This window comes from Spermophilus citellus, assembly GCF_964194105.1.
Source record: "Spermophilus citellus genome assembly, chromosome: 17".
In the NCBI taxonomy this organism is placed as follows: domain Eukaryota; kingdom Metazoa; phylum Chordata; class Mammalia; order Rodentia; family Sciuridae; genus Spermophilus; species Spermophilus citellus.
In genome coordinates this window covers 62,135,289-62,279,467 of record NC_138199.1, presented here as the reverse complement: position 1 = coordinate 62,279,467, position 144,179 = coordinate 62,135,289, and the positions used below count along the sequence as shown (strand labels likewise).

The window sequence follows — 144,179 nt, the reverse complement described above, 5'->3', positions numbered from 1 at the left end:
ACCCCACTTAAGGGTTCACTGCTAAACCTTTTTGTATATTCACAGAACCAAGAAGGTCTTTGAAACACCCTTCCTTAGTCTACTTCAGCAGGTGGAAATGCATCCAGATGTTCTAGGGAAGACCCAGCCCTAGCACAAGACCCTACCCATGCAGCAGCCTCACTGCCTCCTGCCCTCTGTAGGAGAACACTTTGAGCCCCTGAGCTGGGGAAGATGTGGAGAGGAGGCTGTGAGGAGCTGCTCCTGTCTTCCTCAGGGCCAGCTTTGAATAAGCCTGACTCTCTCCTTTCACAGTAGTCTCCCTAATATGGTTCTTGTGGCAGACAGCCTGGACATTTGATTCTGGTAACACTGGGACCTACCTCTTTTATTTTTCCAATAAAGGATGTTTTAAATATAAAAAATGAGGATATAAGCCCAGTGCAGTGACACATAAATGTAATCCTCGAAATTCAAGAGGCTAAGGCAGGAGGATCCCAAGTTCAAGGCCAGCCTCAGTAATTTAGTGAAGCCCTCAGCAACTTAGTGAGGCCCTGTCTCAAAATTTTAAAAGAACTGGGCCAGGCATGGTGGTGCACACCTGTAATTCCAGTGACTTGGGAGGCTGAGGCAAGAGGATCACAAGTTCAAAACCAGCCTCAACAATTTAGTGAGGCCCTGAGCAACTAAGCAAGACCCTGTCTCAAAATAAAAAATAAAAAGGGCTGGGGATGTGGGGCTGGGGTGGTGGCTCAGTGGTAGAGCATTTGCCTAGTGTGTGTGAGGCACTGGGTTAGATTCTCAGCACCACATATAAATAAATAAATAAAAACAAAGGTCTTCAACAACTTAAAAACAAATTAAGGGCTGGGGTTGTGGCTCAGAGGTGGAGCACTCACATAGCATGAGTGAGGCACTGGGTTCGAGCCTCAGTACCACATAAAATAAAATAAAGACATTGTGTCCACCTATAACACACACACACACACACACACACACACACACACACACATATATATATATATATATATATATATATATATATAAACAATTTTTTTTAAAAAGGGCTAGGGATGTGGCTCAGTAGGACTGGGTAAGAAATGCATTGCTGGAGGCATCACAATATTTGACTTTAAACTATACTACAGAGCTATAGTACCAAAAACTGCATGGGACTGGCAGAAAAACAGACACATAGACCAATGTTACAGAATAGAAGATATAGAGACAACAAACTTGCACATCTACATTCATCTGATCCTTGACAAAGGTACAAACAAACAAACATCAACAACAACAAAAGACACATTGGAGAAAAGACAGGCTTTTTTTTTCTTTTTTTTTTGGTGTGTGTGTGTGTGTGTGTGTGTGTGTGTGTGTGTGTGGTGCTGGGGATTGAACCCAGGGCCTGCATATGAGGCAAAACTTTATGAACTGGGCTATATTCCCAACCCTAAAAGACAGCTTTTAAACAAATGGTGCTGGCAAAATTGGTTATCCATATGTAGAAGAATGAATGAAACTGTACCTTTATCTCTCACCCTGCATAAAAATCAACCCACAAGGGATCAAAGGCCCAATAATTAGACCAGAAACTATGCAACTCCTAGAAGAAAACATATGGTCAACACTCTATAGATTTTAGGCACCGGCAATGACTTTGTCAATAGGACCCCTAAAGCTCAAGAAATAATGCCAAGAGTTAATAAATGGGACAGTATCAAACTAAAAAAGCTTCTGCACAGTAAATGAAAAATTAGGAATGTGAAGGGAACCCACAAAATGGGAGAAAATCTTTGCTAGCTATCCCTGTGACAGAGGATTAATAGCTAGAATATATAAAGAGCTCAAAAAACTTTACACCAAAGAATAAAATAACCCAATTAATAAATTGGCAAATGAACTAAACAGATGCTTCTAAAAAATACAAAGGCCAACAAAGACATGAAAAAAAAATTAAACATCATTAGCAATTAAGGAATTGCAAATCAAAACTACACCGAGGGGCTGGGGATATAGCTCAGTTGGTAGAGTGCTTTCCTCGCATGCACAAGACCCCGGGTTAGATCCCCAGCACCTTAAAAAAAAAAAAGAAAAAAAGAAATAATGCAAAGCTACACTGAAATTATCCTATTGCACCAGTCAGCATGGCAGCCATCAATACAAATAATAATAAATATGGAGAAAAAAGGACAATTTTACACTGTTAGTGGGACTGTAAATTAGTATAACCAAAATGAAAATTAGTATGGAGGCTTCTCAAAAGAGTAGGCATGGAACCACCATATGATATTCCATTCCTCGGTATTTATCCTAAAGAATTAAAGTCCTCATACTACAGTGACATATGCATACCCATGTTTATAATAGCACAGTTCACAACAGCCAAACTATGGAAATAGCCTAGGTGTCCTTAAATGGATGAATTGATAAAGAAAATGTGGCCTATACATCTCTAAAATGGAGACTTTTATTCAGTCATAAAGAAAAATGAAATTAAGGCATTTTCAGGAAAATGGATGGAATCAGAGAACATCATGTTAAGTGAAATAACTTAAACTCAGAAAATTAAGGGTCTTATGTTTTCTCTCATATATGGAATTTAGAGAGGAGAAAGGAAAACAATGTTGGTGATAGATCTCCTAAAAATCAAAGGGAGATCAGTAAAAAAGGGACCAAGCAGTGAGAGATGGGGAGAGAGGGGATAAGTGCTGGGCAATGATATTGGCCAAATTATATTGTTACATTGTGTGCATGTATGAATATGTAATAATGAATCTCATCAATATATATAATTATAATGCACCAAGAAATAAAAACTTTGGAAAAGGTGGGGGGGATCTGAGGATGTGCAAATGTATTTCAGTGGTAAAGTACCCCTGGGATCAGTCCCTAGTGCCAAAAAAAAAAAAAAAAAAAAAATCCCAATACAATATATATAGTTACTCCAAAGAGTTAAAATACAGAAAATAGGGCCTTACCTAGTGTGAGGCCCGGGTTCCATTCCCAGCACTGCAAAAACCAAAACCAAAACCACAATAACAGAAACCCCTCTCCCAATTCCACTACCTGATGACAACCACAGTCACAGTTCCCCTGGTCCTGGTGTCCTCTCTAGCCTTAAAGGGCTCTGCCCCAGCAGGCTGCACAGTAGTTCTGGTGTCTCTCCCCCATTTTGTGAATTTAATCTCATCGACAGCAATGGCCTCTGCCACTGCCTTTGTGCTGATGAGTCCCTCGCCGTGAGGCTCTCCTGCCATTTCTCAGCTCTAAATGATGCCTGGGGAGGTTCAAGTCACAGGCTCTTTTCTCTTCCCGGAGCCCCTCAAATCTCTTCTTCCTACTCTTGATTGAAGCTGTAATCATGATGTCAACACCACCTCATGGTCAAAGCCAGAAACCTTAAGGTCATACTCAGCTTCTCTCACCGCCTCCCCTCCCTCCCTCATGCCTGCCACCAGTCCTACCTGTCGTGCTGGTTAGATGTGTCTCCATTCTGTCCCTGCCTTTGGGTCCCTGTTCTCAGCATTGTCCATCCTGTCTTCCTGGCACTGGTGGAAGCTCTCTCATGCCTGGTTCTCTTTCCAAAGAAAGACTTCACTTTCTTTGCTTTTGGTTGTTTTTTTGTTTGTTTTTGTTTTTTGGTACTGGGAATTGAAACTACTGAGTGACATCCCCAGCCCTTTTTATTTATTTTGAGGTGGGGTCTTGCTGAGCCGGCTAGGGGCCTTGCTAAATTGCTGAGGCTGGCCTTGGACTTGTGATCCTCTTGCCTGTTTCCCAAGTTTCTGGGATCACCACACTCTGACTTCAGGACAAAGCCTCAACCCCTCAACATAGCACTGGAGGCTTTCGCAGCCTGTTGGGGAAGAAAGACTAGAAGGCATTTCTCATTTTCACAAGGCGCTCCTAGAACTGCCACAGGCACCATCCTGTGGCGCAGCTATGACCCCATCCATTTGCAGTTATACCATATAAATGGACCTTTGTGAAACTCCATTCCTTTGGCCAAGCACAAGCACCTCTGTCCATATCCACCTGGAAGAACTCTCCATTCTTCAAGAAGCCATCCAGGGATTACCTGCTCTGTGACATCCTTCCCTCATCTGTGCTTTAGGAAGATGCAACTTATAGTACAATGAAACATACAAACAGAAGTGATTTCCATAATAATAAATATAAAAAGTCTGCATTTTTTTCTTCAGTGCCCTGGATGACACCATTCAAAGCTCCCCGCCCACTGACATTTCTCCCAAACATCTAGCCGCTTGCTATGCCCCCCCCCCCCCCCCCCCGCATGTATAGACATGCTACAGACTTCACAGAATTCTTCTGGCAGCACATATCCATGAGATGGCAAGTCTTGGGCAGAAGGGAGAGTAGGAGTGAAGGGTTCATCCACATTTCCACCAACTCTACTCCTGGAAAGAGATGCCAGCCAGGGCAGGGCCACATTGTGAACGTGGGTTTTGCTTTTTCTTTCATGGGCCTCTACCTCCATTAACAAAATATTAAAATTTTAAAGCTGTGTTGGTCTGAAAATAATCAGGCTGAGGATGTAGCGCAGTGGGCTAGCACCTTCCTAGTACACAGGAGATTCTGGGTTCAATCCTTAGCACTGTGAAACAAACACAAACAATCTAATCTAGATTCATTTTCTTTATTTTTATTTTTATTTTTTTATTTTGGTGCTGGGGATTGAACCCAGAGGTGCTTTGCCACTGAGTTACATTTCAGCCTCCCTATTTTTTGAGACAGGGTCTCTCAAAGTTGCTTTAGAGCCTCACTAAATTGCTGAGGCTGGACTTCAACTTGTGATCCTCTAGCCTTAGCCTCCTGAGTCTCTGGGATTACAGGCGTGTACTACAGCACCCAGCTAGATTAATTTTAATATTCATTAGTATTCATTTTTTTTTATCTGATTGAATCCAAGGCCTCACACGTGTGAAGTACATTCTACCACTGAGCTGTATAGCTGTATAGCTCTGAGTTTTAAATAAAACAGTTTCTAGGTTCCCTAAAAGTACCACAGGGCCCTGTGCCTATTTGAGCTGTTGACCCTGCCTGAAAACGAAAACTGAAATTCTTTGAAAGCTGAAGAAATGTAGATTAGTGCTCCCTGCTACAAATCTTATCAAGTCTCATTCACTAACATATGTCTATTCTCTCCAGGCCAAAGTTCCTGAGGGACATACCACTTAACTGCTAGATACACAACATAATGAAATCTGTCCTACATCAGGCTGTAAGTACAGAATAGCCCCCAGAGACTGGCATTCCATGCTGTTCTCTGCAAGGAGTTACCACTGTGTTATGGGGGCCACTGAGACTGCGAGATTGTGTATATTCTGGTGTTGAAACTTGTTTCCAGTTGAGGAAAACTGAGCATTAGAGGAGTTCAGAAACTTGGCGAAGATCAGATCACTGGGAGAATAAAAGATGTTGATTCTAGGATTTCAACCCATTTGTTCTCTTTTTCTTCTTCTTCCTGCCCGCCCCCCCCCGCCCCAGTACTTGGGATCAAACCTAGGGGTGCTCTACCACTGAGCAACAACATCCCATCCCTTTTTATATTTTTATTTTAAGCCAGGGTTTCACTAAATTGAATTTGGATTCCTCCTGCCTCAAGCTCCTGAGTGGATGGGATCACAGGTGTGTGCCACCACCCAGGCTTCCAGGGTATATTTGGATCAACTAATCAAAGGCTCCAGACACTTGGCTGGTGACAGAGACTTGAAGTTATGTGTCTTGATGTCATCGAGAGAGTCACAGTGTCTCCACTCTTCTGCTCTTTCCCAGAGTCCTGGGGCCTAGAATTAATCTGCACCTTTGAACCATCTGCTCCTACCTCCTCCCCTGGCAGCTGGCAGCCTTGTTCCCCTGTCGGCTGTGGCTCCCTCCTCTTGTCCACTCAGGGAGCAGCTTCTACCTGCAGCATGGGCCTCCATGGCCAGCCTCCCTATTTCTCAGTGGGTTATTTGACAGAACTTGACTTCCCTGACTTTAGTGCTGGACGCTCCCTAGGTTCCCAGCTCCTAGGTGACATTCTAAGCACCCACCCACCCAATAAACATTTTTGAGCCCTTTCTATATGCCAGACACTATTCTATGTACTGAAGACACAACTGTAAGCAACTCAGTGAGACTCTTGTCTCTAAATAAAATACAAAATAGGGCTGGGGATATGGCTCAGTGGTCGAGTGCCCCCAAGTTCAATCCCCGATACCCACCACCAAACAAACAAACAAAAAAACCCAAAAACCGCTAGTGAGAATTTCAGGAGAGAACAGAGTATGTAGGTCCTTCTGTGATTAGGGGACTGTACCTGAGATGTGCCGGCCACCTGTAGAGGATGAGGCTCAGAATCCAGGTCCCTGCTTCACACAGGCATGGCACTGAAGGCATGGAAAGGTGGAGACTTTTGAATTCTTTTTTAATGAAAATGTTGCAAAAAAAAATTTATGTACCCAATTTCATGGAGTGTGTGTGCACAGGCTGGGTATCAAACCCAGGAGGTGGTGCACAATAGGTGGTACTCTACCACTGAGTTACACTCCCAGCCCCCAATGCCCCTCCTTAATCTGAAGCTAATTATTTGTGATTATTAGTTATCTGACCTTGGTAAGCAACGTCCTTGAACTTTGGATTTTCTCATCTGTAAAATGGAAATAATTATATCTATGTTTCACAGAGGCACTGTGAAGATTAAATATATGAAAAATGAAAAGCTTTTTTCTTTTTTTTGTACCAAGAATTTGGTAACAATCGAGGGGTGCTTAACCACTAAGCCATATCCTCATACCCCTTTTGTTATTTTTGAGACAGGGTCTCACTAAATTGTTTAGGTCCTCCCTAAGTTGTTGAGGCTGACTTTGAACTTGTGATCCTCCTGCTTCAGCCTCCTGAGCAGCTGGGATTACAGGCGTGTGCCACTGCGCCTGGCTCTAGTGTATTTTTAACTACCAACTTCTGATCTAAATTCCATCTCTCAAGCAGCTGCCCTTCCTGGGGAGATCCCCTCAGCTTTGACAATTAGGTTTCAGCTCCTAGATCAATAATCCTGCTTTGTAAACCAGACTTTTTTTTTTTTTAATTGTACTAGGTACTCAGCTTTGCCACTGAGCTACACTCCTATCAGTAGCCCCCATACTGGGGCTTGAACTCAGGAGTGCTTTACTGAGTACATTCCCAGCCCTTTTAACTTTTATTCTGAGACAAGGTGGCACTAAGTTGCAGAGACTGGCCTTGAATTTGAGGTCTTCCTGCCTTCTGAGTTGGTGGGATGACAGGCACCACTGTGCTCAACCCGACTTCTTTATAAAATTTTTCTTTTAAAATTTTTTGTGGGGGGCTGGGGATGTGGCTCAAACGGTAGCGCGCTCGTCTGGCATGCGTGCGGCCCAGGTTCAATCCTCAGCACCACATACAAACAAAGGTGTTGTGTCCACCGAAAGCTAAAAAATAAATACTAAAATTAAAAAAAAAAATTTTGTGGGGATGTGGCTGTAGCTTAGTGGTAGAGTGCTTGCCTAGCATGTTTGAGGCATTGGGTTTGATCTGCAGCATCATATAAATAAATAAAGTTTATTTTAGGTATTGTGTCTATTATTTTAGGTATTATTTATTTTAGGTATTGTTTCCATCTACAACTAAAAAAAAATTCAAAACCAATTTTTTTCCCGTGTGTGTGCCAGGGATTGAACCCAAGTGCATTCAATCACTTAGCCACATCTCCAGCCCTTTTTATTTATTTTGTGACAGGGTCTTGCTAAGTTACTTAGAGCCCTGCCAAGTAGGTGAGGTTGGCTTTGAGCCTGCAATCCTCTTGCCTCAGCCTCTGAGCTTCTGGAATTACACGTGTGGGTCACAAGGTCTGGCTTAATTTTTAATGTGGACACAGGATCTCACCAAATTGCTGAGGGCCTTGCTAAATTGTTGAGGGTGGCCTTGAACTTTCGACCCTCCCATCTCAGCCTCCCTTGTGGCTGGTATTATAGGAATGTGACACTGTGAGCCACTGTAACCCAGATTCTTTTTTTTTTTTTAAAGAGAGAGTGAGAGAGGAGAGAGAGAGAGAGAATTTTTAATATTTTTTAGTTCTCGGCGGACACAACATCTTTGTTGGTATGTGGTGCTGAGGATCGAACCCGGGCCGCACGCATGCCAGGCGAGCGCGCTACTGCTTGAGCCACATCCCCAGCCCTGTAACCCAGATTCTTGTGAGTTGGACTGGCTTCCTATAGTCCCTAAATGAACTGGGAATAACAGAGGCCTTGGACAGAAGAGTCAGCTGGGAACAGGTCATCATTCTCACTCATATCTTGGTATATGTTATTGCTGTTATCAAAGCCTTCTGAAAGTAGATGCCTTCATTACAAGAGTGAGCAATGGTACCATAAGCTTATATTCCTGATGCAGTATTTGCCTTTGCAGGGCTGTTCCTTCTACCTGGAAGATTTCCCATGAGGAAGTGATCTTCAGCTCTATTTATTGTGTAACCACCTTGGGTCATATGCTTTGCTACTCTGCTAAGTGTTTAGAATGCACTAGTTTCCCCAAGGAACTCAGGACTTAGTGAGCTCTACTGAGTGTGAGTCTTACTCATGCAGTAAATGTTGACAGGTAATGGGAGCAGGGTACAGAGGGTGGAGGAGGCTTGCCAACAGAGGGCCATTTCAGGGCTTTCTCCATTCCTGCTGGCCCCTTGGAGGTGTTTTTCTCTTCTCTCTCTCTCTTTTTTTTTTTTCCTTTTTCGTGGTACTAGGGATTGGACCCAGCCAGGGGTTCTCTATTATTCAACTACATCACAGTCCTTTTAAAATTATTTTTTAAGGGCTGGGGTTGTGGCTCAGTGGTAGAGCACTTGCCTTGCATGTGCTGAGGCACTGGGTTCGATCCTCAGTACCACATAGACGTAAATAAATTAAAGATGTGTCCATCTGAAACTAAAAAAAAAGTAATAATAATAAAATAAAATTATTTTTTAAATATTGAGACAGGGTTTAAATTGCTGAGGCTGTCCTCAAACTTGTGATCCTCCTGCCTAAACCTTCAGGGTAGCTGGGGTTACAGGCATGTGCCACAGTATGAGGCTTGAAGGTGATTAACATGCTACTGCTGATAAATGTTTAAAGTATGGCTCCTTTTAAGAATATTTTTAAAAACCAGGTCAGCCTCAGCAACTTGGCAAGATTCTGTCTCAAAGTAAAAAATAAATAAGTCTGGTGATATAGCTCAGTAGTTGAGTGCCTCTGGGTCTAATCCCCTGTACAAAAAAAAAGGTGGAAAATGAGTGAGTGAATATAGTCTGGGCTCTCCTCAGGATGAATATACCAGATATACCAGGCTTAAGCTTTTGGCTACTATGTCTCAGGAGCTCTCAATGGAATATGTAGTCAGACTGTGATTATTTGTCCCAAAACTCAGTCCTGTGCAGTGTGTTCCACTGTTATAGCCAAGAGACAATGTCTAGTCATGAACTTAGATCTTCACTGCAATCAAGGAAGTCTGTGATGCAGTCTTTTTTTTTTAAAGAGAGAAAGAGAGAGAGAGAGAGAGAGAGAGAGAGAGAGAGAATGAGAGAATTTTAATATTTATTTTTTAGTTTTTTTGGCGGACACAACATCTTTGTTGGTATGTGGTGCTGAGGATGGAACCCGGGCCGCACGCATGCCAGGCGAGCGCGCTACCACTTGAGCCACATCCCCAGCCCTGTGATGCACTCTTTTTCAGTGTTTTTACCTGGGAAATTCACCATCAGCCCTTCCTCCACCTTTTTTGGGGGGTACCAGGGGTTGAACTCAGGGGCACTGGACCACTGTGCCACATCTCCAGCCCTACTCTGTATTTTACTTAGAGACAGGGTCTCACTGAGTTGCTTAGCACCTCACTTTTTGCTGAGGCTGGCTTTGAATTCTTGATCCTCCTGCCTCAGCCTCCTGAGCTGCTGGGATTACAGGTGTGCGCCACTGTACCCGGCTCCTTTCTCCACCTTTTTACCAAGGGTCCCAAATCATAACCTGCAGATCAAGTAAGAAGCATGTAAAAATCTGGAACGCCTCAATGCGGCCAGGTTCTTAAAATAGCAGCTATAGCCACAAACCAAAGAACAATCCTTTGTGAATAGAGTGAAAGAAACTGTTTGTCCTAGGCTCATCTTTTAAGCCTTAGAAAGCTCCACACTTTACTGAAGTAATGTTTTCAAAGTAAGGATAGAAATCAATTATATGAAAGTAGGATACCTCTGTGTACATTAGGTTTTCCTTTTCCTACTAAGTTTCCAAGGTCCTAATTTTTTAAACATACATAGCCCCAAGAGTATGCACCTTACATGAAGGGAGATAGGAGACCCACTGAAAAGCATTAATGGAGACCATGCTCAAGATTGAAACATGCAAGTCCAGGAGATGGGGAGAGTTTTTTTTTTTCAGGGTTGGGGGGTTACTGGGGATTGAACTCAGAGGCTCTTGACCGCTGAGCCATATCCCCAGCCTACTTTATATTTTATTTAGAGACAGGGTCTCAATGAGTTGCTTAGCACCTCAACATTGCTGAGGTTGGCTTTGAACTTGCGATACACCTGTCTCAGCCTCCCAAGCTGCTAGGATTATAGGTGTGCGCCACCACGCCTGGCTGGAAACCAGGAGATGAATCACCTTTGTTGTATGAGACCCACACTCTTGGGAGTGATCAGGGTTACACCCTAACTCTGGGCATGGCCTTTGGAAACATGGCTTCACTCCAACAGCTCCACCGTGCCAATCCCAAATTAAACTCTCTCAGTTTTCAAACGTTGAATTTATCTCCTCAGCCAGACTGCCACAGCTTAGCTTAGGAAGATAAGGCAGTTTCAGAAACACTTCTCTATTATACTTGCATCAAAACCATACAACATGGGGCTGGGGTTGTAGCTCAGTGGTAGAGCGTTTGTCTGGCATGTGTGAGGCACTGGGTTCGATTCTTAGCACCACATATAAATAAAGGTCCATTGACAACTAAAAGAAAAAAATTAAAACACACACACACACACACACACACACACACACACTTCCTGAGCAGCTTCACACCTGGGTCTATCTTCCCAGCTCAATAGAGGCCCTTTCTCTCATTAAGAATATTGGAGTGGGGTGCAGTGGTTCACCCCTGTAATACTATACTTGGGAATCTGAGTCAGGAGGACTTCAAGTTCTAGGCAGCCTTGGCAACTTAGTGAGACAGGTCAAAATAAAAAATAAAAAGGGGGGGCTGGGATTGTGGCTCAGCGGTAGAGTGCTCACCTAGCATGGGCGGGACCCGGGTTCGATCCTCAGCACCACATAAAAATAAAGGCATTGTGTTGTGTCCATATAAAAAATGAATATTAAAAACAATAAAAATAAAAAGGGCTGGGGATACAGCTCAGTGGTAGAGCCTCCCTGGGTTCAATCCCCAGTGTCAGGGTAGAAGAGTCAGACTGATAGTCCAGTGCATTTCTCCCAGTGGTACTGAGGGTACTGAGGCCATTCTGTAACCCACCCAGCATGTGTGCCACCCTCTTCTGCCTACTCTTGGTGATCCTAAGGCTGAATGAAGCTCCTTGCAAAGTCCCTCCCAAAGTTCTACTTGGCCTGGTGGATGAAAGGTCAGAAAGCTTAGCAGATGGCAGGGAATAAAAAGGAGCAGGGACAGGAAAAAGCTCATCTTTTCCAAGTCCAAAGCCCAAGCCAGGTGTCAGGAAGCGGGAATAAAAACTGTCCCAGTTGTTTGAAATACTTTAGAGATGCCAAAGCATAGTCCACTGAAGTGGATCATTTAGATTGATGCATCTCTATTCACCTCAAAAGATAAATACCATTCCTGTAAGTTTTTCCAGTTTTAATTCTGTTGGGAGTCGCCCCAGCTCCAAAGACTAACCTCCCCATCCCCCGAGAAGAGCTGTCTCATGGTGAGTCCTGCTGACTCACATGATCCTTACCCACCAATCAGAAAGCACCCATGCCAGCTGCCAAAACAGCTGTTAAACTGTTTCAACTGTCAGACCACCCCGGGCTCTATAAATATGCAGAGCTGCCTCAATAAACGGGCATTTTCTCTGACGGCAAGCCTTGATCGTTCTTTCACTGGTGCTGAAACCCGGGAAGGGGAATTCCTCATTGCTCAAGGGCCCCCTCTCTCAAGGCTTGCCGTCCTTGTCCACTCTTTTGAGTGCTGCTCACAACACCGGCTCTTCAGGAGGTGAGTTCCCCTACTGGGTATCCAACTTCAGACGGGCTACGCAGGGGCTTTAACCGTGGTCTTCCAGCAAACCTCTGACACCCAATCTGTAGGAGAGAACGCACCCCACCACCACCTTCACGATCACGGTGGACTCTCTGGAACCCGGTTCATGAGCGGGAGGTCCTGAGGGGTGGAAGAACAGGCACTCCTCTCTCTCTCTCTCTCTCTCTCTCTCTAACCACCCTTGTCCCTCTCCTCGCCTAAAAATACCGAAAAGCCTGGTGCCAGATGGTCTGTGACTTCCGGCCTTTCTGGGCCTGCCGGTTGGACTCTCGAGTGACAACTCGACCATCCTCCTGGTCCTGACTCTCCTGAGTCATATTGGTTGAGCTCTCCTTGTGGGGACGCCTGTGAGGAGGCTCATCCGATTCTGTTCCGGTCCGGACCCTTCCCACCTTCCTTCTTAGGGACCATTATAGGGGCCTCTTCTTCCCTCCCTGCAGACTCCCCCTTAAAATGCCTCCTGGCTAATCTCGATCGGCTATCCCTCACTCCTGATATAAATCCCAAAACTCTCATGAAATTCTGCACACAAGATTGGCCTTACTATCAATTAGACAATCAAAGTCAATGGCCCCCAGGAGGATCCCTAGATCCCACAATTCTCAGAGATCTGTTTAACTTCTTCGAGCGCTCGAAAAAGTGGAAGGAGATCCCCTATGTTGAGGCTTTTTCTCTTCTTCGTTCTTACCTGGACCTATGCTCTCACCTTAACGACCCTACTACCGACCTCCCCATGCTCCCTCTGACACCTTTAGTCCCCCCCAAACTAGGTCCCACTCCCTAGTCCCACAAACCATGGCCCCTTTACATGTCCCATTCTCTATGAATGACCTCATGCAACTCAAGCGAAGGTTGGACTCATTCAACACAGATACCACCACTTACATTAGAGAGTTTCAATGGGTCCTCCAGGCTTATAGCCTCACTCACCATGATATATGTGTCATTGGCTAATACTCTCCTTCTTGAGGAACATACCAGAGTCTGGGAACTTGCCAGAGCCCATTCAGATGAAACTCATGGAGTTAATCCCAATCACCCTCCAGGGCCACTTGCTGCCCCAGATCAAACTCCCGACTGGGATTATAATACACAAGCTGGCATACAGAGTAGGGACTGATTCTCCGCATGTATTATTGCTGGGCTCAAAAAAGCGGTAAGGCTGTCAATTTCCAAAAATTACAAGAGATTATTCAAAAGCGAGAGGAGACCCCATCAGAATTTCTGGATCGGCTTACATAAGCCCTTCAGCAGTATACTAACCTAGATCCTGAAACCCCAGATGGCCGTCATGTCCTTATGACATATTTCCTCTCGGAGAGCTACCCGACATCGAGGCCAAACTAAAAAAGCTCGAACAAGGACCTGCCACCCCCCAGACCGAGATCTTGGTGGTAGCCTTTAAGGTTTTTCACAACCCGGATGAGGAAATTGAGCATCGCAAGCACAGGGCCGAACACAATAAATTTCAAATGCTCGCCTAGGTGCTGCAGGTGTAGGATGCTTCCTCAGGTCGTCGCCCATCACGGAAACCCCCACCTCCCCCGGGCGCCTGCTTCAAGTGTGGCAAGGAGGGACATTGGGCCAAGGCATGCTCGGTACCACACACTCCGTGTAACCCATGCCCTAAATGTCAACAACAAGGTCATTGGGGTTCTGACTGTCCTAGATTCCGTAGAAAGCCTATAGCCAGGGAACCCTCTGACCTTCTGGGCATAGCAATCGAAGATTGACGGAGCCTTGGGTCCTTGTCTCTGGCCATAACGATTAATAAACAAGAACCCAGGGTGTGGATTCAGGTGGATGGGCGCAAGGTTGACTTTCTCCTTGACACCGGGGCTACCTTCTCAGTCCTGTCAGAATTCTGGGGGCAAACAGTGACGTCCACCTCTCCTATTGTTGGGGAAGGAGGAAAGACCATCTATCCAAAAAAGACTCCCCTATTACTCTGTTCCATAGACAACTTCCCATTCTCTCAGACGTTCCTAGTTATGCCCCAATGTTCAGTTCCTTTGCTCGGCCGAGATTTTCTCTCTAAATTTAATACAACAGTGAACATCCAGGCTCCTGGCATCAGTCAGGGCCCCAGAATCGGCCTGTTCATCCTTTTTGGCCCTTTTGGCAGAAGACTGGCCATTCTGCTCCACTTGTGAGACTGACATGAAAAAGGACCCCTTCCCTACGAACTTGGTTGACCCAATTGTATGGGATACCCACACCCCCTCCACCGTTTCCTGCTCACCAGTTAACATTCATCTCAAAGATCCTAACACCTTCCCCAATCAGGCTCAATACCCCTGTCCACAAAAGCTCTTCTGGGCCTAAAACCTATTATTCAGGACCTTCTTAGCCAAGGGGTCCCTCCGTCCTGCTCATTCCCCTTACAATACTCCCATACTAGTGGTAGAAAAGCCCAACAGGTCCTATAGCTTAGTTCAGGACTTAGGAGTCATCAACAACTCCGTTAGGCCCATACATCCTTTGGTTCCCAACCTATACACCCTGCTATCTCAGATCCCCCACACTGCCACCCACTTCTTGGTCACAGATTTAAAGGATGCTTTCTTCTCCATTCTCCTTGCCCCCGAATCACAAGATCTTTTTGCCTTTACCTGGACAGATCCCACCACCAGACATTCTCGACAACTAACCTGGACTGTCCTTCCTCAGGGATTTTGAGATAGTCCACACCTCTTTGGACAAACCTTGGCCTCCGACCTCCAATCTTTTCACCCCCAGTGCCCTGAATCCACCCTCTTGCAATATGTTGATGATCTTCTCCTCTGTAGCCCATCCAAAGGACACTCAACAGATGACACAGTTCTCCTACTTAATTTCTTGTCCTTAAAGGGATATCGGGCCTCTCCACAAAAGGCCCAAATAGCATGTAAAGAGGTCACATATCTAGGGTTCTCTATCTCTCAAGGGAAAAAGGCCATTACAGTAGACAGAAAACAGCTTATTGTGTCTATACCTACACCAAAGACCAAAGATGACATACTCTCCTTCTTGAGTTTGGCTGGGTACTTCAGGACCTGGATTCCTAATTTCTTCCTCCTCGCCAGGTTGCTATATAATCTGGCCAAGGGCCCCCAAGATGAACCCCTATCCTCAACAGTAGGGAAGCCCTTTACAATCCTTAAAAAGGCCCTCCTCCGGGCACCCGCCTGCATCTCCCTGACCTCTCCCGACCCTTCACCCTCTATGTACATGAAAAACAGGGACAAAGTTTGGGCGTTCTGGGTCAGAAATATGGCCCCACATTTGCACCAGTGGCCTACCTATCCAAACAGCTCGACCCCACTGTCAGGGGCTGGCCCCCATGTCTCAGAGCCCTAGCAGCGGCCCATGACCTTCAGAAAGAAACACACAAGCTTATCTTTGGTCCCCACTCTCCATTTCATCTCCTCACTATCTAAAGGATTTCCTCACTTTCAAGGGGCTACAGTCACTTCCTCCTTCCAGGGTTCTATCCCTCCTTGTCTCATTCCTTAAAAATCCCTCCATCTCTTTTCAGTCCTGCTCTTCATTAAACCCTGCCTCCCTCCTCCCATCTTCTCCCTCACAAGATCCCGTCCACAAATGCCTGGAGGTATTAGAGACGATTTTACCCTGCCCTACCACTATTTCTGAGGGACCCCTGCCCTCTTCGGACCTCGTCTGGTTCTCAGATGGTAGTTCCTTTATACACAAAGGGGTTAAAGTGGCGGGGTATGCTGTCGTTTCCCTCTCATCCATCATAGAGGCAAAACCTCTCCCACCCAATACTACCAACCAACAAACTGAACTCATACCTGCCACAAGGGCATGTGAGCTATCGGAGGGAAAAACCCTCTTCCTATTGTTGAGAGCCACAGCTGAAGGGGCCCCAGCAAACTTCCAGGTGCCAGCAAACTTCCAGCTGCCAGCTGATGATTGGCTCACAGCGGCCCCAGCAAACTTCTAGCTGCCAACTGATTGGCTCCTCTGTGGTGATGCTCATTGGGTTGTTTCCCTGCCCTTTCAGACCACGGAGCTGCTCATTGGGGGACTTTTTTGGCTCCGCCCATGTGACCCAGCCAATCGGCCTCAAGAGCAGGAGGAGTGGGGGAGGTTGAGAGGCTTGTGGGAAGCCGGTGGTGGCAGTTGGGCTCTGAAGGTTTTCCTGAAGAGCTGTGTGGTTTGGCATGTGTGTTCTAAAAATAAAGTTCATTTCTTTTGGGAAAAAAAAAAGTCCCCCGATGAGCAGCTCCGTGGTCTGGAAGGGCGGGGAAACAACCCAATGAGCATCACCGCAGAGGAGCCAATCAGTTGGCAGCTAGTTTGCTGGGGCCGCTGTGAGCCAATCATCAGCTGGCAGCTGGAAGTTTGCTGGCACCTGGAAGTTTGCTGGGGCCCCTTCGGCTGTGGCTCTCAACTCCCTATATACAGATTACAAATACGTCTTCCATATCCTGATCTCCCACGCGGCCATTTGGAAAGAAAGGGGGCTATTGTCCACCAGAGGGATGGCAGTCATTAATTCCACACTTATTTCTGACCTACTATGAGCCTCCAGGCTGCCTTCCCAACTGGGAATAATCCATTGCAAGGCCCACCAAACTGACTCCTCCCTTACTACTATGGGGAATTCCAAGGCCGATCAAGTGGCTAGATCAGCCCCCCCACAGAGCTTTACCTCCTCTCCGCTACTCTTCGTTACCACCGGGGATTGGCCCAAAGATCCCCAACAACTCTTCCAGTTTCTTCACTCTCTATTCCATTCTAATCCAGAGTCTTACTACTTTCCTTCACTCCTATTTCATCCTTTCCCACGCGACAAGACCCTCCTACAACAGATCACTTCCACTTGTCAGATCTGCCAGAAAACCAATACCTTCTTGGGTTTGGCTGGGTACTTCAGACCTGGATTCCTAATTTCTCCCTCCTCGGCAAGCCGCTATATAAAACCTAAACCTTTCCCTTCTCATCAGGCCCACAGTCATACCCTGGCTGCAGACTGGCAGATTGATTTCACTAACATGTAAAAAACATAAAATATCTTCTTGTATTGGTAGATACTTTCTCGGGATGGGTTGAAGCCTTTTCCACTTCTAACAAATGGGCCTCTATGGTAGTTGATCTATTGCTTACTCACATAATCCCCCATTTTGGGATGCCCACTTCTATCCAATCAGATAATGGCCCAGAATTCACCTCACAGATAACTCAGGGACTGGCTCACGTGCTATGACTCCCTTGGCATTTTCATTGTCCTTACCGCCCCCAGGCTTCCAGAAAGGTTGAAAGGACCAATCGGTCCCTTAAAGAGACCCTCACCAAGCTCACCATGGAATTAAGCCTGGACTGAGTAAAGGTGCTCCCCTTGGCTTTATTGCCATTAGGGCCTTGCCAAAAAAGCCTTCTAATCTCTCACCTTTCGAAGTCATGTATGGCCATCCCCTCGTTCCTCTCGGATTGCCTACAGAACCCCTACCCATCTCTGAAACCTATGCCCTGCCCCTCCTCTTCCATCTACGCTTGGAACCCTGGTGCTATCAAGACTGGTTCCTTCCTGACCCCAGTCTCTCTCAAAACCCTACCTCCTTAACACCTGGTCAACTTGTTTACTATTGCCCACTGGGGAAAAGCGCTCTCTAAAACCAAAATGGAAGGGCCCTGCTTAGGTGATTATGTGCACACCCTCAGTGGCCAAACTGAAACTACCTAATAACCAACTTACCCCATGGATTCATATTTCCAGGCTTACGCCCAGCACTCCTACACCTTCATCAGAAGAGCCAACGATCATCATCTATCATTAAGTACTCTTGTCAATGCTCCCCCTCATTTCTGGCCCCTATTGGGTCCTCTTTTTGCCCTATGTCTGAAGATTCAAGGCAAGTGACCCTAAGGACCCCCTCCAGCCAGACACCCCCCTACTTGCTTGAATCTGGCCAGTAGTGGGACCGTTGTGTGTTGTCCTTCTGACAAACCACTTAGGTGTCCAGAGCATGGTGACCCCTGAATAAGTGTGATCATAAGAGAGCACTTTACCAGTTGCCTTCTGGGCCTAAGGAGGAACATGTGTATTTTGTTTATCCTCCCAGTTTCATAAGAATTTCAAGTATCAGTATTAAAGTTGAGGTGTTTCACATAAAACCTGGAGAGATCAGACTGCTCTCAAAGGGAAATATGGTAACAATGGGCCACCGTCCTCCCTTGGCTGCCTTCGAGAAAGGCAAAGAGAGAAGCAAGCTGGTACACCCAGGTAGGAGAAAGTTTGAAGAGCAGGCTTAATAGAGAGGGGAGGGAGCTAGATTGGACTAGGAATGAAGAGTGGAATTGAGGGTGATAGGTGCAGGACAGGCTAGTCTGCAGGGCATGCCAAAGTTAGCTGCAGGATGACCTGGCTTCTCAAACCCTCTGTCTGGTTCTTTATCACCTGTTTGCTTCAAGCCCAAACACCCAAGCCCACTCAAGGCTGAACACTTAACCCCCCTTTGTGCCAACAAGGCAGCTTGCAGACCCAGAGACCCCATTAGATTTGGGCTATAAAAACTCCCTGTGCCTGTTCCTTCCCCCATCATAAAGTTCATTCAGACTCAGGTGGGTAAAATTTCTAATCAAGCTTTTAACCAGCTTCTCCTCAGGAATTATCAACTCCTGGCTACTGATAATACTTCCAGTTGAGACCTATGCCGAATGGACTGACATCATCATGGATCTGTGGTGGTAAGGAACCTTCGTTGATACCGGTCTTCTCTGCCCTCCTGTGGGGGTTCCTTACTTCCCTCCTCTTTCTCCCACACTGCCCATCTCAGCAGGAAGCAGCCAGAATGAGTTGACACCCACTCTCATTTAATAACAAAGAGGGGGGATGTTGGGAGTCCCAGCTCCAAAGACTAACCTCCCCATCCTCTGAGAAGAGCCATCCAATGGTGAGCCCTGCTAACTCACATGATCCTTACCCACCAATCAGAACTTCCCCATTGCCATCCAATGGTGAGTCCTGCTGACTCACATGATCCTTACCCTCCAATCAGAAAGCACCCCATGCCAGCTGCCAAAACCGTTAAACAGTTAAACTGTTTCAACCGTCAGACCTACTCCGGCTCTATCATATGCAGAGCTGCCTCAATAAACGGGCATTTTCTCTGACGGCAAGCCTTGATCGTTCTTTCAAATCGAGTAATGGAAAAGATGGGAACTCTGTTCCTTCCACCTTTAAAACCCATTTTGTGGAATCAAGCAAGGTGGATATTGGCACAAGGGCGGGAGGGTGGTGGTGGCCCTGCAGGGACACTGGACCCAGGGCATTGTGAGTGGCATCAGTGGTTTGATGTGGAGTGTCAGAGCTTAGGTGAAGAGGGCAATGGCAAAAGGAGAGTGGTGATACAGGAAGGACTGACCCAGCAGATAAAGACACCAAGGATCAAAGGAGTGGTTGGAAAAGGGAGTTGGAAGTATTGAAAGGGAGAGGAATAAATCTTGTGGAATTGGATTAGAATCAAAGGTATTGACTTGAACTGTTTTCAATACATTTTAATGTAAAGATGTATGTATGTATCCACACACATCCCAGCTCTATCTACTGAATGGCCTGGGAGCAGAACACAGTAGCAATAAGCATGCTGTTAGTGCTCAGTTTCTAAAGACCTCACACGAGACCAGGACTCCTTGGGAACAATGTCTGTTTCCAGACTGGAGTAAAGGACAAGATGAGCCTGGAACAATGTGTGTTTTAAGTGCTCAAAGGGACATCTCAACAGATCTCAGATGCCAGTTTGAAGGAGCCTCCGCCAAATCCGAACAATATGAGTTATTAAAATAATAGCAATGAACAAAACAAAACAAAACAAAAAGTCCATATTGAGGTGAGTGAGTGAAGAAATCTCTTCCTTACATTAGAATGCCAACCAATAGACGTGGAAGGAACAGTGGGAATAGGACTCATTACTTGGCAACCATTGTAGTAGTAATTCAGCCAAGAAACTGGGGGGTTTACATTTGATGAGGAACAGGGTATTTATAATCTCATTTTGTTTTTTTGTTACCAGTGATTGAGCCCAGAGGCCCTTAAGGAATGAGCCACATTCCCAGGCCTTTTTGAGACAGGATCTTGATAAATTGCTGAGGCCTGCATAGAACTTGCGGTTCTCTAGTCTCAGCCTCCCAAGTCCCTGGGATTACATGTATGCGCCACTGTGCCTGGCTCAAAGCATTTTCCTACAGAACACTTATTAGTAACTTTATAGACAGGGACTGTTACGGTTTACATATGAGATATCTGTCACAAGGTCCTATTTATGTATATTCAAAGGTGAAACATTAATTAGGAGAGCTATAACCTGGAAAGTCCATTCTAGTAGGCAAGTGGGGCATGGCTGGTAGAAGTGCTTTTTTCCTGTGGCCTCTTGCCCTGTTTCCTGACCCTGCCATGAGGCAAGCAGCCCTTCTACCATGATGTGCTGCCTATGTTGGGCCTACAGCCAGCTATGGACTAAGACTTCTGAAATCATGAGCACTCAATAAATGATTTCTCCTCTGAGTTGTTCTTGGTGGGTATTTTGGTCACGGCAACACAAAAGCTGATTAAAACAGGGACCCAGCAGACATCACATAGTTTAAGTGACATCACCAATAGGGAAATTATCACCTAAACCAAGGAAAGGAATACAACATCACTTGATATAACTGCCCCAAATGCATAATCTGAACCAAATCATGAGGAAACACCAACAAATCTTAGAGTTTATAAAACAGCCTGTAGTCTTACAATGTCAAGGTTAAGGGAGCAAGCCTGAAGAATTGTTCCAGGCTAAAGGAGATCGAGATAGAATTATTAAATGTAACACAATGAGCTTTTATGTGGTAAGGACATTATTGAGAAAATGTGAATGGTCTGTAGTTGGTAGTGATGTTACCATGTGCTTCTACTTTTGATGCCTGTATTATGTAATGTAATCTCTCCAGTTACAGACATTACACATTAAAAAACACAGGGAAGTGGGACAGTCCCCTTGCAACTTACTTTTTCATTTTGAGATAGGACTATGCTAAGTTGCCCAGACTGGGCTTGAATTTACAATTCTCCTGCCCCAGCCTCCCGAATAACTGGAATTACAGGGGTGTATCACCACACCCAGACTTTTAAAATTGCTTAGGCTGGGCTGGGGATGTGGCTCAAGCGGTAGCGCGCTCGCCTAGCGTGCGTGCGGCCCGGGTTCGATCCTCAGCACCACATACAAAAAAAAACGAAGATGTTGTGTCTGCCGAAGAACTAAGAAAAAATAAATAAATATTAAAAAATTCTCTCTCTCTCACTCTCTCTTTAAAAAAAAAAAAATTGCTTAGGCTGATTATGAACCACAGCCAGCCTTCCTAGTACCTGAGACTAGAGGTGTATGCCCAAGTCTGGCCAGTGCTTTCAATTCTTTAGATACAGAATAGAGGGACAACAGGGCTTAAAGTCCGGGGAACTAAAATTTATTTTTGTACATGTTGGGGACTGAACTCAGAAATGCTTTGCCACTAAGCTATCCCCTTACCCATTTTTAAAGTTTTGAGACAGAGTCTGGCTAAATTGCCCAGGCTGACCTTGAATTTATAACCTTCCTGCTTCAGTCTCTGGGGGAGCTAGCATTAGTGGCACGTGCTACGGTGCTTGCTCTGACTTTTAGATTTATTTATTTGGTATTGGGGATTGATCCAGGGGAGCTTTACTACTGAGCTAAGTACCCAGCTTTTTTAAAAAAATTTTGAGACATAATCTAAGTTGCGTAGGGCCTTGCACAAGTTGATGAGGCTGGCTTTGAATCTGTAATCCTCCTGCTTCAGCCTCCTGAACTGCTGGGATTACTGGCATGTACCACTGCGCGTGGCCAGCTTTTTATTGTTTTGTACTGGGGATTGAACCTACTGGTGCTTTACCATTGAACCACATGCTTAGCCCTTTATCTTATTTTGAGACGGGGTTTCATTAAAATTGCTCAGGGCTTGACTAAATTGTTGAGGCTGGCTTGAACTTGCAATACTCCTACCTCAGCCTCCAGGGTCGCTGGGATTACAGGTGCACACCTCCATGCACTGGCTTTTTAAATTCGTAATTCCTATGTATAAAATTTCAGTTATTATGGCAGAGCACTTGCCTCGAACATGTGAGGCACTGGGCTCGATCCTCAGCAGCACATAAAAATAAACAAAAATATCCATATGTAACTAAAAAAAATTTTTAAAAATGAAACCAATTTTTAACAATGAAAACCAACAGCGGGAGGTAGTACAGTAAAGGAAAAAAATAATCAAAGAGGAAAAACAAAACATGTTAAGTAACATAAATAAACAAATATGGCTGGAAGTACAAATCATATCTCAACAGTAAACCTAAATGTCAATGGCTTAAACTCACCAATCAAGAGACACAGGCTAGTAGAATGGATAAAAAAAAAAAAAAAGATCCAACAATATGCTGCCTACAGGAGATGCATCCGATAGGAAAAGGCATACATAGACTGAAGGTGAAAGGTTGGGAAAAATCATATCACTCATACGGACCTTGGAAGCAAGCAGGAGTGTCCATACTCATATCAAATAAAATAGACTTCAAGCCAAAGTTAATTAAAAGGGATAAAGGAGGACACTACATACTGCTCAAGAGAACCATACACCAACAAGACATAACAATCATAAATATATATGCCCCAAACAATGGTGCAGCTATGTTCAAACAAACTCTTAAGAGTCAAATAGACCACAATACAATAATTATGGGAGACTTCAACACACCTTTCTCACCACTGGACAGATCTTCCAAACAAAAGTTGAATAAAGAAACTATAGGGGGCTGGAGATGTGGCTCAAGCGGTAGCGCGCTCGCCTGGCATGCGTGCGGCCCGGTTCGATCCTCAGCACCACATACAAACAAAGATGTTGTGTCCGCCGAGAACTAAGAAAAAATAAATAAATATTTAAAAAAATTCTCTCTCTCTCTCTCTCTGTCCCCCTCTCTCTCACTCTCTCTTAAAAAAAAAAAAAAGAAACTATAGAACTCAATAATACAATTAATAACCTAGACTTAATTGACATATATAGAATATACCACCCAACATCAAGCGGTTACACTTTTTTCTCAGCAGCACATGGATCCTTCTAAAAAATAGACCATATATTATGTCACAGGGCAACTCTTAGAAATTATAAAGGAGTAGAGATAATACCATTCATCTTATTTGATCATAATGGAAAAAAACTGGAAATCAACAATAAAAGAAGAAAGGAAAAATCCTATATCACTTGGAGAATGAACAATATGTTACTGAATGATCAATGGGTTACAGAAGACATCAAAGAGGAACTTAAAAAATTCTTAGAGATAAATGAAAACAGACACAACATATCAGAATCTATGGGACACAATGAAAGCATTTCTAAGAGGAAAATTCATTGCTTGGAGTTCATTCCTTAAAAAAAGAAAAAAAACCAACAAATAAATGATCTCACACTTCATCTCAAAACCCTAGAAAAAGAAGAGCAAAACAATAGCAAAAGTAGTAGAAGGCAAGAAATAATTAAAATCAGAGCTGAAATCAATGAAACTGAAAAAATTGACAAAACTAAAAGTTGGTTCTTTAAAAAAATAATATCGACAGACCCTTAGCCATGCTAACGAAGAGAAGAGAGAGAACTCAAATTACTAGCATACGGGATGAAAAAGGCAATATCACAACAGACACTACAGAAATACAGAAGATAATTAGAAATTATTTCGAAACTTTATACTCCAATAAAATAGAAGATAATGAAGACATCAATAATTTCTTAAGTCATATGATCTGCCCAGATTGAGTCAGGAGGATATACACAACCTAAACAGACCAATATCAATTGAGGAAATAGAAGAAGCCATCAAAAGACTACCAACCAAGAAAAGCCCAGGACCGGATGGGTATACAGCAGAGTTTTACAAAACCTTTAAAGAAGAACTACTACCAATACTTTTCAAGCTATTTCAGGAAACAGAAAAAGAGGGAGAACTTCCAAATTCATTCTACAAGGCCAACATCACCCTAATTCCTAAACCAGACAAAGACTTCAAAGAAAGAAAACTACAGACCAACATCTCTAATGAACATAGATGCAAAAATCCTCAATAAAATTCTGGCAAATGGCATACAGAAACACATCAAAAAGATCGTGCATCATGATCAAGTAGGATTCATCCCTGGGATGCAAGGCTGGTTCAATATATGAAAATCAATAAATGTTATTCACCACATCAATAGACTTAAAGATAAGAACCATATGATCATCTCGATAGATGCAGAAAAAGCATTCGACAAAATACAGCATCCCTTTATGTTCAAAACTCTAGAAAAACTAGGGATAACAGGAACATACCTCAATATTGTAAAAGCTATCTATGTATGATAAGCCTCAGGCCAGCATCATTCTGAACGGAGAAAAATTGAAGGCATTCCCTCTAAAATCTGGAACAAGACAGCGATGCCCTCTCTTACCACTTCTGTTCAACATAGTTCTCGAAACACTGGCCAGAGCAATTAGACAGATGAAAGAAATTAAAGGCATAAAGATAGGAAAAGAAGAACTTAAATTATCACTATTTGCGGATGACATGATCCTATACCTAGCAGACCCAAAAGGTTCTACCAAGAAACTTCTAGAGCTAGTCAAATGAATTCAGCAAAGTTGCAGGATATAAAATCAACACGCATAAATCAAAGGCATTCCTGTATATCAGTGACAAATCCTTTGAAACGGTAATGAGAACAACCACCCCATTCACAATATCCTCAAAAAAAAAAACAAAACAAAACAAAACAAACAAACAAAAAAAACTTGGGAATCAACCTAACAAAAGAGGTGAAAACTACAGAACCCGAAAGAGAGAAATAAAAGACGACCTTAGAAGGTAGAAAGATATACCTTGTTCATGGATAGGCAGAACTAGTATCATTAAAATGGCCATATTACCAAAAGTACTCTATAGGTTTAATGCAATGCCAATTAAAATCCCAACGGCATTCCTCGCAGAAATAGAAAAAGCAATCATGAAATTCATCTGGAAAAATAAAAGACCCAGAATAGCAAAAGCAATTCTAAACAGGAAGAGTGAAATTGGCGGTATAACGATACCAGATTTTAAACTATATTACAGAGCAATAGTAACAAAAACAGCATGGTACTGGTACCAAAACAGGCAGGTAGACTAATGGTACAGAATAGAGGACACAGAGACCAATCCACAAAATTACAACTACCTTATATTAGACAAAGGTGCTAAAAGCATGCAATGGAGAAAGGATAGCATCTTCAACAAAAGGTGCTGGGAGAACTGGAAATCCATATGCAACAGAATGAAATTGAATCCCTTTCTCTCACCTTGCACAAAAGTTAACTCAAAATGGATCAAGGAGCTAGGAATCAAACCAGAAACTTTGCATCTAATAGAAGAAAAAGTTGGCCCTAATCTCCATCTCATGGGGTCAGGCTCCAAATTCCTTAATAGGACACCTATAGCATAAGAGTTAAAATCAAGAATCAACAAATGGGACATACTCAAACTAAAAAGATTTTTCTCAGCAAGAGAAACAATAAGAGAGGTAAATAGGGAGCATACATCCTGGGAACAAATATTTACCCCTCACACTTCAGACAGAGCTCTAATCTCCAGAGTATACAAAGAACTCAAAAAATTAAACAACAAGAAAACAAATAACCCAATCAACAAATGGGCCAAGGATCTGAACAGACACTTCTCAGAGGAGGATATACAATCAATCAACAAATACACGAAAAAATGCTCACCATCTCTAGCAATCAGAGAAATGCAAATTAAAACCACTCTAAGATACCATCTCACTCCAGTAAGAATGGCAGCCATTATGAAGTCAAACAATAACAAGTGTTGGTGAGGATGTGGGGAAAAGGGTACAATTGTACATTGCTGGTGGTACTGCAAATTGGTTCAGCCAATTTGGAAAGCAGTATGGAGATTCCTTGGAAAGCTGGGAATGGAACCACCATTTGACCCAGCTATTCCCCTTCTCGGACTCTACCCAAAAGACCTAAAAAGAGCATACAACAGGGACACAGCTACATCAATGTTCACAGCAGCACAATTCACAATAGCTAGACTGTGGAACCAACCCAGATGCCCTTCAACAGATGAATGGATAAAAAAAATGTGGCATTTATACACAATGGAATATTACTCAGCATTAAAAAACAACAAAATCATGGCATTTGCAAGGGAAATGGATGGCATTAGAGCAGATTATGCTAAGTGAGGCTAGCCAATCCCTAAAAAACAAATGCAGAATGTCTTCTTTGATATAAGGGGGGCAACTCAAAACAGAGCAGGGAGAAAGAGCAAGAGAAGATGATTACCATTAAATAGGGACAAGAGTGAGTGGGAATGGGAGAGAAGGGGAATTGCACAGAAGATGGTAGAAGACCCTCATTGTTATGCAAAATTACATATAAGATGGTGTGAGGGGGGAAGAAAAATGAGAGAGAGAAACGTGTCACAGTAGATTGGGTAGAAAGAGGGGAGGGGAGGGGGGATAGGAAGAGCAGCACAATACAATAGACACTAGTATGGCCCTATGTATAAACGTGGCTATATAATCAATGTGATCCTGCAATCTGTACACATGGAAAAATAAGATTAAGATTACGTACCCCATTTGAATCAAATGTATGATATGTCAAGATCATTGTAATGTTTTGAGCAACTAATAAAAAAATTTTTAAAAAAATCTCAATTACTAGTTGCAACATGGCAATACAGAACTCAGTGAAAGAACTTGAGAAAAGTATGTTAATGGGCTTTATAAACATAACATGATTGTGAAAATTGATTAAAATAATTTTTCCCAGGGCTTGAATCCAATTACTGAGGGCTTGAATTTGAATTTATTTGTTGTGGTGCTGAGGACAGAACCCAGGGCTTCCCATCCTCTAGGCAAGTGCTCTACCACTGAGCGACATCCCCAGACCTTTCTTTCCTTTTGGTACCAGGGATTGAAACCAGGGGCACTTAACCACCAAACCACATCCCAGTCCTTTTTTACACTTTATTAGAGACAAGAGTTTTACTGAGTTGCTAAGGCTGGGTTTGAACTTGCCATCCTCCTGCCTCAGCCTTCCAAGTTGCTGGGATTGCAGGCATGCACCACCGCACCCAGCCCCAAGTCCTTTTTCTTAATTTTGAGATAAAGTCTTGCTAAGTTGCCAAGGGTCTCACAAATTGCTGAGGCTGGCTTTGAACTTGTGATCCTCTTATTTCAGCTTCCCAAGTTGCTGGGATTACAGGTGTGTGCCACTGCATCCAATCCTTGTTTAAATTCTTGAGTTGTCCAACATCAAGAAACCAGCACTTCAGATGTACTTTATAGAAAACTCCCCAAACAATGAGCTTGTGCTGTATCAGGAACAGGTGCCTTTCAGCTGGTGGTGGACAGAAGAGGCTTGCGGTATTTGCACTGAATCCAAACTCGGTACATTATCAGCTGTTTCCCTCGGTTCACTTGCAATCGACGATCCACCAGATTCTGTACCTTTTCTAGTCCGGCAGTAGTGAAAAGTGTGTCCAGTTCATCTGGTTTGGAAAGAGAAGATGTTTATGTATTTTCCCCTGAAGAAAAGTATTTTATTGACTACCTCCCATATTAAATGGGCTGTGAGAGGGGGGCTTAATAACAGCAAGTGCATGTTCAGGCTGGGGAAGCCAAACTTCATGGGAAGGGCAGTGTGAAACCCAGAGGAAGATCTTTTCAGAGTCAGATGATGGGGAGGGGTTTTTAAGCCAAGTTACAGGACAGGATTTTAAAAAATTCTTTGCTGTATATTTGATGTCCAGGGCTTTATGAGCACCTTAAAATTAAATCTAAAAGCTGGGTGTATTGGTGCACTCCTGAAATCACAGTGGCTCAGGAGGCTGAGGCAGGAGGATCTCAAGTTCAAAGCCAGCCTCTGCAACTAGACCCTAAGTAACTTTGAGAGACCCTGTGCCTAAATAACATATTAAAAAAGGCTTGGGTATGTAGCTTGGTGATTAAGCACCCCTGGGTTCAATCCCCCATATCAAAAACAAAACAAAACAAACAAACAAAAAACCCAAAAAACAACCAAAACCCCAACAACCTGTATATGTGTACATCAAAGCAACTTTTTTTAGGGGACAGATTTCATCACTTCATCCAAAAACTCAAAGTATGTGTGTGACCTTAGAAAGGGCTCATGAACAGAATATTCATAAAATACTGGTGAAGGAAGATGCCTGCATACAGAGCAGACAAGAGGAAAGCAGTTCCAGGTTATACTTGGAGCTCAGAGGAAATGACTCACTGAAGTAGCTGCACCTCAAGTACAGCCCAGTGTCAAAGGCAAAGCAGGCTGGCCTGAAAATGAGTCTTGTCTTTTCCACTACTGGGGACTGAACTTAGGCAAGCTCTCTTCTGCTGAGCTACATCTTCAGTTGTTTTTATTTTTTTTAATATTTATTTTTTAGTTGTACCAATACCTTTATTCCACTTATTTATTTTTATGTGGTGCTGAGGATCAAACCCAGGGTCTTGCACGTGCGAGGTGAGCAATCTACTGCTGAGCCACAACTCCAGCCCAATTGTTTTTATTTTGAGGCAGGTTCTCACTAAGTTATGGAGGCTAATCTTGTCAAGCTTACAATCCTCCTGCCTCAGATGCTGTGCCCAGCTAGAAGTGAATCTTGCAAAACAAGTAAGTTTCACTTTTTGGATAAAGTGACAGAAAGAAAGAGCAAAGTAATGGACTGAAGGCCAGCATAAGTGGGGTGGAGAACTGCTGGAGAAACACTGTCCAAAAGCTAAGAGGGGCCAAGTCAATCTTCTTCTCAAAGTATACTGAAGCACATATCTGGCATCTTGGAGACCTTTAGAGGAAATACAGATCATCTTTTTTATACCTTGTGTGAAGAAGTAAACTCTGGTTCCATCACCTCTCACATAGAAATTTTCAGATAGACACTGACCTGTGGAGGGACATGGTAAAAATCAGACACACTTCAAAGCACTTTTTAAATACACTGCTAATCAAATGTGCATCAACACGCTGATTTCTCACCAGGGCATGAAAACTCACATGTAAAATTCCAGCAATTCAGGAAGCTAAGGCAGGGGGGCTGCAAGTTTATCAGGGAACATGTAATTCTTTTTTTTTTTAATTAATTAAAAAAATGACAGAATGCATTTCAATTCTTATTATACATATATACCACAATTTTTCATATCTCTGTTTATATAAAGTATATTGACACCCAATTTGTGTCTTCATACATGTACTTTGGACAATGATGTCCACCACATTCCTCCATCATTGCTAACCCCCTGCCCCCTCCTTTTCCCTCCCACCTCTCTTCCCTATCTAGAATTCACCCATTCTTCCCATGCTCCCCCTCCCTACCCCACTATGAATCAGCCTCCTTATATCAGAGAAAACATTTGGTATTTGTTTTTGGGATTGGCTAACTTCACTTAGCATTATCTTCTCCAATGCTATCCATTTACCTGCAAATGCCATGATAATTTATTCTTTTTTATTGCTGAGTAAATTTCCATTGTGTATAAACACCACATTTTTTAATCCATTCATCCACTGAAGGGCACCTAGGTTGGCTCCACAGTTTAGCTATTGTGAATTGTGCTGCTATAAACATTGATGTGGCTGTGCCCCTGTAGTATGCTGTTTTTAAGTGATTTGGGTATAGTCCAAGGAGAGGGATAGCTGGGTCAAATGGTGGTTCCATTCCCAGATTTCGAGGGAATCTCCATACTGCTTTCCATATTGGCAGTCCCACCAGCAATGTATGAGTGTATCTTTTCCCCCACATCCTCAACAATACTTATTGTTTAGTTTTAATTTGCATTTCTCTAATCGCTAGAGATACTGAGCGTTTTTTCTTATATTTGTTGATTGATTGTATACCTCTTCTGAGAAGTGTCTGTTCAGGTCCTTGGGCCATTTGTTGATTGGGTTATTTATTTTTTTGGTGCTTAGCTTTCTGAGTTCTTTGTATACCCTAGAGATTAGTGCTCTATCTGATGTGTGAGGGGTAAAAATTTGCTCCCAGGATATAAGCTCTCTGGTTCACTTCACAGATTGTTTCTTTTGCTGAGAAGAAACTTTTTAGTTTGATTCCATTCCATTTATTGATTCTTGGTTTTAATTCTTGCGTTATAGGAGTCTTGTTAAGGAAGTGGGGGCCTAATCCCACATGATAAAGATTAGGGCCTACTTTTTCTTCTATTGGAAGCAGAGTCTCTGGTTTAATTCCTAGGTCCTTGATCCTTTTTGAGTTAAGTTTTATGCATGGTGAGAGAGGTTTAATTTCATTTTGTTGTATATGGATTTCCAGTTTAGGGAACATGTAATTCTTAGCTCTGTATGCTAGACTTAGCTGATGAAAACAATATATATATATACATATTTTTTTGGGGGGGGTTGTTGTTGTTTTTAATCATCCCCAAGCCCCAGATTAAGTTAACAGCACCATCTTTATTTTTTGGTATGGGGGATTGAACACAGCACTTAATCACTGAGCCACATGCCCATCCCTTTTTATTTTTTGACACAGGGTCTCATTAAATTGCTGAGGCAGGCTTCAAACTTGCTATCTTCCTGCCTCAGCCTCCTTAGCTGCTCGGATCACACAAGTGTGCCACCACAACTAGCTTTACTTTTTATTTGAGACAGAGTCTCCATAAGTTGCTTAGGGCCTTGCTTAGTTGCTGAGTTCAAGGCCAGCCTCAGCAGCTAAACATGGCCCTAAGCAACTTAGTGAAACCTTTTTAAAAATAAAAAGTAAAAAAGGCTGGGCAGATGGCACAGGGGTAAAATACCTCTGGGTTTAATTCCCAGTACTGAAAATAAAAAAAAAAATAATAATAAGCACATACCTTTCTTTGAACTAGCCAATGAGAGGGTTAGAAACAATTATCTCTTTATTAATATTTCCTCTAAGTTTTGTTTACTGGCCATTTAGATATGCTCTTCTGTGAACTGCCTGTTTTTTGGGTGGGTCACTGATCTTTTCCTTATCAATCTCATGACAGCCTTTTGAAGAGCATAGATATGAGTCTATCTATTATATGTTCTAGAAATACATCTACTCAATTTCTCATTTGTCTTCTAATTAAGAGAAAAAAATTCAATGCTAGGTATGGAACCCAGAGCCTGGTACACACTAGGGAAGTGCTCTACCACTGAGCGATATTCCCAGTCATTTTTATTTTGAGACAGGTTCTTGCTACATTGCCCAGGCTGGCCTTGAATTTGCTATCCTCCTGCCTCAGCCTCCTGGGTAGCTCAGATTACAAGCTTGTAGCTCTGAACCCAGCCTCTTCTAATTTTTCAATGGCATCTTTGATCATACTAAATTTAATGTTATTTATGTAATCAAATATCTAATATCTTTTAAAGTAGTTATTTTGGTTTAAAAGACCTAAAACCCAGATTGTACAAAACTCTTATTAAAAGTTTTTGTAAACATCATCCCTTTCCTTGTTATGTATCAAGTGGCTTACAAACTGGGCTCTAATTCTGAAGTCTCCTTCCACTGACCTCTAGGTCTAGTCTGATGGTAGCTCAGTGGTGGAGCGTGCCTTGCTTGTGTGAGGCACTGGGTTTGGTCCTCAGCAGCACATAAAAAAATAAAATAAAATAAAGGTATTGTGCCCATCTTCTACAATAATAAAACCCCCCAAAACAAAAATAAAACAAATAAACAAAAAAACACCATTTAATAATAATGGCAAAATACCTTTTTTAAACCGCAGCTGGGCCATGTCATAGCGACCATAATCTCGCAAAAGCATCATTCCTCCAGGCTTCAGAAGTCTGCTCAGCCTATTGATAGCTTTTTGCATCCTGAGGGGAAGAAGGGAAGAAAGATTAGGCCTCCTTAGGAAAAGGGCTCCTTTTCCCTGCCGCATATCCCTAAAAGCCCGTGGACTTCCTAACTTGGACACATCAACCCTGAAATTATAGCTCCCCTGCCTCTGCTTCAGTTAAAGAAGCTCAAAGAAAGCCTGCTTTGCCATAGGGCTCTGTAGTGAGCAAAGTTCCATATTCTCCATCTGGCTTACTTTATCCTGGGCCTGGGATTGCCACCCCACTCTACTCATTTTTTGTAGTACTGGGGATTGAACCCAGGGACACTTTACCACTGAGCTATATCCCCAGCTGTTTTTAGCTTTTATTTTGAGGAAGGGTCTCTTTCACTAAATTGCTGAGGCTGGCTTTGAACTTGCTATCCTCCTGCCCCAGCCTCCAGAGATTATAAGTGTGAGCCACAGTGCCTGACTGTTGTGCTCTATACTCCTGTGGCTCTTTGGGAGCCCTGACCAAACAATGTGGGGACTGCTAGCAAGTCATATACTACCCCATTAGACTTGAGATCTTTCAATGCAAAAACTGTCCCCAGTGGCCTCCCTCCCTCCAACTGGGGACTGAACTCGGGACACTTTATCACTGAGCTACATCTCAAAATTTTTTTTTTTAAGTTGTAGATGGACACAGTACCTTTATTTTATTTATTTTTATGTAGTGACAGAGATCAAACCCATTGCCTCACACGTGCTAGGCAAGTGCTCTACCACTGAGCCACAACCCCACCCAGCCCTGTCTCAGTTCTTGTTTAAATTTTGAGTTAGGTGTGGTGGCACATGCCTGTAAATCCCAGCAACTCAGGAGGCTGAGGCAGGAGGATTCCAAGTTCAAGACCAGCCTCAGCAAAGTATCAAGGACCTAAGTAACTTAGCAAGACCCTATCTCAAAAGAATTGGAGATGTGGCTCAGTGGTTAAGTATCCCAGGTTCAATCTGCAGTACCCGCCCCCACAAAAACAAACCAACAAAAAATATACATATGTGTATGTATTTGAAACACAGTCTCACTAAGCTGCTGAGCTGAGGCTGGTCTTGAACATGTGATCCTGTTGCCTCAGCCTTCTGAGAAACTGGTATTATAAGTGCATGCCTCTGTGCCTGCTGAGACTGTTTTTGTTTGTTAAATGAAGTCCTTTCCTTAAAAACTTACAATTTCTGAGCCAGGTCTGGTGGTGCATGCCTGTGACGCCAGCAACTCAGGAGTCTGAGGCAGGAGGACCACAAGTTCTAAAAGCCAGCCTCAGCAACTCAGTGAAGCCCTGGGTAACATAGTGAGACCCTGTTTCAAAATAAAAAATAAAAAGGGCTGGGGATGTGGCTTAGTATTTAAGCACTGGTGTCAAACAAACAAATCAATCACAGATGGTATGGCTTCTTCATGTCCATTAGAACATAAAAAAACCTTCTTAATTTTAGAACTTTTAATTTAAGGTTTCTGACCAAAACTTTCTTTTTGCTAGCCTACTAGTTAAAGGACCTAAAACTTACTTGTCTGAGCCAGGCACAGTGTTGCGCACCTGTAATCTCAGCTATTTGGGAGGAAGAAGTAGGAGAATCTCGAGTAAAAGGTCAGTCTGGGTAACTTAGCAAGATCCTGTCTCAAAACAAAATAAAAAGGGCTGGGGGAGAGCTCAGTGGTAGAGTGCTTGCCTTGCATGCATGAGGCCCTGCGTTGAATTCCCAGTCCAAAACAAAACAAAAAATCAACCAACCAACCAACAAACTTACTTGTCTGGAAGAACTGCTGAAAGAACAAATATGAGAATGATGACATCAACACTGTCCCCAGGCACTGGATAATTCTGATCTTCATCACAGAAATCATGAACAAAAGCAAAACAACGAGAAGAGTCATACTCTGAATTTGTCTGCACACAGGCGGAGAAAGAAATGGGTCAGAATAAGTGAGCATAACTTGAGATCAGCTTGTCGCTGCTATTACTTCCAGCAGAGGAACCTACTTCTAGTAAAACAGATAGGGAAGATCCTGTGCAATTCAAACTGGTGCTTTTTAAAAATTATTAATTATATATTTTTAATTTTTTTAGTTGTAATTGGGCACAATACCTTTGATTGATTAATTAATTAATTAATTATGCAGTGCTGAGGATTGAACCCAGGGCATTGCACAAGCTACATGAGCACTCTAGTGCTGAGCCATAACCCCAGTCCCCAAACTGATGCTTTTAAAAGGAGTATTTCTGACTACTTTTATTCTTTATTCTGATGCACTGTCACACCAGTCAGGTATGAAGTTAGATCTGGGGACTGGAGAATGCCAAGAAAATCAAGAGACCAAAAAACTCATAAGAAGAAAGACAAAGTATATTTAAGTGATCTTGAGCCACAAGATTAACTATTTCCAAGCTGGATATAGTGGTGGTATATGCCTGTAATCCCAGCAACTTGGGAGATTGAGGTAGGAGTCACAAATTCAAGGCCAGCCTCAGCACCTTAGCAAGACCCTGTCTCAAAATAAAAATAAAAAGGGGCTGGGAATGTAGCTCAGTGTTAAGGGCACCCCTTAGTTCAAACCCTAGGGTATTTTCCCCATCCATGTACCTTCTTTTTCTTTTTTATGGTACTAGGGATTGATCCTAGGGGTGATCCTAGCTGCCTTAGTTTCTGGGATTATAGATGTGAGTCACTGCACCCAACCATGTCCCTTTTTCCCAAAAATGTGACTTGGTTCCCCATGGATCACAGCTGAATCAGACAGGGTGAATAGATTTCTAAGCAGGGCTGAATAAATCAGACTATTTCTGGGATTTTAGAATTGGGACGGTCATTCTGGTGAACATAGGTTTGGAAAGGTGAAGAGCCCTGTTCTAAGTTCTACAGTTGGTGAGTGGCAGATTCAGTATTTAGTATACCTGGCTCTTAACCAGGCTGTTTCACTAAATCTTTTATTTAGGCCATAGTGCCAAAACATCACTTTATTTAGTAAGTGAAAAATCCTGATATGAGCCACTGCACTTACCTGGACTAGTTCCACAGCTGTGGAAGAAAAATCACAACAGTAAACAAAGAGGCCTGGGTCACTGAAATGGGCAGAAAAAAAAAACACAGAAAAATTAGGCTGCAAAATAGACTGTGTCTATTTTCTTTCTTGTAGCAGATAAAGTATCAAGTGGCAGAGTACTGTACCATTCATTCAAAGAAACCGTACCTATTAGTTACAACACATATTTATTAAAAATATTACTTTGCCTTCAAATCAAGCTGAGCCTGATGGCAGCCTTCCTGCATCTTTCTGCTAAGCTTCCTTAGAACTTTCTCCAAGCTAGGAATACATCTGTGCCTACAAGCTGGCTCCACTACGCAGTGAATGGTGTGAAGACAGAGATTACATCTTATACTTAATTCCTTCGTCAAATGCTGAAAGTCTACTTTGCTTGACATCATCTTAGATATTGGGGCAAAAAAGAACAAGATAAAATCCCCGTGTTTATTCCTTTTTTTTTTTTTTTGTACCAGGGATTGAACCCAGGGCACTTAACTATTGAGTCCTTTTTAAAAATATTTTATTTAGAGTTAAGGTCTCGCAAAATTGAGGCTGACTTTAAATTTATCCTCCTACCTCAGCCTCCTGAGCTGCTGGGATTACAGGCATGCATGACTGCGCCCAGCAAGGCCATAATTATTGTTGTTATTATTATTATTATTAAATATTTATTTTTTAGTTGTAGTTGGACACAATACCTTTATTTTATTTATTTACTTTTATGTGGTTCGAGGATCGAACCCAGGGCCGCAAACGTGAGAGGTGAGGGCTCTACCACTGAGCCACAACCAGCCCAAGGCCATAATTATTGAAGAAAGTCTTACTTGTATTTGAAGTGGATTACTAACAGTGTGTCATGATAAGTTTTCTTATCAATTCCTAACAATAAGATATATGTTTTTTTAAATATTTTTTTAGTTGTTGATGGACTTTATTGTCTTTTTATTTATTTAATTTTTTAAATATTTGTTTTTTAGCTGTATTTGGACACAATACCTTTATTTCACTTAGCTGAGGATTGAACCCAGGGTCTCACACGTTCAAGGCAAGCGCTCTACCGCTGAGCCACAACCCCAGCCCTGTCTTTTTTATTTTTATGTGGTGCTGAGGATCAAACCCAGTGCCTCACGCATGCTAGGCAAGCATTCTACCACTGAGCCACCACCTCAACTCCAAGATACATGTTTTTTCTTTTTTTAGAGACAGAATTTTTGTTTATTTATTTTTTTAGTTTTTGGCGGACACAACATCTTTGTATGTGGTGCTGAGGATCAAACCCGGGCCGCACGCATGCCAGGCGAGCGTGCTACCACTTGAGCCACATCCCCAACCCAAGATACATGTTTTTAATGAGGTTAATGTGTCACTAAATCCTGTTAGTAAGTATTATGTGCTAAATTGGCAAATTATTAAATAGAACCTTTGAGAAACAATGGGTTTACTGGAAAATATGGAATTAGAATGTCATTTCCACCTGTGGCTTGAGAATAGTTGTGTAAGAGATGTAGTTTTATTCTAAGCCGAGTTTCTAAAACTATAGGAATTTTGTGAGTGGTAGGAGTGTTTCATGTTATTTGTAATTAGTCTCTTTGGGATCACACTGAATTTATGCTAAAGTTAGAGTAGAGCCCCTAGGTAGCCAAAAAGATCAAGTGATTAGTCAACCACAGTGGTGAAGACCTGTAATTACAGCAACTTGGGAGGCTAAGGCAAGAAGTTGATTTGTGGACGGCTAGCCTCAAGAAATTTAGCAAGACCCTAAGCAACTTAATGAGACCCTGTCTCAAAAATAAAAAATGGCTGGGGATGTGGCTCAGTTGATAGAGTGCTTGCCCCACATGCACAAGGCCCTGGATTCAATTCCCAGCACCAAAAATAAATAAATAATTAAACAAACAAATAAACACACACACAGGTGAAGCACCCCTGGGTTAAATTCCTACCAAAAAACCATACCAAAACAAAAGACAAAAAACTCCCACAAAAAACCCCAAACCAACCAACAAACAAAAACCCAAACCTACTTATCTACTGTCTCAATCAAGTGATTTAGAGGGTTCTAACTTTTAGCTCCCTACCAACCTGCCAGGAAGGGAATAGGGGAAGGATATTAAGCTCTATAAAGATTCCTGATGGAGGGTAGGTGGGGATGATTCTTGCTGAGCTACTGGGTTGGTGAACCCATCCACAGGCTGGGGGTGTATGGGAGGAAGAGATACATCCCATAATTCCATTGGGGCTGTTCTGAAACTCAGGATTTTCAGGTCTCACCCTATATATCTCTTCATTTGGTTGTACATCTGTACACTTTATAATATCTTTTATAGTGAACAGGTAAATGTAAATAAAGTATTTCCCTGAGTTCTGTGATCTACTCTAAGAAATTACCAAACCCAAGGAGGATGTTGTGGGTTCCCAGATTTATAGCACACAGGAAAAAATGTGGAAAGCCCATATTTGCAACTGGCATTTGAAGTGGGGGGTGCAGTCTTTTGGAATCTGACGCTAACTCCAGGTAGACAGTATCAGAATTGAATTACAAGAACACAACTGGAGTTGGAGATTTGGTCAGTATGTGGAACACAGCACACACATCTTGTGTGAGAATGGTTCTGAGTACAGCAATATTTGAGTTTATATCAGAAATGGAGATAGGTCAGCTTTCTCAACTCTACTCAGGGATTAATGATAATCTAGTGATTGTTACAGAGGTCAGGAAGGCAGAGAAATAGATTAATGAACATGTTCTAAGCATCTTAGAAAACACTATATATTAACACTATAACAGGTTTTTAAATCTAGTTTCCCCCATGACAAAGGTAGCTTACACATCAAATTAAATTAAACGACTCACAAATGGAGAATGTTGAAACCTAAATTCCTTGTAATCCATGTTTCTGGATAACCACTGCTGACAGTTTAATACAATAAGAGTTCTAAAAGAACAAGGGACCACCAACCTTTGTCCTCTTTGCTGCCATATAGTTACACTTGACAATACACTTACTTGTTAGTTTGTAAAATTGGAAAGACTGTATTTCCCACACCACAACCAACCTAGAGATAGAAATGAGCTATTAGTCATAGAAGCTATTAATAATATTCACAAAACCATTAACTCTCTAAAGCTAAATAATCAATAAATAACTTTGCTAATTGTACAAGGGAAGGTATAGTGACTAGAGCTTAACAGTACCCATTACATTATTTAATCTTGATCTTCTTAAAGAGGTAGCCATAAAAGACAGGAGCATGGGCTTTCATTAGAAGGGAGCTGGTTTAGAATATGGGCATAGGCTACCTTATTTATTTTTTAACAGTATTAGGAATGGAACTTAGGGTTTCATTAATGTTAGGCAAGTGTTCTACCAGTGAGATATATCGCCTGATCCTTTTTTTAAAAAAAAAAAATTATTTTTAAGTTGCCCTAGATGGCCTTTAACTTCTGATTCTCCTACCTTAGGCTCCCTAGTAGCTGGAATTACAGGCTTGTATCATCACATCTTGCTATCTTTACTTCTTAAGTCCTAGCAAATGTCCCATCGATAAAAATATTTTCCTACTGAGTTCCACTGTACCATTACTGGAAAAACAGACTGAATTGAAAACTACAAAAAGGATACCTTATTAACTTTGTCCTAAATACAGCACTGCCTGTGGTAATAAAAACAGCAAGCATATACTGATACTAAGGGCTTACTACATGTCAGACACTATTCTGGTATGTTTATGTACATTATCTCAATCTTCCTAACAATGAGGAGGCCAAGAGGCAACAAATCCCAATACTCTGGGAAGCACAGGAACTTGTCCAAAATCTCTCCAGAGAGGGGGTAGGGGTGTAGCTCAGTGGTAAAGCACTTGCCTAACTTGTACAGGCCTTGGGTTCAGTCCCTAGCAACATACACACACACACAAAGTCACACCACAGGACTCAACTGCAAGGCCAACCAGCTCCAGAATTAGCTTTCAGTGGACTGTATATTTCCTTTGTTGTGAAATTCTATTATAATACCCATCTAAACATCTTTCCAGTTCAAAAAATACAGGCAATTCCAGGCCAATATAAGGGTCAAGTTTAGTCAACTTCATCAGATAAGAGTCATTTTTGTGGTAAGGCTTTCTATTTTATTTTGTGTACACAATGTGACAGCTTCACTAAGTCCACTAACAGGAACCTAAAGGAAGTTACCTCAAGTATTCGGTAAGTGGCTGAGGATCCAGGAAACTCATCAGCACAAATTTCCAGGTGACTGAGTTTCTGTGTTACAGTCTCCTCCACAGAAAACACCTGTGCTGTATGTTCAAGGGTGCTAGAAGAACACTTGTGTTGTTCTCCCACTGTTAATCCATGTCCATCTTCACTGCTTCTACATGCAGAGATTTCATTCCTTTTGTTCTCCAACATTAAATCCTTCAAGTGATTTTGATTTTGGCTAGGTGCCAGTTCGGGGAATTCAGTAAAAAGCCAGTGTCTATCCTTGAAAAATCCATTTTCATGAATTTTGTAGAAGTCATTCCAGTATTTATGGGCATTGACTTCATAATCAACTGTAAAGAGTCAAGAAAGAATTTTGAGTCAGGTCTCAAATATTTTATATTATCTAATGTCAATTATCCTGTTTCACTAAATATCATTTTACACTAAAAGTAACCACATGTACAGCCATAGTCACAGAGCTGAAGGCACTTGAGGTAATTTAGTTCTGTTATTATTATACCCAAATCCCCCTGATTTGTCATTCCCAGGGAGTTTAATTTCTGTGGGAACCATCACACAGGGAACTTCCTACCTATCATTCTCCTTTCATGTCTCTGGATGGCTACTGAGTATTGGAAAATTCTAAAATTAAGCAAATCCCTAGCATCACACACACACACAAGCAAATATCTGTCCAATCACTTTTAGTAAAAAGATCCTATTGTTTCTTGGGGCCAAAATAACAACTTTTTAGTATTTGTGGGCAGCTACTTTCCCCTCTAAATATTTTATTTTACAAACTAAATGTCCCAGGATCTTGGGTTGTTCAAGTAAACTCAATGGTTACCTATGTAATCAGCAGATCTTTGTTAAATATGTCACTCTCTCTCTGGTTCTTTAGAGTGTGAAGTCCAGATACGAATTCAATATTACTAGTAACTAAAAATGAAACAAGGCTCAAAATAGACAACATAAAAATGTCTGTAGGTGAGAAGGGTTTTGAGGAACCAAAGAGACTAAAGGAAGAAATTTGGACTGAAGCTGGGCATGGTGGCTCATGCCTGTAATCCCAGCTACTCAGGAGGCTAAGGAAGAAGGATTGCAAATTTGAGGCCAGTATAGGTTGCAGGACAAAAAAGAAAAAGTTAAAAACATTTAAAGTGATTAAGGCAGTCTCAGATTTGTTTACTTCTTTGCCAATACAAGGTCCCAACTTGTGTAGGGAGTTTTTTTTTTTTTTTTAAAGTAAGGAATTGGATTTTAGTCCCTTCACTTATATTACTGACAGCTTACCTCTGGGAAAACACTTAATGTCCTGTAGTCCAAGCTTCTTTCCCGCCCCCTTCTTTTTGAGACAGGATCTTCCTATGTTTCCCAGGTTGGCCTTGAACTCCTGGGCTCAAGTGATCCTCCTAAGCAGTGGAATAACAGGTGCACACTGCTGCACTCAGCTAAACTTTCTGTAACTGTATAAAGATGAAGTGTACTACATGATTTTCAAAATCCCTTTAACTCTACCTTGCTTTACCTAGCCTGTCAAACTATGCTGGGTGAATAATTTGTAATTGGAATATTTTTATTATTGTACAGAACTCTTTAATGGGCATTACTCTCAAATTTCTAGTTGGACCATCAATTGTCTCTTAGGACATAGGACCAACTAGTCTCTAGGTTAATTTTGCCTACTCTCCAACGAGGGACCTGTTTTCCCTTGGCCAGACTTCTGTATTCTTCTTCATGCATCTTTCCTTGAGAAGCTCTAAGTCCTCAAACCCATCCCATAAGGAAAAGATACAGGGCTGGGGATGTGGCTCAAGTGGTAGCGCACTCGCCTGGCTGCATAAGGCCCAGGTTCGATCCTCAGCACCACATACAAACAAAGATGTTGTATCCGCCGAAAAATAAAAAATAAATATTAAAAAAATTCTCTCTCTTTAAAAAAAAAAAAGAAAAGATACATAAATACTAGCTGTTACTCCTTCCCAACAATATTTAAAATCTGTTCACTTAAATCTAGCTTCAATGGCAACTCTCAAGCACCATGTAAATCATGAAGAAAGTACATTCACTAAGATAATGTACTATATATAGTTTCCAAAGATTAACCACATCAATATAGTACTAGTCAACAAGGTTAAAAACTCAATTGCTAGAATAAGTTGTCCTCCCCCAAGTAAAGGAAACCCTAAAGTTAACATGCTCTATGCCCCCAATAAGGCTAGGTTAAAAAGCGCCTTTTCCCTTCTTGTTCCTCCCTCCCCCTCCCGTCTACTCCCGAGTTCTTCATCAGGCCAGTAACCAAGGACCTTGGCAGCTGCGGTTCGCTGGCCTCTCCGCAAGTCACGTTCTCTAGCACGCAGGCTGAGATACCAACCACCGACGCCCGCCCGGGCGCACCTTGTTTCTCTGGGCACACCCGCTGAGAGCTGTTCTCCTGCACTTTCCTCTCTGCCGCCGCGGCCTGCTCTTCCGACCACTCCACATCGTCCCTAGGAAAACCAAACAGGCAGCTTAGGGGCCTCTCATTTCAGCTGCGGGCAGGGTCAGTCGCCGTCCGGGAAGCGCGTCTTCCCGGGAGGAGCGCGCCACGGCCAGGGCAGTTGTACTAGTGGCCTGTGGTCAGGGGCTTCTCCAAGCGCTCGGAGCGGCGGGACGGGGGCGAGCCGCAGGCCGGACGAGAGGCAGGGCAGTTACCAGGCATTGTGGTGGAAGACGCGCGCTGGGTCGCTCAAGAACCGGCAGCCGAACTGTTGCCTCTTCCCGCCCAAGGCGGCCGACACACCTTCAGGACACGAGTCGGCCATGGTACCGGAGCCGGAAATGCCTTCTTTCCGTAACGCGAGAACCCCTGTGGGCCACGCCCCTTCCTGGACGCCCGGGACCTGGGCGGGAAAAGAGGGAGGCGGGGCGGCCAAGGAGTAGGCGAAAGGAAGCTCGCGGAAAGGGTGCGAGCGGAGTAGTTCTTCCCGACGGGTTGCTGGTGGGCGGGCAGGGTGTGAACAAAGTGGGAGACATCCCTCTTGAGCCCCAGTTCAGTGCTGGGGTCCTACCAGGTTCCCCACTTAAGTTGTGAGGAAAAATCTTGAATCACTTTAGTGAGGATACGTGGCCTCACTGTGGAGCTGATAGCCGGAGAACTGAGGAAGGTAGCAAGCCGCGGAATAACTGGAATGACAAGCCAGCGCCACTTCCGCCATCAGCACCTTTTTTTTTTTTTTTTAAACAATCTGTAGCCTGGTTTAATACAGCCAAGATCTAGGGCTTGGGTTCAGTCCCCTTCGGGGGTGGGCGTGGGGGACCGTAATACTCACATACCAATAGTCTGTAGTATTAATACATTTTCAGCTTACATTTCTATTTCCCGAACTACTACGAGTTGATTCACAAGAGTCTAGAAATAGGCTGTCAATATAAAATAAGGCCTGGCATGGCGATAGCACGCTGTAATCCCATTTTCTCAGGAGTCTGAGATGGGAGGAGGCCAGCCAGGGCAATTGAATGAGATCCTGTTTCTGAAGGACTGGGGATGTAGATCAGCAGGACTGCCTTGGGTTCAAACCCCGGTACAGAATTTCCCTATCTATCTATCTGGTTGAGAAGAAGAAGAGAAGTGTAATCACTACCACCTAGGAAAGGGTTATTTAATTAGTGCAGTGCTAGACATGGTACATTGGTATTCTATTGCAGATTCTTTGTATAGGTAAAACTAAGGAGAGCAACGAGAGAGAGAGAGAGAGAGAGAGAGAGAGAGAGAGAGAGAGAGAGAAACTTTTCCCATTAAAGAAGCGGAAACAAACCCAAGGCGCTCTCTATCCATGAAGAAAAAGACATGGATTGATTAAAAAAGAGAAGATAAGATACTCAAGAACATATACTTTGTTTGAAGACAAAGTACTTTTGTTATTTTCATGGACTTCTGAAGCGTTTTGAACAGAAGCTCCATTCCAAAATACAAATACAAGAATTTCTTTCTTTTCTCAAGGCCAGCTGTTTGCAGATAAGGTGGCTGAATTAAATTTATTTTTGACATCATCTTCTTTCATCTAAGGGCTATTTTTCTACCCTCATCAAAAGCTGTTAGAGTTTCCATTCCACAGTTCCACTGCATATCTTTTCTTGTTTTCTTTTTCGTACAAGGGATTGAATCCAGGGGCGTTTACCACTGGGCTACATTCACAGCCACCTCCCACCCCCATTTTTTAAAAATTTTAACTTTGAGATAGGGTCTCCTTAAATTGCTCAGAGCCTCACTAAGACTTGGCTTTGAACTTGTGATCCTCCTGTCTCAGCCTCCTGAGTCACTGGGATTACAAGCACACTCCACCACGCCTGGCTTCCATATTTTCTCCTTTTTTTTTTTTTTTTTTTTGTACTTTAAAAGACCATTTTAATTTAGCAGACAAATGTAAGGCCATTTATTTCCAAAAAAAAGTGTCTAAATTTACCATCGAATAAAGGCATTTCATTTTTTTTTTCTGTTTTACATAAACTCATTAGGAGCCTAAAATCTAGTCTAGCAAGTTGGGGATCTGACCAAGGTCAATCTGATGGTTTAGAATTATACCACTTGCACTGTTTAAATTAGCTGTGAGAGGGACACAATCATGTTGGCGGAGTCGTGGCTCTACAGGTAGATGCATTTGGGGATAGATCCACCACATATTTTCTTGCAGAGAGCTCCTTTTCTGTATTTGTTGGCAGGTATTCTATAAGTTCCAATAATTAGTCATTTAAAATATTCAACAGTTTGGGTCTTTTTTGTAAGATGTTTTAAAATATCCTAAACTCAATTTTATAGAATTATCTTTGGTTGGCTTGTACAACAGAATCTTTTGAAGAATCTGAAATAATTGTTCAGAAGAAGTTTGGAATACACGCTGGGAGTTCTGTGTGACTGTATTGAGAACACTATTTCAGAGGAGCTAAGGGTCCCTCTGGTGGTGAGTAATGAGAACTCTTCTAGCTCAGCTAGTGTTATGGGTTCAAAGCTTGTGAAGAAGGTTAATAACTCTTGTTCCTTATGTGTTAACCCAGGACAAGGATAATTAATTATTTCACGCTTTTCTTTCAGTTCGTGTCAGAATTTTGGGCTGTTTAAGCATGAGCTCTGGGGAAGAATGACTGGGGAAGGATCCTGATGTCCTAATTTGCTCTGTTTAAGTTTCACAGAGCCAGATCATTCTTCTAGTAGCCCTAGGTAATTGTAAAACCTAGTTTAACAACATTATTTATTTTTTGTGGTACTGAGGACTAATCTCCTGGGCACCGTACCACTGAGATGCATCCCCAGTCTTTATGTCTTCTTATTTTGAGACAAGGTCTTACGAAGCTGCCTAGGCTTAAGCTTCTGCCTTAGGCTCCCAAGTTGCTGGTATTATAGGCATGCACCACTATGCTCAGCTTCTTTAGTATTTTTTGAGATGTGGTTTTGCTATGTTGCCAAGGCTAGCCTTGAACTTGTTTTTTGTTTGTTTGTTTGTTTTTTTGTTATTGTTGTTTTGTTTTTTTGGTACCAGGGATTGGACCCAGGAACACTAACCACTGAACACCATCCCCAGCCCCTTTTTATATTTTATTTAGAGACAGGGTCTCACTGATTTGCTTAGGGCCTTGCTAAGTTGCTGAGGCTGGTTTTGAACCTGTGAACCTCCTGTCTCAGCCTTCTGAGCTTCTGGGATTATTAGCTTTGAACTTGTGGGCTCAAGCAATCCTCCTGCCTCAGCCTCCAGACTAGCTGGGACTACAGTTATGTGCTACTATGCCTGGCTTGAAAATATATTTAGATTTTTTAATACTTGGGGGAGCACAATTATTTTAATGCTATTTTCATAATTGTTTTGGGAGGTCTTCACTACCTTCACTACTTTTTCCTGGAGTTTTATAATTTTATGTTATAATCCACTGTCCTTATCAGTATTAAACATGTCTTTCCCTTTTTCTGGATCATATTTTTCTAGAACAATGATGTAAAAAGCATTAGTTCTACCTGGGAATGGTGGCTCATGCATATAATCCCAGTAAACCACAAGGTTAAGGCAGGATGATTGTAAATTTGAGGACAGCTGGGCAGTTTAGTTTCAAAATAAAATAAAAAGTGTTGGGGATGTTGCTTAGTGGTAGAGCTCTTGACTAGTGTGAAGCCCTGGTAACTAACACACACACACACACACACACACACACACACACACACACAGAAACTAAAATGGCTGGGGGTATAGCTCAGTGTTAAAGCAAACTTGGGTTCAATCCCCAGTACCAAAAACAAAACAAACAAACAAACAAACAAAAAAACCCCACATTTGTTCTAGATTAGTGTTTAGTTTTTTGGTCTTGCATCTTTTTCAGTAAATATGAACCTGGCTACTGTTCAAGAAACCTCTAGGGGCTAGAAATGTAGCTCAGTGGCAGAGTGCTTACCTAACATGTGTGAGGCACTGGGTTCAATTCTCAGCACTGCATATAAATAAAGTTTCATCAACAACTTAAAATTAAAAAAAAATAAACCCCAAAATAGGAATTACCTTGCAAATGATTCATGACTGATCATGATCTACATAAATTTAAAGCAACTGTAATATTCAGAGGATTAGCTTTAGCTCCCTCTTTCCATTTATTAACTCCAAACTGAGAATGTATAAAGATAAATAATTAATAAAAATAAAAATTTATTAATTATTAATAACTAATAAATTACAGTCTTCCCAATAACTTGTATTATAGTTATATATTTTTTTCTTCATTAGATGATCTCTGCCTTTTATTAAATTGATTGTATGGGGCTGAGGAGGTAGCTCAGTGGTAGAGAACTTGACTAACATGCCTGAGGCCCTGGGTTAGGTCCCCAACACTGGGTGGCATGGTGGGGGAGCATTTGTACCATATGATGATTGGGGTGGATTAGCCACACACCTGCAAATCATTCTCTTGGATAATTCTTACAAATAGAGTATCTCTTCCCTTACATTTTTAGATCAGAATTAGCTTTGGAAACAACACTTTTGCTATCTTGACTGTATATTAAAAGGTTAGTATAAACTGGGTATAGTGACTCACACCTGTAATTTGGATTTGGGAGACTGAGACGGGAGGATTGAAAGTCTGAGACCACCTCAGCAACTTAGCAAGGCCCTATACAACTTAGTGAGACCATGTTTTAAAAAATAAAAGGGGTTGGGGATATGACTCAGTGGTGAAGTGCCCTTGAGTTCAATCCCAGCTACCAAAAAAAAAAAAGTTGATTAATGTTGGTACAATCCCAAAATTGTCTATGATCAGTTCTCAAGAACCATAGGGGAAAAAAATGCTCTAAGAACTATAAGAGTAGAGCTGAGCATGGTGGCACATACCTCCAGTAGCTTAGGAGGCTGAGGCAGAGGGATTGCAAGTTCAAAGGCAGCATCAGCAACTTAGCAAGACCTGTCTCAAAAGCAAAAAACAGATTGGGGATGTGGCTCAGTAGTTGAGTACCCCTTGGTTCAATCTCTGTTACCAAAAGGGGGGGAAATGAGTGGAACTAGGAAGAATAAAAATGTAACAGATATGATGATACACATTTAAACATTATTAAAATAGGAAATTTTACATAATGTACATTTAAAAAATATTTTTAGTTATACATGGACACAATACCTTTATTTTATTTATTTTTTAATGTAGTGCTGAGGTTCAAACCCAGTGCCTCTCTCATGCTAGGCAAGTGCTCTACTACTGAGAACAACTCCAGCCCTTATGTAATGTTCATTTTACCACAATAAAAATTACAGTCTTCCCAATAACTTGTATTATAGTTATATATTTGTTTCTTCATTAGATATGTTCTTTAGTAGCAAAGGTAATAGATGAGATCAGCTATGAGTAGGAGCAAGCCAAGAGACAGGTATGTGGCTAAGGACAATTAGGAACATCCAAATTTAATCACCATTCCTCTGGGGGGGGGGGTGGTGGCGGTGACATTATTCCCTGAAATGGAAGGGTTATTGTCATGCACTGCGTCTAACCACTTCCATGTACATTTGAAAACCTAGTCCCTGGCCTGGGGTTGTAGTTTAGTGGTATAACACTTGCGTAGCATGTGTGAGGCACTGGGTTCTATCCTTAGCACCACATAAATATAAGTAAATAAAATAAAGGTACTGTGCCATCTACAACTAAAAGTATATTAAAAAAAAACAACAAATGGCGAATGTTTTCTCTGATATAAGGCGACTGACTCATAGTTGGGTAGGGAGAGGGAGCAATGGGAGGAATTGATGAACTCTAGATAGGGCAGAGGGGTGGGAGGGGAAAGGAGGGTCGGGGGTTAGCAATGATGGAGGAATGTGATGGACATCATTATCCAAAGTACATGTATGAAGACACGAATTGCTGTGAACATACTTTATATACAGAGATATTAAAAATGTGCTCTATATGCCTAATAAGAATTGTGATGCATTCTGCTGTCATGTATTTTTAAAATAAAAGCAATTAAAAAAAAAACTAGTTCCCTTTTATAGTTAGTCACTCAGATGCTTACCTGTTTTTTGAACTTTCATGCTGAGGCCCTGGCAGTTTTATGCCAGGTGGGGGCAGCAGAGTGTAGCTGGAAATAAAGATTTAGGAAAGGAAACCATTTTATGACTTAAAGATTTTTACTGGTCAGAATCCAAAAGATGGCAAAATTTCCAGCTGCTAAGAATGTACTAGACAAAAGCAAGAAATCATAATTTTGATAACTGAAAAAGTAGTTTTTGATGAGTTGTTTAGGAAATGTAGAAATTTCATTGTTGAAACACTCTAAAACCTTTCCGTTTTCTTTTTCTTCCTGTGTCTCTGTCACATTCACTGACATCTGATCCGGAAGAGAATCCGGAGTTAAATGGGAAATTTTTATTGGTGTAGGCATCATATAACTGTAAGTCCTTAGGAGAAAGTAATTCTTGGCAAACATTCCAGGACCATGTATAAGTAGAAAAGGTGTCATAAAAGGACTCATTGTTAGTGTCTATTCCAATCAGATCCCCTCGTATCTTCTGCCAGAGATTTAACATTTCTTTCCGATGTGCAAGGGCAACTCCTAAATTATAGTTTTCTGTAGCTCTCTTTACCTGCAATGAGAACATAGTTTACTGTAGTTACTGCCAAATATCTTTGACCTGTGGACCACAATCATAGTAGCCCAAGAGTTATGTATTTGAGAATCATTGAGTCTGTACATTAGGTAGTGCCTCTTAAGGACATTTGAGCTAAGAGTTGCTGGACAATCAAAATGTGTTGCTTAGGAATAATGAGATAATAAGAACTTTTATAAAAATATAATGGACTAAAATAAGGAGAAGTATGGGATGGAGATAGGTTGAATTGAGTACCAATTATATCTCCTAAAACAGGAGAACCAGGGAAAAGAGTTAAGCTAAGTCCTTAAGTATTTGGTAATATTGAGGGAGTGAGTGGTAATGGGAAGGTGTTCTAGGGAGGAGACAGAACAAACAAAGGCTGAAATACAGTCAGCATTCTGGAATTGATCAGAGGATTCAGGGCACTTTGGTATTGCTGGAGTGTCACATTGAAAGTGGGAGGGAAAGCTGGTCATGGTGACGCACGCCTGTGATCCCAGTGACTCCAGAGGCTGAGGCAAGAGGAGTACAAGTTGGAGGCCAGCCTTGGCAACTTAGCAAGACGTTGCCTCAGGTGAAAAATAAAAAGGCTGGGGATGTTGTTCAGTAGTACAATGCCTCTGGGTTCAATCCCCAATACCGGAAAAAATGTGGGAGGGATGGAGTGACAATGGAGAATCAGCAGACTCTTAAAACTTAATCTTATAAATCAGTGATTCAGTATGGGTGGGGAGAGTCATTTCCTTGTGAAAATCATGTTGTAATGAAATAAATCCTTCAGTGTGTTTAGTAGAAAATTGAAAAAGGCTGCCATGGCTGAGAGGGAAGCCTTCGCATTTTAGCAGGATAGTGACCTGGTTGGATCTTCATGTTAGATTATTGGTAGCTGTGTTGAGATTGGTTGGAGGGGAGCAGCTACATGGCTAAGGATAGTGGGCTGGAGGCTGTTATACAGGTGAGACCTGTGGAGGGCCTCAACTAAGGCAGAGGTAATAGGGATGGGATGAAGATAGATTTAAAAAATTCCCCAGAATGAGAGGATGGGTTTGGTGACTGGTAGATGTGTGGAATGAGGAAAAATGCAAAAATTAAGGATAGTTCCTGGCGTTAAAGCTTCAGTGATTGAGTGGATTCTGTATCAACAACTGAGATACAGAATTCCTAGGTAGAGCCAGTTTGCTGCAGAAGATGAGAAGCGGTTAGAGCATGTTGAATTTTATGTGCTATGAGACAGCATAGAGGTGGAACTTTTTTCAGGTAGATCATTGAGACAAAGTACAGGAAAAAAGTCTAGGTTTGGGACAAATTTAAGTATCATTATATGGGTGATGGCTGAAACAAGGAAGGTAGGTTGAAATAGCTCAAAGAATGTCACTCTAGCTATTCCTTTACCTGATACAGAGATGCCAGTGTTCTGCTGTGACTGGATTACAAGGATGCCAAACTATTTGATCTCAAGCTTCTTAGCCCTTGGGGCAGTTGGTGCCCCAGGGATGGAGGCCTCTAGCTATATGCAGCTTCCTTTTACTCTAGTGTGCGTGTGTACCACGATGAGACTGTTGGGAGCTCGCTCCTCTGTTTCTGTGGCGTGTACTACAGAACACACAGAGTTCATTTATCCCAACCCAAGCCGAGGAGAGCTTGATTGTTAGTATCAAGTGCAGAGGGACAGGAGGCTGAGGCAATAGGATCACAAATTCAAGGTCAACCTTGGCAACTTAGTGAGTCTCTGTCTCAAAAAAATAAAAAGAAGTGGGGATGTAGCTCTTTGGTAGAGAGCTTCTGGGTTCAATTCCTAGTATGGCCCAAACACACACACACACACACACACACACACACACACACACACACAAAATGCAGAAAAGAAGTGGCAAAAAGTAATTATATCCTGCTCTTTCTCTGTGGGGTATATAAATTGCTAAAAGTTAGGACATAAAACTAGACAGGAAGCATAGAGTTGTTAAAAGTGTTTATTCTGGAGCCACTCTCCCCATGTTTATAATCCTTAATCTGTTCCTTACTAATTTAGTGCCTTAACCTTTTTATGCACATCTGTAAAATGACAAGGAATAATAACAGTACTTGTCTCAAAGAGTTGTTGTGATAATTAAATGAATCAGTACCTGTAGAGCACTTGTAGAATATTTGTATAGTGCTGTGTCTAGCACTTGCAGAGTACCTTTAAGCTATTGTTAACATTGTTAGTTGCTATAATGATGATGCTTTCATTCATCTCAATTCTGAGTACATCACTCATGGTGATAGTGGATTTATTACCTTAATTTGTTTGATATTTCTATCATGAAACAAATGAATGTTATAGAACCGATGCTAGGTATACCTATTTAGGTGATTATCAGGATGAATCCTAACATTTAACATTTGAATCTGTTTGATTATAGAGCAAAAAATATTATCATTACAGTGGATACAAATGAGAAACCATCGTGTTTCATTTTAATTTTTTTTGTACTAGGAATTGAACCCAAGGGTGCTCTACCATTGAGCTACATCCCTTGTCCTTTTTATGTTTTATTTTGAGACAGAGTCTTGCAAAGTTGCCCAGACTGTCCTTGAACCCATGCTCCTCCTGTCTCAGCCTCTCAAGTTGCTGGGATTACATATGTATATCACCATGATCATCTTTCTATCTTGTTTCATTTTAAAGACAGGGAGCAGATAAAAATGCTCTTGGGTTTATGGGAGAGTATTGAAATGGAAAATATTTTTGTTAATGTGGCTGGGAAGGCATTCAACTATGAATACTCACGTGCTGTTTAATAGCAGCTGCATCAGCCACTGTCCATCTGTGCTTTTTCTTGAGTATTTGATTGATGGCAAGGATGTCATCTGAATAGTTTGAAGAAATGTTCACAGGCTTTATGTTTGCTGCCTTTATGTACATTTAAAAAAGAAGATTAGTAATACATTGTAGTTTGAATTATACATACATAAAGATAAAATAAACAAAATATATTTCAGTATGAGAGAATTGGCATATGATTTATAAGGTTATTGTTAAACTATTTGTCAGTTGTGTTGGAGCCCCTAGAATAGTGCCACATGTAAATTGGATATTTAGTAAAGGTTCTTTAATAATGACAAAACCTATTCATAAGAGAAATACAGATCAGATGGCTTATTGACTAGATATGGAGAATAAAGAGGAGCCAACTCCATCTTGACCCAAACGTCCCAAGCTATTACAAGCACCCAAAATGAAGGTACCCTCCACAGAGTACCACCTCTATTACTTCCAGACTTCTGACAGGCAACCCATGGCTATTTCCCCTGTACTGTGCTATTGAACAATTGCTAGTGAAAATTACATATACTGCTTGCTCTTTTTGAAAATGTCTTATCATGTAGTCCTGTCCAGGCCTTTAGTACTGCTTGACATTCTCTTTCTTCATTCACTCTTATCATAGTGGCTGCTGGAAGCCAGATCTTCAAACTTTCTCAACTGATGATTTTGGCTCTTTTTCTGTTTGTTTATGGTATTGGAGATTAAACCCAGGGCTTTGCATGTGCTAGGCAACTGCTCTACCATTGAGCTACATCCCCAGCCATTTTTATTTTTAATTTGGTGGTAGAGTCTTACTAAATTGCTCAGGCTGGCCTCAAACTTGTGATCCTCAGCCTCCTGAGTAGCCAGAATTAATTGTATGCCAACATGCCTGGCTGATCTTGTCTCTTTAAGGCTATCTAACATGAATTCTCTTAACTCTTCTGCCTACCCTATGATTTCTCCATCCTTTAACTATTTTTTTATTTTTTCCTTTTATATGAGAATGTTTTTCCTGATTTCCTAGGGCAAACTCAATCCTGTATTCTCTATTTGTTCCTTCCTGGGTTTTTTTTTGTTTTGTTTTGTTTTGTTTTTGTATCTGGGATTAAACCCAGAGGCGCTGAACTACTGAGCCACATCCTCAGCCCTTTTTCTTTCTTATTTTGAGACAGGGTCTTGCTAAGTTGTTTAGGGCATGGCTAAATTGTTGAGGCTGGTCTGGAACTTGAGATCCTCCTGCCTCAGCTGTGGGATTACAGGCATGAACCATTATGCCTGGTCCTTCCTGGGATCTTATCCCTTCACTTTTCCTTTCTCTAAGGGCCAGCTTTGTGGACATGTGTTCTGTACAATTATATAGGGGTCACACTTAGGAATGCCCTGCATTTGGTTTAATGTTCTGTTATTGCTGTCTTGAAATGCCTTTGTGTGTGTGTGTGTGTGTTGCTAGGAATTGAAGTCAGTACCCCATGCATGCCAGGCAGGTGTTCTACCACAGAGCCACATCTCCAGTCCTCTATGTTTGCTTTTTTTAAAAAATATATATATTTTAGTTGTAGATGGACACAATACCTTTATTTTATTTGTTTATTTTTATGTGGTGCTGAGGATCAAACCAGTACCACATGCATGCTAGGCAAGCACTCTACCACTGAGCCACAACCCCTTGCTTTTAAAGTGTTTTTTTCCATGATTTTTAATTTCACTGCAGTGTTTCAAGTTGGTTTTACATTTATGTACCTTGCTCCAGAGTGTTTTCTTTAATCTAAGAATTCAATTTTTTCATCACTTTAGATAATCATCAGAATTTATGTAATTCTCAGCCATTATCTATTCAAATATTGATTCTTCTCCACTCCATTTTTTTTCCTTTTGGAGCTCTTTTTGTATTCTGTTGGAATTGCTCATGTTACCCTTCATGTTTATTATCTTTTCCTTTAGTTTTTCTTTGTGTTGCAGTTTAGGTAAGTTCCTCAGCTCTGTCTTCTAGTTCACAGTCTTCTTACTATAAATAATCTACTGTTTATTTTTTTAATTAAATGCTGTATTTTAAAAATATATTAATTTTTAAATTGTAGTTAGATATAATATCTTTATTTTATTTATCTATTTTTATGTGGTGCTGAGGATCAAATCCAGGGCCTCACATGTGCTAGGTGAGTGCTCTATCACAATCCCAGCCCCTGAATGCTGTATTTTTCATCTCTAGTAGTTCCATTTGGTTCTTTTCAAATGAGCCCTCTTCCCCCATTCTGTATACTGCCCCCACCCCCAATTAGGTTTTCTATTCCTTTTGAAATTTCTCTTTAACTATTTAAAGAGAGTAGATTTAATTTAATAATAATAATTTATTATTATTATTATTATTATTATTATTATTATTATTATTATTGGTACTGGGAATTGAAGCCAAGTGTTCTTTACCACTGAGTCACATCCCCAGCCCCTTTTATTTTTATTTTGAGAGAGGGTCTCACTAAATTGTTAGGGCCTTGCTAAGTTGCTGAGGCTGGCCTTTAACTTGAATTCTTTCTCTGCCTCCCGAGTCTCTGGGATTATAGGTAGGTGCCATCAGACCCAGAAAAAAGTAGTATTTACTTTAATAGTGTTTTAGACATTAACTCTGTTATATTGAATTATTGTAATGCTACTCCTATTTATTTCATTGCTGACTTTTTCAGAGTAGATTATTTCCTTGTATGACTGTAATTGTTGCCTATCTTCCAAAGAATTGTGTGTGTGTGTGTATGTGTGTACCATGTGATTCCTAGGATTTGGATATGTTTGTGTCTGGCAGACTTCTCAAGGTAGCTATAGTCTGAAGTCAGTTTTTAAATTTTTAATATATATATATATATATATATATATATATATATATATATATATATATATATAAAATTTTACTTCAGTGCTGGAGATCAAACTCAAGGCCTCATGCTGGGAAAGCACTCTACTGCTGAACTACATCCCCAGACCCTAAAAACAGTTTTTAGGATAATTTTAAAGCTTAGAGATTTCATCAAATATGGAAATTATAAATTCAGATAGCATATCCATGTATTTCACAATCTCAACTTTGAAATTTATCACAAAATACTTGCTTTTCCATTCAGAGCTTTGGCAAATCAAATTTATGCCTCTGTAGAATTTTTTACTTCTCTTTTCACTGAGAGGGCAGCCCTTCCAAAATTTGTTTTTTTTGTAGAGGTCTCAATTGCCAGCTTATCTCTAGGGATACATATTTCCTCATCCTGGATGGTTCCCCCTACCCTAGCCCCTAGACGTGAGGGCCTGGAGCCATGTTCTCTACCTGCCTCCCCTCCCTGGCCACTCCCAGGGCCACTTTATGAGCTTGTCATTCTGGCTTTAGGTTCTCTCTTGCATTTTGTTTTTATTTTTCATTTTTAAAAACTTATGTATTTATTGCTACTGGTAATTGAACCTAGGAGAGCTTACCGCTGAGCTATATCCCCAGTCCTTTTTATTTTTATTTTGAGACAGAGTCTTGCTAAGTTGCTAAGGTTGGCCTTGAATTTGAGATCCTTCTACCTCAGCCTCCCAAGGCACTGGGATTACAGGTGTGCACCACTGTGCCAGCTCTCTCTTGCTTTCTGAAACTTGAGAATTTTCCTTGATTTGAATACTTTATTTACTGGGAATTGAACCCCAGTGAGCTACATACCCAGTCCTTTTTTGTTTTTATTAGATACAGAGTCTTGCTAAATTGCCAAGGATGGCCTCTAACCTATAATCCTTCTGCCTCAGCCTCCTGAGTAGCTGAGATTATAGGTGTGCACCGCTGTGACCTGCCAAATACATTTTGTAATGTTTGCCATTTAATTTAATTTAATATCATCCAGTATTTTTATGTTCTCATGGGGAATCTGTGAGTGGGTTGGGCAATGAAGAACAGCTGGATGGGTGGGGGAGTGTTCATATAGCTCCATTACTTTCATTCTAAAACTTGAAAATCCCATTTCCTGGTTCCAATTAACATTTACAAGTATATAGTAGATTAGATGTTGTAGTATATTAGAATAGATCTACCACACAGTACATGAGATCTCATAATGTATATATACATTATTTAACATACTATATATTTATACATATATTCTATTATTATAAATGTAAATTTATATCTTATAGCATATTAGATGAAGTATAATATATATGGACATAAATATTAGATAAAGTGGATGTAGATGTACTATACATATATATGTAAAATATGTGATCTATTACATGAAGTATGTAATATATTAGCTGGTAATAAATGTTATGGAGAAAATCAGGAAAGGGGATGGGGATATTGGAAGTTGTAGATTTTTTATTTCTTTGATTAAATTTTTTTTTTCTGTACCAGGGATTGAACCCAGGGTCACTTAACATTGAGCAACATCCACAGTCCTTTTTTATGTTTTAGTTGCTGAGTTGATGAGACTGGCTGTGAACTCACAGTCCTCCAGCCTCAGCCTCCAAAGCCAATGGGATTACAGGAGTGCACCACTACACCTGGCCTAATTATTTTATTTTATTTTGGGGGGACAAGGTCTCCCTACATTGCTTAGGTTCTCTCACCAACTTCTGAGGCTGGCCTTCAACTTGTGATCCTCCAATCTCAGCCTCCTGAGTTATTAGGATTAGAGGTGTGCACCATTAGAGGTGTGATTTTATTTAAATACATGTTAAATTTATTGAGATGAAAATTCATATAAAATAAAATTATCCATCTGAAGTGAACAATTAAGTGGCACTTGCACATTAACAATGTGGGGATTGTCATTTTAATATGATTGCTAGAGAAGGCATTCTGAAATGACATTTGAGACAAGACCTGAAAGAGGTGAGGGAGAGAGCTATGCAGATGTCTAGGTAACAGCATTCAAGCAGAGGGAAGAACAAAGCTAGAGTGAGATGGAAGCAAGTCTGATATATAAGGCACAGTAATGAGACATTGCAGGTAGAGTGAAGTGCGCTGGAAGGTGAGCAGTGGTAAGAGAGATCATTGGATCTGCAGGGAGGGTCTAAGTCGGTGATGTCCAATAGAACTTTTCACAGTGATGGAAATGTCCTATTTTTGTGCCATCTAATATGGTGTCCATTTGCCACATATGGCTACTGAGCATTTGAAATGTGGTTAGTATGACAGAAAAACAGGATTTATTAATTTAAATGCAAATAGCTACTAGTGGTTGAAGTTATTGAAAGGCTTAGATTTAGATTTTGTAGGATCTAAATTGTCATAAAGATTTTGTTTTTAATCTCTGAGGGAGCAGATTTCAAGCTCAATTTAACAGAGCCATTTTTGGTTAGTGTATGGAGAACAGATTGAAAAGGACAAAAGTAGAAGCCAGGTGACAATATAGCAAGCTATTGGTGCTTTCTCTATTAAAATTATTATTATTATTTTTTATTTTTGGTTATTCCATTTCTATTAAAATTATTAACACATAGGATGCCCTCAAAAAACAAACTATTTGTGTTATAATTTTCTTTCATCCAAAGGGGCTAGGAGTGTAGCTCAGTGGTAGAGTATATATACTTAGCATGTTTGAGGCTCTGGGTTTGATTCTTAGCACCAAATCAGACCCCCCCCCCAAAAAAAAAAAAAAAAAAGGCCAGGCTTTGTTTTAAGTGCTAGAGATACTTAGCAAAAGAAATAAGGTTCTTGTCTACATGAACTTTATATTATAGTTGGAGAAACTGATGATAAAAATAATGGGAGAGGGGTGACTCAATGTTAGGACATAATTTTTTATAGTGGAATTTTTTATACCTTTATTTAATTTAGTGCTGAGGATCTAACCCAGTGCCTCACACATGCTAGGCAAGTGCTCTATCATTGAGCTACAACCGCAGCCCCTTGGCACATAAATTTAAAGAGGGATGAGTGTCCTCTTATTTCCATCTTATCAGTGACATGTGCCTGGGTGTGACTTTGTTTGGGGAGATAAAGTAAAAGTCTGACCTCAAGGGAATTTTTGACAGTGATATCCCTCAAGAATCACATAAAAACCATATGTTTGAAGGGCCTTCTAGTGATTTCATAACGAGGTGAACCAGGCATGGACCTCTGGAACTCAATATATGCCCCTATAGCCTGGGCTGGTTTCTAGACAAATCTTAATTCTTTTGTTCAAGCAGGGAGAACTGCAACCAATCTGGGGTAAGGCCAGAGCTTCCTGAGAGAATACCTCTGAAAACATGAGCATATTTACCTGTGACCTTAAAACTAATGAGGACAAAATTTTCAGGGAAAAATAAGTTAGAGACAATAGAGCTTAAAGCAGGGCCAGAGGTACAGCTGGGATTCTGGGTCAAGGTCAGAATGGTCCCTCTCCTCACACCATTGCTTAATTTGTGTGGACCTGGTCCTCTCATCCCATGGTGTCTGGCCAACTACAGTCTTGAGATGGTCAAGGGAGTCCAAAATATAGCTTCAAATCCCTGACACAGTGGGGGAGCAGTGGAGATAGACTTCAGGCCTTCTAGTGTTATTATTCTTGAATTCTATATCCCAACCCCAAATTTAGGATCGTCATTTTTCAGTAAGTCTTAACAATTTGTTGAAATTAAATGAAGTATCTACATCTGGGCTTGTATTTAGGAATGTGGTTATGGAATCTGGTTTGAAATATAATGACTAAAAATAAAAAGCATGTTATTAGTTTTGTTAAATTGGTACTTAAAAATGTAAGATTTAAATTAGCTAATGTGACATAACCTAAATCTCACCTGTGTTTTCCAGTCTCTCTTATGGAAAAAATAGTCCTCAAAGAAATTCAGAGGCTCCTTTCTCCTTAGCATTTCTAATTTTTGTGTGTCTCTGAATGGCTTTCCCATCACCACCCCATCCACATTAGGAAACAATGGAAAGATGGGTATTTTTGAATATGGGCTATCTGAATGGAAATTGCATCCTAAAAAGATAAAAACAAAAATGGTATCACTAACAACGTAAGACGTTCCCATAAAAGACAAATGTGGTGCCTATTTTGCTTTTTCCCTATTCTTCTCTCATTGGTCATGGCCCTCCTTCACTTTCCTGTTCCTACTCCACACCCATCTGCAGACTTTAGGCTTCACCCAGGAATCTGAAGACTCAGGTGAGGGATACTTGTGCATCCAAATGGTATTTGTGTGACAGAGAGCAGTAACTCAGAAGAGTCTCAGGCCCTGCTCTTGGCCTCTAGGTTTTATTTCTGAGTAGTCATATAAATAAATCCTTTTAAAAAGTGGGGAGGGAATAAATGGCTCTTACTTTTGAGCTCTTCAAGAAATTTAAATAAATCCTTTTCTCTCATTATTGCAACCCGAGCAGCATTAGCAAAGGCAGCGGTGCTTGAGCTTGGAGGTGTGCATTTATCTGGCATAAATCTCCTTTTTCCATATTCCCTAGAATGGGGATTCCACAATATTTCTCCACTGGCCTCCTGGAATTTTCTTCGGAAATAGCTTTAAAAAAAGAAAAAGTAGTTCAGAAGTGGATAAAAAGAGTTATAGGACAAAAAGAAAAAGTTTAATTATAAGTTACATATGCTGAGTAAATTTATTTTAAATTGAATTTGCATAATCATTCAATAATATTTGAGTGTCTAGTCCTGTGACATTTAAGAATATTCTGATACTTTTCACAGGCCCTTTCCCTTTTTTGGGGGGGATTGTACCTAGAAGTGCTTTCTCACTGAGCTACATCCCTGACCTTTTATTTTAAAATTTTGAGACAGGGTCTCAGTAAGTTGCTGAGGGCCTCATCAAATTGCCTAGACTGACTTTGAACTTGTGATCTTCCTGCCTCAACCTCCCGAGTAGCTGGGATTATAGGTGTATGCTATTGCGCCCAGCTTCCATAGGCCATTTGACTATTTTATATCTGTAGTTCTTCGTCTTTGGTTTCCTTCCTCTTCTCCAAGACTTCATGGTCTTATGTAGAAAAATAAATACTTAAGGCCATTGACAACTGGATATGGTGGTACACACTGTAATCCCAGTGCTCTGGATACTGAGGCAGGAGGATCACAAGTTGGAGGCTAGCTTCAGCAATTTAGTGAGATCCTGTCTTGAAATAAAAATTGAAAGGGAGGAATTAGAGAAATGCAAATCAAAACTACTCTTAAGATTTCATCTCACTCCAGTCAGAATGGCAGCTATTAAGAATAAAAACAATAATATGTATTGGCGAGGATATGGGGACACTCTTACATTGCTGGTGGGACTGCAAATTGGTGCAACCAATATGGAAAGCAATATAGAGATTCCTTGGAAAACTTGGAATGAAACCATCATTTGACCCAGCTATCCCATTCCGGGTTTTTACCCAAAAGGACTTAAAAACAGCATACTATAGGGCTGGGATTGTGGCTCAGCAGTAGAGCACTTGCCTAGCACATGCAAGGCCCTGGGTTTGACCCTCAGAACCACATAAAATAAAGGTATTGTGTCCAATTAAAGTTAAAAAATAATTTTAAAGAAACACAATATACTACAGGGACACAGCCACATCAATGTGTATAGCAGCACAATTCACAGTAGCTAAATTGTGGATCCAACCTAGATGCCCTTCAGTAGATGAATGGATAAAGAAAACTTGCTATATATATACAATGGAATATTACTCAGCATTAAAAGAGAATAAAATCATAGCATTTGCAGGTAAATGGATGGAGTTGGAGAATATAATGCTAGGTAAAGTAAGCCAATACCCAAAAAACAAATGCAGAATGTCTTCTCTAATATAAGGATGCTGATTCATAATGGGATGGGGGGGGCATGGGAGGAATAGACTTTAGATAGGGCAAAGGGGAAGGAGAGGAAGGGAGGGGGCATGGTGGTAGGAAAGACAGTGGAATGAGACGGACATAATTACCATAAGAACATGAGTGGTGTGACTCTACTTTGTGTACAACTAGAGACATGAAAAATTGTGCTCTATTTGTGTAACATGAATTGACTTGCATTCTGCTGTCATACATCACTAATTAGAATAAATAAAATAAAATTTTAAAAAAGTGCTAAGGATGTAGGTTAATGATAGAGTACTCCTGAGTTCAATTCCCTAGTACTGAGAGAGAATATTGTTTAATTTTCATATATTTGTACAATTTCTAAAGTTTCTTTTTGTTGATTTTTATTTTTATTTCCTGCAGAGAATATATGCAATATTTTTGAATTTTTGAGACTTATTTTGTGGCCTAACACATGTTATATGCTGGAGAATGTTCTACATGCTGATGAGAAGAATGTTTTCTGTAGCTGTTGGATGAAAGGTTCTGAAAATATCTGTTAGGATCATTTGGTCCACAGCATAGTTTAAGTCTGATGTTTCTTTGTTGATCTTTTTGTCTGGATGATCTGTTATTGATGAAATGATATGTTGAAATCCCTATTATTGAAATAGAATCTCTCTTTTCTTTTGTATTAAATCTAATCATGTTTGTTTCATATAATTGGGTGCTTCCAGCTTGGGTGCATATATATTTACATTTATTGATTCCTTTATCAGTATAGAATGACCTTATTTATTTTTATATAATGACTTCTTTTTTTTTAAGTATAGATACTCTTACTAACTTTTGGTTTCCATTTGCATAGTATATCTCTTTCCATTCTTTGATTTTCACTGTATGTGGGTCTTTACTGGCTAAGTCAATTTCTTTTAGGCAGTATTATCCTTGGGTCTAGTTTTTTTTTTTTTAAATCCATTCAGACAGTTTATGTGTTTTAATTTGGTAATTTAATACCCAGTTTTTGTCTTGGAAATTTTTATTTCTCTATAATTTCTGAAGGATTGCTTTGTTGTGTATAGTATTATTTACTTTCAGCACTTTGAATAAATCATTCCATTCTTTCCTGGCCTGTAAGATATTTACAGAGAAGTCTGTTGTTAATCTAATGGGGATTCCCTTATATGTGACTTGATGTTTTTCTCTTGTTGTCTTTAGAATTCTCTGTCATGTACTTTGACAGTCTGACTCTAACATGTCTTAGAGAGAATATTTTTTGGTTGAATCTATTAGTGTTGGTAAAGATGGCGCCCAGAGGGCTTCTCTTCTGGGAGCTCAGGTCCATGACGCACTGAATGGCGCGTGAACCGTCACCTCCAATCCCTGTGAATGACGCGAACTTTGAATGACGCACCTCCAATCCCTGAAGTGGCCAAACTATGAGCCAATGAAGAACAGCCCACTCGACTTGCTCCTCATCCTTTGTTAAGCCCATAAGTATCAACACCCTGTTCGTGCTCGCTCTCTTACTCTCTTACTCTCCCGCTCTCTTTCTCTCTCTCTTCTCTCTCTCTCTCTCCTCTCTCTCTCCTCTCTCTCCTCTCTCTCTCTCTCTCTCTCTCTCTCTCTCTCTCAAAACCTCCTTCTCTTCTGCGACTGGCCGCTAGGTCCTGCTAATAAAATCTCAGACAGGTAAACGGTTGTTTTGGCTTGTTGAGTTTATGGAGCTTTTCCACCATTCCTTACAATTAGAGATCCTTTGAGTTTCCTGGACCTGGATGTCCATATCTTAAGATTTGGAAAGTTTTCACCAATTATTATTTTTTTTAATTTCTTTTCTATGCCTTTTCCCTTTTCTTCTCCTGGAACAGTCATAATGCCCGAGTTTTCTTGCTTGATAGTATCTCTGAAGTCTCTAAGGCTTGCTTCATACTTTTCAATTTTTCTTCTTCTTTCTTTTTTAAAAATATGAATCATTTCAAAAGACCTGTCTTCTCAGAAATTCTTCTGCTTGACCAATTCTGCTGTTAAGTCACTTAACTATTTTTTATACCATTTATTGAGTTCTTTATCATTAAGAGTTGTGTTTGGCTTTTTATTTTTCTTTTGACACTAGAGATTGAACCCAGAGGTGCTTTACCAATGAGCCACATCCCCAGCTCTTTTTATTTTTATTTTGAGACAGGGTCTCACTAAGCTGCTTAGGGCCTTGCCAGGTTGCTTAGGTTGACCTAGAACTCACAAACCACCTACCTGCCTCAGCCTCCAGAGTTTTTAGGATTCCAGGTGTGTGTGAGGATGGCCTTAGGCCTAAGCCTAAGCAACTCCATTTTAAAACTCCAGTTTGAAACCTGCTGTCTCCCCAGGCACACCCACAGAGCCCTCCAGTTTGACCTCACCCTGATAAACAGAGTGAAGCCCCTGGCAGGCTGTCCTGGCCTGTTAAGAGGGAAAGGCAAGAAGATCAGGGTGGAGACCACCAGACCAAATGTCATGGAGAAATCCCATGGTAGCTGATAGGATTGAAAGGGGGTCAAAAGCCTCAAAATTTAGTATAAATAATAGAGCTGATGAAAGGGATTCAGCCAGCCAAAACAAGGATGCACTTGAGCTAGAGAGCCTGATGAGGACTTGACATCCCATTACTTGTCCTTGGTTCCTGATCCTTTGCATGATCCTCACTGCTCTCAAACTCTACTGCCTGGTCTGGACCTTGGTGAGAGCCGCAACTTCTCCCTAGGATCCTCTCCTCAACTAGTCGTCCACTCCATGCCAGGAAAAGCCTGCCTTGGTTCCTCCAGACCCTATCACCTCGGTCTAAGGATTGTCATTTTCTTGATTAAGAACCTGTAGAGTGAAACTGTATTGAGTAATTTGAGTGAATAAAGCATTGAAAAGGGCAGAAGCGCATGGACATTCTTTATTTCTCCCCTCGACCGCATTTGATGCAATTTTGCCCCCTCATGACAGTGTGTGCCACCACAACCAACTTTGCATTCTGTGTTTTTTTTTTTTTTTAAATAGTACTGAGGATTGAACCCAGGAGTGTTCTACCACTTGAGTAGCATGCATAACTCTATTTATTTATTTTCCTAGTCCTTTAAAAATTTTTACTTTAATACAGGGTTTCACTAAGTTGCCTAGGTGTGGGGATGGCCTTAGGCCTAGGCCTAAGCAACACCATTTTAAAAACTCCATTTTGAAACCTGCAATCTCACCAGGCATGCCTAATGGAGCCCTCCAATATGGCTCTCAGGTACAAACAAGTCACTTCTCCCCCACCCTGATAAACTCAGAGTGAAGCCTCTGTCTGGCTGTCCTCACCAATAAGAGGGAAAGGCAAAAAGATCAGGGTGGGGACCACCAGACCATGTTTTAACCCCAGGGTAAATGATGTCACTGAGACCCAGTGGCAGCTGATAATGATTGAAAGGGGGGGTTCATAGCCCCCAAATTTGGTATAAATAATAGAGCAAATGAACAGATAGCCAGACGACACTAATGCCCTCATACTGAGAGCCTGATTAGGACCTAGACTGGCATTCCAACACTTTTTATGGTTGCTGATCCTCTGCATTTTCCTTACCACTCTCAAACTCTCAGCCATATCTTGACCCTGGTGAGAGTCACAACTTCTCCCTAGGACCCTCTCCTCAACCAGCCATCAGCTCCACCCCAGGAGAAACCTGCTTTGGTTCCTGACCTGATCTGATCACCTTGGTCTAAGTGTGTATCTGCTGGACTTAAAGCCTAAGGCTTGAGACTTTTGATCTGACACTTGAATTTAGCACACAGAGGGAATGTCTGTCTTGAGCCTATCCTGATTAAGTGTTTGCAGTGCTTAGAATAATTGATCTAGAATTGTTTGCTGTGAATTAATTAATCTAGAATTATTTTCTGTGAATTGATTATGTCTATTGCAGTGCCTAACATTATGGATTGCATTTTCTTGATTAAGAACCTGTAGAGTGAAATTGTGTTGATGATTTGAGTGAATAAAGGATTGACTAGGGCAGAAGTGCATGGGCATTCTTTATTTCTCCCCCTCAACTGCATAAGTCACACCTTTTGCCCATCATGACACTAGGCTAGCCTCACACTTGTAATCCTCCTGCCTCAGCCTCCTGAGTAGCTAGGATTATATGCCACTATGCCCAGCTCTAACTGGTTCTTTTAAATATTTTATTTGTTTGTTTATTGGCTTTTAAAAAATGGCTTATATCTCTTTGCTGAATTACTCATTTATATCATATAATTCTGTTGGATTGTCTATCTGTATTCTCTTAAATTTCATTGTTTTCTAAAATTCATTCTTTTGAATTGTCAGGCAGCTCATTCATTTCCTTTTCTTTGAGGCCTGTTGCTAAAGAGTGATTGTGTTTCTTTGGAGGTGTCATGTTACCTTGTCTTTCACGCTTCTGGTGAATCTGGCAAGTCAGTTGTCTTTACCAATTTTGTAGAGTGGCTTTGTAGTAAGACTTTTTTGCTGGTGCTATGTGCTGAAGTGTCTGTCAATTGGATATACTATGTTGACTGTGGTTCTAGATGGATACTTTAGTGTAATGTCCATCTAGTTTCTTCAGCTGTGGTCCATGTTGGTGATGTCTGATTGGAGTTTCCTTTCTAAGTTTCCCCTTAGGAATTGTTTTAAACAATTTTAATCTCCTTAGGAACCAGACAATAAAGAGATGATCACATAATTAACTACCAAATAAGATAACCAGATAAATAACAACCCCAATCCAATTTCAATAAAAACACTAACATCGGCTAACATTTCCTCTATACTTACTGGGTGTGAGAGGAAGCATAGGGTATAGAACAAAAGCTTGGGTTCCTAATCAGGCTGCTAAAATCCAAGCATCACTTTCTCCTGGGCAAGTTATTTAACTGGCCTATACTTCAGGGTTTGTTTTAATCACACCAGGGATTGAACTCAGAGGTGTTTAACCACTTAGCCACATCCCCAGCTCTTTTAATCTTTTTCTTTTGAGATAGATTCTTGCTAAGTTGCATAGGGTCTCATTAAGTTGCTGAGGTTGGTTTTGAATTTTCGGTCCTCTTGCCTTAGCCTCCTGAGTTGCTGGGATTATAGGTTGCACCACTGCGCCTGGCTGTTTTTTCATTATAAAAATTGGGATGATAGTATATTCTCAATAGGGAGGCGAGGATTTAAAATCAATGATATGTATATTCTATGCTTAATGTAATTATTTCCACATAATATGACATTTATGGAACTTTGTAATGTGCTAAGCACTTCACATATCATGTGTTTTCACATATCATTCCCACAACTTCCCTTTAAGGCAGGTATTATTATCTTCCTAATTTTATGGATGAGGAAATTGAGGCTGAGAGGTTAAGTGCCAAATTTGTGTACCAACAGCAGAAATTTAATATATATATTTATTAAATTATCTCTAAATAACTAAATTAAATTAATAATACAAGGTGCAGTGGCACATGTCTGTAATCCTAGCCATTCAGGAGGCTGAGGCAGAAGCATTGCAATTTCCAGGCCAGCCTGGACAACTTAGGGAGAACCTGACTCAAAATAGAAAAGGGCTGGGGATATAGCTCAGAGCTAGAGTACCCCTGAGTTTAATCCCCAGTATCCTCCCACACACACAAAAAAGGTCTTTGAACTTGAATGAAATGAAAAGTAGAATTCTGTGTGCCCTTCTCTGTTCAACATCTGATGGAGAGAGAGGATAATACAGGCTTCCTATTTAGAGGCATAAGAATATTTTTACCCTTTTTGGTAGTATTCTGTATTTTTAAGTCTTAAGTGTGATACCAGAAAACTTTGTAGAACGTGAATTTAACATATTGATAATGGGAACATTTAATTTCTATAATACAATGATAAAAATAGATTGAAGAAATTTGTTTTTAGTGCTATTTGCTGGAATAAATTATTACACTTGGTTGTGAGAATGTTTTCTTCTCATCCTTTATACTCAATTCTAATTCTGGCCCCATGCAGTATGTTGGGAAATCTGAACATATTACACCTCTCAAAGTCTAGTGGGTATGGGAGTGTCTTGTATTCCCCGCTGGATTTTGAAGCCATTTTAAATCATTTCTGCACACCTTAAATCTCAGCAAATCTGTAGGCTGAGATAGGAAGATGGTAAATTTAAGGCCAGCTTCTGTAATTTAGTGAGACCCTAACCAACTTAGCAAGACTCTGTCTCAAAATGAAAAGGGCTGGGGATGGAGCTCAGTGGTAAAGCACCCTGGTTTAAATTCCCAGTACCAAAAAAAAAAAAAAAAAAAAAATCATCCCTGAATAAGTCTTATTCTTCTGGGATTCTCTGGTGTTAGGTAGGGGAGGCTGAACTTTTTTGGATGTCTTAGGCTCACAGCAGGGTCCTGGTTTGTCTGAGCTCAGCCTTGCAATTTCAGACAAAGCTAGGCAGAAATTTTGTGGCACATGACCATTTGCTTAGATACCTTTCTCCTATGTTTTGGGCCAGACCTTGTGGAGTAGGATGTTAGTAAGATATCCTTATAAGTGCTTCTGAGAAGGTTGTTCTTTTGTCTCTTTCCTTGCCACTTACCGTACTATTTCCATTATAGCCTTTCTGGGTAGGGCTGAAGTCTCTACAAGCTTTGATAGGATTTCAAATAATAGGATCCCCGGGTTGTCAGTTAAATCTAAATAGGTTTCCTTTTCTGGAACTATGGAAAAGGAAACAGATTTCAAAATGCATTCTGAACAAATCATTCATCAAAAAGTAATATAATAGATAATATTTAAAAAAAATATTTTTTAGCTGTCAATGGACATTTATTTATTTATTTATTTATTTATATGTGGTGCCTAGAATCGAATCCAGTGACTCACACATGCTAGGCAAGCACTCTACCACTGAGCCACAACCCCAGCCCTACAGATAATCTTTTTACTGAGTATTTCTTATAATAACATCAAGTAAGGGATTAGAGATATAGTAATCATTAAAATTTTGTTCTAATTGGTAGAAAGTTAATTTTGATTACTTGACCAGAGTAATCCCCAAATATAAAAATACTTTTAGTTCAATGACTTCTAAGTAATTATAGTAATACTTTCAACTAAGCATGAACTGTATGCTATGAACTACTGTTTTGTTCTTCTAGGCAAAGAATTTTTTGATAAATTTATCTCTGGTTTGCAGGAAAACTCCCACTACTATCAAAATATTTGCAAACAGTAACTTTTATCTTTATCTTAACTCTTTATCTTAAGGACAATTCATAATTTAGGAATGGGCCTGTTTTCAAAACTGTGTGCAATATTTGGAATGTATTTATCCTAGAAAACAAGATATGAAAAGTGATTAGATTTTCCAAGGAAGGTTGTTAAGTTCCTAAACAAACCGTGAGAGTACAAATAACAATATTTCAAGTATACCAATAGAGCATGTATAGCCTTGTGTGAGAAAATGCTCTTAACCACAAGCAGACTTTAACAAGGGTAGAGGCATCATCAGAGTGAAGATATACTTTTTCTTTTCTTTCTTTCTTTCTTTCTTTCTTTCTTTCTTTCTTTCTTTGGTACCAGCAAACCTAGGGTGCTCAACCACTGAGCTATATCCACAGCCTTTTTTATTTTTTCCTTTGAGACAAGGTATCATAAGTTGATAAGGATAGCCTTAAACTTGCCATCCTCTTGCCTCAGACCTGCTGGGATTGCAGGCATGTGCCACCATGCCTAGCTAAGAGGTATTTTTATAAATTTATTATTTTTTATTTGTTCTACTTAGTTGTACATGACAGCAGAATGCATATCAATTCATTATACATAAATGGGGCACAGCATTTCAATTCTCTGGTTCTACATGAAGTAGAGATGTACCACCGTGCAATCATAAATGTGCCTACGGTAATGATGTTTACATCATTCTACCATCTTTCCTACCCCCATAAAGGAGGTATTTTTTAAAGAACAGTATATTATCAGCCAGGCACTGTGGCACATGTATGTAACCCCAGCAACTTTGAGGATCATAAATTTGAAATCAACCTTAGCAACTTAGCAAAACAAAACAAAACAACAACAACAACAAAACCCAAAACTGGGGATGTAGCTCAGTGGTAAAGTACTCTGGGTTTAATCCCTAGTACTAAAAAGTAAAACAAGCAAGCATATAAAAGACCCTATTATCTATGCCCCAAATCTTCATGAGAGCATGTTTTTTTTCCTAAAGAAATGTTTTTTTCTTTTGTAAAAGGAATGCCTCTGAAAGTAGTGCACATCCTCAGTAAGTAATTAAAACACTATGAAATGAGACTAAAATTTTCTACCCTTGTTACTTCCTGAAGGTTCTCATTGGAAACTAAAGGGCAGTATCATGTGAAGTAGGTCTTTAGACAATACCAGTACCTGCATGATTATTTAAATTAAAATTCTAAAACTGGGTTTGGGCATGGTGCTGCACATCTATAATCCCAGATAAGTGGAAGGCTGAGGTAAGAGAATTCCAAGTTTGAAGCCAGCCTTGGGCAACTTAGTGAGAATTTGTCTAGAATGAAAAATAAAAACTGGAGGTATAACTCAGTGGCACAGGACCCCTGGTTCAATCCCCAGTACCAGATGACCACCACCACCACCACACACACACACAAAAGAAAAAAAAAAGGAGAAGAAGAAAAAAGAAAAAAGAAAAGAAAATAGCAAAAAAAAAAAAAAACCCAAAACTTAAAGTATCAATTTGTTTAGCAAATATTGTTTTGGAGAAGCAGTACAAAAATAAATCATATCCTCAAAGTACAGCTTTCTGATTTGTCTCCACATTGGAGGCCTAAGTGAATAATGTTTACATGTAGTGGGCTGTAGCTACCCAACTGCCATCTATTCAGGAACACCTGTCAGGAACACCTCTGCTCACCTACAGCTTTGAGGAAGCGGTTCTTATCTGTTAGCACCTTTATGAAGTCAGAGAAGTTCACCTTCCCGTCTCCTGCAACAGAAATATAAGCTCAGAACAAGAATAAGATGTATTGAAATTATTAGAGTACATATTGAGTGTAAAAGTTAAAGCACTCTGGACCACTTAATACTTAAAATCAGAGCATTTTGAACTGGGGATATAGCTCAGTTGATAGAGTGCTTGCCTCACATGCACAAGGCCCCAGGTTCAATCCCCAGCACCACAAAAGTTAAAATAAAATAAACAAAACCACAGAGCATTTTAGGGCTGGAGAGATGCTATAAACACTCAGCCAGGACTCCCAACCGCTGCGGGCCTGTCCATGGGCCTGTCCATTCACTCCTCGTCCAGAGTTTTGCCATTTTTACAAGGAATCTACCCAATATCCCACTCCATATCCAGCCCTTTTCTACTATAAAATAGCCAAGCTTTAGCCCATTTCTTCTAAAATTAAAGATAGTGCTATTAAAGTGGATGTGTGTATGCTTCCTAGGAAGAATAGAAAAATTATGCATAGTTAGTGGAAACAAGTGATACCTTAACTGGTGACATTGAATCACATGTGGAACTAATGCTGACTGAGTGGGCACTGACAGTGGGTGAGCTCAGTGAGGTGAGAGGTGATAATGTGCTGAATATATTTTTCACACAATGTATCAGCTTGAACTACTAATCACTAGGTCAGGATTTTTAATAAAAACATGATCATTTTTATTATTATTTCTTACATCACAATAGAGGAGTGCATTACATTCATATTTTTTTTGCATTGCAATTCTTAATACACCTTTATACCACAATTTCTCAAATCTTTGTTTGTATATAAGGTATGTTGACACGAAATTCACATCTTCATACATGAATTTTGTATAATGATGACTGTCTCCTTCCACTATTCATTCTCAATTTAGCTAAAATGCACATCATTCCAATATCCTTGCTATTAAAAACATGATCTTGATGCTTTAAAAATATAAAAAAAATCTCTGTCATTTAAAACTCAGTGTAGGTAGACCCTAATGATGCAAAGAGGATTCATACTTTATAACTTAAATGGAAACAAAGGGCTTGGATTTTCTGGGCATCATGTCAGTTTTTAAATTGTTTATGTTTTTGTATTTGTGATTTCAAGGTATCTTCCAAAATGAACATCATGAAAGATAACCTGAATTTGATATTGAGATAGTCACTCAGTTTCCACTCAGGATTTTTCAAAGAATAGTTCTGAGGATTAATTTGATTTCATAATTTATATATATATATATATATATATATATATATATATATATATACATACACACACATACCTCAATGATATCTTTACAGGGAAATAAACTCATATACAGTAGTCCCCTTTATCTGCAGAGGATATATTCCAAGACCTCCAGTGAATGCCAAACACCTCAAATAGTTTATTTTTGGTACCAGGGATTGAACCCCGGGGTGCTTAACCACTTAGCCATATCCCCAGCCCCCTTTTTTTTAAAAAAAATATTTTTAGTTATAGTTGGGCACAATATCTTTATTTATTTATTTCTATGTGGTGCTGAGGATCAAACTCAGTGCCTCTCACATGCTAGGCAAGTGCACTACCACCAAGCCACAACCCCAGGCACCCCCTGCCCCCCATCCCCAGCCCTTTTTGTATTTTATTTAGAGACAGGGTCTTGCTGAGTTGCTTAGGGCCTCACTAAGTTGCTGAGGCTGGCTTTGAACTCATGATCCTCCTGCCTCAGTCTCCTGAGTTGCTGGCATTTACAGGCATATGCCACTGTGCCCAGCAAAAATATGTATTTGTAAAAGTGTTTTAGAAGTCTTTTATGAGAAGGTAATGAGAAATTAAAATACTCACGATCAATATCAGCACATTTTAATTCATTATAGATATCATGCTTGGTTACATTCATTCCCAATTTAGCTAAAGTGCACATCATTCCATGTAAATCAATACAGCCAGTTTTATCTTTGCTGAAGAAGTCGTAGGCATGATGGAAGGCTGGAGAATGGAATTAAGTTACGGCAGTTATTTAGGAAGAAATACCTATGCTAATAAGACTAGAACAGATAATACAGCTGGAGATCATGTTCTAGAGAAGTACTGAGAAAAATAGGCATTTAATACTTTTGGAGGGAGGGATACTGAGGAGAGCTTTACTTCTAAATTACATCCCCAGCCCCACCCCACTTTTTGAGGGGTACTGGGAATTGCACTCAAGGGCACTTGACCACTGAGCCACATCCGCAGCCCTATTTTGTATTTTAATTAGAGACAGGGTCTCACTGAGTTGCTTAGTGCCTTGCTTTTGCTGAGGCTGTTTTGAACTTGTAATCCTCCTGCCTCAACCTCCCAAGCTGTTGGGATTACAGGCATGCATCACTACACCTGCCTCCCCAGCCCTATTTATTTTGAGACCTTGCTAAGTAGTTTAGAGCCCCACTGAGTTGCCCAGGCTGGCCTTACATGTGTGATCATCCTGCCTCAGCCCCCCAAGTCACTGGGATTATAGTCCTATACTACCACACTTGGCTTTTAATAGACATTTCTGATACCTGATACTGCCCTTCCTAGGGATTTGAAGTAGAACAAGCTAATTGGTATGTGAGATAGCCTTCCAAAGAAGTCCATGCCCGAATCTCTGGAACCTATGAATAAATTACTTTATATGGTAAAAGGGACTTTGCAGATATAATTGAGATAGATTATTTAGGATTATCTGAGATAATCCAAAAAATATATTGAATATATTCTTTCCTTCCTTCTTTCCTCCCTCCCTCCCTCCCTTCCTTCCTTTCAGTAAAGATATTGGGCCCAATCTAATTATATAAACTCATCATAGAGCTAGAAGCAAGACAGATGTGGCAGAAAAAGAAATTCAGGGCATGAGAAGATTTCCCCCACCATTGCTTGTTTGAAGATAGGTTATGGGGAGCAACATGGTATACAACATAGGTAGCCTTAAGGGGCTGAGTCTCCTGGTTGACTGGCAGCAAGAAAACTGGGACCTCAGCTATGCAACTGCAAAGAACTCAGTTATGCCACAAATCTGAATGAGATTGGAAGCAGATTCTCTGGACTTTCCAAATAAGAATCCCCACATAAGGGCTGGGGAGGCAACTCAGTGGTAGAGAGCTTGCCTAGCATGCCAGAGATCCTGGGTTTGATCCCCAGTAAAGTAAAAGAAAAAAAAAGATATTCTCCCAAATAAGAGCCCAGGCTGGATAACACCTAAGTTTGTTTATTTCCTTCTTGTTCCTTCCCCTGCTTTCCTTCCTTTCTTCCTTCCAATACTGGCAATTGAACCCAGGGGTGCTCTACCATGGTGCTGCTTATTATTTTTTATTCTGAGACAGGTCTTACTAAATTGCCCAGGCTAGCCTCAAACTTTCCATGTTTCTGCCTCAATCTCTGGAGTCTCTGTGATGACAGGTGTGTACTAACATGCCTGTCTCCACCCCTGAATTTGGAACCTCTAAGACCTGCAGGAGAGAAGCCAGTCAAGCCTATCTGGACTTCTGACCTGTACAACCTGCTGTTTTATGCTGTGAAATTTGTGATAACTTGTTATGGTAGCAGTAGAAAACTAATACACGAAGTTGGACCCAAATTGAATATGTATATGTATGTGTTACACATATCTAAAGTGTTTTTCAAAGAAATACTCAAAGCACCAATTGAAGCCAAATTAGGTATGTGTTTTCTAAAATTAGTGAATGAAGAAATAAATCCAGATCAAAGTATATTCCAAATGGCACCAGAATAGAATGCATTTCATACACATTCATGTCTCAGCATCTCTATGTACAAGAAGTGATTAATTCTATAAGATAATGATACTTACCTTGTAACTGTATGAAAAGATAACACCTATCTCCCTTGACAAAAGGTAAGCTTTTCTAGAGCTGGAATCAAACCATTCTGACTCATCTCTATCTTCTCACAGCCCCTTTATCATGTTGTAGGCATTCATGCAATTTAGCAAATATTTATTGCATGCTTTCTGTGTGCCAGGTACTGTGCTCTAAGTGCTTAGGATACACTCCAGCATGAAATACACAAACGTTTTTGTCCTCATATAAATAAAATAAGTAGGTAAATTAGATACTATTTAGAAGGTGGTCTATACTATGAAAAAAAGAAAAAGTAATGCTGGATTGGGGATTGAGAAAAAGAGACAAATAGAATTTTGACTCCCACCTTCTTTTCCTTCCTTTCTCTCTCCCTTTCCTTTCTTTTAGGTAATGGGAATTGAACCAGGAGCACTTTACCACTGAGTTATATCCCCATCCCTTTTTTGTATTTTATTTAGAGACAGGGTCTTACTGAGTTGCTTAGTGCCTCACTAAGTTCTGAGGCTGGCTTTGAACTTGTGATCCTCCTGCCTCAGCCTTCTGAGCTGCTGGGATTATAGGGGTGCACCACTGTGCCTGGCCTTCCTACCTTATTTTCTACCTGTCTACCTTTATAAGTAATAATACTCTGATTTCTTCCCTATTCCACAAATGAACTTTATACTTTTATTTTTTTGTAACTGGGAATTAAACTCAGGACCTCACACATAGTAGGAAAGTGATCTATCACTGAGCTACATCCCTAGACCTGAAATTTATACTTTTATCTAGATCCAGTTACCTCTATTGTAGATTATAATTTATCCCCTCTCTCATATTCACAGATATCACCCTCTAAAAGGTCCCTGTCTCCAACACCAAATTTTCACTATTATAATAGATATTCCTATTATCATACAAATACACTGTTACTTCTCCTTAAAAATACATTGTGGGGGCTAGGGTTGTGGCTCAATGGTAGAGTGTTTGCCTAGCATGTGTGAGGCACTGGGTTTTATCCTCAGCACTGCATATAAATAAATAAATAAATAAATAAATGGCTATCAACAACTTAAAAATGTATTAAAAATACATAGTGACCTCATTTCTCCCTTTAGTACAACTGACTTGGCCATTTGTGTCGTCTTTGTATTAAAAATCCAATCATTTATTTATTTATTTTAAATATGTATTTTTTTAGTTACAGACGGACACAATACCTTTATTTTATTTTTATGTGGTGCTGAGGATTGAACCCAGTGCCCCATGTGTGCTAGGTGAGCGCTCTTCCTCTGAGCCACAGCCTCAGCCCCTCAATCATTTATTTTTATCATTATGGACTCATGGATGTTTATTTTATTCTTTGAGTTATAATCTAATTCTATATTGTTTAGTTATGTTGCTCCAGTTGTTTTGGAAAGTAGAGTATGTGGGTACAGATGCTGGTAGGGAAGTAGATATAAAGGTGAGAGTGAAAATTTTTTTCTGATTGCTTCAGTTTTCTGCAGAGAAGTAGGAAGTAAGGATATCATTTGAGAGCAAGGATGGGAGATTTTGGGGACTTTGAGGTATTCAATAAATGCATGTAGAATGAATACATCTACTTCTCAGAAAAGCTGTGAGGATTAACACTACAATAATCATAAGCTTATTAGTATTACAATTAACATGCAGAAATGCAAATCTGATATTGACAGTCCTTCATTTTCCAAACAGCTTTCTCAGCAATAAAGGTGATTTAAAAAAAATTTTTTTGGTACTAGAGACAGAACCCAAGGATGCTTTCTTAACCACTGAGCTACATCCCCAGCCTGTTTTTATATTTTATTTAGAGAGAGGGTCTCACTGAGTTGCTCAGGACCTCACTAAATTGCTGAGACTGTTTTTTCAATATTAAAGAACTTTAGCTGAGACTGTTTTTGAACTTGCAGTCTTCCTGCCTCAGCCTCCCAAGTCGCTGGGATTACAGGCATGCACCACCACACCCAGTTAGAGGTGATTTTTTTGGTACTCAGGGGTGCTTAACCACTGAGCCACATCCCCAGCCCCTTTTTGTATTTTATTTAGAAACAGGGTCTTGCTAAATTGCTCAGGGACTCGCTAAATTGCTGAGGCTGGCTTTGAACTAGCAATACTCCTACTTCAGCCTCCCAAATTGCTGGGATTATAGGCATGTGACACCACGCCCATCTAGAGGTGATTTTTTGATTGCTTCTGACTCCTGGGTCAATTTTTCAATTGTTTCCAAATTTAGAGGGGTGAAGCATTATCTTTCCCCAAACCCAAAGTCAGCCATGCTTGACTTTTAGTTGTTATTTTATCTTTTGTGGTACTGGGGATTGAACACAGTGATACTCTACCATTGAGCTACAACCCCAGCTTTTTAAAAATTTTTTGAGACAGGGTATCACTAAGTTGCTAAGACTGGCCTTGAATTTACAATCTTCCTGCCCAAGCCTCCCAAATAGCTGAAATTCTTCTAGCTTTTCTACTGTAAAATGCTCTCCCTTTTCTCTGGGCATTTATAGATCTGTTCTTTCTACCTGAAATGTTCCTCTCTCTGTTGCCCAATTTATTCCTACTTACCATTCAGCTTTCTCTGGGACTCCCCTTCCCTTCATGAGACCAAGTCAGGACACTTCCTTTTATGCTTCTATAAGACTGTATACTTCCATATCACAACACATATCATATTGCACTTTAAATGATTCATTCAACAAATTCATGGTTTAACCATTGGTCTTCCCTGTTATACTTTCTATTAAGGCAGGGACCATGTCTAACTTATTTTATTGTGTTTCTCATGCCTGGACATTGTTGGTTTAAAATAGGTATTTGTTGTTTGGATGAATGAATTATAGACACTGTAGCTCATTTTATTATTATAATTCTTCTCTGAGAAATCCTTGGAACTTCAGCTGTGCTTATATTTTTCCATAGCTTAATTTACATTTGACCTTGAATTTGTTCTTTTCCACTCCCCACAAATTCTCCTTTGAATAAAAATATTTGGTCAGGAATTTTTAAATTCTACAGAGATGCCAATTTGAAAGCAGTTCCTCTCCAATCCCACAAAAAGCTAGGCAAGTACTCTACAATTGAGCTATATTCCCATCCCCTACAAAAAGTTTTTTTAATTTAATTTTTTTCTGTCTTAGTGATGGGGTAGTGTAGACAGCCCTTCAAATCTCATATCTCTATTAAAGAAGAAAGGATCAGATATATTAAGAGGCTGTTGTTTATCCTTTAATTTCTAGGATGATTCTCATTACCTTGTATTTGTGAAGGGCTCAACTTTTCTTTGTGTTGAAGATGTTCTGGTAAATTATTATCCCTGAAAAGATACATAAAAAGATTAAGACTTAATACATATATGAAACCAGCAAAAGTCAATCTTCTTTGACTTTTTTTTGCTGAATGGAATGACTGAAAGTATCACAGTTTATCCAGAGTCACAGTACCTAAAGGGACCAGTTACTGTCACTTGCTAACAGTTGCAGTATGGACAGTAAGTAAATGTTGGCCACTGAAATATGCACCTCAGTCCTATACTTGCAAATCATCCTCACCTTCCTTAAAAATATCTGATTTCACTTAAACATGGGTGTATACCTGAGGAACTTCCGGATGCTACAGCCTAAACATGGAGGACTGAGGAACTTCCGGATCCTAGAGCCTAAACATGGACACGCACCTGAGGAACTTCCGGACCCGGGGGCCTAAACATGGACACCTGAGGAACTTCCAGATCCTAGAGTCTCAACATGGACGTGCACCAAAGGAACTTTTGGATCCTAAACATGTATGTGTGCCTGAGGAACTTCCGGATGCTACGGCCTAAACATGGAGGACTGAGGAACTTCCAGATCTGGGGGCTTAAACATGAACATGTGCCTGAGGCACTTCCGGATCCTAGAGCCTAAACATGGATGCCTGAGGAACTTCCGGGCGGGGGTGGGGCCTTAAACATGGACAATGAGGAACTTCTGGATGCTACGGCCTAAACATGGAGGACTGAGAAACTTCCGGATCTGAGAGCCCAAAGATGGACGTGCACCTGAGGAACTTCCAGATCTGGGGGCCTAAAATAGGACATGCACCTGAGGAACTTCCGGATCCGGGGGCTTAAACATGGATGTGCACCAAGGAACTTCCAGATCCAGGGGCCTAAACATGGACGTGCACCTGAGGAACCTCTGGATCCGTGGGCCTAAATATGGATGCCTGAGGAACTTCCGGATCTGGGGGCCTAAACATGAACACCTGAGGAACTTCCGGTCCTAGAGCCTAAACATGGATGTGCACCTGAGGCACTTCCAGATGCTACAGCCTAAACATGGATGTGTGCCCGAGGAACTTCTGGATCTGGGTGGACGTGCACCTTTGGAACTTCCGGATCCGGGGGCCTAAACATGGACACTTGAAGCACTTCCGGATCTGAGGGCCTAAACATGGATGTGTCTCTGGAACTTCTGGGTCCTTGTGCCTATAAAGGGCAGGGCGTGACTCTCAGAAGGGACGTGGTCCATGAAGAGGAGCGGAGTATGGGGCCTGTTGGGGGGCAGACTGAGCTGTCACACCCTGAACTTGAATGTGATGGTGGCCTCACTTCCCATCCTTCCCCTGGGTGTTACTTTCCTCCCCTTCCAGGAGGTGCCGGGAGGAAGTGAGACCAGGCGCAGGGACCAGGCCTTGAGGAGGGACACCGTTTTTCTCCTTGCTTAGCCAGGCGCCTGGCCTGGCTGGGGACAGGGACGTCTTGTGACACTAGCTGCCTCCTGCATCCCTGCACCAGGACCTCAGGGACCACAGGCGGGGATAGTCGTTGATTCTCCCCTGGCTGCTGACCCTCAGTCCTGGGGTCTGCCCAGGGAGAGCTCTGTCTCCCAGAGGGTCAGGAGGTCCTTGTGACCTGCTGCTCCTTACCCACCATCATCCTGGGCGAGCACAGGTCAGGACACCAGATGCTACTGAGAGTGACATCTCCTAGATGGGCGGCTGGGGACTTTGCCTCTGTCCCCAGGCCTTGGACACCGGATGATCACCCCCAGAGACAGAAAATAACCCCACATTGCCCAAGACTTATTTTAAGCTTTGGATTCTGAAATTTTCCTGCTGTCACCTTCTTTGTGAAGCCAGTTTTTCAACAGAGACAATATTCCGGGGTGGGGGGGGGACAACAACATGGAGTTAATCAAACCAAGCTGACACATCTGGTCCTCTAAGAGAAATCTGGATTGGAGGGAGAACAGCCATTCTCAACTGGCGAAATAGTGAAGTTCCCTTGTCCTTATTTTGTGTAAGAAAAATAAATAATCTGATGTTAATTCATCAAATTATTTTTGATGAGTGCTTGGCTCATAGGAAAAAAAAATCTGATTTCATCCATTTCTAGAACAGGAAACTGAGGCTCAAAGGAATTAAATAACTTATCCAAAGTCACACAGAGGTGGGACAGACCTGAGATTTAAGTTTGTATGATTCAAAAGCTCAAGATTATAAACCTTTAACTATTCATGTTGTTATTAATAAAAGTTTTTTTAACTTTGTAACTAGTATAAGTAATGTTGTGATGAGTATCCGTATAGAGAAAACTTTGCATCCGTTATTGCCAGATTGTATTTTTTTAATATTTATTTTTTTAGTTGTAGTTGGACACAACATCTTTATTTCACTTGTTTATTTTTTTATATGGTGCTGAGGATTGAACCCAGGATCTTGCAAGTGCGAGGCGAGCGCTCTACTGCTGAGCCACAACCCGGCCAGATTGTATTTTTTACCACATGTCAGAAATATAAAGAAAAAGATATAGAGTTATAAAACCTTTTGGAAAGTTTGGGACTCTGTTTTGACCTTTCATTTCCTTGGGAAAATAAAATATGGAAAAGGAGAGAGAATGTTAATATTTTGGGAACAGTTTGCATAGATCTGCAGTAATTTATTTAGGAATATAGAAATTATTGTGTAAATCTGGACTTGTAAATATGGTAAATTAAACAATTAATTAAATGTAAATTAATAATAAAATAAAACTATAATTTTATAAATTTATTTTATTTAATACTGAGAACCGAAAGTTTAAAAACTATGGAATCACTTGGTTTTGGTAGTTTTATAAAAAAAAGTTAAAAAAGGGAAATGAGAGACTAGAGGAGGACAGATTAAGCCCTGGCAGCTTTCGGGAGGTGACCTGGTTGGGGGAAATACCTGAATATGGAGAATCCCAGTGCTGGGCACTCAGGGCCAAATCCAAATCCTCCAATGTCAGGTAACCCTGGAGGTTCCAATCTTGGGCATCCATCCACCACATCCACCACCTGACAATCTGGCCTTTCCTCCTGGTCTCTGTCCCACTCCCCTAGAAGCTCCCCAGGAAATGCCAAGTTTTCCTCCACATGGGTCCCCTTATTCTCTGCCAGGACACCAACCCTCAGGTCCCTACTCTCCTTCACACCCACCATCTGTTCCTGTTATGCCTCCTGTGAACCACATGGCTCCTGGCATGGTAGGCCCAGGAATGATTATGGACAAGAAGATGTGGAAGAAAAGATGCACAAACACCACAAGCATGGCAAGCATCCCTCCTCTTCCAGCAGTGACTCTGACTGAATACAGAACCTGGACCCTCCTCTCAAGTCTCACCAGTTCTGCTGTCCCATCAAGTTTCAGCTGCTATGTTTTATTAACCAATGTGCTTCCTAGCCTGCCCCACCTGAGCCTTAGCTCAGGGAAGCTGAATTGGGAAGAGAATTGCCATTGGCTAGCAAAGATAGCCTTCTCATTGCTTGATAGATCTTATTTATATGGTTGAAGAGTTCAGTGGAAAGCTGTATTTTGAAGTTGGTGAGACCTCTGAGCTAGATGCTGAAGAAAAGTTTAAATTCTGTAAAATGTGATATTTTAAAATTTCCTTTTGTAATATGTGTAGTTTGGAGGGTTTATGGAAATTTTTCTATGATGAAAAATCACTGGGGGCTGGGGATGTGGCTCAAGCGGTAGCGCGCTCGCCTGGCATGCGTGCGGCCCGGGTTCGATCCTCAGCACCACATGCCAACGAAGATGTTGTATCCGCCGAGAACTAAAAAATAGATATTAAAAATTCTCTCTCTCTCTCTCTCTCTCTCTCTCTCTCTCTCTCTCCTCTCTCTAAAAAAAAAAAAAGGTATGCAACCTTTAAAAAAAAAATCACTGGGGTGATTTAGTGGCATATATATTTCCCATCAGTCCTTTTATTGATTGCACTAACAGCAAGGCTGCTGGGAAGTAGAGTCCATTTCGCTGATGAGCTCTGACTGCCCTTTTGTAAGCTAATATCTACTCCTTAGCTCAATATATTATCTTAGGTCCTAGTCTCATTCTCCAGCTCTGGGTCCAAATAAAACTATTTCTGCTGGGAAAGAAAAAATATTGAAATGAGAAAAAAAATAATAAAAAATAAAATTATTATTTAGTGTCCTGTAGAGTATTTATCAGATTCAACTCATTTCAAAGAGGGACCTGGGAGAAAAGAAAGTGACCAGCTTTTATTTATTTATTTATTTATTTATTTGCATTGCTGGAGATCAAGTCTAGGGCCTCTGCTAGGTAAGGGCTCTCCCACGGAACTACACCCATCCTGGCTGTGATAAGGTTGTTTTGTTTTGTTTTTGTTTTTTGGCAGTCCTGGTAGTTAAAACTGTACCACTGAGCAATATCCCTAGCCCTTTTTAAATTTTGAGACAGGGTCTCATTAGGGTGTTCAGGCTGGTCTCAAACTTGTGATCCTCCAGCCTCAGCCTCCTAAGTAGGTGGGATTTTAGGTGTACACTGCCACACCTGGCAATATTGATTTCTTCTGATGTTTTCTTTTTATCATCTACTTGAACTTCTAAAGACTCTTAGATTATTTTATAAACTATTCTTTTTTATTATTTTTTTAGTTGTAGATGGACACAATAGCTTTATTTTATTTATTTATTTATTTTTTGTGGTGCTGAGGATCAAACAGTGCCTCACAAGTACAAGGTAAGTGCTCTACAGCTGAACTACAACCCCAACCCCTAAATATAAACATATTTCTGTCAGATGATGTAAAAAGATGCAGCAGACGCAGAGATATAATATTCTTAAGAACCCAGAGGAAAGTGGAATGCCAGGCAGTATAAAATTTTTTTTGTACTGGTATTGAACCCAGGGTCACTTAACCAAACCTTTTATTTTTATTTTTTATTTTATTTTGGGACAGGGTCTTTGTAAGTTGATTGGGGCCTTGCTAAATTTTGAACTTGTTGATCCTCCTGTCTCAGCTTCTTGAGCTACTGGGATTACAAATTTTTGCTTCTCTTATTTTTAGTCATTGGTGGATGTTTATTGAAATTTGTTAATAGCTGACTCAGAAAAACCTATTTTATCAGATCTCATTTTACTGGTTATATTTGTAATGTGTACTCTTTTCTCTATATTTTGACTTGCTTAGGAGTTAATTCTTCTTTATGATCTTTTTATTTATTTATTTTTGGTACCAGGGATTGAACCCAGGGGTGCTTAACCACTGAGCCACATCCTGATGTCCTTTTTAAACATTTTTTATTTAGAAACAGGGCCTCACCAAGTTGCTGAGGCTGGCTTTGAACTCATGATCCCCCTGTCTCAGCCTTCCAAGCCACTGGGATTACAGGCTGCGCCATCATGCCAGGCATGATGTTTTACACTTATTCTTTAAATTGGCACTCAAAATACCTTAATGAATAACTTATAACTCCTCGATCCCTCTATGACATTCTATGTCCTAACAGAAAATAGATTTTCATCTAGGAAAGTAGGAAGGATAACTGTTTCTCCAGTCTAAAAGAATATTTGGCCCAGTACAGTGGCATATACCTATAATCCCAGTGGCTCAGGAGGCTGACACAGGAGGACAGCAAGTTCAAAGCCAGCCTTAGCAATTTAGCAAGGCCCTAAGCAACTCAATGAGACCCTGTCTCTAAATGAAATACAAAAAAGTGCTGGGGATGTGGCTCAGTGGTTAAGTGTCCCTGAGTTAAATCCCCTGAACCTCCCCCACCCCCCAAAATTGTCTTTTTCTTCTCATAAGAAAAAATCTTTCTCAATCAAGCATGGTAATCCTAGCAACTGGGAGGGTCTGAGGCAGAAAGATCACAAGTTCAAGTTCAAGGCCAGCCTTGGCAACTTCATGAAGCCCTATTTCACTATTCAGAAAAAAAAAAAAAAGGACTGGGGATGTATCTCAGTGGTAAAGTACCCCTGGGTTCACTCCCCAGTAACACCCCATCTCACACTCCCTCCACATATCTTTCGGTTGTCAGGCACAGTGATGCATACCTGTAATCCTAATTTCTCAGGAGGCTAATAGAATAGGATCATAAGTTTGAGGCTACCTGGGTAACTTAATGAGATTTAAGGGGTTGAGGATGTAGCTCAGTGGTAGAATGCTTGCTTAACATTCAATCCCCAATATCTCAAAAAGAGAACAAAATAATCTCTGTCTTTAATTCAGAAATTTTGCTTTATACCTAAATTTGCCACAGAACAGATACTTGAAGAGCATTCTAACTTGTCTAGTTATAGCCTCTATGGGTATTTAATATAGTCATCACTTAATAATTTATTACATATTAATACTTTAATTACCTACCTCTTGCTGTGGAACCCAGGTACTTTTAAAGGATTCAGCTTAAGTTTTGGATTAACTTCTGAAACTGCCATTTGGCCAGTGACTCCGTCTGGAATTCAGAAGATATAATTAGGAATCAACTCACATATTGTGGGGAGCCATTCTGACACGTGATTGGGTGACTCCCGTTAAGGGCCTGAGGCACTCTGGCTGTGTCGGAGTTATCCCGACCCTTTCCTGATGAGAGAGCCCATCCGTGTGGGGGTGTGCGTAACCACTGACCCTGGAGACCCAATCACTGACCCTGACCTTGGAGTGCAGCCCCCCCTCAACCTTCATTGGATGGAATTCTCCCCTGAATCTCTTGTCCCCCCAAATAAAAGGCTACTCCCCGGCATGTTCGCTCTCTCTCTCTCCTGCTAGCCCAGAGTAATCCTCGCTGCCCTGCTGGGCGGCTGGAGGCAGGGAAACAGGGAGGCGAGCCGTCTCGGACCTAGCAATGTAAAATAAGGTACTGTCTGTGTGTTTTATTTTGATCTCTTCTAACTAACTTAATGCCAGAACCTCATTAATGAAACCACTGCGCAGGCCGCGTGGTAGAACATATTATATATATTCTATTGCAACTTTCCTAGCTCAAGGCCTGGCATTTGAAAAATCTAGAGCTTTAAGGAATGGTACTAGAGTTATGTGCAAAGTTGGAGGGATGTGGAAGGGTCCCTTTGATGTCACTAGATTTCTAAGCAAAATTTCTTGCCATTGCTTCCCCTTTCAAATACTATCATTCTGATGCTGTGTAAAAATAAATGCTGGGCTGGGGTTGTGGCTTAGTGGTAGAGTGCTTGCCTAGCATGTTTGAGGCACTGGGTTCGACTCTCGGCACCACATAAAAAAACTAAATAAAATAAAGATATTGTGTCCACTACAACCAAAAATATTTTTTAAAAAATGTTACCAGGTGCAGTGGTGAACATCTGTAATCCAACTGACTCAGGAGGCTGAGGCAGAAGGATTGCATGCTCAAGGATAACTCAGCAAGTTAGTGAGGCCCTAAGCAACTCAGTGAGACCTGTCACAAAATAAAAAATAAACAAAAAATGGTCTGGGGATGTCTTTCAGTGGTAAAAGCCCTCTGGGTTCGATTCCCAGTTCCAAACAAACAAACATTAAGAGAAATAAACCAGCTACATAAAGACAAATACTGTTATGTTCTCAATTATATGTGGAATCTAACATAGTTATATGAAAGTAGAGAGTATAATGCTGGGAGAAGGGGGCTATGAGATATTGGTCAAGAGGTACAAAGTTTCAGTTACACAAAATGAGTACTGATGCTGTAACATGGTGACTATAGGTAATAACACTGTACTGTATACTTGAAATTTGCTAAGAAAGCACATCCTAAATGTTCTTACTCTTCTGCCAACAGTAACGTAAGGCATTGGATATATTAATGCTGGATGGTAGAACTATTTCACAATGTGGATATATATATAATATATATATATATATATATCTCAAACCATCAAGTTGTACATAGTAAATAATAAAAATGGGGTCACACTGATGCAGATAAAGTATCTTAGAACTATGTGGAAGAAGTTATTTAAAGACAAAATTTATTTATGCAACAAAAACATTTCATGCATAATTGACAAAGAATAAAATGTTTACACCATTTCTAAAATATTTGCCTACTTATTTCTGTTTTTAGATATCTGTCTGGTAGTAAGTACATTTTCCCAGGGTTTTTTACTGGAACACATATCACTGCCCTGTCGGTTCTTTTGAACTCACTGTTCTTTCTTAAAAGTAGGAGCAGGTAAGGAATACAGTGCTGTTTGCTACCTTAGATCCTCTTGTATGGCCTCTTCACTGCTATGGCCTCCCTAGTCCTCCCTTTCCATTTCTGCATAATTTGAGACACAGGGCCTGTGGTCCAGGAGCTAGGGGTAGGGCTTTTCCCTTTATTATTTTTATTGCTCCAATAGAGTGTATCAAGTGGTTCATTGACAAGTAAACTGGGTTCCTAACTTAGGAATAACAAACAATAATACTAATTTTAAACTATGAAAAGGTTTCTGAATGTTGGGTTAGAATTGATTTTTCCCAGGTCTTCACCTCAGAACCTGGAAAGCAGTTGTTTCTACACCACTCAATTACATATGTTCAGAATCTAGGAACCTACCACAGAGCTGGAACTCCGGAGATGCTCAACAATTTAGGCACTTGAAAGGTGCTGTGAAATCATCCTCATAGCTCAAAATAATCATTACTTAAAAAAAGAATCTTCAATCTTTTATAGAGATAATAGTTGTTTTTTTTTTTTTAAAAAGGACTCAGCCTAGAATCATAAAAATCCTGATATCTACTACTTTTAAGCTGGGCTACTAACTACTTTGGGACTTCAATCAGATGAAGAATCCAATAAAGGGTTTGTTCCATCATACAACTGTGACCTCATTCAATGCTCAGTCTCAGGCCCAGGGGGAGAATGAGCCACCAATTTCTTTCTGTGTTAGAGTGTTAACAGAGAGTTAGTGTTTTCAGTGTGGTTCATTCAGCACACCCTTGGGGTGTGTGACAGTGTGAGCTACAGAATCAGAACATTTTGACATTGTTGAGATTTCAGGGAAGGGGAAGTTTTTTAGTTTTAAATATTGTATTAATATATTTTCATTAGTTAGTTGAAAGTTGTTCGAGTAAAACATTTTTTTTCCAGGTACCTTGACTGAATGGTGATTAAAAACCATTTCATTGTTTAAGCCTAGAAAGAGGGGGGAAAATCAAACCCTCATAGACTGTGGTTTTTAATATTAGTAGGAAAAATGACTTAAAAAGAGTAATTGAAGCAAAGATTGTGTTAAGCAGAAATCTTGGTATTCATTATCTGACTTGTCTTGTGGCATTGTAAATTGTCCAGCACAAGAGCAGGAGTGTCTTTAGTCTGTTATGGCTAAACAAAGCCAATGGCACCCAAGGTTTAGCTAGTGATAGAGTGGGGCTTTCAAAAGTGCCCCAGGCTTCACTGCCACTAAGCCTCTCATTCTGGTCAGGAACACAAAAGGAAAGAATGAGAAAGTTTAATTTATAAATTAATTCAACAAATATTTTTATTAAGGGCTCACTATGTTAAAGGCTACCAAGATTTAAAATAGGGATAATGACAGTTCCTATCTGATGCGGTTGGTGAGAAGTAAAATTTTATATTTGTTTTTAGAGATAGGGATCACCATATTTCCCAGACGGCCTCAAATTCCTGGGCTGAAGTGATCCTCCTGCCTCATCCTTCTAAGTACCTGGTATTATAGGCGAGTGTTACTGCACTCAGCTAGAAGTAACATTTTAAAATTATGATTTACCTTTAACTGTGGTAGAATACATATCACATAGAATTTACCATCTTACCAATTTTTAAGTGTATGACTTACTATCATTAAGTATATTCACTTTGTTGTGCAACCAATCTATGGAATGTTTTCATCTTGAAAAACTGAAAGTTTATATTCATTAAATAACATCTCCCCATTTCCCACTTCTACCAACCCCTGGCAATTATCATACCTACTCTAGATATCTCATATAAGTGGCATCATATGATATTAGTCTTTTTTTTTTTATACTGGGGTTAAACTAGGGGTACTTAAACCACTGAGCCACATCCCAGCCTTTTTTACTTTTTTATTTTGAGACATAGTAAGAATAAGTTTCTGAGGCTGGTCTTAAACTTACTTTTCTTTCTTTTCTTTTTTAGTTTTGAGTACTTTTTTTATTTAAAAATTGTTTTTATTAGAACTTTATAGTTATTCATAGTAATTGGGTTCATCCCGACAAACTCACACATGCATGGAATTCAATTTCGTTCATTATCCTGCCTTTTCCCTTCTGTCCTCCTCCCCGTCCCATTTTTCTTCCTCTGCTCTACTGGACTTCCTACTCATCTATTTATTTATATTTGATTGGTTCTTTCTACCTTTGCATAAAACTGAAGTTCCTTGTCATATATTTACTTATGCATATAACATAATTTTTAAAAAATTCATTCTGCCATTATCTCTCCTTACCCATCCCTCCATTCTGTCTCTCAATTTCCTTCTTTCACGGTACTGATCTTCCCTTTATCTTTATGTTACCTTATCCTTCCCTTCCCTTTTCCTTTATTTTATTCTAGCTTCTGCATATGAGAGAAAACATTTGAGCTTTGAGTTTCTGAATTTGGTTTATTTTACTTAGCATGCATGAGATTCCCCATTTTCACCCAATTACCAGCAAATGCCATAATTTCAAACTTTTGTGTATATATATTCCAAAAATTCAATATACATATATACATGTGTATGTATATATACTTATGTATATAGTATACGATAATTTCTTAATCTATTCAATAATCTACTGACAGGTATCTGGGTTGATTCCATAATTTAGCTGTTGTGAATTATGGTTCTATAAACCCTGATGTGGCCACCCCCAGCCCTTTTTAAACTTATTTTGAGACAGGAGCTCACAAAGTTTCCCAGGCTGGCACTGAACTTGTGATCCTTCTTTATCAGTATCCTGGAGTTACTGGGATTATAGGTGTGTGCAACTACACCTTGCTTATTTCTGGAATTTTCCATTTAATACTTTGGACTACAATTGACTATAGGCAACTGGAGCTACAGAAAATACAACTGTGGAAAAGGGGAAATATCTGTATTTGTCTCTTTATTGTTGAGTTATAAGGATCTTTATATATTTTAGATACTAAGTCCTTGTCAGTATATAATTTCCAACTATTTTTTCCCATTCTGTACACTGTATTTTCATTTTGATAGTTTCCTTTCAGCTGCAAGTTAATCCTAGAATTTTATTTTATTTTTTAAGAATTTAATATTTATTACAATGTTTACACAGTAACAACAAAATAATGCTAGTAAGTTACTATTTTCTAAAAACACTGCAAAATGGTAAGGATAAAACAGTAAGAATGACATTATGAATTTAATACTCAAAATTTAAAATATAGTCATCTGTCTTTTAAACAGATTTAAACTGATGATTTCTACATGAACAAAAACATTTAAAATATAGAAATAACCTTTCTTGAACATCGATGTAGCAGTGTCCCTGTAGCATGCTCTTATTAGGTCTTTAGGGAATAGACCGAGAAGGGGAATAGCTGGATCAAATGGTGGTTCCATTCCCAGCTTTCCAAGAAATCTCCATACTGCTTTCCAAATTGGCTGCACCAATTTGCAGTCTCACCAACAATGAACAAGTGTACCCTTTTCCCCGCATCCTCTCCAGCACTTGTTGTTGTTGGACTTCATAATGGCTGCCAATCTTACTGGAGTGAGATGGTATCTTAGGGTGGTTTTGATTTGCATTTCTCTGACTGCTAGCGATGGTGAGCATTTTTTCATGTACTTATTAATTGATTGTATGTCCTCCTCTGAGAAGTGTCTGTTCAGGTCCTTGGCCCATTTGTTGATTGGGTTATTTGTTATCTTATTGTCTAATTTTTTGAGTTCTTTGTATACTCTGGATATTAGGGCTCTATCTGAAGTGTGTGGAGTAAAGATTTGTTCCCAGGATGTAGGCTCCCTGTTTACCTCTCTTATTGTTTCTTTTGCTGAGAAAAAACTTTTTAGTTTGAGTAAGTCCCATTTGTTGATTCTAGTTGTTAACTCTTGTGCTATGGGTGTCCTATTGAGGAATTTGGAGCCCGACCCCACAGTATGTAGATCATAGCCAACTTTTTCTTCTATCAGACGCTGTGTCTCTGATTTAATATCAAGCTGCTTGATCCATTTTGAATTAACTTTTGTGCATGGTGAGAGAAAGGGATTCAGTTTCATTTTGATGCAAATGGATTTCCAGTTTTCCCAGCACCATTTGTTGAAGATGCTATCCTTCCTCCATTGCATGCTTTTAGCCCCTTTATCAAATATAAGATAGTTGTAGTTTTTTGGATTGGTTACTGTGTCCTCTATTCTGTACCATTGGTCCACCAGCCTGTTTTGGTACCAGTACCATGCTGTTTTTGTTACTATTGCTCTGTAGTATAGTTTGAAGTCTGGTATCGCTATACCGCCTGATTCACACTTCCTGCTTAGCATTGTTTTTGCTATTCTGGGTCTTTTATTATTCCATATGAATTTCATGATTGTTTTATCTATTTCTACAAGAAATGCTGTTGGGATTTTGATTGGCATTGCATTGAACTTATAGAGAACTTTTGGTAATATCGCCATTTTGATGATGTTAGTTCTGCCTATCCATGAACAGGGTATATTTTTCCATCTTCTAAGGTCTTCTTCTATATCTCTCTTTAGGGTTCTGTAGTTTTCATTGTATAAGTCTTTCATACATCAGACACTAGAATGGCAATATGTAAATCAATGGAAGTGTAACTGATGTGACTCTGCAATCTGTATATGGGGTAAAAATGGGAGTTCATAACCCACTTGAATCAAACTGTGAAATATGATATATTAAGAACTATGTAATGTTTTGAACGACCAACAATAAAAAAAAAGAAATAACCTTTCTTAATAATGTACTAGATACTATCTAAAGACTCAACTTTATTGCACATTTTGGTTTAAGCTTATTTGATCATGTACCATGCAGAAAAATAAATTATGAGATAAAGAAAAGTAGGAAGGATGTTACTTTGTATTACAAAATTAGATGAGGGATGATACACTTCACAGTTTAATCTTCAGAAAATTTTATTTAATTATTGCATAAAACCACTATGTGGAGAGCCACAATGAATGACCACACCCTTCCAGTCCTGATGCCTCAGATTCTGACCAACCACTGCATTCTCTGTGGCTTGGGCAAGGTCTCTCTCGGATAGTAAGGGTTCTTCTTTGTGGGATGTGCCCCTAGGGTTGAGTTACACTCACCGATCCCTTGTAGTCCTGCCCCTTCTGCCCTTTTTTGGATAGAACTTTCTAAGAACAGAGTCCCCCCAATAAAAGCTCACTTCCAAAAGTGCTCCTTCTCTCTCGTCAGCCTCTCTTAACTTTCTCTTGCTCTCCCTTTTGGGGAGCCTGAGGCGGAGAGCAGGGAAGCCGTCCTGAAGCTTGTGTAAAGGGAAATTGTGTCTGTGTTTTATTTGGTGTCCCTGCAAATTCACACGAGTGATCTTAAGTTCAGTTGCCTGTGCTGGTCAGGGGCGGTACCACTGGTTAAAGTCATTTATTACACATTCAAACTAAGAGATATTAAATGTAGTAAAATAGCCCTGTTCTTATATAACCTTCTCTTTTCACTGATACCCATTATTACTCTCTTTAGCCACCTAAAAAGGTGTTCTTCGTATAATTTTTAAAAAAACATTAAATGACAAAATCCTAGTGTGTATGAATTTTTGGTTATGTCAAGATATCCACATAATAGGCACATAATCAAAATTTTATCATTTTAAATGTGAAAAAAGTAGGAGGATCTGGGGTTAGACATAACTTATAAGCCAGTTTCTCAATAGAGCCAACAAACTTCTGTTTTACTTCTTGAATGTATTCAGTCAAACACTATGTTAGTTGTATTGAATGTAAACATTCTCATTTATTTGTACAGATTACTGAGATAATCCAGAAACTATTGTTATTACAGTAGCCTCACAATTTAATATCTCTGCAAATATGCTTTGGAAAAATTTGAAAAATCAAACAAAAATTTAAGTGTAGACTCAGCCAGGCTCATGCCTGTAGTCCCAGAAACCCAGGAGGCTGACACAGGAGGACTGCAAGGCCAGCCTCAGTGACTTAGTGACACTCTGCCTCAAAATAAAAAATAAAAAGGGGTGGGAATGCAGCTCAGTGTAGAGCACCACAGGGTTCAATCCCCAGTACCTCTCTAGTCCTAGAATTTTTTAAAGCTAAAAGAGAAGTAATAGATTATCAGCCACATTCATCCTTTTCATTTTATTGCTAAAGAGACTAAAGTTTTGTTTCTTTAATGGCAGAACCAGGAACACCTACTTTGTAAACTGCACTGTGATTAGAAGCTAAAAAAAAAGTAGCAAGTGAAGCCACTAGAAAACAATATAAGAAACCTAATAATCAATATGATGCTGTGTCGTATGGCAAAAGGCAAAAGGAACTTAGAAAAACTTTTGAGAACTAACCGTGTCCAATCACCTATGGATTAGTAGACAGAGGGTAGAAACCAACAAAACCATTAGGGAAAACAACTGTGGGATTAAAAGCTATAAATCAAAGTACTAACCCCTGTCTTCACAACGCCTTCACATCAGGTTTCACACTCACCTTTAATAGAACTGGGAGCTTTTATCAGCTTCTGTAGAGACACTGTTCTTTTTGTTTAAAGACAAGATTAAGAGTCAAGATGGGGGGGCAGGGCTGGGGTTGTGGCTCAGCAGTAGAGCGCTCGCCTAGCACGTGCAAGGCCCTGGGTTTGATCCTCAGCACCACATAAAAATAAATAAGTGAAATAAAGGTATTGTGTCCAACTACAACTAAAAAAAAAAATTTAAAAAAAGAGTCAAGATCATATAAATTTCTGAAGTTACAGAAAGTGAAATAGGAGGGGTATAGTTTATCTTATTTTCTCCCCAGAGAGTGGGAAACTGAAGAAAATGTTGAAGTTATCTTAATTCATATTTCTTCTTTTGCCTCCTTAATGTATTAAACTCCAAAAGCAAAAAAATTAAAAGCACTAGAATCAGAATTGAAATCAAGACTATTCATTTATCATTTATTCATTTTTTGCCCTTCAAAATGTTAGGTAGTTTTTTAAACATGATGAGATTAACTCTTAGGAGAAAGATGATGGACATAACAGCCTGGTTTCTTATATCTGGTTTGGTTTGGTCTAGCCAGAGAAGCCAACTCTGTACTATTTTAAAAACAAGAAAAATTTGTGGCAGGTTATGAAAGCATGAAAAATGTTTAGTGATACCTTTAGGTTATGGAGGCTATACAAGGTAATATATCACGCAGAAAGTAGTACACATAAAGTAGAAATATCCTCTTTATTGAGGGAAGGTTAATTCAAATATGAGCACATATAGTTTGTAGAATTAAGAAAAACCTATCAAATGCCTTTTATATCCCTTCGTCTGATCTCTCCTCCCACACATTTTCTTCTCCCTATTGTTTGATTCTTTTCCCTTCCTAGAGAGTAGTTTGCTAGAGGTACCCTATGTCATTCTTAGACACTGCATGTAGTAGCATTCTGGTTGAGAATGTGACATAGATAATTTCTTTTTCAGACAAGAATCAGACTTTATTTTTTACACTTATTTTTTTTTCTAAATGTATATATTAGAGTTCTCTATGTCTCTTATAAGTGTAGTTTTGTAAATTCTCGAGTAGAACTTTGTAATCCATGTACCTCTGAAGTCTGGGAGGAGTTCTGAATGTTCAGTATCAAAAGACAGAAATATTAGCAGGTCTTGAGGTTGTACATATGTTGATATAGGTATTTCTGTTATCATTCTCAGGTAACTGAAATCTATACTCTTTTTTTTTCTTAGAAATACAAATGATACATTAGAAATTGGGGAAAAAGTTACTTAAGTGTGAAAAAATCATTGTACTTATGTCTAGTCCAAGTATCTGGGATTACAGGTTTGTGCTACTATGCCCGACTTGTGTGTCTTTCTGAATAATATTTTTTTTTAACTTGAAAAATATAAGTATGGGTACCCAGAATTGAAGTTTGTATTTTCTTATTAAAATTCATTTTATGTATACTCACATAAAGTTCCTTAAATCAATCTTAAATTCTTTTTTGAAACACAATGAGACTTTTGGAGACATATCACAATTTTTTTTTGGTCATACTTGTTGGGAAATGTAGGCATAGAGAGCAAATAAAAATTACTTAAGAATAAAGCACAGGTTGAGGTTCTGTGTCTATGAGAAGAGGGCCAAAGACAAGCTTTACTTGGCCTCCTCTTACCAATTTCGTAGCATAATGTTCAAAACTCGCATTCATTCTTTTCTATACAAGCACAGAACATAAACACATAAGGGAAGTGTATAAGGGAAAGTTTATGGTGATAAAATTATGGATTATCATTGGAGGGTAGAATTATTAAAATTTTCCTTTTTCATTCATTCTCTAAATAAAGAAAAATTTTTAATATTTACTTTTGTAATCTAGAAAACACATATAAATTAAACATAGCATCAGACTATCAATTTTAAGTTGTATCATGAATTTTCACTCACGTCTAAACTTCTTCAGGCCCTCCATTATTGAATTCACGGTAACCTTCCCATTTCCTGCAAAACATTTTGATTCATATAAAAACTCATAAAAGTTGATAAAAACTGTTAAGTTATAAAAAGCAGCAGTGGGCTGAAACTTACTCCATGAATTTGCTTTGGAATTTGGAATCATTTTTCCTTTAGGTGAGTGTGATGAAAAAGAGGATAACTTTTTTCAGGGAGACAAACATCTCTAGTCTTTTTAAAAAAAATTAGGTACTGGGGATTGAACCTAGGGCCTCAGGCATGCTAGGCCACTCAGTCCCAGCCCTTTTTAAAATTTTTATTCTGAGGACAGAAAGGGACCCTGGATGGCACTATCAAGAATTCTAAGGGGGTGTTGAGGTACAGGAACCTGAAACTGCTGCCCCTTGTTCTGCTTTCACACTGTCCCTTCTCCCAGCTCCTCCCAGACCCCAGGAGCCAGGCCATAGCTCTCACCACCAGCTGCTTCCCATGAAGCAGTATTCTTTGGCTATACTCTGATGTCAACTTATTACCAAAAAAGCTGGGGACCCCAGCCTGGTGATGAGCCCTTCTCAGCCCACCCAGTCAGGGTGCTCCCCACCTGCAGGCAGAAGGCAACACCTATCTGCTACCATCAGCCCCTTCCAGTACCCATCTGCCCTTCTCAGCCCTTCCCTGCCTAGCCTTTCCCTGCTCTGTCCTATCTGGGGGACTCTGCTCAGGGATGGGCTGGTAGGGTTGCACTTAGCCTCCTTGGTAAGCAGAGACTCAAGAAACCTCTAGGGTCCTGTTTTGTGATTGTATGATCCCAGGAGGGTACAGAGGCCCATTGGGTGTCTGAATAGAAAGGAAAGGGAGGGAGGGCTGTACTCCTGTAGTCCTGCTCTGCTGATATGGAGGGCAGCTGCCCACCCCCACTCCACTCCACACCTTGGGCTCCTGACTTGGCAGATTAAGCATTTTATAAATACATGTTTTGAATTTGTCAAAGAAAGAGAGAGAGAGAGAGAGAGAGGGGGGGGGGATTCTGATAAGAAAGTAATTTTTAAAAAATGTGTGGAAATGAGTAAATTTGATGATGGAAACTGTGGGAGGAAGGCAGGCTAGCTGGGGAAAGGACTAGGAGGAGGAGGGATAGTTTCAGGCACATTGTAGGACAAGTAGACTTATTTTTAAGTTCTTCAAAATATTGTATGCTTTTGTCTTGAGACTTAACAGCATTCACCTCTTTCTCCCTCACTTTTTTTCAGAACTCTAACCATATTTCACTTTGTTCTTTCCCAGCAACAAAACGTGAGGCTGGAGCTTGAGGAACAGAAAATGAATAAAAATTCCCTGAAGTTATGAATGGTTGTAGAATCTGTAAGGGTAAGGCATCGATTACTCAAGTTGAAGCAGTTTCAGTAAAATCAGCTACCCATCCAGGATTGAGTTAGGAAGTGTTGGGATTAGACAGTGTCCTGTTGAGTTACAGCAACATGTAGAAGGAATGCAAAGCAGAGACTGAAGATTCTTTCAAAGTAGGAAACCCAAACTATTAATGAATAAGCATACATTCCCCTAACTTACCCAAGGTAGGATTCAGTATCTACTAAAATAAGATTGATGCCTGGTTTACCCCATTCAAGGGATGATATCATCTCAGCAAATTGGAGGGTTTATGCACCTTCTTTGGGGGTGGGGGATAGTTTTCTAGGGGGGGTACAAGATATCTGTGGAACTTTCAACTTGGTCTGTGTGGTTGAAGCTAAACACACACAGAGGAATGGAAGGAGGCCGGTGGTATTATCACGAAGACCTTGAGACAAGTGGAACATCTTTGAAAGGTTTAAAACTATGATAGTGGCATGATCATATTTAGGTTTTAGAAAATACCCTGGGGCTGAGCATGGCAGTGTACACTTGGAGCAACTTGGGAGGCTGAGGAAGGAGGATCACAAGTTCAAAGCCAGCCTTGGCAATTTAGGGAGATTCTGTCTCAAAATAAAAAGGGCTGGGGATGCAACTCATTGATAAAGCACCCCTGGGTTCAATTTCTAGTACCAAAAACAAAACAAAAAAAAATAACAAAATAACCTTGGATGCAGAATGGATTGGAAAGAAGCATGAAGGCATGATTGGGAGCAGGGAGATTAACAGAAAGGCCACTACAGTCAATTAGGCAAGAGATAATATTGGTCAGTATTAGGATTCAGGAAGTAGGCAAGAAAAGTAGGCAAAAAATGTTTATGAGCATGAATTAACAGAACTTGATGAATGAATGTGAGAAACTGAGAGAGGAGAAAGCAAAGATAAGGCCTTAAGATTTTGGCTTGAGCAGTTGAATATATGTCCATTAATTGAAAAAGGAAACACAGGAGGAATTTTTTAGAAAGAGTAGATAATCCAGAAATATCAGAGATTGTTTTTCCTGTTCTCAAGGAGCTAGAAGCATATACAAAATAATTCAAAGTATAAGGCTGAATATTCTGAGTTTCTAATGAGAAGAACTGATAAAACCCTATAAGAGTTCAGAGAAGGGAGGCGGAAGTATAGCTCAGTAGTAGTGTCTACCTACCATGCATGAGATCCTGGGTTCAACTCCAGTAACTCAGGGGAGGGGAAGTAGTTTAGAGAAGGGAGAGTTGACTTCTGACCAGGGGATGGATGGATCGGTGAATTGATTGATTTATCTTTCTATTTATTTATTGGTACTGGGGATCGAATCTAGGGGTGCCTTACCACTGAGCTGTATCCCAAGTTCTTTTTATATTTTATTTTGAGACAGGGTCTTGCTAAGTTGTTAAGGCTAGCCTTAAACTTGTGATTCTCCTATTTCAGCTTCCTGAGTTGCAGGGATTACAGGCATACACCATTGTGCCTGGTATCTTAGATAATTTTTTATTTTGTATTGGAACAACAAGAAAGTGGTAGAAGTAAAAATGTAGTTATATAATATAAGAGCCAGTGGGTTAGCCATGTAACTAGACTCAATAAACAATATTAAAAATCTCAATAAACAAATAAAAAAATCAACCAACCCCAAACTCCTCTTCCTCCTGTATGTCCCTCTCTAATACTCATTTTTCTTTTCTTTTGTACCAGGGATTGGACCCAGAGGTGCTTAATCACTGAGGCACATCCCCAGTCCCTGGCTTGGAATTTGTGATTCTCCTGCTTCAGCCTCCCAAGTCACTGGGATTACAGGTATGTGCCACCATGCCCAGCTCATTTTTATTTTCTTATGTCAACCACTTTATTACTTTCCCTTCTTTTTTTGGACTGGAATCATTCCCTTAGGGGAAAAATTAGCATATTGGTTGTACTTATGATTTTAGAAAATAAAAGTCCAGGCAAAACCTTAATATATTATCTCTTTTCTTCACCTTTTAGATCCTTAATAGGCAAAATGTGGTCTGTGAACTACCATCCCTGGCATCACTTGGGAGTTTATTAGAAAGGCAGAACTTCAGGTTCTACAGTGGACCTGGATCAAAATCTGCATGTTAACAAGATGATGAGATGATTTATGTGCACATTCAAATTTGAGAACCACTGCACTAGGTGATGTAAAAGTAAGGATCATTTTGAGGCTCTTCTATAGAAGATACCAAAAATGTACTTTTAGGAAGAAAATATAATTTTATATACACACACACACACACACACACACACACACATCTCACCATTAAATGTCAAGAGAGGCATCAGATCCTTCATTTCTCCTTTGGTGAGCTCAATCCCCTCACTTGCTAAAAGGTTGTCTAAGTTCTCGACATCAATCACCTCTCCTTAAAAAAGGTGAGAAATGAGTTGCAGAAATATTATGGAACAAATATTACGATAAAAAATACTGTGTTTATATATACCATCACCCACGTGCACCCAGAATTAATAGGAGAGTCAGAAAAAGGTCCTATGTCTTTAATTCTGTTTTAGAGGGTCATAAATTGGCTACAAAGAAGAAAAGTACACTTGGTGGTAAGAATTGACTGGTATGTTGTTGCAAAATCCCTGCCAAGTTAAGCTACTTATAGAAATTTAGTTTTACTCTCTTCCTTCCCTTTATCCCATGTAAATACTGAACTTTTTCCTATACACCTATTTATAATTTTTTTGAGATGAAGTCTCCCAGTGTGGCCCATGTTACCTATGTTGCCTTTGTTGCCAAACTGGCCTTAAACTTGTGATTCTCTTGCCTCACCCTCCCATACTACAGGTATGTGCCACTGTACCCAGCAATTCATATCAGTTTTGAAAATTTAAATTTTATTTATTTAAAAATATATTTGCCTATAGTTTGCTTCTCTGGGCACTATGTATTCCAGGAATTTTATTAATCTCAATACAATCAGAATGCATTATTTTCTCATGTATTATATAAATAATGTAATAACAGTAAAGAAAATATCATAATGTAAAAGGGGAAAATATAATTCTACTACCCTATCATAATTTTTTTTAGTTGTTAATACCCCATTCTGGTCTTGAGAATAAGATTGTATTTTTGTAATGTGAAAATTTAATATGTGTACAATTTTGTATTTTGTTTTTCCAACCTAAAACTATTCCTTTATAAACATATTTCCAGGCTGCCATATAATTTTCACAGTTGGCATTTCAACACAATTCTACCCCATTAAACCGAATACCATGGCTTATATAGTAATTCCCATATTGTTGGATATTTCTAACCTTTTTAAATATTCTTACTAATATGAGAATGAAAGTCTTTGGGCAAAGTTTTTTTTTTTCTTTTACTCAATAAAATTAATTCCATAGGATGAATTTCTAGTGAGGAAAAGGGTACAAGAAGTTTTGTGGTTCTTGACATTGAACTCTTTGGAGAAAATTTCAGAGAATATCATGGATATCAATATATAAATATAGATTTGTAATTGTTTTCTCAGTTCAGCAGCATCCACAAAAATGGAACATAAGTTATACAAAAGGTTATGGGAAATATTTTTTCCACTATTAATTGCAAAGTATTAAGATGCCATTTATAAGATTTTTTTCTATCATAGCTGGAAACTCACCCTTGACATAACTGACTGTATCCATCAGATCATTCAGATCAACTGTTCCATTATCTGTAAAGCAAGGGAAATATATTCTTAAGACTCAGATAAGCTGATGTTACTGAAACTCACAAAATTTGATCTGTTTTAAGTTTTGAAATTACAAAGATCAGAAGAATTCATTGATCTTTTTTGTAATTTTCCTCAGAATTTTATGGGCCTATCCTCAGGGATATTAGTGTTATCTTAAAAAAAATTCTTTTAGTCTATAATGAATCATTATCATCATCATCATCATCATCATCATCATCATCATCATCATCGTCATCATCATCTTGCAGTATGAGGGATTGAACCCAGGGCCTCACACTTGCTAGGCAAGTGCTCTACCATTAAGCTATATCCTCATAAATATGAATCATTATTGTATCTTCCTTTTTTCTTTATTTAGAGACCACCAGAATTGTCTAAAAACAAGTGATTGATTATGGTTAAATGTAGGGAGACAGGGTAAATAAGCCTGACCCTACATATTTTTATTTCATATTTACGGAGCACCTTCTATGTTGCTTCCATGTGCTCTTTGCACTTTGTTAGGCCTTGAAGGTACAAAAATAAGTAAGTTGACCAAATTCTTATTCTCAGGGAATGTACAATCTAGTGAGGAAGGCAGAAAACAAAATGTAAAAAGAAAAAAAAAATACAATTTGAGGCTCTGTTAAGATGGTATAAAATAGCTGCTAGGCATACACCTATAATCCCAGCTACTCAGGAGACTGAAGCAGGATGATCACAAGTTTGAGGCCAGCCTGTTAGTAAAACTCAAAAAAAAAAAAAAAAAAAAAGAAAAGGAAAGAAAGAAAGAAAGAAAAGGAACCAGGGAGGTATTCAGTGGTAGAGTTGTTCTAAGTTCAATCCCAATACTGCAAAATAAAATAAAATGTAATAAAGAATAATAAAAGATAGGATTGCATCAAATGGACAGATCAGGGAAGGCCTCTCTGAGAAGAGTCCATTTGGATTGAGGCCTGAATGATGGGAAGAATATTCCAAGAAGAGTATGTGCAATATCCTAAGATGGAAATGAGTTTGTTATGATGAAGAATCAGAAAGAAGGCCTGTGTGAAAGGGGCCAAATCAAGCAGTTCTTGCTAAGTTGCCTGGGCTGGCCTTAATTCTCCTGCCTCAGCCTCCCCCAAAACTGGGATTACAATGTATGCCACTGCACTCAGCCTAAAGTTTGATTTTTAAGATTCAAAGTTTGATTTTTTTCCAGTTGCAATGAAATGTCATTGGAGGCTTTGAACAAGGGGAGTAACTTGACCTGATTCAACTGTCAAAAGTTATTACTCTGGCTTTTGTGTACAGGATTAGGAAACTGGGGAAATGGAGAGAGATTTAGAAGATTATTTCAGGAAAATAATCTTGCAGTATGAGGGGTTGAAACCAGGAAGGAGAGAAAGGTGGCTTAAGCTATGGTTTCAGCAGTGGAGACAGTTTCAGGATATGTTTTTCAGGTAGGGTCTAGATTTGAATGTGGGATATACAGGAAAAAGAATTAAAAAATGAAACTCACTAAACAACAGGATGAATGCATGCCTTTACGGCACTGGGGAGGGTTTGAGACTTTCCTGGGGAATTGTAAATGCAATTGAATAGGTGGTGCCTTTTAGAAATCCAAGGGGGAAATACCAAATAGCTAGTTTGATATGCCATTCCTGGTTTAGGGAGATTGAGCTAGAGAAATATATTTACTTGATCAGTTTGGAAAAGTTATCTGGCTCAAGAGGACTGGATGCAATCTCCTAGGAAGAGGGTAGACAAAGATGTCATAAACACACACTGGAGAAAAGATAGCCTTTTCAACAAATAGGTTTGGGAAAATTGGAAATCCATATGTAGCAGAATGAAACTTAACCTCTATCTCTCACCCTGCAATAAACTCAAAGTAGATCAAAGACCTAGGCAACTACTAGAAGAAAATGTAGGCCCAACGCTTCATCATGTTGGCTTAGGAAGTGACTTCCTCAACAAGACTTCTAAAGCATAAGAAGTAAAATCAAGAATCAATAAATGGGAGGATATCAGACTAAAAAGCTTCTTTTCAGCAAAGGAAACAAGAATGTGAAGAGAGAGCCTATAGAATGGGAGAAAATCTTTGCCACCTGTACCCCAGATAGAGCATTAATATCCAGGATATATAATTAACTCCAAAAATTTAACACACAAAAACAAAACAAAAAAAAACAACAACCCCCCCTCCAAAAAAAACCCCCCAAATAACCCAATCAATAAATGGGCAAAGGACCTAAACAGACACTTAACAATCGAAATACAAATGGGCCACAAATGTATGTAAAAATGTTCAACATCTGTATCAATTAGAAAAATACAAATTAAAACTACACTGAGATTCCTTTTCATTCTAGTCAGAATGGCAACAATCAAGAATACATGTAACAATAAATGTTGGCGCAGATGTGGGGAAAAGAGCACACTTATACAGTGGGACTACTCTGGAAAGCTCTATGGAGATTCTTCAGAAAACTTGGAATGGAACCACTATTTGACCCAGTTATCCCACTTCTTGGTATATACCCAAAGGACTTAAAATCAGTATACTATGGTGACACAGCCACATCAATATTTATAGCTGCTCAAATCACAATAGCTAAGCTACAGAACCAACCTAGGTATCCTTCAACAGATGAATGGATAAAGAAAATGCAGTATGTATACACAATGGAATATTATTCCACCATAAAAAAGAATGACTTTATGACTTTTGCCAGTAAATGGATGGAATTGGAGATTTATGCTAAGTGAAATAAGCCAATTCCATAAAACCAAAGGCCAAATGTTCTCTTTGATATGTGGATGCTAACACATAATAAGGGTGGTGGAGGGGAAGAAGAGAATTTCATTAGATAAAGGGGAATGAAGGGAAGGGACAGAGGGCAGGAATAAAAAAGACAGTAGAATGAATCTGACATAACTTTTCTATGCACATATATGAATATACCACAGTGAATCTCCACATCATGTACAATCACAAGACTGGGACCCTAATTAGAATAAAATGTATTCCATGTCTGTATAAACATGTCAAAATATACTCTACTGTCATATATAACTAAAAAGAACAAAAAAATCCCCATGCCATTTGTTAAATTTTATTTAAAGCACACAAAGCAACACTTGCTTATCTTTTTAACAACTGGAAAATAAAGTAAGATGCTTTTTAAAAGTCATACAAAGGAAAAAAAAAAGGCAGCCATGGATTGATTCCTGGGGCATTTAATTATTTAGAGATCTTGTAGGGGAGGAAGAATCAGAAAATGGAGAAGAAGCTGTCAGTAAGAAAAAAAAAAAAAGAAAGCCAGGTGAATATAGGACTTTGAAGGTACAAAGAAAAAAATGTTTTAGTAAAGAGAGGGTAGCCACTTAGTCAAATGCTGCCAAGATGTCAGATGAAATAAGAACAGGCAGTCAATTATTAATCTTGCCAAGAGGCAGGTAGGTCATCGGTGATCTTTTTTTATTTTTTATTTTTAGGTGGACACAATATCTTTTTTTTATTTTTATGCGATGCTGAAGATCAAACCCAGTGCCTCATGCATGCCAGATGAGCACTCTACCCCTGAGTCACAACCCCAGCTCATCTTCGGTGACCTTTTTGAGAGCTGGTTCAGTGGTGTGGTGGGGACGAAAACCTGATTAGAACGTGCTGAAGAGTGGGAGGTGAGGAAGTGGAGACAGTGAGTAATGGCAGCTTTTTAAAAACAACTCTCTTGTGGACAGGAACTAAGAGGAGCAATGGCTGATAGGGGGCAAGTGTGATAGAAAAGCATATCTGCAGTCAATGGAAATATCTAGAGAACTACAGCAGAGGGGGAGAAATCAGTGATGCCCGAGAAAAGGGGGAATATTCTATGAGTATAAAGTCTTTGAGAAGACAAGAGGAATGGGTTCTAGAGCACAAGTAGAAAGGTTGACCCACAATGGGAGCAGTAAATCTTTTCCTTTTATAGCAAGACAAAAGACAGGGTGTATGGGCAGGGATACAGGTAGGCTCACAGAAATGGAGGTAGAAGAATGAGGAAATTTTCACCTAACTGTATCTAGTTTCTCTATGAAGTCTGAGAGTGGAGGTGAGGATTTATTGGAAATTTGAACAGAAAAGATGTAGGGATGTCTCTGAGAGTAAGAAAGTGAATTTATTTAGAACATTTAGTAGTATATCCCTTGGCAGTGTTAAGGGTGGCTTGAAATCTGTGGCCATTATATGAAGTGGTTATTTTATTTTATTTATTTATTTTTTTTGGTACAGGGGATTGAACGCAGAGGTGCTTAACCACTGAGCCACACCCCAGCTCTTTTTATTTTTTTTATTTTGAGAAAGGGTCTCACTAAGTTGCTTAGGGCCTTGCTAATTTGCTGAAGCTGGCTTTGCGATCTTCCTGCCTCAGCCTCCCAGGATGCAGGGATTACAGGTGTGTGCCACCATGCCCAGCCTAAAGTGAGTTCTACCAGCATGGTTTTAAAATTTTCTCTAGCAATGTTAACCTGTTCAAGGGTAAGCACAGAGTAAGGAGACTGCTGGGGCTTTGCCAAGCAAGTTTGAAAGTTTTGAGAGTTTGTGAAGTTATATGATGTTAAGCATGGAATCTAATTTGAGGAAGAAAGGCAATGAAGACACGGTGGTGAAGGGTTGTTGAACAATGGGTCATAGTGGCTAGAGAGAAGCTGGGGTTGGTGTTCTGTTCTCTGTTCTGCTGTAGTACATTTCATGAACACTATGATATGTAGTATCATATTCAATAGGTAAATGGAACAGTGTCATAGTAATGTGGAAAGTGTGTGGATTCATTCATAATTTTTCCTAATTAAGAGAAGTAGGATTATAAACTTCAGCAAGAAAATACATCCTGGGTTGGTCACAGCAGGAGACAAGACTATTTTATTTTAATAAAATAAACAAAAAAAATAAGTGCTAGTGATGTAGGGGTTGGGGAATCAGGTTCACTTGGCTGAGTTCTGCTTCATCTACATTATCTAAGAGTGGTAAGCAAGCTTTTCAACATTTTTTAAGGGTGTATATGTTTATACAAACTTTTTTGGGGGTACTAGTGATTCAACCCAGAGGTGCTTGATCAATGAGGTGCATCCCCAGACCTTTTTATTTTTTATTTTTGAGATAGGATCTCACTAAATTGCTGAAGCCACCTTGAACCTTCAATCTTCCTACCTCAGCCTCCCAAATCACTGGATTACAGGTGTGTACCACTGCACCCAGCTACATGCATTTTTAAATTGCCATTCTGGGCTATTTGCTTGTGCTGTTCAAACTTCCTCAGAGAATATCAATTGCTACTTTTGTTAGTGCTACGGTTACCATGTGGCATAAACTTTTGAATGTAGTTGCAGGATTTCTTCCCCATAAGCTTAATTATTTCAGTGGAGAGACTTATAGAATGAGAGATTTTTAGGAGTTGCTATCATGTTATGGTAGAAATGTCTGCACAGGAAGTGAACTGGGAGGATGTAGAGAGTGGGTATGTAAAAGAGATTTTGGAGGTGATAAAGTAATAGGTGAGGACAAGGTCTAGGTCATTACCATGCAAGTGGAAGTTAAAGATATAAGGGAGGAAAAGATGATTGAAATTAATGAGGTAAGTGTCAGATCAGGCGAGGCGGGTAGCAACCAAAGGAGGCAGATTTAAAAAGGCCTTGGAACAAGGCTTTATTGAGATATCACTCCCAGTCGGAACTCTATCAGACCCACAGAGTGGACAGAGGAGAAACCTCATGGGAGCTCTACTGTACTGGACTTTTATGGGGCTCACGGCAGGAAGGGAAGGGCTTGGACAGGAAAGGGGATTTTTAGGGTCCCTTATCCTGCTGGAGTTGGTCAGGGGAGCTGGCTGAACTCCAGGATTGGCCAGGGGGTCCTGCTGATTGACAGATGTTTCCGTCGGCACCTGATTGATGTTCCTTTCCTGCTCGGGCTGCTTTGTTCTAAGTCTCCGCCACCTACCTAACAGTAAGTAATAGGAAGTATAGATGACCTACATTAGTTCTTAACCTGGGGTCCTTACTCTATTTTGAGGGAATTCTGGAAGTCCTTGAACTTGAATGGGAAAAAATCCATCTTTATTTTCATTAATTCTGAACTTGAATTTAGCATCATTTTCTTCAATTATTAATTTAGACATCAAGCCATGGTAGTAGTAGCAGAACCTGTACTTTGTTACTAATGTAAATCACTGACACTTTTATATCATAGTATCATTATTGCAAATATGTTGAAATGATGTTTATACTCATCAATACTTTAAGATTCTAAGAATTATTTGACCTGCAACTAGAACTTGTTAAATGTTTTAACAAGTGCTAACAATTACATTTTAAATGTTTTGATAAACTGTATTTTAATGTTTTTTATAATCTTATGTATTTTATTTTATGCATTTTGAAACATTATACTCAAGTGTTTTATTCATTAGATTTTCATAGGGGTCCCTAGAACAGTAAAGTTGAAAGCCCCATATGTATATGGAAGGTACTGAAATTTCTGAGAAAAAGAACAGGAGGAGTTAATCCAGGGACAATTTCCACTCAGCTATATCCCCAGACCTTTTTGTTTTTTATTTTGAGACAGGATCACACTAAGTTCTTAGGGCCTTGCTAAGTTGCTGAGGCTGGTCTTGAAACTGCAATCCTACTCTCTCAGCTTTCTGAGCTGCTGGGATTACAAGTGTGTGCCACTAAGCCCCTTAATACTATGTTTCTTGTAAAATGTCCTAAATTGTGTCTTGTCTTATTTATAAAAAGTTATAATTAATAAACATTATCTCTGTTAGAACTTATATTTTCATAGTAGGCAAAATTTGTTCATAGATCATGGAATTTCCCTTTCTTCTTTCTCTGTTCTTCAATATCTTTTATATCTTTCTCATCATTATTAACATTTACTGAATATTCTGGACTGCACTGGGCATTTTACATGTATTATCTATTGTGGGAGGCCAACCTTACGGGTGACTGAGTTACACTCCCCAGCTGGGTGCTGAGGTGCTCAGTCACAGAAATGGGTGTGTCTTGTTACAGCCCCATGGGTGAAGCTGTGCTCACCTGTTCCTTTGTAATATAACCCCTTGCCCCATTTAGGATAGAATCTTCCATGGAAGTGCCTTGTGTCCCCTCCTCTTACTGTGCCCTTGGGTGTGGCCTACCCAGGTGTCAGTCAACCTGCTGACAGTGGACATCATGAAGATAGACTCAGCCCTCTGAAACCTGACCCCTTGCCTCATTTGAATAGCTTCTCCTCAATAAAAGGGGTCAGTGCATGCTCTCGCTCTCTCTCTTTCTGCAGACCCTTAAAGTCAGAGGAGCCGTCACAGCGACCCCAAAGAAAAGGTATTTGTGTCTCTTGTGTGGTTATTTCGTGCAGCCCAGTTAGCCCAGTTTAACTAGAGTGACCCCTGAGCCTTTTAGTCGCGAGAACAGAAACCCGGCAATCTATATTAATTTCAGAGGCAAGAAGTGACCATTAAGAAGAGAACCATTAAGTTCAACTCCCCTTTTTTATGTATGAAGGAAGTAAGATTAAGTAGGGTCGAATTATTTGTCAGCAAGTTCATGGCAGAACAGGGATGGTGATTCAGTACAAAGAAATACTATATGCTACAGATAAGGGATATAGTGGATTCACTTGAAAAAAGGGAAGATTTTTTTTCTCCCTATTTACTGCAAGATGACCCCCCCCATGCCACTTTTTATTGGTGCATCATAGTCATTCATATTGATGAGATTTATTGTTACATATTTGTACCTACCTACAAAACAACTTTTATAAAAAGATATATAACAATGGCAATTCTTACTCAAACTAGATACCCTCATAAGAACTAGATATTGTCAGGCTTGTTAATTTTTGCTAATCCAAGGAGTGAGAATAGTTCTGAATCATGTTTTATTTGTACTTTGTATTTTCATGATTATTGGTGAAATTAAACATCTTTTCATATGTTATAGGGCATTTACATTACATTTCATTTTCTACAGTCACCTATTTGCATATTTCATATTCTATTTCTTACCAATATGCAAAACCTTTTTCTACATTAGGGATATTAGGTCTTTTTCTTGCAACCCTTCTCTCCTAGTTCATCATCTGACTTTTGACTTCCTTAATTTTTCTCTTAAATTTCCCTTCAGTTCATTCTTTTTTTTTTTTTTTTTTTTAGGCAACTAAAGATGGCTTTATTAAAGTAAAATTGAGCAAACAAAATTTCATATTGTATCATATTTTCATATTTAATAAAATGAGGTTACATTAAGATAGGGATAAAAAATAGTCCTAGTAATTGCTCTGCTTCAACTGAGAAGGGGTCCCTTAAATATGAAGTTCTCGGGCAGAGAAGTTAGCTTCCTGAATTATCCCTAATTATGTGTGGACTGTGGAAAATAAATGGCCTGACAGGGAAATTCAGGGACCCAATACGATATGTCCATATAAGGGGCCTCCTGGCAACATTCAAAAAACTCACACTTCCACTTTGAAAATCAAGGAACACACCAACATGGCCCATAGGTCTCTCTTATAGAGAGAAAATACTGGGGAGGTGGTCAAGAGACTGAAATGTGTGTCCTCCTTCACACATAAAAGGAGGAACATGTCCTCAGATTCAAGCAGTGTGTGGTTCTTCCTTACCACAGGATCCCTACAGACTCCCACAGCCCAGTCCCAGGAGCCACACACATCCAGCTCCCAGTAATGTTTCCCAGAAGTGAAGATCTGATCTCCCAATGCAGCAAAATAGTTTGATCTGTCAGAATTCAAAGCTTCATCTTCATCATCTTCTCCAAACATCAGTCTTCTCACATCACACAGCACTACACTGTGACTGCTTATTTCATTACGGAACGAAATGTTCACTTGGAAGTGGTTAAGTTCATCTCTCAGTCCAGTGATGGGCTGAGCACTGAGCTGTGGCCTCACAGGCTGGGGCATGTGCAGGAACACTAACTCATACTCTGCCAATGTGTCTTCTAAATTCTCAAACAGCTCCACATATGGTTTATGGCACATTTTCATCAGCTCTTGATAGTCTTTCTTTAGTTGTTTCCCCTTTTGAAGCATTTTGGCTTTGCTTTTCTTAATTTTCTGTATAGTCAATTTGCGTTCCTTTAAAAGTGTCTCCAAATGTTCTTTTTCTTCTTCATGGACACTGGGATGCAGCACCCTATAAGCCGCCTTGGTATTCTCTCTGTGCAGATGCACATACCACTGCAAGGACACGAATTTCTTTTTTTTTTTTTTTAATTATTTTATTGTTGGTTGTTCAAAACATTACATAGTTCTTATTATACCATATTTCACAGATTGATTCAAGTGGGTTATGAACTCCCATTTTTACCCCGTATACAGATTGCTGTGTCACATCAGTTACATTTCCATTGATTCAGTTCATTCTTTTAAAAAAAAAATTTTTAGTTGTAGATGGACATGACACCTTTATTTTGTTTATTTTTATGTGGTGCCAGGATTGAACCCAGGGCCTCACACATGCTAAGTGAGTGCTCTACCACTAAGCCACAACCCTAGAACCCCTTCAACTAATTCTTTTAGTTCCTTAGGTATGCAGCACTTTCAGGCAAGGCTGAGTCCTGCAAATAGCATCCCAGACTTCCATTTTCAAAGGCATTTTTAAAGATGGTGTTCCTTCATGACTCAGGAGTAAGTCTTCCTATTTTCATTTATTTCCTTGTGATACTAAAAAGTTTTCTTTCACCTCTTCTAATAGGAGAGCTATGTTTCTGTGAAGAGCAAATTGATGTCTGTAATACTCACCATCAGTTGATAGTTCAGTCATTAGTTCACGAAGTTCTTCGTCTTTGATTTTAATTCCTATGTTTTACAAAAGAGATTCCACTTTTTTGATTTTGACTCGTGGCCCTTAGGAAGAAAGAGAATGGAATAAGAACATGAGTATCATTGCCTAAGAATGAAAAATACTGGGGCTGGGGGTGTGGCTCAGTGGTAGAGCACTTGCCTAGCATGTGTGAGGCACTGGGTTTGATTCTCAGCACCTCATATATAAATAAATGGATAAAATAAAGGTCCATCAACATCTAAAAGAATATTTTTAAAAAAGAATGAAAAATGCTAATCATGGTCATACATCAAAAATCCTAATTGGAGGGTAAAGCAAAAAGCATTAAAAAAGTGTGTGTGTGTGTGTGTGTGTGTGTGTGTGTGTAGATTTAGATACAGCTGTTAGTAGTAGGGGAAAAAAATTGAGAAAGATACCACTGAATTGCTAATGGTATTTGTCTTCCTGGGGAGAGATGAGATTGGTATCGGATAGGGTATATTTAACCAGTTCTTTTTACCAGTTTTCAAGTGGTTAGAATTATCATCTTCATGTATTTTAAAATATATTTTCAAATTAAAGGAATAATTGTTTGCACAAAGTATATGAAGTAGAAATAGGACATTCCCCTTTAATACTGATCTGGGTTTGTTTATTATGAATCATCATTGGATAGGAGTAGGCAAGTCTAATGACTCCTGGTTGAAACAACAGCCAGTCTATACAAGTAAAACAGTGTCAAAATTTCCTACAGTAATGCAGTATTTTACTTATAATCCCCAAATTCTGTGCACCCAAAGAAGACTCATAAGTTATGAGTCGTAACAATGGAAAATAGTGCAGGAAGCAAAATTGAACATCTGAAAGAAATTTCTAAGCATAAGTTTTCTTTTTTTTTTTTTTAAACTTGCTCTTTCACCAGTAAGGTGAAACTTGCTCACTCACCAGTAAGGGCTTTCACACCTTTTAGCAATCTATTCTTATATATCTTTCCACCACCTGTAAGATAAGACACTATTCAGAATGTAGGTTAAATGATGGGAAGACTAACAAAGACTGCACAAAGACAACACAACATCTTTAATTTTGTGGGAAAACACCCAAACAACTTTCTGATTTGTTTGGAAGTTCATTCTATTTTTACCTTCGTGTGAGAATTAAACCAAAGATAAAGTAAGTGCTTTCTGTTATTAATGTACTCATTGATTAAATTAAAAAGTCTTAATTTCCTGTTTCTTGCTTTTTCCTTCCTTCTCTTACTTCCCTGATTTCCCTCTTCTTGTAAATGACTTAGATTAGGCAATGCCCCCAGGGCTACAGAACAATTTGTATTTGATGGTAGAGACTAGTGAAAGAGGTTGCCAGCTTTCAGTATTAAAATATAAATCACCTGCTGGGCATGGTAGTGCATGCCTATAGTCCCAGCGATTCAGGAGGGTTTCAAGTTTGAGGCTAGCCTTGGCAATTTAGCAAGACTCTCTCTCTCAAAATAAAATGTAAAAAAAAGGACTGGGGATGTACCTCAGTGTAGATGTCTTGGGATTCAATTCCCAGTGCCAATCAATCAATCAATCAATCAATAAAATATAAGTTAAAAAAACAGGAAACAAGATTTCTTCTAGTGTAAGAATTGTGTTTTCTAAATGGGTTTTACTGGACAAACACATAACATAACTTCATAAGTTTTCACATCCATGTTCCAAAAGCCTTTCTTCAAAGAGTGTGCTAAATACTTACTGTTAGTGGGCAGAGTTTCCAGCAGCTTCTTTCGCTCCTCATTGTTGAGTATCAGCCCCATTTTCCTCAGCACTTTGCCCAGATCACTGACATCAGCCTTCTCTCCTTTAGAAAGACAGGAATTATTAACATGGAGAATTTTTTCAATAGCCTAATGATTTCAAATTATGAAAACGATTCCTATGTGACATTCTCCCTAATTACAGGAGCAATATTTACAATGAAACTTGTCAAATTATACAGATTAAAGGACATGTGATTGTGCAGTTAGAAAGTCTATACTTTAAAGTCAAGAGAAAGAAAAGTCCATACAATTCCAGACACAAGTCAAATACCATCGTATCATCTGAATTATGGGGTCTTTTTGTTGTAACTATATATTACAAAAACTTCACCTTGAAGTGATGTGGAAATACTATTATTCATAACTCTACATAATATAGCTTTGTAGAGGAAAAATCTAATATCAAACAATAGTTTTATGAAACAAACATTTTGCTATTAAATTTTAGAGGAGTCAATTTAGCATGTCATAAATAGCCTGAAGAGAATATGAGTGTTTTTAAAAATCCCGTTCTTTCCTATAAAGCATTCAGGTCTTAGTTAATAATGAATGCCCTTTCCACCCTAACTTCTCACTTACCTGTAAAAGTTTTTGCTGCATCCGTCACTACATTTAAACCAACACTTTCGTTCTCTGTAAGAAAATATAATTCAGGCAGAGGTCAAATCTTAGACTCAGAAAAGTGACATGAAAAAATGTAATTTGTAATGTAAAGGGTTACAGTTCAGCTGTTTTTCATAATTTTCTCTAGTAACTCTTTTAACTCAAAATAAACAAGAAACAGAGGGAAGAAAAAAAATCAAGATGTTAATTTATTTATTTTGTTACTGGGGATTCAACCAGGGGTGCTTTACCATTGAGCTACATGCCCTGTCCTTTCCATTTTTTGAGACAGGGTTTTACTAAGTTGCTGAGGGTCTTGCTGAGTTGCTGAGGCTGGCCTTCCACAAATGATCCTCCTTCCTTAGCCTCCTAAATCACTGGGATTACAGGCATGTACCATTGTGCCCTGCTCAAGATATAAATTTAAAGTGAACTTTCATTTAACTAATACCATTTTGAGATAGAGAAGTTTAACAGTAGTTCCTTTTAATAGGCTTCTTCCTCTTTTAGACTCATAAGAAGAGCATGTTTCAATAGACAAGATTGAATTTGAAATCTGAAAGTCATTTATTTATATAAGCAGCTAACCCTTAAACCTTAACAGTATGCAGCCGAACTCTTTAAATTTTACTTATGTTCTCTATCTCTACCCCTTAAGACTTTAAGCTATTTAAGACTTGGAATCATGCCTTAATTTTCTTTATACCACTAGATAGAAATTTTTCACTTTAGTTCAGTATTTTGCATTAGTTTAGCTAGTTTATAGCTAGTTTGTACTAGCTAAACAAATGAAAGAATGCAAGTGGTACAATAGACTGTTGGGTTAGAAAGAAAAATTCTCTCATTTAAGCCAATCATGGTGATGCACACCTGTAATCCCAGTGATTTGGGAGGTTGAAGCAGGAGGATCTCAAGTTCAAGACCAGCCTCAAAAGTATAGCAAGAGTCTGTCTCAAAATATATAATAAAAGAAAGACTGGGGACATAGTGGTAGCATACAGTACTTCTTAAAAAAAAAGAGGGAGAGAGAGAAAAGAAGAAAATATTGTCATCAAAACAAATTCAAGGGCTCTAAAAAATACCTTCTGGCAACAATACCTTCTCCAGTAGGAAGCATTTGAGGACTCCTTAGATAATATCATAAATAAAAAATAACTTATTATGTATTTTTTTTTATTAAGGAAAATGAGCCAGATAAAATTATGGATAATTGCAGTCTTGTTAAGCCCAGGAGAAATGAAGTTTTTTTAAAAAAATATTTTTAGTTGTAGATGAACACAATAGCTTTATTTTATTTATTTATTTTTATGTGGTGTTGAGGATAGAACCCATTGCCTCACAGGTGCTAGGCCAGCACTCTGCCACTGAGATACAACCCCAGCCCTGAGAGTGAAGTTTTAACTACAAGCTGTTTTCTATGTTAGCATGAAAGATGCCAGTAGGTAGTAGTGGCCCTAAGTTAAGAGAGAAAAACTATTTATTCTGGATTGGCCTATATGCTGGTTCTACTGAAAGATATGCTGTCTGTGTCTCTGATGGAAACTGGCTCTGGGTTAGAATCCAACTACTCTCTAATAAGGAAATCTTAGCTTGGGGCTAATTCCTTAATAATTTCTTCCTAATGAATTATGCTAGTTTTGCCTCTTTGACAATTTATCCAGCTAAATTGATCTAATTGAGTCATCACTGCAATTTTATCTTATTAAAAAAGGTATACATGGGAAAGAAGGAAGGAAGAGAAGAAGGAGAGAAAATAGATAAAGCAAATATGTCAAAAAAGATAGCATTTGTTAACTCTGGCTATTGGGCACCTGATGTTTGTATTGCTTTTATGTATGTTTGAAATATTTCATTAGTTTTTCAAGAAGATTAGAAAATAAGTTTACTTTCAGAAGCCCACCCATGGAAGCCCTAAGATTCCTCCCAGGTACAATGGTATCTGAAATACTTAACCATCACTTGGCAGATGGTTTAGTAGGCCCTCATATTCCTCTTCCACAAGCTCGATTTCCAAATTCTCCAGAAGTGTTTCCCGCTTACTGACGTGGACTCTTTTTCCTTAGGATATAAGAAATACAAGTAAATTCAAGAAGATGCTAGCTTTGAGAGGAGGCATCACCCTAAGTGGAGAGTAAAACATTGGCTACTTAGATGAACCCAGAAAGTCAGTGTCAGAGTTGAGAAAATGCTCCCTCAGCACTGAGCTATAACTTTGAATTGAACTGATGATCATGGATGTGATAAAGGAAGAATTAGACAAATCTCATGAATTGTAATAAAGATAACCAACCTAAATGGAAGCAAAACTTAAAAACTACTAACGATGATTTTCTCAAATATAATTATACCCAAAGAAGAATGATTGGTTAAAACACATATTTTCAGAATCAGGAAAGTAGTAGAATAGTATAATTCTAATAAGTGAGAAATAAAAAAAGCAAGGCACAATCATTGTAGCTGCTGTTTTCATGATGTTTACCTTTGAGAGGCTTCAAACCAGCCAGTAATCTTTTAATATACACTGTGCCATCTGCTGTAAAATGTAATAAAATACAAGTCAAAAGGAGGATAAGAGACTACAATTTTGTAAGATGTTTTATATGATCATCTACAAAATATTATTCTATTTTACCCTCAATAATAGAGGATAAGGACTGCTGTCAATAGGGTCAGTCTAGCCCCTTGCTGAAACACATGGCAGTGGCAGATGTGTATGACAAACAGGCACACATGGGTGTTTTTTCCTCCTGCTGTCTTCTTGTTCTCTTCTTTTGTTGCACTTTGACCCCCCCATCTTTTCCTCTTTTCCCTGTCTCTACTGTGGGCCCATGAGGTGTACTTGTATGTTTAGCTCAAAAGGTAACCCCATTGCAGAGATGGTTTAGAAACAGTTATCAACTTGAATAGTAATAAAACAATGTTTAAATAAAAATTAAAGAAATGTTTTCTTCCTCTAAACAAACTCTATAAATGGAGGTGAAATGTAATTGAAACAGAGAATAGGTGGTCATCTACCAGCCCAATCTGTCCTCTAGTATCCTGTCTTTCCCCAGAGGTCTCCATTTTGGGGTAGGAGTGTCTGGAGTGTTGAAGGAACCCTCAGTGCCTGGCATATCTCTCTCTCTCTCTCTCTCTCTCTCTCTCTCTCTCTCTCTCTCTCTCTCTCTCTCCCATAGTCTCCCTTACAGTCTATTTGCATCTTCTTCCTGCTTTCTCAGAACCAAAGTACTAACAAAGAAGCAATTCTTATAACTGGCTCTCTGAGAGATCAAACTGGGGCCAATGTCAGACACAATGAAGTTGCCATAGTCTTAACTTATTTGAGGAGAATTTCAATGGATATGGAACATTTGCTGTCTAGTTGGATACTTCTGCCTTCAGGGTCACTAGCCCCCTTGGCAATGTGCAGGCTTGCTCTTACCTGGGGGACAACTGGGGACAGAAACTATGGGGCTAGGTAAGGATGTCTGTATGGAGGTCCCTGAGATCAAGCAGGAGGTACAGGTGAGCACTGGCTGGCCTCTAGGGTTTATGGGTGAGCCTAGGCAAGTGTCCAGGAGGAAGAACTTTTGAGGGACTGATGGGTTGTGTCAGTGACCAATCAGAATAGATAATGACAGGCCCATGAGCCTGGAGGCCCTCTGACCTTAGGTGTTTACTTTTTTAAAAAAAAAAATTTTAATATAGTTGGATTTTGGGGAGGTAGAAAATTTTGCATGGGAGAGATTGAAGGTGCAGGGTACATAATGGGGGATATTTAGCTGTGTCACTATGAAAATATTTAGAAGGGGTCACTGGTTGAATGCAAAAGAGAGAAGTTTCTCACTTCTAAATTAAAATAAAAATAACAAGAACAGCATTTCTAATGCCAGTACTACATTATTTTCCCTTAGGGTATTCCTCAGAGTTCTCACCAGAAGCCCACAATATCACATTTCCCTGAACATCAGGGTGGTATGCTAAATACTCACTAGAGATGGGCAGAGTTTTTAACAGTTTCAACTGTTCTTTTTCAGTGATCCAGATTCCCATGCTTCCCAGCACATTTTTTAGGTCACTAGTTTCAACCTTTTTTCCTTTGAAGAGATGGGAATTGTTTCAGATGAGCATATTAAGGGATTTAGTTATTCCAAATTATGAATAATATAATGAAATACAGCATTATTTTTAGCTTCAGAATTGAGTTTAATACATGAGCCAACTTCATTTACATAGAGATATTTTGAAATTCAGTATGTGAAAGGATTCTTTTAATTCAAATAAGATTATACCTCAGTGTATGGCATACAGTATGTGGCATTTTGTTAGAGTAGTAGGAATGAACTAAGACAGATGGCATAAAGAATTTACATGATTCAGGGGTTAGAGTTGTAGCTCAGGGGTACAGCAGTTGCCTAGCATGTGTGAGGCACTGGGCTTGATACTCAGCACCACATAAAATAAAATAAATAAAACAAAGGTATAAAAAAAGAATTTACATAATCTACCTTAGAGTAACAATTCTGTTATTACTTCATGGCCTGAATTATAGGAATAATTATTCATAATAACCATATATCCTGATGTAAAAACTTCACATTGAAATTTACTGTGTTCATCTATATTTTGGTTCTTTGAACACCAGTGGAAAAAACACTACTGAATCAAATATTGAACAAGTTAGTACTTCTCTTTGAGAGTGTCCATACTTATCCTAAATTTTTAATAATCTGAATTGTTGCTAGTAAGACAAAATTATCAATGAATAGACAAAAGAGCTGAATGAATTTGTAACACTATTGCTGGAGGGAGTTACCTACTGCTATAAAAAGGCAACTCTGTTTTTTTTTTTTTTTTGGTACTGGAGATTGAACTCAGGAGCGCTTGACCACTGAGCCGCATTCCCAGCCCTATTTTTTGTATTTTTTATTTAGAGACAGGGTCTTAATGAGTTGTTTAGTACCTCTCTTTCACTGAGGTTGGCTTTGAACTTGTGATCCTCCTGTCTCAGCCTCCTGAGCCACTGGGATTACAGATGTACACCACTATGCCATGCCTGGCAAAAGGCAATTCTCTACAAAGACTTACATCTCAATTTTGTAATATCATTTATAAATTTTTACTTACCCATAAAATGTTTTGCTGCATCCATCAACACATCTAACTCAACCTTTTCATCTTCTGTAAGAAAATTCAGAACTTGAATTCAGAGATGAAGATCGTGAGATACAAAATTCTTAAATTAAAATATGGCATATGGAATTACAGAAATTTTTATGCTTTACCTTAGAATTATTATTATTATTAATTCACAGGAACATGTAGAAAAGAAGATTTAAGCTCTAAGAATATATCCATTCGATGAATATAGCTTCTTTTTTCTTCTATAAATTATTAGCTGTTAAACATCTTTAGAGCATTATGGTGTGTGAGGTTTTGCCTGTTTGAAGTTAGCTCCATTCCATAGTCAATCCTCCTCTTTTCAGACCTGATTCTTTTGCACCATGTAGAAGGTTTAGGCATGTCAGAGTAGTGGTTCTCAAAGTGTGGTCCATGGACCTCTGAAGCCACTCAATACCCTTTGCCTTTTTCAAAGTGTTGGCATTTGCACTGATGGTGCAAAAGCAAAGGTGAGTAGAACTGCTGGCATCTTTGCATGAATCAAGGCAGTGACAATCAGCTGTACTGGCAGTCACTGTATTCTTCATTGTATATAATTGTAAATACTTATAAAATAATGTCAGTCACTTAAGAACATCCTTGATAAAGCAGTTGTTCCATGGCTCAGGATATAAGCAGTGGGAGTATTGCTCCTCAGCAAAGTGAGTGAAAGAGGAATTTCATTAAAATTCAATATTGGACAGTGTTTTAGAGACTCAGAAATTTGGGTGCATTAAACAAAGAACAAAAAAAGAGTACATTGGATCCATCTGGGAGTGGCAGTGGCAGCAAGGGTTTACCACAGAGGGGAGGGATAGCACAGAGAGAAACACAAGGGTCAGATTTGGCAGGGCAAACCTTGTAGATAAGAAAAGCAGTCTGGGGTTGTGGCTCTGTGGTAGAGCGTTTGCCCTGCACACACAGGCACTGTGTTCCATCCTCAGCATCACATAAAATAAATAAATTAGTAAAACAAAGATATTGTGTCCATGTTAAATTAAAAAAAAAGAAAGAAAAAAAGAAAGAAAGAAAAGCACCTTGAAATGAGCTGATCCAGAGGGTGTTCAGTGAAGTGGTATTTGGAAAATGTTCTGTTTCTCAACTGGCAAGTGGAGAGTTGAGGCAAAATCCATCTTCGGGGAGCCACGCTGCAGCTTGCTGCTGCAGGAGCCCAGGAGATTGAAGCAAACATAGCCATACTTCCCTAGCAAGTGCCTAATATGTGGCCTCAGGTGTACCTAGAAGAACCTGAGAATATACCCAGGGGATTCAAGTCAGGAAACAAAAGGGAGCCAACTTGCTTTTCCTTTGACTAGCTGAAGAATGCTGGGAAACTGAACCAGGAGGTGTGAATACACTCAGGGACTAAGCCAGAAAGGCTATATTCATGAGCAGCAGAGTGTGTGGATGCTTGGCCCTCCTGCCCTGTGAGTAGAATTCTTGGAAGACTCATGAGATTCAGACTACCAGCAGAGATCAGCATTTGCTTGGCATTAGGAATATGTTGATCTAATCTCTCCAGAGCAAATACCACCCAACAAAATTGTTAAACAGGCCTGATTAGAACTAAGCCCCAACTGCCAGAACTCCCCTCATAGAACTCTGCAGCAGCCCTACCTTGGGAGTGCCTTGATCTGGTCTATGAAACTCCAATCTGCAGTACTTCTCATTACATCTTTATACTATTAAGAAGGAAAGCTAAGAGCTAGTTCAACTAGCTGCAGTTTTAGGATACACCAACTGGCAGCTTGGTGGGCAACACAAGAAACAGGAAGAGGTTAACAACTCCCAGCCCTTTCTTTCTTTCTTTCATTTTTTTTAGTTGAACATGGACACAATATCTTTGTTTTACTAATTTATTTATTTTATGTGATGCTGAGGATGAAACACAGTGCCTCACGTGTGCAGGGCAAGCACTGTACCACAGAGCCACACACACATGCTCTCTCTCTTTCCTTCTCTCAGTACATAGTCCAAGAAAAAATAGAAAGAAGGAAAGTTGGGCATATGCAGTGATCATCCATTCTTGTTGACTATTTTGATCTAAAATGGTTCTTTCATTTTTCACTAAGGATCTTTTTTCCTTTTTTTTTTGTGTGTGTGTGTGTGTGTGTGATGTGTTCTTGCTGTGCTGATTGGTCCATGGACATATATAGAATATACATATTTCTTTTTTTCTCATTTTTTAAACAATAGTTATTTTTCCTTGCCTTATATTTTGAGGGCTAGGCTTTTGGTTTGTTTTTATTTTGTTTGTTTTTCTTTCTCTTCTTTCTTCTTCCACTTTATCTTCTCTTTCCCTTTACTTTGTTTTTTCCTATTATTTCTCCTTCTTTATCATCATCACTTGCTCCATTTCTTTTGAATCTGTTCATATTTTGAACATTCCCCTCTTCTACCTTCCTATCACATTTTCTTTTCTCTTAATGAATTGAATTTTTACCATATTTTGGTAATATTTGGTTTTTATAAATCCTGCCCCCACATTTATATTGTAACAATTATTAGTGCTATGGATGACGTAGCTGACACCTGCTGTTTATCTTAATGCCAGTTCTAGTTCATAGTTATGTATTATTTTTAATGTTGGCAGTTGCTGACTCCACCATTCCTGTTTTTGTGGTGGTGTTGTAGATGTCATAGTAGGCACCAGGTATTTACTTTAATGCAGCATTTGGTTTGCATTGGTTGTTGCTGTTGTGTGTTTTCCTTTTTTTCTGTGAGGTGCTGGGAAGCTATGTGGACATTACAAGTTCACAAGGGAGAGACTGCTTCTGAACAAAAGACAATGTACTTTTTTGCTCCACACACAAATTAATGATGCTCAAACTTCAGCTATTGCTTTAATACAAAGAAGAGACAAAGTCACTAATGATCAGGTCCCTAATAGGAATAGCTAAGGGTGGGACCTTAGGTCCCACTCATGGACATAACTCCTATAGCAAAACATGAAATTAACACAAAGTCTGTGGATATCACACCTAAGAGGGGGTCTTGATCTATATCACTCTAGGATACTTTGGCAAGAAAAGGAAGTGCCCTAAAAAGGCCTACACAGATGCATAAAAGTTAACACAGGAATACAGTAAATATGAAAAAAACACAAGGTAAAATTCAGAATTCACCAGCAACTGACTACAAAGGTACTGAAGAGGATAAAATATCAAATAATGAATTCAAAAGAATGATTATAATCTCAGAACTGGACGACAATGTGATCAGCCTTGAACATTCAGACAGTATTAAAGTGAATAAAATAAATAACCATGATCAGGATATACAACAACTCTGGAACAACATTAAGAGACCAAATTTAAGAATCATTGGAATTGAAAAGAGTTGTGAGATGCAGTCTACTGGAATGGATAACCACTTCAGGGAAATAATAACAGAAAATCTTCTAAGCCTTGAGAATGAGATGGACATCAGGTACAGGAAGTGTTTAGAACCCCAAATAGACAAGAAAAAAAAGAACCTGTTCACCACATATCAAAATTAAAATGCCTAACATACAAAACAAAAATAGAATTTTAAAAGCCTCAAGAGAAAAATGTTTGGTCACATTTAGAGGCAAACCAATCAGAATTATTTTCAATTTCATAGCACTAACTTTAAAAGCCAGATGGCTTGGAATGATGTGTTCTAAGTCCTGAAAGAAAATACCTGTCCACCAATATTGCTATATTCATCAAAGCTATCCTTCAAAATCTAAGAAGAAATGAAAACATTTCAAGGTTATGACTACTAAAGCTGGTACTATAAAAAATACTTAAAGAAATACTCCACACAGAAGAAATAAAAGCAAACCCCAGAGATCACAAATGAACAAATCTCATTTGAAAAGTAGCTAAACATATGAAAAACAGGGCCAAACTAGACATCAGAAATAAATCAAAATGGTAGCAATTAGTAAGCATCTCTTTATAGCATCTCTTTTTAACACTGTATGTTAATAATATAGACTCTCCAATTAAAAGACATAGGCTGGCAGAATGGATTAAAAAATAAGACTCAAGGGGCTGGGGCTGGGGCTCAGTGGTAGAGTGCTCGCACAGCATGCACGAGGCACTGGGTTCAATCCTCAGCAACACATCAATGTAAAATAAAGATATTGTGTCCATCTAAAACTAAAAAAATAAATATTTAAAAAAACAAGACTCAAAACTATATGTTATTTACAAGAGACTCATCTTATAGGCAAGGACAGCCACAGGATGAAAGTGAAATAATAGAAAATTATGTATCATGCAAATGGAGCCCTCAAAACAAGGAGTAATTACTCTCACATCCAACAAAGAAGACTTCAAGTCAAAATTAATCCAAAGAGATAAAGAAGGTCACTTCATACTGGTAAAGGGAACAATCCAACAAGAAGATGTAATGATAGTAAATATTTATGCCCTAAATGTGGGTGCAACTAATTACATAAATGAGACACTGTTAAAATTAAAGCCTCAGATAGACACCAGTACAATAATACTGAGTGATTTCAACACACTTCTCTCACCAATATATACGTCATTCAGACATAAACTCAGTAAAGACTCTTTAAGTCTAAAAATACTATAAATCAAATAGAATTAATGACATTTATTAAATATTTCATCCAACAAGAGTCAAATACACTTCTCAGTGGCTCATAGAAACTTCTTCAAAATAGATTATATTCTAGTTCACAAAGAAATTCTTAACAAATACAAAAAATTGTTATAATTTCTTGTATCTTATCAAATAATAATGAAATTAAATTAGAAAAGTCAATACCAAAAAACCCTACAAAAACTACATAATCATATAGAGATTGAGCAATACACTTTCAAATGATGAATGGCTGATAGAAAAAATTTGGGGAAAAATTTAAAAATTCTTAGAATCAAACAAGAATAGTGATAGAACACACCAGAATCTCTAGACACTATGAAGGCAGTTCTAGAGGAAAGTTTATAGATGAGTATCTATATAAGAAAATAAGAATTTTTCCAAATAAACAATCTTGAATAATGCATCTCAAGGCCCTTGAAAAAGAAGAAAAAACCAATTTTAAAACCAGTAGAAAGAAGGAAATAATTAAGATCAGAGCCAAAATCAATGAAACCAAGAATGAAAAAAAATCAAGGAATCAATGCAATGAAGACTTGGTTCTTTGAAAAGATAAACAAGATTGATAAGGTTTTAACCAACTACTCAAAAGAAAGAGAAGATCCAAATTAATAAAATTAGAGAGAAAAGGAGAAATCACTACAGACATTACAGAAATCCAGTGCATCATTTGGGACTCCTTTGAAAATGTATATTCTAAGACATTGGAAAACCTAGGAGAAATAGATACATTTGTAGAACCACACAACCTGCCAAAATTGAATCAAGAGGACACAGAAAACCTAAACAGACTAATAAATTGTAATGAGACAAAAGTAGTAATAATATGCCTTCCAACGAAGAAAGATCTAGGACCAGATGGATTTGCAGCTGAATTCTATCAATGAACCAAGGCTCCTTAAATTATTCTATAAAATAGAAAAGGATGGAACACCTCCAAATTCATTCTATGAAGCCTGTATTACACTCTACCAAAACCAGATAAGGAAAACAAACTACCGCCCAATATCCCTGATGAATTTAGATGTAAAAATTCTTAATAAAATATTGGAAAATCATATTTAACAACACATTAATTAAGATTGTACATCATGACTAAGTTGGATTTATCCCAGAGATGCAAGAGTAATTTAACATATGCAAATAAATATCTGTAAATTCATCACGTAAATAGAATTAAGGTAAAAAAATCAACTAGTCATCTCAACAGATGCAGAAAAGCCTTCAACATTCAGCATTCACTCATGAAAAAAAAAACACCCAAGATAGTAAATATAGAAGGAGCCTACTTCAATATCATAAAGACATCTATGAAAAACCCTAAATCAACATCATAGTGAATGGAGAAAAACTAAAAGCATTTTCTCTAAAATCTGAAACAAGACAAGGATGTTCGCTCTCACCACTCCTACTTAATGTAGTACTAGCCAGAGCAATTAGGCAAGAGAAGGAAACAAAAGGGATAAAAATAGGATAGGAAGAGGTCAAAGTATCACTGTTTTAAGATGATATGAGCTTACACTTAGAAGATCCAAAGAGCTTCATCAGAAGATTGCTAGAGCTAATAAACAAATTCAGCAAAGTAGCAGGTTACAAAACAAACACCCCAAAATCAATAGCTTTCCTATATACTAATATTGAATCTATTGAGAAAGAAATCAGGAAAAAAAATTCCATTCATGATAGCCTCAAACAAAACAAAACAAAACTAGGAATACATCTAACCAAGGAGGTAACATATCTCTATGATGAAAACTATAGAACACTGAAGAAGGAAACTGAAGAAGACACAAGAAGATGGAAAGCCCCCTACTCCCATGTTCACGAACAGTCAGAGTTAATATTGTTAAAATGGCCACACTACCAAAAGCAATGTACACATTCAATGCAATCCCCATCAAAATGCCAATGACATTCTTCACAGAACTAGAAAAAATAGTGCTAAAATTTATTTGGAGAAATAAAAGACCCAGAATAGCCAAAGCAATTCTGAACTCCCCCCCCCCCAAAAAAAAAAAAAGCACTGCTGGAGAGATCACAATACCTGTCTTTTAATTATACAATAGAACTATAGTAAAAAAATGCATGGTACTAGCATAAAAACAGATACAAATACCAGTGGTACAGAATAGAATACAGAGATAAACAGAGAGTCATCTGAGTCACAAAAGTGCCAAAAACAAATAGTGCTGGGAAAAATGTTTATCCATATGTAGAAGAATGAAACTAGACCCTTTTCTCTTTCTCTATACAAAGGTGAACTCAAAATGGATTAAAGGCCTAGGGACTAGACCAGAAACTATGCAACTCTTAGAAGAAAAATAGGGTCAACATTCTAGCATATAGCAAGCAAGCATCTCTCCAACTCTGTTCACACCCTTAGATGCATGACTTCCACTACTGTAGGAGCTGCTGTTCATTGTTCCTTGGCTACCTATGCAATGTTTGATTGAAAATCACTGGAGTTTTCCTGTAAAACTTGGTCGTATCCACTCATGCTGCTCTGTCTGCCATAGCTGTCTCCATAACCACCACTCAGCTGCTGGCTAGCTGGGTCACCATAACTGGACTGGTTTGACAAGCCCATGCCTCCCATCATTTGGCTACCATAAGCACCACTGCTTGCTCCTGCTGTAGAATTCAAGAAGAGTTATACATATCTATGTTGCAAATTTGCTTTGTCTTTTGACATAGTTACCATAGCATCTTCATGAGTAGCAAACTCGACATCTGTTTCACCATTACTCTGCCATGGGGACCAATCTCAGTGTGTACTCTCATAGGGTTGAGTGGTGAAAAAAAATTATAAATGTCATTCTCAGTAGCTCTGAAAGATAATCTCTACAGGTGTACACAGTGTCCTGTTGTGCTCTGGAAGGTAGAGCCACCAACCCAAAATCTGTGATCAGACATTCTCTGACCTAAATCCATAGTCATTATTATAGCTGTTATGGTCATTGTAGCCTCTGTAGCCTCTACCAAAAGCACCACACCTCATCCTCTCAAAGCCAGCTCCTCTGCCAATGCTATTATATCCTCTGCCAGTCCCAGGTCTGTCACAGAGACTTGGCAGCTGCGTGGCCATAAGCTTTCGTGGCAGATCATAATAAATTCTAACTTCAACTTGTATATTTAAGAAATACTTTGACATACCTGTGCCTATTGTTTCCTTGTGTTTCTTTAGAGACTTTTCCGCTATTTTCTATGAAGCAAACTGCATGAAGGGCTCCTCCATACTCCTCCCTGGAAGTCCTCCAGCAATGTTATCCCATTTGGCACGATTTCCAATCCTGAGAACTGGACAATGTCTTCCTTGCTACAGCCAAAGGGGAGTCCTCTAAGCCATTCAAAGCCATCAATGGCCATGTCAGGACTACTTAAGTAGCAAACTTCAACACCCAATTCATTTCAATGTTGTTTGACTTGAATACTTCAACATATTGGTGTTCCATAGTTTCTCTGTCTTTTTTCAGGGCCAATTCGACTTCATCTTCTGAATCAAGTTCAACAAAAGCCTTGCCATTCAGTCCGCCTTCTCTGGTGTAGGTGAATACCTGGATACCCCATTTTGAGTTTTGCAGTCAGAAAATAAACATTGCACTTCATCAGCTGAACAAAACCAGGGCAAGTCCCAGACCTTCACCATGAATCCTTTTCTGACTTCGGAGTCCCACATTGTGTCTCTTCGAGGAACCTGGCATCAAAATAGATTATAAATACAACTTTGGCGTGGCTAAGAAGAATATCTTGACATCTTCTTTAATTCCAACAAAAAACAGCATTTTTTACAGTCACATAAGCCCTTGGTTATCCAACTCCTCCTGTTATGCCTCATTTTGGCTCAACTCTCCCATCAATTGAACAGGTTCTTGCAGTCACGGTAGCATCAACCTCAGCCACAGATGAGAAAATTACAAAACTGGATCCTCTTGATCTTTTGCTTGCAGCATTCCTCAAAACCACACAGTCTCTAAGTGTCCCCATTGCTCACAGTACTTTGTTAAACTTTTTTCTGTGGTTTCAAAGTTTAAGCCACCAACTAAGAGTTTACGGAACTGTTCCTTTCTTTCTCTAGTAGATGCAGTCACTTCAGCTGGATTTCCCACAGCCCAGTGAGAAGAGAGAGATCTCTACAAAAGAACATGAACTGGACTGGTCTTGGCATTGTAGTGACTTCTGCCGCTGCTTGAGAAATAGCACTAAGAGCACCTCCACAGGGGACCCGGCATTGCTGCTACTTAGATAGCTTTATCTTAAAGATCAATAACTTTAATAATTAGGCTATGCATTTTTAATTGTCTGATACTGAATGTACTACAAAGTACCTCAATTCAACTGACATATTCTAGACATTTTCTCTTCATTTTGCTCTCTCTGATGTCCTTTCTCTCCCATTTTTTATGAGTTTTTGATAATCATGTAACTTACCACGACAGATCAGTCTTCTCCATAGATCACCAGTGAGGTTCCCTAGGTAAGGTCCTTGTCAAGAGCCCCTTAAATGGTGCCTCTGCCTCCAGTTTTTCCCTCCCCAACATTTCTTTCCTCATTGTTTTAAGAGTAAACTATTCATTGCCCACCAGTAACTGGTATGTGAGCTTGCAGGTCCTTCATTTCTTTGGGTTCAAGAGAAAACCCCGTGTTTTGTAGAACATTTCTTAGGTCACAGACACCAACCTTCCCTCCTTAATTAAAAAAAAAAAAAGAAAAAGTAGATAAGGATGAGATACAATGACAAATGCAGGTATCAATCCCTAACTAGAAACGAAAGTGAAAAGAAACTTTAAGTCATGTGGGAGTCAGGAACATACTTTCATAATTAAATTTCTGAGAGTTTATATTGAGGGGAAAAAAAGCAGAGTTTGGCTACTCTGATGAGTTAGGCAAAGATGACAATCAAATCATGTTTGCTGGTCCCAAAAATAAGATTTGAAACTTGCTATAGTAACAAAAAACTACTTCCATGTGTTATTGTACATAAAGGAGAACTCTGATTAATGAGGAAGAATTACTGAAAACCATTGGTGGTCTTTATTAAATCGGTCTTAAATATGAAGGTTTGCAGAATTTATGTATATGATTTCTCCTTGTTTAACTCATCTGAAGTACATCTATATCTATCATAGAAAAATGTTTATATTCTATATCATAGAAGAAATGATTGATAAAATTAAATATATAAAATGAAAAAAAATAAATATATAAAATGAAAAAATATCCATATATCAGAATACGATAAAATGGACAGAAAACAGTTTGTAGTTGCTTGGGCCTGGGAGGATAGGGGTTATGGATTATAACTGCTAATGGATACAGAGTTTCTAAATGAAATTCTAAAATTGGGGTGATGAAATTCTAAAATTGATTTTGGTAAGAGTTGTACAACTCTGTACTAAAATTCTTTGGTTTATACACTTTATTTATGTTTTGATGCAGGGGATTGAATCCAGTATCTCATACATATGAGGCAAACACTCTACCATTGAGCTATACCCCAGCCCTTGAAAATTGCTTTGAACATTATTGTCTTTATTCTTTGTCTCACTTACCTCTGAAGGACTTCACACCTTCCATTAATTCTTTCTCAAAAATCTTTTTATTAGCTGTAGGATAAAACACAATTATGTTTTTGGAGAATTATAAAAATCAATGTTCATACTTAAAGGAAGGGAAAATTTAGAAATTTATCACAATTAGTTATTACTGAAATGAAAGATGTATAGAGAACTCACTGCAATGAACCTGTCCATTGGACAGAATACAAAACGACTGTTACTGGCATCCTAGGAAGGGTGAATAGTGCATAGCTTTTTCTTTCCTGTTTTCTCCTCTCTATTTTGGCTTAATTTTTTCTTTCTTCAGCTTTCCTACACTTCTGTCCTACCATCTCATTTCTTCTAAAGAACTTGTTTCTCCTGTGATAGGACTTTTGACTGGCGAGGTCCCTGTTTCCTAAGCCAAAATGTAAATGAGAAGAACAGGAGTTTTTAGAAATGCTAGCTAAAATTGGGTCTCCCTACCCAAGCCACACTGGGGATGGAACCCAGGGCTTCATGCTTGCTAGGAGAGGGCTCTACCACTGAGCTACATCCCCAACCCAGACTGTGTCTTTTAAAAAATATTTTAAGTTGGCATAACATGTTTCAAATATTAGGATTACTAGTACAAATCCTTAAAACCAGTTTTCCCAGGAACTTGGAGAAATGGACATGGTCCCTGCTCTTCCAAAATTGAGGATAGTACCACACTTGTAACTGATCTTCAAAAATGTTTGTTGAATGAAAATAAATTTTTAGATACTAGTGAAGTAGAACACACTATCATACTTACCATACATGGGCAGAGTTTTCAGCAGCTTTTTGTATTCATTATTTGTGATTTCTATTCCCATTTTTTTCAGAACATTTTTCAGGTCCCCAGTATGAATCTTCTTTCCTTTAGAAAAAGAGGAACAGTCTTAGGTGAGAATATAGAATTATATAACATTTTAATATTGTCTATAACACATACATACATATACAATCCTATATATATGAAATTCATCATTCTTAGCTGTAGGGGGAAGAACAAGGTGCAATGAAGACTTGCTTAGCTTTTTTTAGAGTCAAGGAGGGGAGTCAGAAATTTTTCTTTCAACCTAAGTAACAGGGAATCTCATAACTATAAAAAAATAACATATAATAAGCAAAATAGGGATTATAAAATTTCTCAGTAATTTTGATGCTGTTTTATGGCTAATATAAATAATTCAACTTACTATTATAATAGATTTCTTCTTCTTTTTATTCTTTCTTTTCCTTCTCTTCTGGTTTTCTCTAACCCCTCCCCTTCCTCCTCTATAGCCTGAATTACAGCATGTTGTAAAAATAACAATGAAAGCTTATATGTTTCAATTTGAGTGAATTTATATTATATAGTCACACTGTAAACTTTGAGAGGGCAGGAAGCATACCTTTCAAAATTCAGCTGTAAACCATATTTCTGCTGTGCCAGCAGGCCCCTTTAAATTCTGACAATAGAGGGTGCTAGAGAGTGTGAGCTTGAAAGGCGGGAGGCTAAAGTTTCTTCCGGAAGCTATGGCTGAAGCCTGTTTTCAGTTTTACCCTGTGGAATCAGCTTCACTGTACTTTCCTTCTGATGCTAACATCTGATTTTAGAGTTTTAAGGTACAATGACAGTCTACAAATCTAGATTCAGCCAAATTATGATTCAAGGAGGCATATAAAATAAAAAAAATTTAAGACAAGGACCCCTTGTTGAAATAACTGAGGAGGCACTGAACCTAAAACTAAACCCCAAAGAAAGTAGAAAGTTAGAAGCAGTAGTGAGCAAAGAAGATTGGTAATTGTGTTGAAATCTTGCAGAAGATTGGATTTAAATTGTTCTATTCTTGTTTTCGATATATGACAAAACCCGATCTCAGGTTAAATGTACATCTCTTACCCTTTCCCTCTGCTAGCTGAAATAGAACCAAAGTAAACTCTGCTGATGGTCCTCCCTTTAAATTACAGTAATGAACTTCAAATGAATCCTTTTTTTTTTCTTAAAGAGAGAGGAGAGGGAGAGAGATAATTTTTTTAAAATATTTATTTTCTAGTTTTCGGCAGACACAACATCTTTGTTTGTATGTGGTGCTGAGGATCGAACCCGGGCCGCACGCATGCCAGGCGAGCGTGTTACCGCTCCAGCCACATCCCCAGCCCTAAATGAATCCTTATTGCAACTGGGCAACCACATTATACTTTGCTAGTCTATTAACTTCCCCACTCTTAATGACTACTTAACATCTTTTTTTCCTCTTTTCAAATCATGACTTCTTCTACTTGACTACCACTTTTATTTCTTTTTTCTTTTTTTTTTTTTTTTGTGGTGCTGGGGATTGAACCTAGGGCTTTATGCATGCGAGACAAGCACTCTACCATCTGAGCTATATCTCCAGCTCCCATTTTATTTCTTTAATTAAAACAAAGTTTTTTTTTTTTTTTGTACTGGGGATTGAACCCATGGTCTTGGACATGCTATGCAAATGCTCTATCACTGAACTATATCCCCAGCCTTTTTTTGTTTTATTGAAACAGGGTTTTACTAAGTTGCTGAAACTGAAACTTTCAATCCTCCTACCTCAGCCTCCCTAGTCACTGGGATTACAGTTGAGTGCCACTGCAACCAGCAAGAGCCCCTCTCTTGATAATACTTTGACCACCTCATTCTACTATGTGCCTTCTTTTGCAGAAAAACTCTTCAGATATTCACACTGTTTCTAAATCTTATCCTCCCACGTGTTCAAATTTATTCCAGTCAAACTTCTTTACATCATATCACTCCCAAGCAAACTACCTGCATATGTATCCTTGTTTCAGAGTTTGTTTTCTGGGTTCACACAACCTAATTTAATATTCTTTATTTTGCTTCCAGGATACCACATTTTCTTCATTTCCTTTTTCTTTTGATACATGGGATGGAACCCAGGGGCACTTAACTATTGAGCCACAGGCACAGCCATGTTCTCAGCCCTGCCCCCCACCCCCCACACTTTTTTTTTTTTTTTGAGACAGGGTCTTGCTAAGTTCATTAGGCCTTGCCAAGTTGCTGAGGCAGGCTTTGAACTTGTGATCCTCCTGCCTCAGCCTCCTGAGTCACTGGGTATATAGCCTGTGCCATTGTGCTTGGCTCAGCACCCCTACTCCTTTTTTACATTTTATTTTGAGACAGGTTCTCACTAAGTTGCTGAGGGCCTTGCTAAGTTGCAGAGGCTGGCTTCAAACTTGTGATCCTCCTCTTTCAGCCTCTCAGGTTGTTGAGATTACAGGCATGCACCATTGTGCCCAGCTCTCTTGGTTATCTTACTGTATCACCAGCTACTCCTTATCTCCTTTGCTTTGAATCTCTTCATTTTGAAGTGCTCCAGGATCCATTTGTTATCTCTCTTCTCTTTACCACTTATACTTCCTTGGGTGAATTTATTTCATCTCATGACTTTAAATACCATTTATATACCTGTGGCTTTAAATTTCATATTTATACCCTATATATCTTAAATGTGAGTTAGTTTAGAAACTTTATACTTGAAATCTGAACTTGGAAGTCTATCAGACCTCGAAATGGCCCAATCAGAACTCCTAATTTTCTTCCATCCCAAATTTGTACAACTGCTTAGATTAAATAAGTTATTATATGCTAACTTTTTTTGTGTCAGTTAATGAAAGTCTAATGTTACCATTTTGTTCTAGACAAAACAAACACAAAACCAAAAAACAATAAAAAAATCTTAGAGCTGGGGGCAATGGTGCATACCCGTAATCCTAGTGACTAGGAGGCTGAGGCAGGAGGATCACAAGTTCAAAGCCAGCCTCTAAAACTTAGTGAGGGCCTAAGCAACTTAGCAAGACCCTGTCTCAAAATAAAAATGAACAAAAAAAGGGCTGGGGATATGGCTCAGTGATTAAGCACCTATGGGTTCAATCCCCTGTACCCCTGCTCCCCAAAATCTTAGAATCATTCTTGACTTTTTCCTTTATCTAGTACTTTCATCTAATTCATCAGAAAAAAATCTAAAAATACTACTTTTAATCATCTCCATTGCTTTCTACCTTGGTTTGTGTCACCATCTTCTTCATCATTGGCTATACTAAAAACTCTGGATGGTTCTCTGTTTCTACTGTAGGCCTGATTTCCTGTTTAGAAACACAGTGGCCCTGTCTTCCTAGCAAGTCCTGCTTGCCCAGTCTCCTTTATGCTATTCTACTTTTTATAGCAGTGGCTGCTTTCTATATATACACATACATATATATATATATATGTGTGTGTGTGTGTGTGTGTAAAATGTTTGTTGTTTAGTGCTTGTTTTCCCTGCCAGAGTGTAAACTTCATGGAGGCAGTGATCTTTGTTCTGTTTACTGATGTATCTTAATGCCTAGAATAATGCCTAGCATGTAGTAAATACCCAATAACAAGTTGTTAAATAAATAAATGGAGGAAATGCTTTTGTGTTAAGATATATTTCAATATGAAACTTAAGGATCACACAATATCATACTCACTGAAACACCCCACTCACCTGTAATCTTTTTAACTTCATTCATCAACACATTCAAATCAGTCTTCCCTTTATCTTTAAGATAAAAAAGCATCATTATAGATTTGTAAAACTATAATATAATATCTTTAAATTGTAAAACAGAAACCCGAAATTCAATCATTCAAAAACTCTTCCCTAAAAGTTTGTTATATTTTCATATCAGCTCCTCATCAACTTAATTAATGCAGCTACTGCTATCTACCCCGTAAGCTCAAAATCCACACAGCACAATGCAAGAGCAAAGCTGAAAGCACTTTTCTTTCCTTCAGGACAAGCTATTCTCTACTAAGTTAATCTTTTTAGAGCTTGAGACTTTTTCAGAATTTATAATTTTTGTGTAAAAACAGCATTTCCAATTGTCAATGCTAATTGCCTCTTTTAGGCTTTTAATCACATTGGCACCAAGAGATCTGCTATGATATGATATGATATGATATAATGTGATATGATATGATATGATAGTCTGGCTATTGTTAGGTTGTGAACATGATAATAATCATGTTCATATATTCAGTTAAAGTTCAGTTATGATGACAAAACTTTGTTTTTCAGTGACCATTCTCAATTGAAAAATATCTTCATAGATGAGGTGCTTAATTTCTTTACTCCGTATTTCTCAAATTAAAATCTGAAGCCACTGAAGGTCAGTGGTACATTTAAAACAGTCTGTAAAATTGCAAGTTGGAGAAACAGTAGTTTGGGATGTTGAGATAGTAGTTAAAACATACTAACATTCTAACAGGTTAGACGTTAAAACTGCCAATGTACATCCTCCTTTCTCATTCATTGTGACTTGATTAAAGATGCCAATACATCACTGCTCAAACACATTTATACTGTTATATTATTTATAATTTTCCTAAGATGGTAATTTCCTCTGAGAGTAAGATACCAAGAATCACCCTGAGATATCAAGACTCCTACTATTACCTAGACATTAGTTTAATGTCACGCAAGATTGATGCTATATAAATGTTTATTAAATAAAAGTAATAGCAAAATGCAAACATTGTAGAGAATGAATTAGCTTTAAAGTCAACATGTATTCCAGGTTCTTAGATGCAAAATTTATCCTTGCTTGTTCTTTTTTATGCTTTTACCTTTTTTGGTATTCTTTTATAGTTTCATATTCTATTATTATTAATATAATTTTCAAGTAGGATAAAGAAGAATCCTTTTTGATAAAATTCTGTGCCTGTAAAGAACAAATGCCATCACATCCTTAATTTTGTGTGTCTTCAGTTATTTCTACCAAGGCCTTTTGGACATCTATTCTATCCCAGGTGATCACACAGATGTACAAGGTATGCCACTAAATTTATACTAATAGTTTCACACTTTAAATCACTGTCCTGGTGAGGTTCCAGTATACCAGGAAATGAGGAAAACCACAAAAATATACGGGACATTAATTGTATTGGTAGATTAAAAGAGCTATGTAAAGAATTTAAAGAATACAAAAAAATAAAATCCTGGCAAATCGAATACAAAAGCATATCAAAAAACTTGTGCACCATGATCAAGTAGGATTCATCCCTGGGATACAAGGATGGTTCAACATACGGAAATCAATAAATGTTATTCACCACATCAATAGACTTAAAGATAAGAACCATATGATCATCTCGATAGATGCAGAGAAAGCATTCGACAAAGTACAGCATGCCTTTATGTTCAAAACATTAGAAAAACTAGGGATAACAGGAACTTACCTTGACATTGTAAAAGCTAGCATCATTCTGAATGGACAAAAGTTGAAGGCATTCCCTCTAAAATCTGGAACAAGACAGGGATGCCCTCTATCACCACTTCTATTCAATATAGTTCTCGAAACACTGGCCAGAGCAATTAGACAGACGAAAGAAATTAAAGGCATAAAAATTGGAAAAGAAGAACTTAAATTATCACTATTTGCAGATGACATGATTCTATACCTAGAAGACCCAAAAGGGTCTACAAAGAAACTACTAGAACTAATAAATGAATTCAGCAAAGTGGCAGGATATAAAATCAACATGCATAAATCAAAGGCATTTCTGTATATCAGCCACAAAACTTCTGAAACGGAAATGAGGAAAAACACTCCATTCACAATATCCTCAAAAAAAAAAAAATACTTGGGAATCAACCTAACAAAAGAGGTGAAAGATTTATACAATGAAAACTACAGAACCCTAAAGAGAGAAGTAGAAGAAGATCTTAGAAGATGGAAAAATATACCCTGTTCATGGATAGGCAGAACTAACATCATCAAAGTGGCGATATTACCAAAAGTTCTCTATAGGTTTAATGCAATGCCAATCAAAATCCCAACGGCATTTCTTGTAGAAATAGATAAAGCAATCATGAAATTCATATGGAAAAATAAAAGACCCAGAAGAGCAAAAGCAATTCTAAACAGGAAGTGTGAATCAGGCGTTATATCGATACCAGATTTCAAACTATATTACAGAGCAATAGTGACAAAAACAGCATGGTACTGGTATCAAAACAGGTGGGTGGACCAATGGTATAGAATAGAGGACACAGAGACTAATCCACAAAGTTACAACTATCTTATATTTGATAAAGGGGCTAAAAGCATGCAATGGAGGAAGGATAGCATCTTCAACAAATGGTGTTGGGAAAACTGGAAATCCATATGCAACAAAATGAAACTGAATCCCTTTCTCTCACCATGCACAAAAGTTAACTCAAAATGGATCAAGGAGCTTGATATCAAATCAGAGACTCTGCGTCTGATAGAAGAAAAAGTTGGCTCCGATCTACATATTGTGGGGTCGGGCTCCAAATTCCTTAATAGGACACCCATAGCACAAGAGTTAATAACAAGAATCAACAAATGGGACTTACTTAAACTAAAAAGTTTTTTCTCAGCAAGAGAAACAATAAGAGAGGTAAATAAGGAGCCTACATCCTGGGAACAAATTTTTACTCCTCACACTTCAGATAGAGCCCTAATATCCAGAGTATACAAAGAACTCAAAAAATTAGACAATAAGATAACAAATAACCCAATCAACAAATGGGCCAAGGACCTGAACAGACACTTCTCAGAGGAGGATATACAATCAATCAACAAGTACATGAAAAAATGCTCACCATCTCTAGCAGTCAGAGAAATGCAAATCAAAACCACCCTAAGATACCATCTCACTCCAGTAAGATTGGCAGCCACTATGAAGTCAAACAACAACAAGTGCTGGCGAGGATGTGGAGAAAAGGGTACACTTGTACATTGCTGGTGGGACTGCAAATTGGTGCGGCCAATTTGGAAAGCAGTTTGGAGATTCCTGGGAAAGATGGGAATGGAACCACCATTTTACCCTGCTATTGCCCTTCTCAGACTATTCCCTGAAGACCTTAAAAGAGCATGCTACAGGGATACTGCCACATCGATGTTCATAGCAGTACAATTCACAATAGCTAGACTGTGGAACCAACTCAGATGCCCTTCAATAGATGAATGGATAAAAAAAAAATGTGGCATCTATACACAATGGAGTACTATGCAGCAATAAAAATGACAAAATCATAGAATTTGCAGGGAAATGGATGGCACTAGAGCAGACTATGCTTAGTGAAGCTAGCCAATCCCTAAAAAACAAATACCAAATGTCTTCTTTGATATAATGAGAGCAACTATGAACAGAGCAGGGAGGAAGAGCAGGAAGAAAAGATTAACATTAAACAGAGACATGAGATGGGAGGGAAAGGGAGAGAAAAGGGAAATTGCATGGAAATGAAGGGAGACCCTCATTGCTATACAAAATTACATATAAGAGGTTGTGAGGGGAATGGGAAAATAAACAAGGAGAGAAATGAATTACAGTAGATGGGGTAGAGAGAGAAGATGGGAGGGGAGGGGAGGGGGGATAGTAGGGGATAGGAAAGGTAGCAGAATACAACAATTATTAATAGGGCATTATGTAAAATTGTGGATGTGTAACCGACGTGATTCTGCAATCTGCATTTGGGGTAAAATTGGGGGTTCATAACCCACTTCAATCTAATGTATGAAATATGATATGTCAAGAGCTTTGTAATGTTGTGAACAACCAATAAAAAAATAAAATTGAAAAAAAAGAAACTGCTCTTGATGCATCTCAAAAAGCTTTGGTATTTTTTATGTCCATTTTCACTTGCATCAAGATATTTTTTCTCTTTTAATTTTTTCTTTGATCTATTGATTGTTCAGGAGCATCTTCTTTAATTTCCATGTATTTGTAAATTTTCCAAGATTGTTTTTGTTTATTGATTTCTGGTTTTATACTATTGTGGTTGAAAAAAGATATTTGATATGGTTTCAATCTTCTTAAACTGTTAGAACTTGTTTTATGACCTAATATGTCATTTATCCTGGAGAATGTTTCATTTGCGCTCAAGAAGAATGTATTTTCTTTTGCTGTTATTTTGAATGTTCTGTGAATATCTGTCGGGTCTATTTGATCCAAAGGGTAATTTCAGTCTGATGTTTCCTCACTAATTTTGTTTAGATGATCTCTCCATTGTTCAAAATGGGGTGCTAAAGTACTGTGTGTTACAATCTGTTTCTCCCTTCAGACTATTAATATTGTTTTATACATATACAGATGCTCCAATGTTAGGTGCATGTGTATATTTATAATTACCATATCCTCTTAATAAAGTGATCTATTTATCAATATATTGTGACCGTTTTTGTGTCTTTTTATAGTTTTTTTTAAATGTCTATTTGGTCTGATATAAATTTAGCCATCCCTGCTCTCTTTTGGGTTTCACTTGCATGTAATATTTCCATCCCTTCACTTTTGGTTTATGTGTATCTGTGTTAGTCAGTTTTTCAAAAACTGGTCAAAATACCTGACAAGAATAACTAACTTAGAGGAGGAAACGTTTATTTTGGCTCAGTTTCAGAGGTTCAGTCTCTAGTCAGTTGACTCTATTACTTTGGGCCCAAGGTGAAGCAGAACACCATGGTGGAATGGCAGTGGCAGAGGAAGAAAGATTCCCATCTTATGGCAGTGGGCAAGCAGAGAGGGGGAGAGGGGCAAAAGGGAAGATGATCCCTTCCAGTGCACACCCTCCGAACCATCTCCTCCAGCCATACCTGACCTGCCTGCAGTTGACCCGCAATCAGTTCATTCAAACTAAGAGACTGATTAGGTTTTAGCTCTCCTAATCATTTCACATCTGGACATTACTGCGTTAATACAGGAGCTTTTGGGGAATATCTCATATCCAAACCATATCAGTGTAAAACTGAATTGAATCTCTTGTACGTAGCATATATTTAGATCTTGTTTTTTTGTTTTGTTTTGTTTGAAAAAATGTATTCTATGTCTTATTTACTTTGGGTGTCCTTTTGTGCAGGATGAGAAATAGGGATCAAGTTTCATTCTTCTACATGAGGATATCCAGTTTGCCCAGAAGAATTTGTTTAAAGGCTATCTTTTCTCCAACATATGTTTTTAACATCTTTATTGAGTATCAGATGACTGTATCTATGAGGATTTATCTCTATATTTTATATAGTATTCCACTGGTCTTCATGACTGTTTTGATGCCAATACCATGCTGGTTTTTGTTAGTATATCTCTGTAGAATAATTTGAGATTTGGTATTGTGATGCCTCCTGCATCACTCTTCTTGTTCAGGATTGCTTTGGTTATTCTGGATCTCTTATTCTTCCACATAAATTTTAGAATTGTTTTTTTTACCAAGTTCTTTGATGAACATCATTGATATTTTAATGGGAATTATACTGAATCTGTATAACACTTTTAATAGTATGGCCATTTTAATAATATTAATTCTTCCTATCCAAGAACATGGGAGATCTTTCCATCTTCCAAGATCTACTTTGATTTTTCTTTTCAATATTATATAGTTTTCATTTCTCCTTGGTTATATTTATTCCCAAGTAATTTTTTTCAGGTTACTGTGAGTAGGATAGTTTTCCTAATTTGTTTTTTCAAAAGCAGATTCTCTATTGGAATATAGGAAAGTATGTTGATATTATTTTATAGTTTGGATGTAAGGTGTCCCCCAAAAACTCATGTGTGAGATAGTGTAAGAAGGTTTAAAGGACAAATGATTGGGTTATTAGAGCTTTATCCAATTAGTGAATTAATTCCCTGATGAGATTACCTGAATGGTAACTGAAGGCAGCTATAATATGGCTAGAGGAGGTGGGTCATTGAGGGCGTGTCTTTGGAGTATATATTTTGTATCTGGCACGTGAAGTCTCTCTCTGCTTTCTGATCATCATGTGAGCCACTTCCCTCCACCACAGTCTTCTGCCATGATGTTCTGCCTCACCTGGAGCCCCAAGGAATGGAGCAGACTGTCTATGGACTGAGACCTCTGAAACTGTGAGCACTCAAATAAGCTTTTCCTCCTCCACAATTGTTCTTGTCAGGTCTTTAAGTCACAGCAGAGAAAAAGCTGACTAAAACATCTTGTATCCTGCTACTTTGCTAAGCTAAATTTGTTTAACAGCTCTAGAAGTCTTCTGGCAGCTTTTTTAAAAATACAAAACTGCTGGGCCAATGCTGGCACTAATAAATGCTGCTTTCTGCTGAATGCCCTGGTGCCCTGTTTCTCTGTGCAAGAATCCCATATTATAATTAAACTGAAAAGATTTCATTGACTTTCTGTCTTTTGAAAAACTAATAAATCACTGAACATCTATCATATACAAAAGGCTATTATGAACCAAGTTAAACTGTTAATTTAGCTTGCTAAATTAGAATCCCAATTTTTTTTAGGAAGACAAATGCATCTAAAACATTTTTGTTCTTTCACTTATTTCCTGAATAATTACCTATTGTGACTCTAATAGCAGAAAACAAATTTGAAATATAAACTATGTTGTTGAGAAAACATGACTAATAAGCACAATACTATCCATTTTGTGCTCAGAGGTTTTAAAAGTGAGAGTTTGTTTCCCACATCTAGAATTGTTTTCCTATATATTATTATAATTTCAAGCAACCCCCCCAAAATAAGGAAACTAATCATACATATTGTGTTAGGAGATTGAAAATATGAGAAAATAAGAGTAACTTAGAATGCCTTCTATAAAAAAAAAAACAAACCTTATTTCTGGCAAATGGAAAGTAAGACATGGCAAAGGTAATACTAAATGGCATTTGAGAAAGACAAAGGATGGAAAAAAATGGCTTGCCCAGTGCAGGTAGGAAATATTACAGGGTGAAACATTTCTTGACCTAATAGGTTAATCTCTTCAGGTTAACATATTGTGGTTCTTGTCCTTCCAGGTGTTGATCACTTGTGAAGAGATATACTTAAACCACATTTAACACTTCTTAAAAATCAGAGCTTATTCTAGCTTACCAGAAGGGAGCTGAGTTCTTGTACTAGACCTTGGATAAGGTAGTCTGGCTACTTGATATGAAAACCCTTCTAGTTTAGGAGAGATAGCATGTCAAGCACACTGAACAGAATTATGGGTAGTTTGCTCTGTGACAAAAGTCTATGAGAGACCAAAAAAGTTGTTATATTACTTCTTTTTACCCTTCCCTCTATTTTATATTGGCTGGAAAACACATAATGTCTTTAAAATTGAAGCTATTTGGTGGGAAAGATTAATCATTATGCTCATTAGGTATTCTTTGTTTCTCCCTTGTTCATTTCTATTTTATTTTATTTATTTATTTATTTTTTTTAAAGAGAGAGTGAGAGAGAGGGGGACAGAGAGAGAATTTTAATATTTATCTATTTTTTTCTTAGTTCTCGGCGGACACAACATCTTCCTTGGTATGTGGTGCTGAGGATCGAACCTGGGCCGCACGCAGCCCCTCATTTCTATTTTAAATTCTCTTACATTCCACTGCCACAGGTCCTGCCATCTACACCCTCCTCCCACTTGTTTTCTTGCTCTTTATTGGCCCTTCTATAGATTGGTGACATCTTCAGCAATGTGTAAAATTCACAGTGAAAGAAATCACCAACTTTATGTTGCTATAAATGCCAAGAGAAAGAATTTGTTCTTATTTTAATTTGTTTTTTTTTTCTAAGTTTTGTTTGTTTTGTTTTTTTTGATGGCTTGATGTCAAGCAAGCATATTGAAGAGATTCAAATGTGTAATTACACAACTTATGCTTCAGAAGGGCATAATAATGATAATAATAGTCTAATTTGATTCTCACAAAACTCTAAAATTAGGTGCTATTAATAAACCCTTTCCATAGATGAAAAAAGTGTGTCATAGAAACATTAAGATGATAAGCCATTAAGCAAAAGAGCCCGAATTCAAACCCAGGCAGTGTAGCTCCAGTATTTATACTTCTAGTCATTATATTTCTTTTTTTTCTTTCAGTAACAGGGTTGGAACCCAGTCCTCATGCATGCTTGGCAAGTGCTCTCCTATTGAGGTACATCCCCAGCCCTTGCTGTTCTGACTTTGAATGGTAGTAGAAATGCTTACCATCAACTGGAAGGCTCTTTGTTAGATCTTCAAGCTCCTTTTCTGTGAAGTTTATCCCCATATTTTTCAGAACTATGTCTAATTTACCAGCTTCAATTTTTCCTCCTTAAAAAAGAGAGAGGATAAGAGCAAATTGATAATAACTCTAAGATATGACAAAAATGAGCAATCTAATTCTTTTGACGAATGAATAGGAGAGCTTTACTGTTGACTTAATGTTCAGACAGGTTGATGTTGATGTTGATTAAATTTTCTGAATAAAAGCAAGCCTTTTATCATTTTTTACTGTACAGATTTAGATTTTGTTTATTTCAGGTGCTGCCCCAAATTCAGAAATTCTAAGAGAATGTGGAACTTCCCTCTACAATTTAACATGTAAAATTAAATAGTATCCACTTACATGAAATGCTTAGAAAAGATAAATGCATAGAAAGTAGAATAGAGATTTCCAGGGACTAGAAAGAGAAGGGAATGGAGAGTTAACTCCTAATATGTACAGTTTCTGTTTGTAAAATGATGAAAGGTTGCACAATATTGTGAATATACTTTAAGCTGCTGAACTATACACTTGAAAATAGTTAAAATTATAAATTTTATGTTATGCATATTTTACTACAATAGAAAATAGTAAACTACAAAGCATGTATAGAAGAATTTTTAAAATTTTTTTATTTGTTCTTTTTAAATAATCATGACAGTAGAGTGTGCTTTAACATATAAGAGAGGCAATATACATGATAGGAGACATTTTTAAATGTCTAAAACATAAATTAAATCAAATTAAAAGAATTTCAAATTTGTCTGCCTTTTCAATATGATTCTTTCTTTTTTATTTTATGTTATTGGTTCTTTTTAGTTATACATGACAGTAGAATCCATTTTGACATAATTATGAAAGCACAGAATATATCTTGTTCTAATTCAGTCCCCAATATGATTCTTTCTTACCTCTAAGAGTCTTTATACCTTCCAACAATCTGTTCTGATAGGTTTTTCTATCACCTGTAAGAAAAGATATAATTCAGGTCAAAGAATAATCAGAATTACTAAGATGGTATAAAAATCATTTCAGAAAAAGGCTCTAGAATTATTTTTCAATTTAAATGAACTATAAAGATATTACAAAATACAGAACTCTAAAAGGTGACCACTTTTTCTCTTTGCCACGTAAAGCCAATATTATTATTTTATTGTGTTGAACTACAGTCTTTTTCTTTTTTTTTCCAGTGCCTCACACGTGCAAGGTAAGCACTCTACTGCTGAGCCACAACTCCAGCCCTGAACTCCAGTCTTTTAATCCTTCTTTTTACTTTTCACATTCTGACTTCTGCTACATTACCAAACTTCCTTTTTCTTAAATTACCTTGTTTAACCTTAAGTGTTCCAGTAAATTTAAGAGTAATGATTCACAATTGTGATATACTTCTTGATTTCCAAATGAAAGACAATTACATAATTTAATTAAACAATTAAAGATTTATTTTTCCTGTAGAACTAAGTTATAATTTCTTGTTGGTGAAAAGCTTTTTCTTGAGTATTAAATGTGACAGATATTCTTATATAAAATCAAACATTTCTAAGTTCCCTTGAAGGTTATTTTATAGGTTTTTTCAATAGTAGAACTACTGAAATTCTGGGCTGGATAAAAATTCTTTATTGTTAGGGGAGTGCTATCTTATTCATTGTAGGATGTTTACTAATCTACAGCCACTATCCATTAGATACCAATGGTACCTCCCCCAACCCTCAGTTGTGACAATGAAAAATGTCTCTATGGATTGCCAAATGTCTATTCAGGATAAAAACTGTCCCCTCTACTGAATATCACTGTTATACTGATATTTTAAAATCTTACCATCAGCCAATAACTTTTCCACCAGTTCCCAGTATTCCTCATCTGTAAGTTCTATCCCCATGTTTTTCACAACATCTTCTATATCAGAGATATCAATGTTCTCTCCTCCAAATAATAAGAATTATAAAATGTAATAATTTTAAAAATTACTTAACTCTTTTTAATAAAATATTAATCTGCTACTAGTTCAAGAACAAAGATTCAATATAAACACATGTGAAATATATTATCTCATAAATATGGGGACAGGATAATAAAGTATTCAATAAAATGAAGGAATAAAAAGTGCCAGAATAAGTTAGAATATTTCAGACTCTATTTATAAGTTAGTAATTGGATAAAATTCATGTTAGTCTTTGTATAGTTATCTATATCTTTACTGAAGCTTTATTTAATCCACAGTGTATTCTATACTTTGGTCATTTAAACACAGTGGCTATAACATAAGTTATTGACAAATACTTAATAGAAAAAGGCTTGCCCAAATTATACTGTCATCTTGTGTCCATGTATAAATATATAACAACAAATCCCACCATTGTGTATAATTATTATGCACCAAAAAACGTATGAAAAAAAATAAAAAGGCTTGTGCACTATATTATTGTTACTAAAATATATCCAGTTCACATTTCAACTCTGGGAAATTAGATACATACCATTTATTTATCAAAAGGAAATTACCTTAATAAATAAGGCAGTAGTTATGATGAAAGTATCATTGAATATAACTTAGTGTAATTATTTATGTTCTTAGATTCAGAGTACTTTGTCACTCACCTGTAACAGCTTTCACTTCATCTATTAGTTTACTGAGACCAATCTTCCCATTAGCTGTTAGGAAAGGCACAATTAATAGAGACCATACATACTTAAAAATAGACAAAGAATTTATAATCTCCAGTCAAACTACTCGTTTTCCTATATTTCATAAAGCTATATTTAATTTATAATAACTAGATTTCAGTGATTCATTTGTTTCCTGGATCATATTTATAGTTTCTTTAGGCCAGAAGATACTATATTGCTTTACAAGAAATACAAGATTTGATTTAATGCTGGCCATAAAGTTCCATCAGTGATCATCACACATGGAAAAGCGTAATTTTTCATATTTTATCTTTTGCTAAAATACTTTTCTCCAATATTTTCAATTACCATGACTTGCTGGAAATACTTGATTTCTACATATTTGAGTCAACTACCAAAGCATTCTATCATTGTTTAAATTTTTGTATCTAGTAATTCAATCATTTTTTAAAAATGTAAAGAACTGTTAATACAAATTAGTCTTTATAATAAGCTTTGGGTGTATATAGCAGACATTTCTGGATATCTGCCAATCGGACATAATACCTACTGTTATTTCTGTGGCTATAACATAAGTTATTGACAAATACTTAATTTGTCAATTAAGTCTAATTTGGTAAGCTTTCTCTACATGGTCATGCACCTCAGACAGAGCCTTGCATAAGCCCCAGGAAGTGAACGATGGCAAATAAAACCCAAAGGTAGAAGAAGAAAATTAATGATAAAGGTTAGATGGAGATAAATGAAACAGAGACTAGAACTGAAATAAACTGAAAAAGAATAAAAAAAAAACCCTAAAAGTTTGTCCTTTGAAAAGACCGAAAAATGGACAGATACTTATATAGTAGCCTGATTTAAAAAAGAGAAGAGATAAATACTAAAATCAGAAGTAAAGACAGGAACATTACTACACAAATGAAAGGACTGATGAAGAATACTATGAATAAGTGTACATAAAGAAATTAAATAACTTAGATGAAATGGGCACATTCCTAGAAACACAACTGCCAATAATGACACAGAGCAAACAGAAAATATGAATAGACCTTAAGAAAAAAACTGAACCAGTACTTAAAAATCTTTCAACAAAGGGAAGTTGGTGACCAGACAGCTTCACTGATAAATTCCACCAAGATTTAAAGAAAAATTAACCTAAATTTTTCTCAAACTCTTCCAAACAATGTAAAAGGAGGGGAAAATTCTCAATTAATTCTGTGAGTTAAGTATTACCCTAATATCAAAGGAGGAGTTAATGTAAACTAACTGCTTAAAGGCAATTTGGATCCTTAATTGGGTAATGAGAATGTTTAAAACCTGCATAAGAGGTGGGAGTTGCACAATACTGTGAATATATTAAATGTACTCACTTTAAAATAGTTAATTTTATGTTATGTGACTGTATGAATTTCACCTCAAATAATTTAAAGAACAACCTAAGAGCAGACACCATTAGGCAAGAGTGAAACTTTAGAAACTTTTCTGTTAAAGCCACAGAGACAAAAATGCCTGTTACTTCTAGTACTCAACATGGGCCTGCAGTTTCCAGCTAATGAAACATGAACACAAAAAGAATACCTGGTTTAAAAATTAGAGTAAATAAGATACATAATCATTATAAACCAATGAAAAGGTATGGAAAACTTAGACTCTAGCCTATGCATAGAGTTACTTTACAAAACAGTTGAAGAGGCTAATGAAAAATTGATTATTAATATAGAAAAAAAAATTGATTTCAAATGCACAACAAAACCAAAGAATTCCATATCAATTTGAAGAAAAATGCTAACAATGTTTTTAAAAATGGGAAAAATTGCCTAAACAGAAAAAGAAATTATAAATTATAATTATAACAGAATCTCCTAAACAGAAATTATAAAGGAAAATAGTGAGCAAATTTAACTCTACTAAAATTAAGAAGTCATGTTCAATAAGATTTGATAATCAATGTGAAATAATAAACCATGTTAACGTCTAGAACTTAAATGTCCCCCAAAGGCTCATGTGTTAAAAACTTGGCCCCCCATCACAGTAGTGTTCAGAGGTAAGGCCTTTGGTAAGGTCATCAGATCACAGATTCTAACTTCATCAAAGGGTTAATTCATTGATGGATTAAAAATTTGATGGCTTTATCAAGGGGTGGTAAAAACTGCAAAATTGAGGTCTACCTGGAGGAAGTAGGTCACTGGGGACATGCCATGAAAGGTTATATCTTGTTCCCATTCCTTTCCCCCTACCCCCTCTCTCACTGCATCCTGGTTTCCATGAGGTTAGAATATAAGTAGGAGTCTACTAAATTAAAGTATAATAAAGTCCTTTTGTGCCATGTTGAATTTCATAGTTCCCAGGGACATATAGCGATGTATAGGATATTTGGACATAGCCCTTTGAAGTTCAGGAATGCTGCATATATTATTTATTATGCTTACCATTAACTGGAAGGTTTTCTACCAGACTTTCAAGTTCTTTTTCTGTGAGCTTAAATCCCATGTTTCCAAGAACTCTGTTCAGGTCACTGATATTAACCATTCCTCCTTTAAAAAAAAGTGTAAATTAAATGAGACAAATGATTATAAAGCATTAAAATATAACTACACTAACCCTTATCTTATGCTATTACCTAAGAATGATAAAAATAAGATATATTAATAACTGAAGAATTAAATTAAAGAATTATGAATAAAATTTGTTTCTTTAATCCTTGATTGAAAGATAAAGGAATATACAAACAAGTTTTTAACTTTTTAACTAGAGTGGAAGTAACTAATCACCTTGTTTTCTGAAATAAACATTATTTTTGTAACTTAAGCTTCTAGATTGTCACAAATTTCTAAAGTAACTGACTCCTTGCTATATATAAAAGTTTCCATTGTTTTTCCCCCTAGTAAAGTTTGGGAAAATTCAAGGCTAGATGCAAAAATATAAACAAGGATATTATCTGATAAAATATAGCTATTTAAAGAAACATAGCTAATGAATTAGCTTACAATATCCAAAGTAAAATATTATAAATAAAGACCCAGGAATTTCATATTTAAATTATCACCTTTAAGAGAATTTATGCCACTCAGCACTCTATTCTGAAACACCTGTCCAGCAGCTGTAAGAAAAGGCAAATTTACATCAATGAAAATTATATGGGCAATCAATCACAAAGGAGTATTTTATATTTCATTATTCTAGATCAGATTTTCTTTAAAATGTAATTTTATATGGAAATAAAGATGAAAGTTGGAATGGCAACTTTTAAAAAAGTGACAAATCTTTCTAAGATTTTGTTAACTAAAGAAATTGTAAATTTGAGGAAAAAAGAAAGAAAGAAGTTGTAAATTTGGGGCTGGGGTTGTGGCTCAGTTGTATAGCCTCACACATATGAGGCACTGGGTTTGAAGTTCAGCAACACATGAAAATAAATAAAAAAATAAAGGTAGTATGTCCATCTACAATAAAATATATTTAAAAAGAAACTGAA

At 38.6% G+C, this 144,179-nt stretch overlaps 2 protein-coding genes and 2 pseudogenes across 6 annotated transcripts; all 4 read right to left on the bottom strand.

The window, feature by feature from the left end:
• Positions 1–27,279: 27,279 nt before the first annotated feature.
• On the bottom strand, positions 27,280–42,177 carry METTL2A (methyltransferase 2A, tRNA N3-cytidine). Of its 3 annotated transcripts, XM_081270496.1 has the most exons (9): positions 42,041–42,162; positions 41,744–41,835; positions 39,338–39,696; positions 38,153–38,202; positions 35,122–35,182; positions 33,870–34,009; positions 32,015–32,121; positions 29,162–29,227; positions 27,280–27,817 (listed from the first exon to the last, which is right to left on the bottom strand). In XM_081270496.1, exons 1-9 carry the CDS (start codon positions 42,148–42,150, stop codon positions 27,663–27,665), a joined length of 1,140 nt encoding a protein of 379 aa, XP_081126622.1. In that variant the 5' UTR covers positions 42,151–42,162; the 3' UTR covers positions 27,280–27,662. The 3 variants fall into 3 exon arrangements, with proteins under 3 accessions (XP_081126622.1, XP_081126624.1, XP_081126623.1); XM_081270498.1 differs by lacking the exon at positions 41,744–41,835 and having other exon boundaries at positions 42,041–42,177; XM_081270497.1 differs by lacking the exons at positions 35,122–35,182; positions 38,153–38,202.
• Positions 42,178–48,105: 5,928 nt separating this feature from the next.
• EFCAB3 (EF-hand calcium binding domain 3) lies at positions 48,106–107,424 on the bottom strand (the record flags this gene model as incomplete). Its single annotated transcript, XM_081272018.1, has 13 exons — positions 107,373–107,424; positions 97,535–97,588; positions 96,182–96,286; positions 92,511–92,564; positions 82,339–82,426; positions 75,977–76,038; positions 70,729–70,872; positions 68,835–68,906; positions 66,522–66,642; positions 58,494–58,687; positions 57,968–58,152; positions 51,212–51,334; positions 48,106–48,432 (listed from the first exon to the last, which is right to left on the bottom strand). Exons 1-13 carry the CDS (start codon positions 107,392–107,394, stop codon positions 48,106–48,108), a joined length of 1,551 nt encoding a protein of 516 aa, XP_081128144.1. The 5' UTR covers positions 107,395–107,424.
• On the bottom strand, positions 105,943–107,226 carry LOC308635500 (tripartite motif-containing protein 43B-like; annotated as a pseudogene). The gene is made up of 2 exons: positions 107,170–107,226; positions 105,943–106,808 (listed from the first exon to the last, which is right to left on the bottom strand). The product of its transcript is annotated as a tripartite motif-containing protein 43B-like (transcript).
• Positions 107,425–121,970: 14,546 nt separating the features above from the next.
• On the bottom strand, positions 121,971–123,182 carry LOC308636511 (heterogeneous nuclear ribonucleoprotein H-like; annotated as a pseudogene). Its single transcript has one exon. The product of its transcript is annotated as a heterogeneous nuclear ribonucleoprotein H-like (transcript).
• Positions 123,183–144,179: the final 20,997 nt, after the last annotated feature.

What these genes read in the sequence shown, in the direction of transcription:
- METTL2A (XM_081270496.1), bottom strand. Translation starts at nt 42,150, where the DNA reads ATGGCCGACTCGTGTCCTGAAGGTGTGTCGGCCGCCTTGGGCGGGAAG. An exon ending in CCAATTTTACAAACTAACAA is followed by an intron (nt 35,183 to 38,152) that starts GTAAGTGTATTG and finishes TGCCCATTTCAG; the next exon opens with TGACCCAGGCCTCTTTGTTT. An exon ending in TCAGCAGTTCTTCCAGACAA is followed by an intron (nt 32,122 to 33,869) that starts GTAAGTTTGTTG and finishes TCTTCCCCTCAG; the next exon opens with GATGCAAAAAGCTATCAATA.